A 138208-nucleotide genomic window follows, 5' to 3' on the forward strand; every position below is an offset into this window, starting at 1 on the left:
CTGGACCTCAGACTGGGCCGAAAGTTCACCTTCCAACAAGTCAATGACCCTAAGCACACCGCTAAAATAATGAAGCAGTGGCTTCACAACAACTTTGTGACTGTTCTTGAATGACCCAGCCAGAGCCCTTACTTAAACCCAATTGAGCATCTCTGAGAGACCTGAAAATGGCTGTCCACCAACGTTTAACATCCAACTTGACAGAACTGGAGAGGATCTACAAGGAAGAATGGCAAAGGATTTTTGGGAAAGATATTTGGCAAATATTTGGCTGTACTAGATCAAAAGGGTGCTTCTACTAAATATTGAGCAAAGGCTCTGAATAGTTAGGACCATGTGATATTTCAGTTTTTCTTTTTTAATAAATCTGCAAAAATGTTAACAATTCTGTCAATATGAGGTGCTGTGTGTACATTAATGAGAAAAGAAAATGAACTTGAATGTTTTTACGAAATGGCTTCAATATAACAAAGAGTGAAAAATGTAAGGGGGTCTGAATACTTTCCATATCCACCGTATATAAGTACATTTCACTCACTTGTTTTTGTCTGTTCTCTATGATCACTAGATCTGCTCCTCTCTCTGTACAGTATCTTCTGCTCTCAGTCCAGTTCTTCGCCTCATTGGAAACGTAGTAAAGACCGAACTGATAGTAAATCCATCCATCTGTGAACATCCATCTTAACTCTCAGGTCTTTATCGTCATTCACAAAAACTTATTTTTAGATGTACAGATCTAATTATATTTATAATTGATCTTTTATGCATTAAATAGTTTACTGTATTTAAGGAATACCTTGAATAAACTTTAACAGTTCATTTTTTTCTTGAATGAACTGCACGTTTAGCTGAATTAAGTTGGTAATGTTAGTTAGTAGCTGTCGTCTCTCTTCTGTGTGGCTGGTGATCATAGTTAGTAGTTGTTGTCTCTCTTGATTGAAGGTGACACACAGCACTATGACTGAGATCAGCAGAAGAACACACAGCAGCACCAAACACACCAAAGCTGCTCTGATCTTCACAGAATCATTTCCTGAACATCAACAAACATGTCTTTATTCTCTTTATTGATCTATAATTAATGCTCAGATAGCATGTTTTAGTTGCTATTAAGTCATTATAGATTAAATGTGTGCTATTATGTGATAAAATGTATTAAAGATTCATCTTAGTACCTGTGAGTTCAGACGACTGGATTCTCAATGTGTTGCGGTAAGTGATCTCTCTTCCAGATCGAACAGGTTTAACGTTGTAATTTTCATACACATTGTCAGCCCTTTTTCCATCTTCCCAGTGCATTTTGCCGGTTGTATCCATTTATATAGTTTTGTATAGCTGTTTCAAGAATACTAGCTACTGTGTAGTACTGTGTTGCGCTCCTCGTCTCTGTTGTGGTCGGTATTTATGCAGAAAGGAAGTGCATCTTACTTGTGAAAGTAAGAAGTACTCATTTAACTTTGAAAGTCCTAACTCTCGAATGTCTTTAGTCTGTTATATCAGAAGTCTAGATGGATGAACAGTTGAAGGTTTGGCAGTGACTGCATTTGATGCTCTTCATCATTGTCATTAATCAGTTACTTTTAAGAGGCTTGACTGGAAAGAAATTGTCAGTCATTTGGAAGTTGTCAACCAATGGAATATTACACTTTATTTTTTCCAACAACAAATCCCTTGAATGCAGCAAGTTCACAAAATGTGTCCTGTGTGAGAGACCCTTGGAACGGTGTTGCACCCTTCATAGATATGCAAATTGCCCATTGAATATTGAGACATATTAGATGATTTAGAATGTATGTAAAACTGACATCTGTAAGACGTCTGCCAGACGCTTGTTGCCAGCATATGCTTTCCAGATCAAGAAATTTTTAACAGACATCTTGGAGACGTTCTTGCCAGATGTTTGTTGCCAGCATATGCTTTCCAGATCAAGAAATTTTTAACAGACATCTTGGAGACGTTCTTGTGCTATCTGGGTCCAAGGTTCTCAGATTCTGAGAGACAATTCACAAAAGCATGAAAATATGAGTATATAAGGTGTGATCAGGCTCAGAATATTTCCACACCAATATTTTTGTTAAATAGCATGATGTATATCCATAGGTGATTTATACATTGACAGTGTATTTTCTTCTGTCATTCAGTTTAGACAAAAGTTTGGACTACCCTCCCAAAGTGCGGAATTATGTTAAAACTAATATACCTTGTTTTATATTTTGAATCTCACAAATCCCATGAACATCTTTATTATTGTATGACTTTTGAACTTGATACGAAAGGTTTTGTTTCTTAATTTGTTGAATGAGCTCCTCCTACACAATACTTAAAGATGTCATGGGGAAAAGACCTGGGTGTAGATATTTCAGATGATTCTTGAGCTGAGGCCCTCCAAGGTATCCAGTCTTGCTCCATCAGCTCTAATTTTCAACTGATTCAATTAAAAGTTGTGCATAGGTTGCTCTACTCTCGTACTAAATTACATTCCATATATCCCTCTGTTTTGCCTTTGTGTCTTAAATGCAATTCCAGTGAGGGTACATTGGCTGATTTATTCTGGTTTTACGCAAAAATCTGGTCTGAGTTCTTTTAATTTTACTCTAAGATACTGATTGTCCACATAAACCACTTGTTAGAATATTGGGTTGAGCTTCTTCTTTGGAGACCTCAAATTCAGATGATACAATATAGGATGACAATAGCAAAGAAGGCAATTTAGAACAAATTGTCTGTACCTAAATTTGAGATGTGGCTTACTGAGGTAAGCAGTGTGCTAAATGTGGACAAGATTAGATACTATTACTGGTATTTAAATTTGAATGTTTATGGAATGTGTATATGCATATATATGTATGGATGTTGCATGAATATGTTTTATTTTTTTACTGACTAGCTGGCATTGGGTGGGGGTTGTTCTGTAAAAAGTTCTGAGGCATTAAATCATCATGTGACAAGCATTTTCATACTTAAGGCAGTTGTGAAATCACACTGTTGCCGCATAGCAATACTTTGTTCCTGTTTTTGGCTTAACTACAGCTATGAAAAATAGCAGAGTGTACCACACAGGAGACAAAAAAAAATCAATAGACACATATACGTCTTGTGGTTTTTTTTTGTATACTATTTCAGTAGTATAGTTATTCCAATTTCCAACAAAACACATGGTCTAGTATGAATGCAGCGCCTACAAACTTTTAACCTAAAGCGTTTCACACACTTAAAGAAGTTATGAACTCAACTAGTCTGTGTATATGCAGTTACGCAAAGAACTTTACTGCGTTCTATGCAAAGAAAGTGTTTAGCACAATTACAAATATGAAAATATAAACAAGATCAGAGATCTGGATGTTTACATATTAAACTCAATGCTATGCGCATAGCTGCAGGCCTTGCATGAAGCTATCTCGCTTTTACTTGAAAATGACTTGTTACATGTAAACCACTGATCTTTGAACTTAAAAAGTGATGTGCTATGTTTCAGAAAATTAGGTGGAGGTCTAGCCCTTCCCACTGTATGGCCTATTTTGTGACGGTAACTCAAAAACCTGCTAACTTTGCTACAGGGTCGTTTGCTGTGTTCTCCTGCAGTTTGAAGATTTTCAAGCCTCTCTAATGCTTCCTTTACATGACCATGCTTTCTGGTCTATGACTCTGGCGCTATTGTGGTGCTGCTTCACTTTGAGAATCGAAACTAGCACACTATCTAGAGAAGTGAAACATGCTTTCTCTGAACTAAAGCTTATAGAAATTTTACAGCTAGTCACTTCCTCTAAGAAGTGAACATGTTTTCAAGCCCCACAGCTGTTAAGTATTTTGGGAGACATGAACTATTGCGCATCTAGCTCAGCCTTAGCTTTTTTCAGGGCTAACTGAAATCACAGCTAGGTAAATTAGCTAGTAATTCGGTGGGTTCTGGCTCTAGGATTTCATCTTTAGTGGGGCTTATCCCTCAGAGAGAAGATTAGATACAATTACGCAAATTAACGGTATTTTATTACACACATGTACAGGAATCTCTGGACTGCAGCCAATCAGAGAGGGAGGTCCTCTCTCTTCACTATCTTTGATTGGTTCATACCATGATATGTGCCTAATTTGTGCAATAGTGTTGAACCACCGTGAGACTTTCAGAGTTGTGGAGAGTCCTGGCAATTCTTTAAATTTAGCATCTGTACTAGAAGATCGATGTGTTTTACCACATCACACGGCCCGGTAAAGCTTATGAGTTTTTAAGCCTTAAGTATTGATTTCTTTTGATGTTTGCCAATTACATCACACCATTTGAGCATTTCATCATCTGAACATCTAGTACCAATATTATCTCTTCAAAGTAGGCACTTTTTTGCATTCCATCCCTGAGGAAATAATTTGAATGATAACTAATTGATTAGGTAACCCAAAGAAAACAAAATGAACAATAATGCAATGAAATCCAAAATTACAATACAGTCTAGATTTGTAGACTTAAAACAAAATATTTGAGGCAGCAGATGTCGATTTCACAGTGCGTGTGAAGATTAAAGGGTAGTATATGTGTCTGCATTAACTGTGGTTATGTGGCTGACTAATCGTGGTAAAGTTAGTTTTAGGTTCGATATTTGGCGGATATCCGCCTAGCCTGCTTTAGGGAGCATTTGCAAATTTAGTTCTCAGTACAAGTCCAAACCCATGATAAATACCTTCTGGGTAAAGTGACAAAAACATACAGCAGTTGTAAAAAGTAAAAACATTTTAAAAGCACATGTTTGTAGTGACCTTCCTGACATTTTGCTGATTTATTTCAACGTACAGTACACGATTATTAAAACTGTCATCAATTAAAAGGGGTTTTTCAAGTTCCAAAGGCTGTAGTACAGTCCTTAGTGGACATACAGACTTACTACAGCAGAAATTCTGCTAATATCTCCATTACGGTACATAGAGTACACTATTACTTTTAGAAAACAATTACTGTAATTCACTAAAAGGGTTTCTCATGTTGCAAAGGTACACCCATAGTGGCCAGACTGACTCACAGCTGAAACTGTGCAGATATCTCTATTACTTTATGTACAGCAAACGACTATTTTCTTTTAAAAAATTATTCAAAAGGATTTTTTCAAGTTCTAATGTTTAATACATTCCTAGTGGCCATATTGACTTACTACAGATGAAAAGTGCCACCAAAGGGGTTTGTTCTCTGGTGGAGCTGTTATTTTGCAGTCTGTATCTGTTTGACTTGAAAGAAGTCTGAGCTGCGTGTCCCCTTACTGACTGGACTGCCACACTGGAATTTGTCTTACTGTAGGAGGGAGAACAACAGAAGAAGGAGAAGGCAGACAGTCTATGGCTTGTTGGAGTATATCAGCTTTATCTACGAACTGGTGCTGTGTAAAGTAGCCTTGAGACTTCAAGGCCTGTGGCTCCTCAGTTCTATCCGGGGCAGTATGGTAGTGCTTTCATGTGGGTACGGACCACATGTCACCTTGTTAGCATGGGAGCTAACAAATAAGACTTTGTTGCTTCCAGTCTTTGGAGCAGAAGTGAAATGGCATTTTGGAATTGCATATTTAGTTGTGACAGGATGCTCCAAGTGAGGCGTCCGGATCGGTCAAATCCATCTTAAGTAACAACTGAGAGTGCTTTTTAATCGTTGATGTTTTATTTAGAGAATTTATTTGGCAGGCGGCCAAAAACGGTGCTTGATTTGGCAGACTTCCAGTGCTGGGGGGAGGGGAATTCCATGCTGGTTTTATCTCCGAGAAAGAACGGTGAATTCGCTAATAAACGTGTCAGTACTACTTCACAACGGCATGATCTAACACCACTTATTGTGCTTTTGTATATTCTAAATTTAAAGACAAATTGTCTTAGTCTTTAAATATACAAGATTGGATGTTTGGATGTTTTACTTGAAATTGAGTTTTACTTTTTGGGTTTTATTAATAATCACAAATTTACAAACAGTTTCGTAATCAGTGTAATAGGGCTGTGAGCAAGATAACAAATATGATCAATGTTCATAATCTATCGACTAAAATAAAAGAGTAAAATAGTAAAGAGTGACGGTTAAAAAAAAATGGTAAATGTGTATTATATTTTTCTTCTCACAGATCCATTTGATAATACTAGAACATGTATAATCAAACAGTCCTGCTGAACCACTGAAAGCGCAGTTCTCATCTGTACCTCCATTAGGTTCTCCTTGTTTCCAGAACCTGCATCAACAGATCAGCATTAGATGTTCAGAGCTTTCTGTGTGATATGATACTGACTCACAATCATTTATTACATAATAAGCAGTGATTTCTCACCCAGAGTCAGAGGGCAGTGTGCTGTTATCAACCCATTTCCATGTTCCTCTTCTTCACTGTCGGTCAGACCAATCCAGACGTCATTTCCATTGGATATTTTCTTCATGAAATCCTGAAAAGATGATCATTTAAAAGAAAAGAAAATAGGAAATGACATCAGTCATTGCAACTAATTTCTCATAAACAAAATCTTATTTTTCATTTCATTTTAATTAATTAGAACAGAAAACATTCTGCCTTTTTAATTTATTATTCATTATGTATTGATGAGAGGACAACCCTACACAAATCTCAAAAGGGGACGATTTGTCAGATTTAGCCAAATGCGTTTCACTCACAAATTTCACTCACTTGTTTTTGTCTGTTCTCTATGATCACTAGATCTGCTCCTCTCTCTGTACAGTATCTTCTGCTCTCAGTCCAGTTCTTCGTCTCATTGGAAACGTAGTAAAGACCGAACTGATAGTAAATCCATCCATCTGTGAAAATCCATTACACAACTTATTTTTAGATGTTGCACATACCTAAATTTATTCCTAATTGATAATTTTATCTTGTCATTAAATAGTTATGTAGCTTAGTGTAGTTCAAGAATACCTTGAATAAACTTTGATAAATTTTCATTTAGCTGAATTAAGTTGGTAATGTTAGTTAGTAGCTGTCGTCTCTCTTCTGTGTGGCTGGTGATCATAGTTAGTAGTTGTTGTCTCTCTTGATTGAAGGTGACACACAGCACTATGACTGAGATCAGCAGAAGAACACACAGCAGCACCAAACACACCAAAGCTGCTCTGATCTTCACAGAATCATTTCCTGAACATCAACAAACATGACTTTATTCTCTTTACGGATCTATTTAACAGCAACTAAAAACATGCAAACCGGGAAATACGTTATTATTGATTATATTTGTGCTAATACGTTGATGAAATGTATTGAAGATTAATCTCAGTACCTGTGAGTTCAGATGATTGGATGTTATGGTTAGTGATTTTCTCTCAAGAGAACGACCAGGTTTAACGTAATTTTCATAGACATTATCAGCCCTTTTCTATTTCCCCAGTGCATTTTGCCGGTTTTATCCTTTTCTGTACTTTTAATTTCAGTGTCAAGAACAGTGAAGTGTTGTGCTCTTCGTCTGTGTTTGTGTGGTTAGTATTTATGCAGAAAGGAAGTACATTTGGCTTGTGGAAAGCTAAAGGGGCTTGTTCATTTTGAAAGTAGGTGTTTCTAAATGCTTCTAAAGCTTTAAACCTTCACATCAAAAGTCTAGATGGATGAACAGTTGAAGGTTTTATGCTGACTGCATTTGATGCTCTTCAATATTGTGATTATTGAGTGACTTTTAAGTGACTCTAAAGGAACTGTCAGTAATATGCTAACGGCTACTTATCAATCAATGGAATATTACAATTTATTCTTTCCAACAACAAAACCCTTAATACAGCAAGCTCGTAATCATGAAAGTCCATGATTTGACTAAAAGTCAAAATTCTAGTGTTGCAACTAGTTCCTAAGATCACAACCCGAGAGAATTTTTTAAAGCAGAGATTTAGCTTATCATTAACTTCCTTAATTGTGCACCATTCAATAAGAAATGAAAGTTTGTTTGCATTACTTAGGCCCCATGGGGCTTGGGAAAGTTTAGCAGTTAAAGATGCATGGAGGGTTGGAAGAAGGTCTCACTGGAAGGACACTGAAGTGAGAGTCATTGGTTCGAGTTCTTAGCAGTTTGCACTGTCTAAGTGCCCTTAGCAGTTTTCAGCTGTTCCATGCAGCGAGTTTGTGGAGTTTTTTTGGCATAGAGACATAGTACACATGACGGGTTTCCTTTTTGTCACGTATTTTAAACAACTGATTAGTGAGTTTGTCCTACAAAGAGGGTCCTCAGCACTGATCTTCTTTCATGGATAAATTACCTTACATTTAACACTGTGTCCAGTGTCTCATGAGGGGAAATACATCTCTGCAAGTTTTCTAAACTTTTACATTGTTTCCTATCCTTCATATAGTAGCCAACAATGAACACTCCTTCACACCATGAAACATTAAATGTCACAAGCTTTCATTCAACACCAAACTTCAAATATCTTGCACTAATTACAAACGCCATCTAAAAAGGGTTATGCATGTGAATAACAGGGTTTTGTACCCATCAAACATATTTGCAACCTTACAAATTTTAGCTCTAATAGCAATGGGAATTCTGATTCTTCTTCTTATAAGTCCTTGCAAGTATAAATGTCTCTTTGTTTGAAAAAGATGCGCTTTTGTAAAGGACAAGACAAGTGGTAAGTTTTAATTGAGGATAGTAAGAATGTGAGGTCTGTAGATACAGCTTTGCAGTATCTACTTGAGTGATTCATGTACATTGTTCAGTTCTGGCATTAAAACCCATGCAACAGGGCACCTGGGTGACTGTGAGGCGCACTAGTTGTGGGTCAAAACTAGGGATGCACCGATACCACTTTTTTGGAAAACGAGTACGAGTACGAGTACTTGCATTTCAGTACTCGCCGATACCGATACCGAGTACTTAATAAAAACATGATTTAAATTTACAGGTAACAGCTTTAGTCATATAATTTAACAAAAAAAAAAAAAGGGACTAGTTTAAAATTAAGAACATTTATTTAAAATGAAAAGCATGTTGTATGCAACATATTACAGAATAAATAATTGTCAAAATGTAAACAGTGACAGTGCAACTCAAGTATTTTTTTCAGTTTGTTGTAAACTCTGCCGCTTTGGACAACACAAGGGGCATTAATAAACATCTTTGCTATTTAGTGCACAATATTTGAATAAACTAACAACATCCACCAACATAGAACTGTGGCAGTCAGTGCAACTGAGGTAGGAATTAATATATGTACATGTACAACATGTACTGATGTTTTAGGTATACCCCATGTCTGGAGCATTTCCTCAAACACATGCGCTATAGCCTGGCTGGTGTGCGAGCCGCGGAATTGTTTCGCATGTAATATGGCTCGTTGCGGCGTGAAACTCTCGCTCATCCACTGGGAGGTTAGGCTAATTAGCGACACGGGCTAACACTGCTTGTCCAAATATCCGTGGTGAAACTAAACGCAGAGGAGGTTTGCAGTACGCTGTGGATATGTTTTTTTCACGGAGTCGTGTAGTTTAGGCAGCTCCGTGTCAGTCATGTAGCGGCAGCTCCAGAACATGAAGGAGACGCAGAATCCCACATTTTCTACCTCCGAGTGGCTGGTCACTCAGTGCAATGTACTCGATAATTGTTAAATGCGCTACCTTTTGAGCCTCCTCTGGACAATTTCGCTGAGCACAATTTGCAGTCCGCCTTTGTTTTGTCGCTTTCATTCAATAGTTCCACACGGCTGACATGTTTCCTCGCTTTCTACCCGCTCTGGCGGGCACTCGCGCTTGTGATTAACATACGCGCCGCTCAAACATAGACAATTCTCAGACTGTGGTATCGGTCCCGGTATCGGGGACTTTTAACGAGTCTGAGTACTTTAGAAAATGTGGTATCGAGGCCGATACCAGATACCGCATCGGTATCGGTGCATCCCTAGTCAAAACACAACTCTTCTGTTCTGATCTGAACATCAAACAGGTTCTCCCCACTCAGTGACACAACCTCTGAGAACCCTGATAAAAGTGCTCTAGTGATTGGCCATTCTGTTGTACAGAACATGAAAATAGAGACAACAGCCACCAATAATTTAATATATTCAAACAAATAAAAACTCTTTATAATATAGAAAAGCAAATAATGAAACTTGGCTTGCTGAATATCAGATCCCTCTTTACTAAAGCACTTTGCAGAAATGATTTGATCAATGATCAGAGCCTAGACTTGCTCTTTTTGATCAAAACCAGATGAATACATTACTTTAAATGAGTCTACTCCCCAAAATTACTACTATAAAAATAAGCCAATTCTAAAAGGTAAAGGTGGAGGTGTTGCTATAATTTTTATAACAATATTCTCAGTACCTCTCAGAGGGCAGGCTTTAAGTATAAATCCTTTGAGTTTTGGTGCTGTACAGTTCCTTTGCACTTAAGAAAGATGAAAGAAAACAATCTGTCTCCATGGTATAGTGAAAACACAAAGAGAGCAGCCCGAAAATGGAGCGCAGGTGGAGAAAAACTAAATTAGAAGTATTTCGTATTGCCTGGCGGGAGAGTATCCTGTCATACAGGAAAGCATTAAAATTGCAAGATCTGATTATTTTTGATCTCTTTTAGAAGATAACAAACACAACCCCCCATATTTATTCAATACAGTGACTAAATTAACGAAAATAAAGAGTCAACAGGTGCTAATATTTCCCAAGAGTATAGCAGTAATTACTGTATGAATTACTTTACTTCTAAGATTGACACTATCAGAGATAAAATTGTAACTATGCAGCCATTAGCTACAGTATCACATCACTATAGTGCACTAATTTCCACTTATTCTGTACTTGTTAAATCATCTAAAACATGTATGTTAGACCCTATTCCATCTAAACTATTAAAAGATCTGCTTCCAGAAGTCATAGATCCTATTTTGACCATTATTAATTCCTCATTGTCATTAGGATATGTTCCCAAAACATTCAAACTGGCTGTAGTTAAACCTCTCATTTAGAAACCACATCTTGATCCCAAAGATTTAGTAAATTACAGACCAATCTCTAATCTCCCCTTCCTGTCAACGATACTAGAAAAGTAGTGTCCTCACAACTATTTTCCAAACTTTTTCCTCTATGTGGCTGGAGGGCACAAATTTGGAAGAAGAGCTGATGGCCTGAGCATGAAAACTTGGGCGCTGTTTGACAAAAAAATTCAAGACATCAACAAAAAAATAAGTCAAATAAGTGAATTTTCTATGATCACTCGGTTTTGCAAATAAATGAAGTAATTCTACCTCAGGTAATACTGTGCGTGATACAAATTATTAACGAAAATATATCTATCGTCTTGCTGTTTGGATTCTGTTTGCTCTGTTTGGATTATAGCTCATTATTGGATTACTCTTGTCAAATCGTCTGGATACTGTTCGTCGTTCAAGACCCACGCTTGTTTACAGGACTGTTTGTATAGCTTGCTCTCTGTATAACCATTTGCCACTGTCAACCCAGACACTGTAGAGGACCTCATCAGAACAAGTATAGAAGGCCAAGAACTAGAAGACCGTGATCGTCTTGCCATTTGGACTATGTTTGCCCCTTTACGGATTACCCCTGTTGTCAAGAATTTTGTGTTCTGATCCACACCCAGTTCTAGGAATACTCTTCCTATTCTATTTGCTGATGCCTGGTCCTGCCTGTTTCTGACTACGTCTGTAATCATTAGGATTGTTAATTTTTAGGATTTTTATTATTCTGCCCTAAAACTGATAGTGCAGATGAAACCATAAGGCCCAGGGACTTGATACTCAGTGAAAAGAAAGGTTCTCCCCAAATTGAGGTCTATCAAAGTCAGGGGCTCTACAACGCAAAAAAAAATTCATACAGTTTGTCGCAGATTAACTGTTTTTCTGCAAAATTGAGGTAAATCCCAAACCTACTTTTGCCAGCTAGTATTGATTTTGCGCAGATACTCTTGAATGCTTGTGTAACGCGTGGCTTAACTCAGGCAGTACGTCCCACCCACGTCCCTCCGATCTGCATGTGCTACATTATAGTACTATAATTAAAAATCTTTTTGGTAAATGTGCTTTAAGCTACGCATTTATCCTTGAATGTCACTATCACTCACTATCAAGTGTTTGTAATAACTTCTGATCACCATCCAATAGGGATCTTGAGGAGAAATATATTGTTAGTAACATTCCAGAAGAATTTTATGTGGAAGATACATGTATGTAAATAGTAGTGTAACTAATTACTACTGTCAAAAAGTGAACTAACAATATTTTTTGAAAAACTTACTCTCCTGTCTCTGTTCCTTTATAAGACCCGTTATGACATGTTACTGTTACGAATTGATCTCCTTGTGCGTAAAAACCTCATTAAATTTATTGAGCGAATGTGCAAAGATTTACTGATCTCACCTTTACACATTTTCTATTAGACTATTCAAAAATGTGTACAATTTTAAAAGTACAAGTAGGTTTGTTTAAACTGATGACTGTTTGCGTATGTATTATCGTCTCATAATATTAGGTCTTTCTAAACCTCTCATGACACAAGATTTGCATAGCAGGTGTTTTTGTTGTGTTCCACCTGTGCAAGCCAGGTTTAAGATTTATATTCACTCCTGACAATTTCTGGAAAGATTTGACTTTCATGACATTCATGATATCATGGCTATTGTACAAATATTGTAAATCTCATTGATCGATTAAGGTTCAATTTTGAGAAAGTCAACAAAGTGCTCTGGTATGAATGGTGATACCCTTTTGAAAGACATTCTAAATTAAGGCAGAAATATAATATTTTTCATTTATAAATGAATGTATTTAGGTTGGCTCTGTGATATCACTTTTTTTTCTTGATTAAACCACTTAATACATGTTTGGTTCATTTTCTTACAATACAAATTTCCAACTAGTCTTCGGTAAGCATAAGCTGACTTTTACTGTACCCCATGTTTTTTTTACATAATGATTATTTGCATACGCGTTCTATGCTAAGGCCAGAAGTCATATATTCTCGTGACAGCACTGCACTGAGATTTACATACATCCAGAGAAACCGGACATTTACTATTCAGGTGATAAACTCTTTTACATTTTTTTGGTAGTTATCAGTCATACATATAAAAAAGCTTATGGGCATTTAATGAGTATTTAAAGAGTTTATTCAAACATAGTCAAATTTACCTTAAACCCTGGATTAAATTTACACTTTTCTTTGTTCATAGATCACAGTTGCTATATATGCAAGCGAGGTGAAAATGAACTCAACCGCAATTGACGCGTACAACAACTCCACAACTCCTTCCACTTACCGATCAGAATTTTATGAAATTTGTGTTCTCACCTTCAACTTTGTGTTTGGTCTTCCTATACACTCCTATGTTATATGGCTCATTGTCACTGGAACAAGAAGTAAAATTGCATCGGAGTTTTTCGTCCTCAACCTCTCTGTTTGCGAGATTGGTAACTGTGTGAATTCTTTATTCTGTATACTGTCAGATTATGTCTTATGTCTGTCGACGTTGGTGACATTTCTGCAAGGACTGGCGGTCACCGGTCGTCCTCTGTTTCAGTGTCTGATGTGTGTCGAGCAAAACCTGGCCGTGGTTCATCCCGTGACCTTTCTGAAGTACAAACCTCTCAGATACAGAGCGATCTGTTGCGCTGTGGGCTGGATAATCGCGCTTGGCGCATGTTTGTTTTGTATGTTCATATTAAACCCTTTTAACTTGAAGGTGTACACCTTGTTCTTCTCGCTGCAGTTGCTCCTCATCGTCTGCCTCCAGTTGTTTTGTTTCGTGACTGTACTCAGAGCTCTGAAGCAATCAGGACCGGGAGACAGAAAGAAAGAGAGAGATCAGGAAAACCACATGAAGAGGAGAGCGTTTATTATCATTCTAATATCTATTGTGAGCATGACTATAATGCATGTCCCGTATGCTACCGTATCTCTCAACACCCTGTTAACGCAAAAATCTATTAGTGAACATTGGTTTGCTGGTTTGGTTTGTTATGTGCTGGCTAGCTTTGTTCATCCAGTTCTTTATTTGCATAGGGCTGGAAAACTGTTCCGTTCTTCATAAAAACTACTAAAGAGTTTCGATATTTTGTCCTATTTAAAACTTGACCCTTCTGTAGTTACATACTTTATTAAACTGGCAGGAAATGAAAAGTTTTTTTGTTTTGGGCTGTATTTTTGCATTTTTATAGTCACGTATGCATCTTATATTCATCTTTTTTCGAATTTCATGTCTTGTATTGATTTGATATCTTTTAATTAGCTATGTAGTTCAGCATAATACATATTTTCCTGACTTGTAATAAATTGCTACATTAAATTTTACACTGTAGTTATTGAATCCAGTGGATCACGAGGTATACTTGTTACCACATTTCCAGCTAAAACTCGGTGTTAGTTCAACTGTACTTAGATTGTAAGGCTTTATCGGAATTTTTCAGGTCAACTGTATGTTGTTCATCCAACCTACATAGGGTAAGCCTAACCTCTGTTTATTGTAATATTATTCTAGCTAAGTGTATGGAAACCATGGCATGACAATGGTTTCCATACCGTCATGGAAACCATCAGGGCTACAATGTTGGTTATGTTATATCTACAGTAGAGGTCGCGACTACTGACTAGAAATAATATTGCTCGATAGATTATCCTATATAATGTTTAATAACAATTTCGTAATATAATGGAGTCAGGTAATTAAATTGTCCGATTTAAACTGCCATGCACCGATTTTTGGTTTCGGAAGATGTATCTGCTAGTTTATGACCTTTCTGTCATGCATTGTATATGATTATCATGTTCTTGTATATGGTTTTGTGTTTTTTTGTTTTATGCATGTTTATGATTGATCGCTAGTTAATATCAGCTCAGGAGTTTGTTTATCTTTACTTTTATCTTTTATCTTTACTTCTTGCGAATAATGTCCCTTTTTGCGATCAGATAGCTACATGATGTAATGCATTAATGCTTTAAAAGAAGTTATTTTCTGTAGCCACCTTGGAGTTGATATGAAATTACACAAAGTTTGCTGGACGGGCATGTTAGTTGATGGCAATTTAACTTAATTGTAACTATATATATATATATATATATATATATATATATATATATATAATAAACATTTCCCTTTTGGACTAATTTGCTACAAAGCACTCGTTTCTGTGTGAGTTTGTTGCGATCAGAATATATTTATTTATGTATGCATAGAACTTTCAGGCAATTTTGCAATTTGTAGTAAATCACAAAGCTTACTGTCAGTGTCAAAGTCAAATAAATGTATGTTTGGTGACACTAGAAACAAATGTCTGAACACATTTTTTCTATATTGGCATCTTTTGAATCTTGTTCTTTTTTTCTTTTTTTACTTTAAATATTTGCATATCAGATGTTTTATGTGACGTGTAGCAGATGAAATCATGCATATATAAATATATCCTTCTGAACATTGCCAGTCTAAAATATTTATACGCATCCAGAGACAGGACATTCACTCTTCAGGTAATAAAATTGAATTGGAAGTCTCTATAAGTATGTTAGATGGATTAAAGTCAAATACTTATTTCTTATTTCTTATATTGTTATTTGGCTAAATTACAGAGCGACATAGAATCTCTCTTAGTATCTTGCATATGTTGAACTGCTGTCTGAATAACCTGGTACATTTATGATTCTCTCTTCCTTTAGCAGTATTTGTTTTGAGAGCTATTGGAAATGAATTCCACCAACTCCACTTCTTCCATGTGGATAGTAAGCAATTTGGAAGTTTCTATGATCTGCATCTATTTGCTTTTGGTTCTTCCCACGCACTCGTATGTTCTATGGCTCATCATCAGAGGACATGGAGTTACATCAGAAATCTTCAGCCTCAGTATTTCTGTTTGTGAAATTGGTTCCTTTTTTGAAAGTTTGTTCTGCGTTATATCAAATCGGTTTTCGGTTTTCCTTGTATTGTCGCAATTCCTGAAAGGACTAGGAGTCACTGGCCGTCCTCTGTTTCAGTGTGTCATGTGTGTCGAGCGTTACCTGGCAGTGGTTCATCCTGTAACCTTTCTGAAGTACAAACCCCTGAGATATAGAGTGATCTGCTCCACCCTGGTCTGGATATTTACTCTTGGTTCTTGTTTTTGCTCCATGCTCATATATATGTCATCCTCCTTTCATGTACACGCATGGTTCTTCTTGATGCAGCTCCTAATCTTCCTTTCCATTGATTTGTTCTGCTGTTCAGCTGTTCTCAGAGCTCTGAAGCAGTCAGGACCAGGAGAGAGAAGGAAAGAGAAAGAGGAGGAAAACCACATGAAGAGAAGAGCGTTTTATCTCATTCTGATGTCTACAGTGAACATGATGATCATATATGCTCCATATACTGTCGTAGTGCTCTGGAACATTCTAACGCAACAGAGCATTCCTCTACTTTGGTTCAGTGCTTTGATTTGTTATGTTTTGTCTAGTTTTATTCAGTCTGTCCTTTATCTGCACCAAGCAAGAAAATTATCCTGCCTCTTTTCGCCATAAAACCTGCTCTTGAAAATAAACTGTGTTAACGTTTTTTTGTATATATTTATCGGATATGTTTGTTACATAGGGTTTGTTTTAATCTAATAAAACACTTTTATAGTGTCATTTTCTCTCTCATTTGGACTTTCATGAAGTTTTCCTTTAACATCACTTTTCGTCATGTAGGTACTCCGTTGATTTAATGGTTTGCGTGTAACATTGATTAAATAAAACACAATAAAAAAATAACAAAATATGAACAACTTGTACACATATTAAGGACAACTAACTGTATGAGGTTTCTCATTGAAGTCATGTATCAGGTGCGCGCATTTAACTGAAAATAGTAATAGATGAAAATCAATAAATCAAAATAATCAGCAACAATTGCATTAGAGAAGAGATCAGGTGCAAGATCTAATTGTAAGTGCAAAAATCTAATTGTAAGCCATTATTACACCCACTTGCTCTCTTGCATCTTCAAGTGACTTTTAGCAGTACCAATCCTAAATGGCACCAGCAATTCCGCAGCGCCATCTATAGGTTGTTGCCCTCAGAGTTTCGCCTCTTGGGGCTTTTATACTCTTTGTCTGAGGTGCTGGAAAGTGCTAGTCTCAAGACTCTCTCAAAATTCTGGATGAGGGGACTTTTGTTCTTTCCTCTGGAGAGATGCTGGTAGAGAAGGAAGCCATTCACCACAGTAATATCAATAAAATTGAAAAAAAAAGTATTGTACCATTTTGTGTACAGTACAGTAACGAATTAGGGCATCTGACATTGTCCAGACCTCCCATGTACTTGTTGTAATCCACTGTTGCTGGAATTTAGATTCTGCTCACTTCCCAACCACTATCTGGATTTTTGACACGTCTAAAAACTGTTTCCCCGCCATAAGCCAAAAAGCAGCTTTCCGTCTCAAAGCCATTGTATGGTTTCCCTTGAGTTTTCCTGACAGAGATCATTTGTTTTCGTTTTCGGACATAACATACTGTGCCACACGCCAAGGTCTTCTTGACCAGCAAGTCCATGAAAAGACATGGGCTTGTGTAAAAGCTGTAGCCACCAGCAGCCTTCATAAAGAAGTTCCATGAATAGAGACATCTAAAATCTGTGAAAATCTGAGTTTGTAGCCCCACTTTGTCTGCTTGTCTTTTATGTACTGCTCAATTCCAATTCTTGCCTTTGAAGCCACCATCTTTTTGTCCACTGGCAGCTGCCTGTCTGGATGGATGGTTTTGCATGGTTTTTTTTGCATTTTCTAGATTGACCTCAAGATCACAAAGATGGAGGTTCCTGGAAATGGCCTGAAATCTGGACCTGGACTAGCCATGCCGTACATTTCTTCGCCAGACTAGTAATTGATAATGTTTTTGGCACCTAGGAGTCCCACTGATGAAATACTGAAATACTGGTCACAAACGTTGTTTTGATCTGCACATCCAATATTATAGTGTCATGTGGTCATGCATGTGCACAGGCTCACAAAAAATAGTCTCATTAATGTGAGCACAGGTGTGTTTAGCACAGCAGGAGTGTGATGCGTAACTTTGCTTGTTCACAGGAGTCATTTAGTTTTTTTCGTGATTATTTACAAACATGCGCTACATAAACCTTGGACATTCTCTCACTCGCTGCAGAGTATTGCCTTATAGGATCGATTACAGAATGCGTTGCGTTGTGATACTCTCTAAAATGGAGGAAGATGTGGCTATTTTAATGAGTTGCCTAAATGTTAAAAATTAACATTAAGGTTAATAAATTATGCAAAAGTATTGTTATTTTTGGGTTCGCTGTTAAGCTGAATGTTGCAATAGAAGGGATTTCTATGGTGACGTTGCTTATGGGAACCACTTAATGGCTTTGGTGGAATTAAAAATAAATAACTGCTTATTTTCCTTAGTGTGGAACTCATTTGCATACGGTACAAAGTTAAATTATGTATTTAACATTTTTACTCATGCAATATTTCTTTCAAACTGTTATCACATCATGAGGAGCAAAGAGAGTCCAAACATGATGGGAAACTGTTGAACTATCACTTGACGTATGTCAATAAGTCTGCTTCCGCAAAATTATTCTGTCAACATGCAATGGCCATCGACATTACCTGTTCTTCATCTGAGGATTAAATGAATCCCTTGAGGTCTGTGTCCATTCAAGGTCTCCAAACATAGGTATGAATGGATTTAGATAGATCTTGTTCGGCCACTGCTGTTGCATGCAGAGATCTAGAGGAATGTTTATGGCATTCATTTCCTAAAACTTGGGATTTGGTGCGATGTTTTTTCTAATTGTCTTTTATGACAATTAGGGCTGGTAAGCCATTATTATTATTATTATTATTATTATTATTATTTTAATCCAGTTAATTACATGATGTGATTTTAAATTAACTGCACATCAAATTTGGCTGAGAATTGGTTAAATAAAATATGGATAGTGTGGTAGATGTTATAAAAGGTTAGTTGACCTCAAAATTAAAATTGGCATTAATCACATGTGGTTCCAAACCCGTAAAACCTTTGTTCATCTTTAGAAAAAACTAATTAAGATGAATGAAATCAATAACTGTCACGTCTTTGGACTTTGTTATTGTTTTTGTCGTCATGTGCCATGTGTTCCGTAAACCAACTTTAGTTAATTGTCTTTATTGTCTTCAGCCGTGTGTAGTTAATTTAGTGATTTACCTGGTGTATTTAAGTCCTGTGGTTTCAGTTCTGTTTGTCCGATCACGTCTTTATGTGCGTGTGGTATTATCCTGTCTGTCTGCCTGCCTGCAATTACATTGTTTATATCATCTCTGAGTAGATTAAAGCGTTTTATTTACCCTTATGCTAGTTGTGTGCCTCCTGCTAACCACACCCGTGACAATAACTGATATTAACATGTAAATAAATGTAATAAATACAATGGTAAAACCTGTCCACATCAGTGGCTCAACTACGAGAATATTTTTTGGCGTAAAGAAAATTAACATAATGCACTCAACCATTCTTCTCCCTAAGCATAATCAACGCTTATCAAGTGCATGTAATTAACCGAGTTACAGAGTCATTCCATGCATCTGATTAGTTCAAATTGTTGATTCATTCAGGAATGAAGTACATGGTTCTCTTTATAAATGGCCCATTGAATCATTAGGCTTCTTTGACTCGGAAACGAACCATTGACATCAAAATGTTGTATTTTATACCATAAGCCATTAATTAATCTCATTAGCGTGTTAAATGGGCAACCCTACTTTTAGTATTTGCATATCTGATGTTTTATGTGACGTGTTGCAGATGAAACGCATATATTCTTGCAACAGCTGTGAAGTCAGTCTACCGAACAGAGCCGAGTTATTTAGTCCACTGAGACCGGACGTCCACTCTTCAGGTAATTAATTACTCCTCTTTTAAACTGTTTTTTGAACAATATAACACTGCTGCTATCGTTATTAAAAGGGTTATGATCACGTTAAATGGATTAAACGGCAAAATCAGCAAATAAGTACTCAACACTATGTATTATGTAATGACCATACATGTAGAACTGCAATCCGAATAACCCCATACGTTTATATTTCTCTATTGCCGCTTTGTTGTCCGTCTGAGCGCAGAAAATGAACTCCACCACATCGAGCTTCCACCAACTCCACAACTCTCATGTTGATGAGCTCTTTCAACATTTGTATATACAGCGCCAACGTCCTGTTTAGTCTTCCTACAAACTTGTACGTTTTATGGCTCATCGTCACAGGAACAGGAGGTGGAGCTGCGTCAGACTTCTTCGTATTTAATCTGTCCGTTTGTGAGGTTGGCATCTGTCTGGGTGTCACGTGTTATGTACTGTTGAATTGGTTTTCGTTTTTATTGCAAATAGCCCTGCTTTTCCAAGGACTTCTCATCTCTGGCCGTCCTATGTTTCAGTGTCTGATGTGTTTCGAGCGTTACGTGGCCGTGGTTCATCCCGTAACCTTTCTGAAGTACAAACCTCTCAGATACAGAGCGATCTGCTGCGCTGTGGCCTGGATAATCGTTTTCGCCATCTGTTTGTTTTGCTTGTTCACAATGACGATACATAACATTTATATACATGTGTGGTTCTTCTTGGTGCAGTTCTTCTTCTTGTTCTCCCTCCAGTTGTTTTGTTTCGCGGCTGTTCTCAGAGCTCTGAAGCAATCAGGACCAGGAGAGAGAAAGAAAGAGAGAGATCAGGAAAACCAAATGAAGAGGAGAGCATTCAATCTCATTCTAATTACTACTGTAAACTTGATTTTTGCATATGGGCCTATTATTATTTCAGCAACATTTATACTGTTAACAAAGGAGTATGAATTAACATCTTGGGGCCCTGGTGTGGTTTGTTATGTGCTGGCTGGTTTTGTTCAGCCAGTTCTCTATCTTCGACGTGACTGAAAAACTATATAATATATATATATATATTTCCTCAACAAAGGACTTTTTGTTTAATGTATTTCCAGGAAAGCCTTTATTTGAATGAATGCATACATCTTTCGGGTCATTGTGTATATTGTTGTTCTTGTATATTGTCTTTGGTATTGTATACTGTTTTATGTTTGTTTATGAAAGATCACTAGTTAATATCACCTCACCTTAGCCATGTTTGATATCTAATTGTATATTAACCTCCAATCCAGTGCATATGCAACTTATAATAACCGTTTAGTTAATAAAACTTTTGTGTACAAACTACGTGAGTTTCTGGATCTGACCGCAAATTAATGTCCCTTTACGATTTAGACCCTTGCTCTAACGCATTGAGAATGTATTTTCTGTGGCTAGAAAAATATCTTTTTTAAAGTTGATTTGAACTTACAATGAGTGTTCGCCAGCACATTAATTAAACTCACCATAGTTATTAAGTCAGCAAGGTTTAATTAAATCATGGCCACAAATTGAATGCATCATAATAATCAATAAAACTAGTAAACCAATTCTTAATTTGTGGGAATCATTGTGGGAAATCATTAATTCATAGTTAGCAGCTCTCACTTTGGCTGCATCAAAGTTGAATAATTTAAACAAAGAATGATGTCAAGGCTGTAATGTTATTGGGTATTAATGGCACAAATGATTCAAATTACACTTTATCCAATATTAAATGATACTGCTCTTTGTTTAGGTCAGAGGTCGGATGTCCAACTTTAAGTTCCAGATGTTATTTCTGTCCTAATTTCGAGATGTCCGGAATAGGATAAATTCTTTAATTTGCGCATTGTCAGAAGATCACCCACAGAATGTTCCTCTCAGACATGTGTTTTGAGATTGAGATGTTTTGCACACTTTGTCACGATTCCGTGGTTTCTCTGAAACGAAAACCACGAATAGATCTCGGGAACAAAAACACTGAGTAAAGACATAGGGTAACATTGACGATCCGACAAACGTTATACAAAGACACAGGACTTAAATACACAAAGGAAATTAACTTCATTAACAGGGACACAGCTGAAGACAATTAAACAATTAAACACGAAGGGAAGGTAGGGCACAGATAGCACGTGGCTCGATACAAAAAACAATAACAAACATGTTTGCAATCACAGGGATGTCAGTCATTGTGACAGCAGACAGTACTTCGACAGTTTGGTTCACTGGTTTGACTTGTTTTACTTTGGATAGTGGCCATTCTGTTGAAGTTCAGCAAGTACTGCGACGTAAAACTAAGTTATACGCCTTTGGGGGATTATCAGATGTCCTCTGAAGCAGATCGATGGGTTTTTGTAATCAAAATATTTCTAGTTTTTTAAACGTATACCTAAAAAACGGACTTTTCCAGTTTCGTTGCTGACCTATGACTTGACATACGACGTGTGAGGTAAGTCTCGGCACACATAGAGTCATGGGGTCAGCCAAGAATTTAGAACTCGGCACTGACGCAAAAAATACAATTTAGAAATACTTTTTGTTTCAAAACCCCCTCGGACTGCTTGTTAAAGTAATAGTTCACTTTAAAAATGTATTCCGTCATCATTTACTCACCCTCGGGTGGTTCCAAATCTGTATGAATTTCTTTGTTCTGCCGAAAACAAAGGAAGGTATTTCGAAGAAACTTTGTAACCAGGCTGTTTTGGATCATGCTTTGGACATGCTATCAAAGCACAGATGATTACAGGGTTTTTCTCTCTAGTTTTTTAAATTATTGATATATACATTTACATATTTGATGTTACAAAATTATGATGATGCAATGCAGCCACACAAGTACTATTTTTTCCACTCAATTGTGAAACAATTGCCATCATTTCTGATTCGCCAATATGCATGCATACATGTTTTAACTGATAACTGATACAGTTGAGTGTATCAACGGAGTGTATCAGTTGCTCAATGGCACGATTTGCATGTGATTATTTTATGTTTTTTAATTCTCTTATAAAAAATAATATCAATTAACTGCATGTCAGAGAAAGTAATAATAAGGATTTGAAACATTTATTAAAGTAAGGTTTTTATATATAATTTTTTTCAAGTTATTTATTTTGTACCATTTTATGTGATTTCTACTTAATTCATTTTATATATATTTTTAAGACAATACTTAAGCTGTCTTCATGCAATTTCATAATTCTGAGATGAATACACATGACATTTTATTTTCCATGTCTCAGAGGTAGAGAATAAGTAGGCTGTCAGTCTCTTAATGTTCTCTTACATGTTGTTGAAAACAAATCAAAACATTTCATACAAAATTACGTGATTTTTCTCGTTAGACTCGAGACCAAAAATTTTGGGGTTCTGGTTACGGGAACCCTCCAAGAGCTTTGACACAATTCGAACACTGCGTAAAATTCAAGTCAGTGGCACATACAGGCAAAACAAAATATCTGGGGCTCCTGAGGATACACTGAGGTCTTACGAAGCGTAACGATTGGTTTGTGAAAGATATGATGTTCAGTAACATTACCAATGATCATTACTGTGGGATTTATGTTTTAAAGGATTTATGTTTTACAGGTTTTACTCAATAGAAGCACTGTGCCCAGGCCTCATAAAGGCTGTGTTTTTCCATTTGATATTATGTGTTTTTCCATTTTGATATTATGTGTGTATGTGCTGTACAAAATGTCTTATCTACAGAAACAAGATATGGAGACTGCTGAGCTCATCTACTGGTCGAGAAGAAACAACTGCACCTGGTTCTGTGAAGGACACCCTGAATGGGAGGAAGACCCAAGCACAAGAATATAAATATTGTGTGAAATGTAGTGTGAGCATACAGGACTGCCCTGCATGCCTTGATGCTGTTGTTCTGTATCCTGAGCTCAGTCTCAATTATTCTGACTTTATTAAACTTAAGATTTTAAATTTAAGAGTAAGTCTCATCATTGACAGACCTGAACCTGGGAGGGAAACAACAAAGATTTTTCCCAACAATTTGGAGGGGGCACCCGGATCTGTCTGAGACGAGGTCTCTGCTGGGAATCCTCTGCTTCAACCATCAGTACTGAACAACGAAACAGGTAAGCAGTCACCTTTTTCATAAAAGAACTGCAGGATTGATTACTCTAAATTATCTGGTTGAAGTGGTGGAGGCACCAGTGGTTTTCTGTATATTGAAATCAGAATAATTGACGAATTCAAAAGATTTAAAGAAGTAAATGCAGTCAAAATGAATAGAAAAATGGTAATGTCCTTTTAGAAAGGTTGAACTGTATAAGTAATTTCCTGACAAGGTTGAACTGCAAAAGGTAATTTCCTGGCAAGGTTGAACTGTAGTATTAATTTCCTGGCATGGTTGAGCTGTAAAATTAATGTCCTGGCAAGGTTGAAATTCACTAAAAGGTGATTTCGTGAAACCCGCGTGGTAACTTACAGTTCGTGAAACCCGGCGTGGTACTCTACAGTTCGTGAAACCCGGCGTGGTAAGTTGCAGTTTGTGAAACCGGCGTGGTAAAATACAGTTTGTAAAACCGGCGTGGTACAAAAAAAGGTATAAGAAATATTGTGAAGTGTGGTGTTATATCGATCTGTGTGTGTACCTGAGTGTGTGTGAATGAGATAAGCTGATCTCGAGTATTTTGAGACCAAATTGTCGCACACCTCTCTGGACCGTCACTTAAGTGTGACCCGGTAGGAACGGACGCGAGGGTTTGGCCTCAAGTGCGGAGAAAGCTGAATGTATGAGCCCAAGAGATTGGGACACTGAATGACAAAAATAAAACAAGAGTGAAAGAAGCAGTACACACACAGTGGTTTCTGTATTAAGGACATTGATCCTGGGAAAATAGGTGGTGTTAGATTATATAATAAAAAGCCAATTAGTACCCATAGGGAAGCATAGAAAAGTTAGACATACAAACACCCCAATAACCTGATGGTGCAGACTGTTTGGTCATAATCCAAATTGTGAGAAGTGTAATTGGACTAGGGTAAAATATAAACTGATAAAATGACTACCTATAAGGAAGTATGGGATAAATTGAGTAGACAAATGTTGGCACAGGCTGAAATTAAAGAAAAACCAAGGGTGACAAGAGAATTAGAAAAGGCATGGAAGCAATTAGAGTGTATTAATGGGTGGGACAATTCCACTGAGAACAAAGGGGAACTATTAAGGGCCATAATGAGAGAAGAAGAAAGAGCAGACAAAGAGCATAAAATGGCGGTACAGAACAGGCAAGCTGCAACATTTTTTACTAAAGGGAAATTAGAAAAAGAGGTGAAAGAAAAGGCCTATCAGACTAGAATATGGAGCAGAATAAAAAGTGTTATGGTCTGCAGGGTAAAAATTGCAGCTATTAATGAGAAACAATCAGAAGAAGAAAAACCTAGCCCCCTTATGCAGAAAAGTCCCTTCCGCTCCTTTAATGCTGCCTGTGATGCATGTTGTGGCAGGGGAAGTGTCCACGACAACCAAACAGGCAAATAAAAATGGAAGGTTTGTCCTGACAGGAGGGACAGTTGAGGTAGAACAAAGTGAGGAGGCTAGGTTTGAAGAAGAAAAAGAGTAAGAGAGCTAATAAATGAAGAACTGACAAAACAACCCATGAGTTCAATCATTAACAGTAGTTTAGACAGAGAAATACTTCAGAGAACTCAGGAAGTAGTGGAATTAGAGCGACACGTAGGGCAGCTGACTGGAGAAAGGAAGAGACTGACGGGTGTGGATAAGGAGGAGGCAGCATGTGGAAGCAGAGTAGGTAGTCTGTATGGAGGAGAAAGTATACATGAGGAGGAAAATGTCAGAATGCTGAGGGCAGAACTCGAAAGTAGGGAAAGGGAAATCAGAGAAGAATGTAGGAAGATTCAATGAAAGGGCTAAGCCTAGCTAAAGGTCAGGGTGAAGAAAAGGATAGTGTAACAATCACTGGATATGAGCTGGACATAGACTGGGGTTATAAACAGGCGGCACAGGCCCAACAGAGGGCTGGTACAGCTACCAGCCCCACAAAGGAGAAGGAGGTGCCTCAGGAACAACCTTATTACAAGCCTTAAATTTAAAGAAAGACATGGGGTTAGAACAACATACCCAACCCAGTATCCACTGTACAGGATAGGAGGACAACAGAATCCAGAGTATAGACCATGGGGAAATGCAGACATGAATGCAGTACTGCAGAAATTGCCAGATCTAACTAAGGGAGGAATGAGATGGTTAAATAAACTGACCACATTAACCCATGGTAATGAACTAGCAATAGGGGACTTTAGGGCCCCTAATGGGACATCTGCTTACCAGAACCCAGATGACTACTTTAGAGGATGAAGCTAGAATAGAAGACATGGCCAATGAGAAACCACTGTCCAAAGTAATTACCCAAATAAGCAGGGCTCTTACAAACCTATATCCAACACCAAAAATGACTTATCAATCTATAAAATTTAAGATAGGAGCAGAAGAATCTGCATCAGCATATCTGCATAGGACAGAAGCTGAATGGGAAGAAAGGACAGGGCAGCACCCAGATTGCAGTGACATCTGTAAAGAGTTTTACAGGCAGGCAGTAGTGAAGGGAGTTCCAGAAAAAGCAAAACAACAAGTAGAAAACAGTCCAGAAATGTGTGGGGGTAGTGGAGAGACATGGGCCAGGTATTTCATTTACTATGTAGACAAAGCCATGGAAAAACAAGAAAGGGAGGATTCTGAGGTAGAAAAACTGAAAACACAGCTACTAAAATTGCAAATAGAGGCAGAAAAAGAAAATAATAAAAAGAAGCCTAGAGAGGAGCTCTGCAAATGCCTGTAATGAATCAGGGGATGAAGGGACAGGAAGTGTCACAAGGGGCAGCAAACTATCAGCCTCAGGGCCCATATGATTATCCATATGACCCGCTGCCGGACTGGCCACCTTATGGAAATGGGTGGGAAAACCAAAATTATAGGGGGAATTACGGGAGACCAGGGAGAGAGAGCAGGGGTGTTATCTGTGCGGAGCAGGGGATCACTGGAGAAAAGACTGCCCACTGAATAGACGGGGACAACCTCCTGCACGGGGACGGGCTCCTGTCAGAGGAGGGCCTCAGGGAAGAGGAAGAGGTGTCCCCAGAAATGTCCCGTGGTCTACCAACCAACAGGTGCCCAGACAAAGCCCAGTCTGGGGCCAGGCAGACCAGGCGGATTATTGACGAGACCCACAGAGAACCTGTAAGGGGGCTGAGGCTGAGCCCTACCTAACTATACTGGTCAACAGACAGCCAGTACAGGCCTTAGTGGACACTGGGGCCTACTTGTATACAATCAGGCTGGAATGGTTGAGAAAGGACTTTATTATGCTTTGCCAGTGTGCCCTCTGCTCTGCTCAGACGAGACCTGTTAGTAAAATTGGGGGTGAAAATTCTGTGTAGCCCAGAGGGCATAATTTTAACTTTTCCAAATGGAAAAACACAAAACTGTTCCATTAAGGGTGGTCTAGTACCTGCAGCTGGTCAATGGGTATTAACTTAAAAAGGAAGAGTGGGAGTGGACATTTATTGGGTCAGAGTGCTGCATCCAGAACAAACCAACTTTAGGCAGCTGATAAACCAGAGACCAGACCTGTTGAGACACTTCCTGACAGTTTCTGACCCATTATACTGTACTTTATACTATGACAAAAAGCAATGATGAGGTTTATGCAACAGAGTTTAGCCAATATGTAGATCAAAGAGATACCAACCTGAAAGGCTCAGTCATATACATTGGAAAGGAAGGGGTAGCTGTGGAAGTAAGGTTGAATAAGGAACAATATGACTGGTTTGAAATGAAAACTGTCTCTGTACCACACATTTCCTTAATGATAAGTAAAAACCACGGAGCCAAGGCCTTAGGCCCATGGTAAAAAGACTAAAACAGGCAGCAGATTGGGAAGATGAGAGACAGGGTTGGGAAAGATCGCACATGACAGGAGGTCACAGACTACACATAGAGGAAATATGTGAGGGCAGGTACGAGAAGTTAAGGTCAAACAGAGAAAAGACTAATGCTGTAATGGATGGGCCAGGGGCAGAAGAGATGCTAGCCAACCTACCAGAAAAGTTATGGTCAACAGGAAGTGAGGATGTGGGTTATTGTGATATTCAACCAGTGTCTTTTGAAATAGACAAAACAACAGTGGTAAAGGAGAGACAGTATAGAAATAATTGTGAGGCCATGACTGGTATTGCCCCCACCATTCAGAGTCTATTGAACAAGGGAGTGCTGTGTGAGACTACATCTGAGTGGAACACCCCAATACTGCCTGTCATTAAACACTACACAGGGAAATATAGAATGGTCCATGACCTGAGAAAAATAAATGAGAGGGTTCTGACAACACCACTGCCGAATCCAAATCCTTACACCATTTTAACCAGATTGACCCCAGAACACACCGACTTCTACTGTATAGATCTGGCAAATGCATTTTTGTGTATACATTTAGAGCTTTAGTGAAGGAAATAGGAATAAAAAAAGTAAGGGTGAATTGAATTTGACAACAGAGGCTGAACAGGCCTTCATTACCGTAAAGGGGACATGGCAAAGGCTGCTGCTCTACAAACCCCAGACTATGGCCAACCTTTAGATTTAGATGTGACAACCACGGGCAAAACTGTGAGTGGTGTGCTATACCAGAAACAATTTCAACAAAGACGAGTGTTGAGTTTATAATTAGAGAGCAAGCTGCATCCTTCCCAGAAGCACTAATATGGAGGAGTATACCATAATAAAAGCCAAGGTAAAGTTGAACGACTGAACCTGACCATAAAAACAAAATAGCCAAAATCTGTGCAAGCACTTCTGTGAATTGGGTAGAAGCATTACCAATAGCTTTAATGTCTGTGAGATGTTCAATAAACAGAACCACTGGATTTACTGCTTTTGAATTAACCACTGGACGCCAATTTCCTGGCCCATGGGCACCAATGCCTGGGGATGGGTACACTGATACACCTAAGGCCTACCAATAAAAAGTAAGAGCTGTTATTAACACATTTTCCACACAGACGTTTTGGCCTGAAATAGAGCAACAGGAATTGGACATGAAAAGAGGACATGACGAGCAGTGGGTGAGGCTGAAACAAATGAAACGAAAATGGTCTGCCCCCAGGTGGTCAGAGCCCATGAAAATACCTCATGCGAACCTCACTTTCTGCGTACAGTTGGCTGGAAAAGGTAACACATGGTTTCACTTGTCTGCTTGCTGTTTCTGTTATGACCCTAGCAGGTTTCTGACAACAGTTCGAGCTGACCTTCGAGAAGGTCAGAGAGAGGGAGAAGAGGGAGAAGAGATGGGAGACGGGGAAACGGCAACAGACCAACCCGAGGAGGGAGACAAACAACAAGCAGATAATAATTATGGTGCTAAATCATGAGGGATAATGTTAACAAGGTGGTCACATGTTGGGGGTGGGAATTGTTGTAGTAATAATAACGTTGATACTGTGGAATGGAACAAGAGAGGAGGGACTCAAGGCAGACACAAAAGAGATGTCATAAGGGGTGGGGAGAAGCAAAACTAACTCTGGTAAGGGAAAAAGGAAAAGATTGCCTGTGGGAATTTGACTTATACCAGGTGATTCACTGTGAGGAAGAAGTGGAGCAAAAGTTGTGATCTCTTTTAGAGAGATCAAGAGAGGGAATTGTGGGATTTATGTTTTAAAGGATTTATGTTTTACAGGTTTTACTCAATAGAAGCACTGTGCCCAGGCCTCATAAAGGCTGTGTTTTTCCATTTGATATTATGTGTTTTTCCATTTTGATATTATGTGTGTATGTGCTGTACAAAATGTCTTATCTACAGAAACAAGATATGGAGACTGCTGAGCTCATCTACTGGTCGAGAAGAAACAACTGCACCTGGTTCTGTGAAGGACACCCTGAATGGGAGGAAGACCCAAGCACAAGAATATAAATATTGTGTGAAATGTAGTGTGAGCATACAGGACTGCCCTGCATGCCTTGATGCTGTTGTTCTGTATCCTGAGCTCAGTCTCAATTATTCTGACTTTATTAAACTTAAGATTTTAAATTTAAGAGTAAGTCTCATCATTGACAGACCTGAACCTGGGAGGGAAACAACAAAGATTTTTCCCAACATTACCTGGAACCTTCTTCTTCCTTGTTTTTTTCAGCTGGTGACTTTTGAGGGGGCTGGTTTTGTTGATTACCCAGCGTTACCTTTCCACACCTTTTCAATGAGATTGTTGTGTTAAAGTTGACACGCTATCATAACACAGATAATTATCGTTTTTGAATGATTGACACATATACATTTGCATATTTGGTGTGGAATGGGTGGCAGGTGTGCTGGCAAGTGTCTGAGGTCATTTTCTAAGATCTATAGACCATGAGATCGTTTGGCTGAAAGAAAATTTGCATACATTTCTCTGGTACGAGTGGTAGTTTTTACGTTAAGCTCACCTGATCAATTTGTGCAATATTAAAAAAACAAACAGACTTCATTTTAAGACGAAAGGCGACAACACAAGTTCTTCTTTAGTTTTTATAAATGTATTTGTATTTTAAAATGTTAACGTCAGAAGCCTTCAATTTAGTTTCTGTATAAATGATTACTAAGACGTACGTTTCTTTTCCCCGAACGTTTTATATATTTGCATATTTCCATTTTTAGTATATTGCATATTTGATGTTTCACGTGACGTGTACATGCTTAAGAAAGCTCTGAAGCCGGCACAGAGAGTTTATACACATCCAAAGACCAGACATCCACTCACTCGTCAGGTAAAAAAAAACACAACAATATGCAAAAATAAGCCGAGTTAGCTCTCCTTATTTAGGTTTAAATGACAACAAATTGGTTCGTTTCCACTTTTCTTTTTATATAGTTTATTATACGTTCAAGATACACTGAAGAGATGAATAACTCTACATTGAACTTCACCGCATCTGAAACATCTCTGAACACCACATCTGATTCCCTTCGCTTCTGGACTATCTTGAAGTGTGTGTGTACGGTATCAATTTCTTGTTTGGTCTTCCTACACACTCCTATGTTTTACGGCTCATCGTCACGGGAACAGCGAGTGGAGTCGCATCAGAGTTCTTCATCCTCAATCTCTCCGTTTGTGAGATTGGTATCTGTCTCAATGCTTTGGTCTTAGTGCTGTCATTGTGGTTCACAAGTTTGGTACCATTCGAATTGTTTTTAGTTGGATTCACCATGGCTGGCCGTCCTCTGTTTCAGTGTCTGATCTGTGTCGAGCGTTACCTGGCCGTGGTTCATCCCGTAACCTTTCTGAAGTACAAACCTCTCAGATACAGAGCGATCTGCTGCGCTGTGGTTTGGATTATCATTTTTTGCTCCTGTTTGCTCTGTATGTATTTTTTAGACTCACAAAGACGATATATACATACGTGGCTTTCATCGTTGCAGATGATGCTGGTCATCTCCCTCCAGTTGTTTTGTCTCGTGGCTGTTCTCAGAGCTCTGAAGCGGTCAGGACCAGGAGAGAAAACAAGACAGAAAGAGGAGGAAAACCACCTGAAGAGAAGAGCATTTTATATTATTCTAATAACTACCATGACTACTGTTATCATGTATGCCCCAAAAACAGTGACAGGATTCAGTGAAATTTTAACAAGCGACAGTACTAAGAGAGTTTGGTTCACTGGTTCGACTTGTTTTGTTTTGGCCGGTTTTGTGCAGCCTTTTCTTCATCTGCACCGTGCTGGAAAACTGTCCTTTCTCTGTTTCTCATAAAAGGTTTTGGCCACTACTTTAGCTGGTCAGGCTGGGAGACCAGCTGTAACAACCAGCTAAAATCAGCTTGACCAACTAAAACCATCTAAGGCCAAGAACCAGCTTAGGCTAGTTTTAGTTGATGTCGTTGTTGTTTCTCAGCAGGGAAGTGTTTTGGAAATGTATTCTTTTATAAGAAAATTGTTGTTTGTGAATTGTAATGTAGAAGCAAACTCTACCTTTTTAAAAATGTAATATTACGAGATACATTGTCATATGCTGATGCTTAATGAATGCATCTACTACGTTTCTTTTCGATATGTCAAATCTTTTATTAAAATTGTATAAGTAAGGCATAATCAATGCACGACTTGGAGGCTAAGAGGCTGGTTACCTCCACGAAGTGCATTTAAAACAGCTAGCCGTTGATTATCTCACATTATACATGGTCATTTGCCAAGTTATAGACAAGATAAAACTAGCAGCTTTTTGCAGTGCAATATTTGACTCGAAGGGTAAAAACGACGTTATTTTTTAAAAAACATTATTTTTTGTCACTTCCCAGATAGCACACGTACGTATCAAGATCTGGAAAGCATCTGCAGTCCACAAACGTCTGGCAGACGTCTTACAGATGTGCGTTTTACATACATTTTATGGAATGGCGAATGAACTGACTTGGAACTACCTGTGCTTTAAACGGTTTTACTGCATACCTGCCAGCCAATAAGAATCGAGTATTCAAACAGACCATGGAATAACAATACTTAAATGCTCAACATGCCTTGTCTTACTGTTTCATGGAAAACACATTGCTCCTGCTGCTTATATGCTAGATATCTGTGAAAATGGTTTAATAAAAATATACTTTAAAATGTATTTCATTTCTATGAGGCAAAGCGGAATTTATCAGTAGCTTTTACTCCAGTCTTCAGTGTCACATGTTTATTCCCATATACTGATTTGCTGCTGAACATTTCTGATTATTATCAATCATTAGATGTTTTTGGGAGTCGTACCCCAGGATAGAAACGATGACGTGGAAGAAATCTTTGTATTTCTGGAGAGTCGAATCGCTAAACTCTGTTAGCACAACTTGTTACGTTCACCAGCTGGAGTCCCTACGAACTCCATCAGAAGGCACTCTACCTCGGACTGTCTGTGCTACCCCTGTCTGTGTTTCTGTCTTGGTTGAAGGACACTTGTTTTGAAGTGTTTGTTTCCCATTGTTTCTGTGTTCCATTGTTCCTTTGCCCTTGTTTGTTCCCATAGCTACTGATTCACTCCTCTTCTTGTTATTTCGTTTTCCTTTCTAATTAACCCACTGTTTGTAATCTGTTCTCTGTCGAGTGTTGAGTTAACTCTCTACGAAGCAGTTTCCTACTCTAGTCTTGTTTCCCATTCGTTATTTCTGTGTTCTGACCTGGTTTTTGGATTTTTGTTCGGTCATGCCCCATGGTTATTGTTTGCCAATAGACCGACCCTGTCTGTTCCGCACTATTCTTGTGTTTGCCTTTGTCACGCCTGTTTGCTGTTGTTCAACCCTGTTTGTGTTTTCGACCACATCTATAAATAAAACACTGCAAAACGACCAGCTCCTCCTGGACCCCATTTTTACAGAATACTCGGCCGCACAGGAATCCAGCAGCTGTTCGAACGGACATTGGCCAGGTATGGACACCACAAGAATGTTATTTGCCCTTAAGCGATCACTGGAGAACTATGTTAGAGAATTTTTTTCCAAAGCTAACTACTCTGATCTACTGGACATTATCATAATAGAGATGATGGCATCCATGAACTCCTCCTGCCCCGTTATATCACGGCTGCAAGCAATCAATCAAGTCAAGCTACAGTTGATCTTTACAAACCGAGCTGCAGCTGATGTAGGTGTGGACATCAGTCATTCCCAAGGCTGCAGCACATGTCTGAGGCTGTCTCCTTATCCTCTGGACACACTGCACCCCAGAGGCCTCATCTGTCCTCCAGTCTGGTCCAGAAGCCTCATCTGTCCATGAGTCTGCTCCAGAGGCCTAATCTACACACGAGGGTTATGGTGCACCACTGGGGCCACAGAGACTGTCTTATTATGGTCACTGAGGCCGTCAACAAACTCTTGTCCTGCCCTGTCATGACCCTGGAGGCCGTCCCTTAGTCCTCGTCCTGCCCGTCCATCCATGAAGACCATCGTTGAATCCTCGTCCTGCCCTTTCACGGCTATGGAGACCATTTCTGAGACTTCGTCCAGCCCTGATACAGCTATGGAGGCCATCTGCAAACTCGCAACCTGCAGCATTCTGGCCAAAGAGACCGTTGTTAACCTCTCTGTGCTCTTTATTACAGTCTGTTCGAATCCTATCTCACTGGTAGGTTTTTTAGGGTGGCCTGGGGAGGAGATGTATCCACAGCACATCAACTGGTCACTGGGGTTCCTCAGGGATCGGTTCTTGGTCCCCTCCTCTTCTCCATTTACACTACATCACTAGGCCCCATCATACAGGCTCACGGTTTCTCCTACCACTGCTACGCCGATGACACACAGCTCTACCTCTCTTTTCATCCAGACGATCCAACGGTAGCTACTCGGATCTCGGGTTGCCTGGCGGACATCTCGACATGGATGCAAGAGTACCATCTACAGCTCAACCTGACAAAGACTGAGCTGCTTGTATTCCCTGCCACTCCAACTACACAGCATGACTTCACCATCCAGCTAGGTTCTTCGTCAATTACCCCATCAACCTCAGTCAGAAATCTTCTCCTCCCCCTTGTTTATTCCTTCCCTTCTGGCATGTACTAATTTGAACACTGCCTGTGACTGGGTGATATAAGCACTTACTCTGTCTGTTTGTCTCTCAAAAAATGAATCGCTGTTGTACTCTCAATTGTAAGTCGCTTTGGATAAAAGCGTCTGCAAAATGACTAAATGTAAATGTAAATGTCTGTTCTGCTCTGCATATATATATGTTACAATTTTTTTTATATCAGCGTCATTATCCGTAGATGTTTTATTTTTACACTTATTTTCAATATGTGTTACTACTTTTTCTTCCACCGCTGTGAAAAATATCCGAGCTGGGATTTTCTTTCAATTATGTCCCAAAGAGAAAATCAATAACGTTACAATGAATATGCTTATATAAGGATATATCATTTTATTTAGCATAATAATACAGTTAAAGTTTTTACGAGCACAAAATTATTTATGATTTTGCAATATCCATAAATTCTTTCCAATCCTGCGATTTGGAGACCACAAATTTTTAATTTAATCCTTGATTGAGAATTTCACAAATGCTATACTTCATCAGTAACTGTTACTAACATTCAGATCTCTAAAGAAGATGCGTTTGGGCTTTTGACAGCCCTACAATTCATCCCTTCAAATAATCCAATACCTTATCATTTATATTGTATTTATTTTTAAAAGACTTTTATTTTGGTCTGGTGGTGTGGCGTCATAACGCTGCGCCTCCGCGTCTGCGACTCGGCTGAAGGAAAGGTGTGTGCTTTAGCGTTTTAAACGTTTAAATGTAACACTTAAAAACGTTAAGGCTTTATGTGAAATAAGCGATCCCGCGCGAGTGTTAACAGAAAAGCTGTGGTTTCTCTTCAAAACTGATGCAAACTGCGACTGAATCAGTTGATTCGCTAAAATGAGATTGGCTCGAATCTGCTGCTCAAAGCGGCGTGACGTAAACAAACACGAGCACGTGAACACTTTTCCAAACCAGCTGCTAACGTTTTCAACATTAAAACAGATACAAAACTTACATCTGTGTTAATAAATTCAATAAGCATGTTTATGCGCAAGTTATATCCAAACTGAAATACATTACAGATTACTTGCTGCTGTTATTTAAAATATTTTTTTTTACTTTACTACATTACTACCTCCTAATATTAATATGCTACTTGTATTACTTCACCAAAATAACTACAGGAGTAGAATTTAACAATCTAAAACGACAAAATGTACTGCAGAGCATTTTACGGTTAGTAGTAAGCAATATATTTTAGCATAACGACTGTGGCCTATCCAGGCTATCATGCTAGATTTAAGATTAAATGCATTGAAATGCAACACGCTATTACAAAATAGTATTATTCTGTATTTTAAATGGATGATATACTCAAAATACTGCCCATTAACTCAATCTAATAAGAAGGTTAATTGGTAAAAAGGTATTCTTGCACATTTAACACATTCACTAACCACAAACAGGAAGTAGATCTCGCTTGCGAGGTTTTTGATGTATTGATGTCTCGCGGGCGAAAGGTTTTGTTGTAACGCGAGTAAAATGTTACTGAAAATGTATTAGTAATGCCTTACGCTACAGGAAAAGTAATACGTTACTGTAACGCATCTCATTCGTGACGCTGTAAACAAGCCGTAGAAAACAAACATTACTGGTGTGCGTCTTAAGAAAAAACAAAGGCATTGACAAGTTTTAAGAGAAGTCAAGTTGATATACATTAAGTGTAGGACTGTGAAACCGATGGGGTAATGTCATCGTGTCATCTATTCTCAAACAGGAAAGATCGTCTGAGATCCGTGTTATAAAAATGGCTTTTATTAAAGAGGAGACCGAAGACGTGATCGTAGAAACGTCGAGAGTCAAGCATGAAGATACCGAGGAACAAACGGGTTGGTTTTTCCTTCTGAACTCGCTCGTTTGATCTCTTTATTAAAATGTCAGAGGTCGCCGCTTTATCTTTCTTCTTCATTTCAAGATCTTTGGTGAACAAAGTCGGCGGACAGAAACAATGTACTGAACTGCAGCAAGCATAAAATTCATGTTCACGTTTTTGAACACAAACGGTTGACGTCAAATATAGCTTGGCCAAAAATATAAAGTATATATATAAAACCTTTTTCTATATGCAATAGTTAGATATAAACATTTTTGCTTTTGTACGAACTTGCACATGGTCGCGGTTCATACCGCGTGACAAAAATTACAGAAAAAGTTGTGTGGGACAGCCGTTGTGTACGATTTTCAGATAAACTTGAGACGTGACACGTGCGAAGGCCCACGGCGTTCTGGATCTCGGTGTAAATTTTCAAGTTTGTCGTGACACTGCAGGACTATACGCAAATGTTCTCATACTGGTAGAATTTAGTCTGAGGTAAAATTAGATCGCAACGGCCGTTAATCGGCTGTCGGTGAACGCGTCAAACTAACGACTACAGATTTTAGCCTAGAATTTTAGAAAACTTTGGGTTTTCAAAATCAGATGGAATGCGATGTCTTGCTTTGTGTCGTTGAAAAAACTTGATCTCTTTTTGCTTTTAGACTCGAGGCTGCTGAAAAAGGAGAGTCAAAAACTGACTGAAACAACAGATAAAGTTCAGTACGAAAAACGTGATTTCATAACCGGAGAGAAGTTTAGTTGCTCACAGGCTAAAAAGACCACTCGGGAAAAAACTAGAGGTACCTTGACCTGCCAAGAGTGTGGAAAGAGTTATAGTAAAAAAGGAAGCCTTAAAGTCCATATGAGGTCTCACAGTGGAGAAAAACCTTACACCTGCCCACAGTGTGGAAAAAGTTTCTCCGTTAAAGGAAACCTTGAAGTCCATATAAGGATTCACACGGGAGAAAAACCCTATTCCTGCCAACAGTGTGGAAATGGTTTCACTAAAAAGGAAAACCTCAAAGTCCACAAGATAACTCACACCGGAGAGAAGCCTTACAGCTGCCAACAGTGTGAAAAAAGTTTCAGTAAAAAAGGGATCTTTAAAAGGCACCTGAAAATTCACGTTGAAGATAAGCCTTTCACCTGCCAACAGTGTGGAAATGGTTTCATTCAAAGCGCAGACCTTAAAATCCACATGAGAATTCACACCGGAGAGAAGCCCTTCATGTGCGCTCACTGCGGAAAGCGTTTCACGCGGAAACAAAGCCTTAAAGGCCACATAAGAACTCACACAGGAGAGAAACCTTACTCCTGCCAACAGTGTGGAAGGAGTTTCACCGAAAAAGGAAACCTCGAGGTCCACAAGAAAACTCACACCGGAGAGAAACCTTACACCTGCCCGCAGTGTGGGAGAAGTTTCGTTAAAAAGACCGACTTCGAAAGGCACATAAGAGTACACACGGGAGAGAAGCCTTATGCCTGCCAACAGTGTGGAAAGAGCTTTTCGCAGCAGGGAAGCCTCAATGTCCACAAGAGGATTCACGCCGAAGAGAAACCTTCGAGCCACGCGAGGATTCACTTGATTGAAGGATTTTACGTTATCGCTGAGGAAGGTGTTTCACAGACGGGAAACATCGTAAGAATCGTTGACGCTTAGTGCTCATGCGGGTTAAAATTGTTTGCTTGTCTTTAGAGTTCGCTCAACAAAAGTTGAAAATGATACCATGCCTCACTGTCAAGCTCTGCGCATGTGACTCCGTTTTCTCTGATGAACCCATGGTTATGTAAAAAAAAACTAAACTTGGCTCTTCTAAGCTTTAGAATTGGAACGGATGGGTTTTTTTGTTAAACAGTCCGAAAGGAGTCCAATAAAGCGCATCCATCCATAATAAAATGTGCCTCGCTGGAATCAAGGCCTTCTGGAACAAATCTGTGTGTTTTTGTAAGAATAAGATGTGCATTTAAAACGTTTGCGAAAGCCATTTAGATGCAAGATGCGTGTTTTGACTTCGTAATTTAATGTATTTAGGTATTTAATGTATTAATGTATTCGTAATTTAATGTATTAGTATAAGTACTTTGACTTTTTCAGATTGAAGTCCTCAAACAGCCAATTATTGAAAAGGTACTTGGAGAGTTCTCGAATGCTTTAATGGCAGTATATATGGACTAAGTATTAATTTGTGTTCCGTAAAAGTTTTTCTTGAAAAATGAACGATGCCGTGGATCTGATACACATTGGCTCTGTAAGAATCGCGGTCTCGCGATATCGATAAAAGTTGATTTTGTTTTAAAACGTTTCGGACTGATTGCATAGCTAGATTTGTCACGTATAACATCGAAAAACCCACGCTGGCGCAGAAAATGTCAACGTTTTTCTATATGCGATTTGTGTACATCGCAATTTCAACGTTAAAAGTACCCTGAAGGAATTTTTATGTGGCCAAATATTAAAATCACGTGGATTTAAAAGTAAAACGAAACCTCGCCACACTGTTGGCGCCCTCTGCAGGTGTTTGTTATAATACATGATGCGAGTAGGTTATATTCATGTTACGTATAAACATCTTACGTTATGTAGTCTATTTAAAAAGTGCTTAGTAAAATTGTGTGATTACTTGGATTTGAATTATTGTCTCATTGCAAATTTGAGATATAAAAAATGTAGTCAATATTAATTTTTATTAGACTACTAAAAATATCGGATTACTCAATTGTTAAAATAATCAGTATTACTTGATTACCCAGATGATTATTAGTTACAGCTTTAGATTAGTTGTTAAATGCGTTGTTTTTTTTTGCAATTTAAAAGGCAAATGGTTTATTGAAAATTTATTTGTACCATTTTATTTATTTATTAAAATGTGAAAGACGGTAACGACATTGCTATCTCTAATTTTAGTCCTTGAAAACGGAAAAAAAACTCAAAAGTTCGTTTTGATACGCTCTAGAATGACGGAAGACGCAAGTCTGGGAAGAAGAATGGTATAGAAATTGTTATTATTGTTTTCCTTGCATAAAAAAGGTATTCTCACTGTGTCACAAATGTGGAGTTGAGCCGCTGATGTCCCATGAACTGTTTTACAGATGTTTTTATGTTTCTGGAGATGAGAACATTTCAGTCGTTTCAAAGATGAACATGGGTCTCAACATGTGGGTGAGTTAATGGCATAGTTTTCATTTTAGGGTAGACTGACGAAGTGCAGTGACCACATATATCCAGCAGTGGTCCGTAGAGACCACTAGAGTTAGTTTAGTCCACTGTAAGTATGTTGACTGAGTCTGGCGTGTTCGTTCACCTTTGTTGCTAAAATTACAGAAATACTGGAAAAAACTTTCATGTTGCATTACCTGACTTCAATAGCAAACATTGCATAACATAAAATGTAACCAAACAAACCCCTAACTCGAGAGAACTTATTAATTATAGACAAATTTACAGAAGGAGAAAGGAGAAACCATACTTTTGAACAACTTTGGTCAGGAATCAAGCCCCACCAATCATGTTAGAGCTTCTCGTTTTGTTATTGAATCATGGAGTGCCACAGGGCTCAGTATTAGGTCCTTTTCTTTTTATGCTTGTACTTTCCCTCTGATAGACAGCTGTTCCCGTTCAATAAACCGTAAAAAAAGTGCAATCAGTGCACGGATGTTTTTGCAGACAATACATACTTCACCGAATTCTGTTATACCACAATTCATTTCAGATATAAGAACAATAAACATAGGGATAACCGAAACTATAAAGCACTTACTCGTGTACATGAGAATAATTAACACACAAACACACATAAAACCTTTGTCATTAGATAAAGCATTTCAGTGTTACATTAGTCACTAATTTATTCGAATATATAGTTATTTAAACACTTAAACCAATAAAGCGCACACCTTTCCTACAGCCGAATTTCGTTCGACTTTGCGGTATATAATTTCTCTCAAAATGTGATTATAATATATAACAGAAATTCTAAATAATCATTTATAAATAATAACAAAACAACAAAAATTTCAAGAAGAAACTATAGCGGTTTTAGCATAGCTTAGCATAGATCATTGAATCTGATTAGACCAGTAGCATCTCGTTTAAAAGGGACCAAAGAGTGTGTCATTTTTTAGCACAATTTCAAAACAAACTTTGCGGTCCAAACTGTTGAAAATTGCACTTTTCCCACAGAGCAAACAACACAAATACGTCAAACATGTTCTTAGGTTCTCAAAAAAAACCCAAAAAACACACACGTCACATGTTTTTCTTATGGATGTACTTCTAAAGATCAGTTTTTTTTCTTAAATTGGTTTTTGTGAACAATTTTGCAGCAATCAAAATACGATATCTTAAAACTAACTTACATTATTAAGCTTTGCTTATATGATAATCACATTCGGGACAAATTATTGACCCCAAAATCAGTCACTTTTATTACATTTCAGAAGAATATATAAAGAACTCAAATCAGACAGTCGAAAACCCACTTATTATTATCAAATCTGATTTATGTTTCGGGGAGAAACTGAGATGGAATGAGACAGAATAAGATGAAAACGCTGGCTTCGGTTACATTTAGCATAACAAATAGTTAAATGTCTCTGAAATGTCAACCTTTACCCATTTAATTATTCATATAAAACCTTTAAGAAGAAACGAAGAAAATGACTTTTATTTTGGTCGGACGATGTGACGTCATAAGGTCGCGCCGCTCTCCCGCGTCCGTGAATCAGCTGAAGAAAATGTTTTATTTATTTTTTTTGTTTCGAACTCTATGCGATCGATAGAGCTCGTTTAAGCTCGCCGTTCTCTATATAGTCATTCAGCTACTACAGAATGAAACTCCGATACTTTGTCTAGTGATGTTAGCAAAGGTTTATGAGTGAAAGCGGAAAAAACATAAAAGGTGCGTCTCATTTCTCCTCAAAACTGATGCAAACTCTGACTAAACCGAATCAAGCGATTCGCTAAAGGGGAACTCTTTTGAAATGCGGTGTAACGCGAACAAACAAACACGAGCATCTGTAACGAGAACGTTTACGAGCCAAACCAACGTTAAAACAAATACAAGTCTTATTACAGATATGCAACTTGTAATTGAATTTGTGTCCAATTCAATTGTGTTTATTCTTCTCATCTTAAACAGGGCTAAGTGTTACACGCTGTTATAAAGATGGCGTTTGTTAAAGAGGAGAGTGAAGAAGCGAAGATTGAGGAAACCTTCAGAGTCAAACTAGAAGAAACTGAGGAACAAAGAAAGACCGTGTTTATTAAAGAACAGAGTGAAGAAACGTTCAGAATCAAAGAAGAAGATACCGAGGTACGGTTCATTAAAGAGGAGGCAGAGAGCGTGAAGACTGAAGAAACGTTCAGCGTCAAACGAGAAGATACTGAGGAACAAACAGGTTGGTTGTTTTCCGATAAAACAGTCGGTGGCCAGAAACTTTATTTTGAACTGAGCTCATGTAGAAGCACGTGTCTGGGATCTTCTTCATGATTAATTCTTGTTGATCAATTAGTTTGATGATCAAACGACCAATTAACCAGTAACCTAATGCAGTGGCTTATACAGTAGATAGTCACTAACTTATACAGTAGATAGTCAGTAACTTAGTGGGGGATGTTTCAGCCCAATCTCACGGCAATTTGTACACATTTTACGAGGTGGCTAATTCGTACGACTTCACTCGTACTAATTAATACGATTTTTGATATATTCTACGATTTGCCAATTCGTATGACTGTACAAATGGTCTAAACTTACTCGTCACTGGGGTTTTAGACGGCTCGCACAAAATCGTACGAGTGAAGTCGTACGAATTTGTACCAATTAGCACAAAGTGGCCACCTCTTAAAATACGTACGAATTGGTTGTGAGACTGTGTTCGATATTCAGCACACATGGCGATTTTAACGCATTACATGTCTGAATGATGTCTCGCTTTGTCTCGTTAGATAAAAAAAACTTAAACTTGTCTTTTCTTGCTTTAGACCTGGCGCTGCTGAAAAACGATATTCACGAACTGAGTGATACGAAAGATGAAGTTAACCATAACGACTTCCTAACCGGAGAGAATTTTAGTTGCTCGCAGACCGAAAAAACTCATAAGACCGACGCTACGAGTCATTTCGTCTGCCAACAGTGTGGAAATAGTTTCGCTAAGAAAGAAAACCTTGAAGTCCACGTGAGAATTCACACCGGAGAGAAGCCTTTCAGCTGCCAACGATGCGGGAAAGCTTTCGCAAAAAAAAAAGACTTTCAGAGGCACGTGAAAACTCACACTAGAAAAAAGCCTCACGGGTGCAAACTGTGCGGAAACAGTTTTGTTGGCAGAGCGGACCTCGAAATCCACATGAGAATTCACACCGGAGAGAAGCCGTACACCTGCCCGCAATGTGAAAGGAGTTTCACGCGGAAACAAACTCTCAACGCCCACATAAGAACTCACACAGGAGAGAAACCTTACTCCTGCCAACAGTGTGGGAAAAGTTTCTCCGTCAAAGGAAACCTTGAGGTCCACAAGAGAATCCACACCGGAGAGAAGCCTTTCACCTGCCCGCAGTGTGGGAAAAGTTTCATTAAAAAGACAGACTTCGAAAGGCACAGAAGAGTTCACACGGGAGAGAAGCCTTATGCCTGCCAACAGTGTGGAAAGAGCTTTTCTAATCCTGGAACCCTCAAAGGCCACCTGAAAATTCACACTAGAGAGAAACCTTTGACCTGCCAACAGTGTGGAAAGAAGTTCAAAAGCGAAGTGACTCTTAATAGCCACACGAAGATCCACTCGATAGTTGGATTTTATGTCCTCAGAGCAGAGGGAGTTTCACAGACCGAAAACGCCTTAAATGTGGCTTACAAGCCTTTATCGCACTACCGCGTCAAAAGAGGACGTTTCAAAGACTAGCGTGAACCAACTTCCGCTCTAGTCTTTGTTCCGAGAGCGCTCCGTCGCGAGTACAATGACCCATAACGTATTCAGCTAGCTTGATAGAGCTGTGAGGCTGTTGCAGATTTAGATTCGGGACCAGATTTGCCAAAGTGTCGTATAATGGCTAATTATCGAGACCCGCTTGATGCCAAAGATGACGTTTATTTTGTAAACACAGCCCATAGCTAAGCCACAATTAAAGAATGAACTTTTGTTTGAAGTTTATCGTTGAAATTGTACGACAGTAACACACAAACATGCAAAATTTTAGGCCGACTAAACGAAAATATTTGTCGTGTTGCTTAAAAACAGATTTGACACTTGTACAAATATCGAATGCATTTTTTCCATGCTAATAAAAATGTTATGCGTTAACCTGTCTCTTTCATTTCTACAATATTTACAATATTACAATATTACACTGCCTTTTTAATTTGCGATAAGTTTGCATTGATAATGGGACAACGCAAACTACGAAAACATTTTATTGCATGAACAGTTTATACATAGAAAATACTTACATTTTCAGTTCATCAAAATATCCACCATTAGCATATTTTAAAGCTCTGCATAATCTGGGCAACCAATTCAAACACTGATTTGATGTGTTTGATGTATATTACTCCAAAGATGATTCACACCGTTAGACACTTCTTACAGACATCATGGTCCAGTTCCTCCCGTAGTATCTCAACTGGGTTGAGGTTAGGTGATCGGACAGGCCATTCAATGACAGACAAGATGGCCAGCTCTCCAAATAGTGTTGTATTTGCACCAAAAATTAGGATTTATGCTGATATCATCCAAAACCAAACCAGGGTTGCCAGGGTGTTTCCAAACTTTTGGAGGGCTGTGTATATATTTTTTCAATATTACAACCTTATTACAGTTACAAAAGGATAAAATGCTCACCTCATTTTTTCCAAAAAGTATGCTTTACTTCTGTGGCAGGGGTTCCCAAACCTTTCCATTCCTCAGCCCACCTAGACAAGTATAATCTATTTTAAGACCCACAAAAATATTTAAGATATTTATGAGCATCTCTTCTAATTTTCCTGTTTTTTCTGAGTGACGCACTACCCGGCCAATCAAATAAGTTACTGTATATCATTACATTATTTACTGTGACAGCAGTGGAAATTCAAAGCATTCTACAGAAAGTAAATTGCTGCTAAGATCAAGATTTTCGCGAAGCACTATAGATTTCGGAAACGTCATGCTGATATTTAGTCTTTTATTTCTGTTTGTTCCAATACCTTCTTGTCTTCGTTGGTGTATGTCTACATATTTGGGGATTTTCTATAATTTGCAAAGTGCAATCGTGATCCATGATAACTGAAAATCACTTGCGCATTTATCCATGTTTGATGCCATTAGGGGTGGGTATCGATTCGGATTGTTCCAGTTCTCATTTCAATTAGTTTTTTCATTTCGATTCTCGATTCAATTTGACTATATGAATGATTATAGATTTAATACAAATCCTACATTTATTTTAAACTTTTAAACACCCACAGTTTACATACATAAACTGTAGTTAAACTAATTAATAATTAATGTTCAATTAATTTGTACCTTGTAATTTGTAGTATTTTGTGGTGAGGGGAAATAATCACTGCATTTTAGGAGTGGTCTGAGAATCCATTAACAGGGAGGCATCGATCACACTGAGTCCTTTTAATGGACATTGGACTTTGTTTTTGAACAAAGGTAATGGATGTACACCACTTTTCGATCCTTCTGTCTCTCGGTCTCCAAGTGTGCAGCTGCAGCGGGTTGGTGTGCTTGTGGATTGTGAGGAGGGTCTGGTCTCCTTTTGTGATGTGGAGTCCAGCTCTCATATCTGCACTTACACCGGTCAGACCTTCAATGGGAAACTCTTTCCATTTTTTAGCCCGAAATGCAATGCAGCCATATACTCAAGTCCAATGATCATCACACCTTTCAATTACAATAAATGAATTACACACCTGATACAAAATAGATGAACATAATGCATGGTATAAGGTGTCGGCCCAATTCCCAATTCAATTTTATACCCCGTCCCCTTGACCCTTGAAACAGCGTGTCAGGGGGTATAGGTGGAAATATTCCCCTATGAGTTGGGACACACATCATCGTACGCCATCTAGCTCCTACAATTGGGATCAGCAAATCAGATTTTACAGTTTTTGGATTATCGATACTTTTGTACACTTTTGTCACCTTACTGGTTAACCGCTGAGGGCCTTTTACACCAGAGAAACCTGAACTAATTCTGGAACTACACACTTTCTGGAGAGCGTTTGCACTGCTAGAACTAGAAATAGTTTTAGTTCCAAGATCTCAGATTGGAGAAATTAAATTAGCTTGTACTGTAGAGTAGCGTATAAAACTTTTTACTGAAAAACTTTGTTCCCTTTCTTCCTCCCATCTCTCCTCTGCTGTATCCTTCTCCCTTCCCTCACCTACCCATTTCTCTTCTCTGGATGTGAATGCAGCTACAGATACTTTTTTGCAGTACTCTAACCTCTTGTCTAGACGACATCTGCCCTCTCTCCTCCAGGCCAGCACGGACTGCCTCTTCTAGCCCCTTGTTGTCTGATGTTCTCTGTGAGCATTGGGCCAAACTCAGGGCAGCGGAGAGAAAGTGGCGCAAATCTAAAGACCTGTCAGACCTGAGCAGGTATCAGACTTTGCTTTCTTCCTTCTCTGCTGAAATCCACACTGCCAAATCATCATACTTCCAAAACAAGATTAACAACACTTCAGACACACGTAAGCTCTTCAGATCATTTAACTCTCTGCTCTATTCCCCCTCCACCACCACTTCAATAACACCTGACGATTTTGCCACATTCTTTACAAACAAAACAAAAATGATCAGTACCCAGTTCTCAGCCCCCAACACACAACCTTCAACCAACCACATCGACTGCTGATTCTTCCACTTTCTCCTTCTGCTCCCCACTGAGGCAGAAGTATCCAAACTTCTCTTCTCCAGCCATCCAACAACATGTCCGCTAGACCCCATCCCCTCTCATCTTCTGCAAGCAATCTCCCCCATAATCTTACCAGCACTCACACACATCATCAACACATCTCTCCTCACAGGCACCTTCCCCACAGCATTTAAGCAGGCTCGGGTAACCCCACTGCTCAAAAAGCCCACTTTAAACACTTCCCTTATTGATAACTACAGACCTGTCTCTCTTCTTCCATTCATAGCGAAAACACTTGAAAGAGTTGTTTTCAACCAGGTATCACTGTTTCTTTCAGAAAACAACAAACTGGACCCTAACCAGTCAGGTTTTAGGTGAAGCCATTCAACTGAGACTGCGCTGCAAGTCACTGAAGCCTTGCGGACTGCAAGAGCTGAATCCAAATCATCAGTTCTCATTCTGCTGGATCTATCCGCGGCTTTTGACACTGTGAATCATCAGATCCTGCTGTCTACCCTCTCATCGCTGGGCATCTCTGGGATTCCACTTTGCTGGTTCGAATCCTATCTCACTGGTAGGTTTTTTAGGGTGGCCTGGGGAGGAGAAGTATCCACAGCACATCAATTGGTCACTAGGGTTCCTCAGGGATCGGTTCTTGGACCCCTCCTCTTCTCCGTTTATACTACATCAATAAGCCTCATCATACAGGCTCATGGCTTCTCCTACCACTGCTACGCCGGTTGACACACAGCTCTATCTCTCTTTTAATCCATATGATCCAACGGTAGCTACTCGGATCTCAGGTTGCCTGATCTCTGAAAGAGTTCCACCTACAGCTCAACCTGACAAAGACTGAGCGTCTTGTCTTCCCTGCCACTCCAGCTATACAGCATGACTTCACCATCCAGCTAGCTTCTTCTACAATTACCCCATTAACCTCGGTCAGAAATCTTGGTGTAATCCTAGATGACCAACTCACCTTTAAAGATCACATTGCAAAGACTGCTCGATCCTGCAGGTTTGCACTACACAACATCAGAAAGATCAGGCCCTTTCTAACAGAGCAAGCTGCACAACTTCTTGTCCAGGGCCTTGTCATTTCTAGACTGGACTACTGCAATGCTCTTCTGGCTGTACTTCATCAAACACAATAAAACCTCTACAAATGATTCAGAATGCAGCGGCACGGCTGGTCTTCAATGAGCCCAAAAGAGCCCATGTTACACCTCTCTTTATCTCCTTACATTGGCTCCGGGTTGCAGCTCGCATCAGGTTCAAGGCACTGATGCTTGCATATAGAACAAACACAGACTCAGCGCCGGTCTACTTCCACTCACTATTACAAATCTACACGCCCTCTAGAAGTCTGAGATCTGCTAGCGAGCGACGCCTCGTGGTACCATCTCAAAGAGGCTCGAAATGACTCTCCAGAACTTTCTCGTTCTCTGTTCCTGGCTGGTGGAAACGATCTTCCCATACATATCCGGAATGCTGGATCTCTGTCAATCTTCAAGAAACAGCTGAAAACTCACCTCTTTCAGCAATACTTGACCTCATCTTAAAAAAAAAAAAAAAAAGAATCGCTTGATGTACTCTCAATTGTAAGTCGCTTTGGATAAAAGCGTCTGCAAAATGACTAAATGTAAATGTAATGTAAATGAAACTATCAGTGACGTAAGTGTACAGCACTGGCTGCTCCTCAATTTTTAAAAATCCATGTAATCATATTTACTCTACGAACACAGTATACAGCAAAGAACAGCATTTACCTGTTGTCTGCAGTCTTCTGCCATCTTCCATGATATGTAACACTGCAGGCTGTCATGAATTTAGTCTCTTAGCCCAACTTGGATACTAAATTTTAGTTTTTTATTACATTCTTCATTATACTCATTCTGAGGCTTGGACCATTGATTTGTTTATGGTCAAAAGCAAACATTCCTACTTTAAAATAAGTCTCTGAAGGACACAGAACTTCAGACATTTATGCAAGACATCGGCATGCAACCATCAACTCCTTCAAGGATATCTTTTCACCAAAGCTTAAAAGCATTGACTCAACGCTATTGAGAAAGAAGAGTCTTGCAACACAGGTAGAAGATTGTTCTACTTTAGAAGCTGGCCAAATTGAGCTGATTTTCATTAAAGATGATATTGTGCCTCGCTGCATTGTATTTGCCTTACTTTATAAAATTTGCTTGCAATAAAGGAAACAATTTGTGTAAATGCTGAAGATTGTTAATCTGTAAAAAAACCTAAAAATTCTTTCCTAGCAGCAATGGATGCATTTGTGCAGTTTCTTGCTAATTTGTTGCTAAACCCAACTACTTTGATTCTTGCCATAGAAGGTTTGAAGAGCCTAGGAGTGGAGACCATCAATGACCTAGTTTCTGAAAGAATAGGACGTAGTTGGCATCCTAACACTAAAAACCAATTGCCCGAATGCCAAGTAAGCTTTCAAATCAATGATCATTTTACAAATATATAAAATGCATTCACTTCAATGGACCAATAACACACCAGTCATTTTGTGGCTGTATTTATTGTTGTACTATTTGTGTTTTCAGCACAACACTGCTGGTAAACAGAAACAGTTAACACTCAAAATTACTTCATGACATGAGTCGTTCTGGACAAACCTGGACAAATATAGACACAGAAATAAAGTATTTAAGTGTTTACGCAAACATAATCTGTCACGTCATAAGTGAACGATAAGGGAAACATCTGATGTGTAACATATGCATTACAGTAGGACCTAATAAGTCATCTGTCTCAATATTAATTCGTATACTCTTGATTAAACTGCTTTTGTAGTTTTTAAAGCATTTTTATTCATTTTATATTGCAAAATAAATTATAATAAAAAAAAAAAAAAACACTTTTAAGAGAAATCGGGGCATTCAAGCAGTTTCACTGGAAACACAAAACATTGCTGCAAATGATCTAGAAATGCTTGCTATATACTGCAAAACATATCAAGATTACCCATAACTCAAGCTGTTGTACCTCTAAAAGGTTTTACATTTTTCTTTAAAACACACTGTGTCAACAAAATACAGTATTCTAACAATATTTCTTTTTTAACTGCCAATGGGCAAGATCGTCTCAGGTTATGGATGTAACCATGGTTCCTCTAGGGAACGAGATGCTGCATCACAAATGCTTTGGGAACGCCTTCAGCGTGAGCCGCTCTGAACCACGTGTGAAATCTGTCCAATGGAGGGGAGCGACGTCATCAATCAATCAATCATTTTTATTTATATAGCGCTTTTAACAACACAGGTTGTATCAAAGCACTGTACAGTATAATGTAGAAGAGAACAATGACAGGGATGTATAATGATGAGACTGAACAATTTGTTATTAAATGCAGAGACGATCTCTGTAATCAATTCGACGATAATCACTAGAAGTTAAGTGTCCCCAACCAAGCAAGGCAGAGGCGACATTGGCAAGGAAACAAAACCCCATCCATACAGAATGGAGAAAAAAAAAACCTTGGGAGAAACCAGACTCAGTTGGGGTCAGTTCTCCTCTGACCGGACGCCCAGCACTTAACTTGCAATTCAATTTAAACGCAGCTGTGTCAGGTAGTGTAAATGACTTAGTGTGAGTGAGTGTGTGTGTGTGTGTGCATCAGGATCATGGGCGCATCTAGGTTTTCTGGTCTCTGATGAACATAATCTCTGTGTGCTGATCCACCATCTAGTCTGGATACAAACTGTGAAAACAGATTGAGAAAGAGACAGGACTAATATTAGTGTAGATGCCATTCTTTTTACAATGTCACAAGTACATCGTATTTTAGGAGTAGTGTTCCCGGTTCCAGCAAATCTAAGTAATGCAGCCTAAAAATCCTTCAACGGATTTGAGTATTAAAAAGTATGTTGGGGTGTTATGTGTAGGCTAAGTTAAAAAGATGTGTCTTTAATCTAGATTTAAACTGGCAGATAGGAAAATTATCTGCTGCCCGCAGTTGGCAACATTTCATCCCATGATCAAGACTTTTTAACTTCTAGAGTATTTCTATGGTATTAAGATGTTTTACTGATCTGCTGATGATCTTTATTTATTCATATCCTGAAGTGTGTCTCTGACAGCCTCATCTCATCTCACCTCGCTGTAAAGCTGTGAAGCGTGTTTAGCGTGAAGAATCTCTAACGTTTCAGGAACACATGAGCACACACCGTTCATCGGCTTCTTTCTGCTGTTGATATCCTTTGTCTATTAAAGAAAACACACACAAAAGACACTTTTACACGTGAAAGTGCAATGAACATCACAGATAGAGTTTACGATGATTCTCTGATTCATGTGATCATATCTCGCGGTGAAATGATGAGACACCCTCTCCTCCATCATCTGTGTGTGTGACCTATAGGAAAAGCAAGCTGACACTGTGAGACACACACTGACCGTCTGAATCTTATTTAAACAACAACAAACACTCCCAGCCCACCAGTACTAACAGAAACACACGCTGCTGATGATCACTGTCTGATCTGAGGAACATCAAAAAATGATTTGAACGTGCGGTGCATTCTCTCAAACACAGTGACAGATTTAATGACATCTTTGACATATATTACTGTTTTCTGACCCTCAGAAACAAACATCACACCCACTGCCGCCCATCAGTATGATACAAGCATCCAGACTGAATGATTTCACACACATCTTTCATATAAAGCCTTTGTTGAAGAGTTTAAAGCCAAGAATTTAACTAAACAGCTACAAGGAAACAAAAGACAAAGATTTAAGACTTAATCAAAATCAAATTATTAAATTAAATTAATATTATTATTATATACAGAAATATTGATTGCAACATATATTTACTAGACAAAACTCTATTGTGGTGTAGTTTGTATGATGTAGGTAATGTAGTTTTTCCACCATCTTCTGTTGAACAAGATTATTTAAAAAGGTTATAATAATGCAGGCTGATGGCTTCAACAAAAGCATAATCCCTTCATAAACAACCTTATAACACACAGTAAAGTTTATATGTTACCATTAAAAATTATTCTAGGTAATACCAAATGGCCAGAGTTTTGAGAACACAGCAGACGTGTAGGACTATAATGTGATAAGAGCTCGCTCAAGTATTGAGGAGCTAAACCATTCAGGGCTTTATAGGTAATTAATAAGATTTTAAAATCTATCCGATGTTTGATAGGGAGCCAGTGCAGTGTTGACAGAACCGGGCTAATATGATCATACTTCCTAGTTCTAGTAAGGACTCTGGCTGCTGCGTTTTGGACTAGTTGAAGTTTGTTTATCAAGCGTGCAGAACAACCACCCAATAAAGCATTACAATAATCTAACCTCAAGGTCATAAACGCATTAATTAATATTTCTGCATTAGAGGTTGAAAGCATAGGTCGTAATTTAGATATATTTTTAAGATGGAAAAACGCCGTTTTACAGATGCTAGAAACATGATTTTCGAAGGAAAGATTGCTGTCAAACAGCACACCTAGGTTCCTAACTGATGATGAAGACTTAACAGAGCAGCCATCAAGTGATAGACTGTGTTCTGGATTATTATATGTGGGTTTTTAGGTCCAATTATTAGTACCTCTGTTTTTTTTCAGAATTTAGCATTAGGAAGTTACTCATCATCCAGTTTTTATATCGACTATGCATTCTTTTAGATTCTCAATTTGGTGTGAATCACCAGGCTGCGCTGAAATATAGAGCTGAGTATCATCAGCATAGCAGTGAAAGCTAACACCATGTCTCCTGATAATATCTCCCAGAGATAACATGTACAGGTTGAAAAGTAAAGGTCCTAGCACTGAGCCTTGAGGAACTCCATATTTCACTTTTGAGCGATATGATACCTTCTCATTTAGTGCTACAAACTGATAGCGGTCAGATAGATATGATTTAAACTAAGGCGCTAAGGCGCTTATGTATATGATTTGATCAAAGATCAGAAGCTAGATTTGCTTTGTTTGACAGAAACCTGGCTAAAACCAGATGATTATATTACGCTAAATGAATCTACCCCCCAAAATTATTTCTATAAAAATGAGCCACGTTTAAAAGGTAGAGGGGGAGGTGTTGCTACAATTTATAATAATATTCTTAGTACTTCTCAGAGGGCAGGCTTTAAGTATAACTCATTTGAAGTTTTGGTGCTGCATATAACATTATCTACAGAATCATGTGCTAGTGATAAATCTTCTGTCATGTTTGTACTGGCTACTGTATACAGGCCACCAGGGCACAGCACAGATTTCATCAAAGAATTTGCTGATTTTCTAACTGAGTTAGTACTGGCCGCAGATAAAGTCTTAATTGATTTTAATATCCATGTTGATAATGAAAAAGACTCATTAGGATCAGCTTTCTTAGACATTTTGAACTCCGTTGGGGTTAGACAACACGTCTCTGGACCTACTCATTGTCAAAATCATACTCTAGATCTAATACTGTCACATGGAATGGATGTTAAAATGGTTGAAGTACTGCAGCAAAGTGATGACATTTCAGATCACTATCTAGTCTTTGTGTGAACTCTGTATAGTTAAACCTGTAAACTCTGCACCTTATTACAAGTATGGTAGAACCATCACTTCCACCACAAAAGCTTTTTAAATAACCTTCCTGACTTATCTCAATTCCTTAGCTCATCCAATACGACGTAAAAACTTGATGATATAACAGAAACTATGCACTCTCTTTTTTCTAGCACTTTAGATACAGTTGCTCCTTTGCACTTAAAAAAGATAAAAGAAAACAATCTGACTCCATGGTATAATGACAACACACGCACCCTAAAGAGAGCAGCCCGGAAAATGGAGCGCAGGTGGAGAAAAACTAAAATAGAAGTATTTCGTATTGCCTGGCGGGAGAGTATGCTGTCATACAGAAAAGCATTAAAAATGGCAAGATATGATTATTTTTCATCCTTTTTAGAAGAAAACAAACACAACCCCCGGTATTTATTCAGTACAGTAACTAAATTAACAAAAAATAAATGTCAACAGGTGCTAATATTCCCCAAGAGTATAGCTGCAATGAGTTCATGAATTTCTTTACTTCTAAGATTGATACCATCAGAGATAAAATTGTAACTATGCAGCCGTCAACTACAGTTTCACATCAGATAGTGAGCTTTAGAACCCCTGAGGAAAAATTACACTCTTTCTCTATTATAGGAGAAGAAGACTTGTACAAACTTGTTAAATCATCTAAACCAGCAACATGTATGTTAGACCCTGTTCCATCTAAACTATTAAAAGATTTGCTTCCAGAAGTCATAGATCCTATTTTGAACATTATTAATTCATCATTGTCATTAGGATATGTTCCCAAAACCTTCAAACTGGCTGTAGTTAAGCCTCTTATTAAGAAACCACATCTTGATCCCAAAGACTAATCTCTAATCTCCCTTTTCTGTCAAAGATACTAGAAAAGGTAGTATCCTCACAACTTTATTCCTTTTTAGAAAAAAATGGTGTCTGTGAGGATTTCCAATCAGGTTTTAGACCGTACCATAGTACTGAGACTGCTCTCATTAGAGTTACTAATGACCTGCTTCTATCATCTGATCGTGGTTTTATCTCGTTATTAGTGCTATTAGATCTTAGCGCAGCATTCGATACTATCGATCACAACATTCTCTTGGATAGACTAGAAAACTATGTTGGCATTAGAGGAAGTGCATTAGCATGGTTTAACCCTCGGGTGAATCTGGCTGGGGAGACGTGCTTGTAGGCTCTGCGCTCTGGCACGAGGGCAGAGACAGCGGAGTTACTCTCTGAGGGCCCTGAGGAGGAATGGGTGCCAAATGACAAGGCATAACCTGACCCTCCCCAGGAGTCCCCACTCACATCAGGGCTTCTTGGCCGAGGGCTTCCTGTCCAGAAAGACCCTCAGATCTTTGGACCTGGAAGTCCACGGCCCAGAGCGCCACTTCACCCCCTGCTGTTTCTTAGGGGGGGAACGAGAGGCGACGCGGTGCAGGCATCTCTCGTCCCGATGCCCCCTGAGATCGACGCGGGAGGAAATTTTGGAACGCCGCCGCCTGTTTACGGGCCTCCTGGTACCTGTCGACGACCTCGTTTAAGCCCCTCATCAGCCATGTCTTATCAGTTGAAATGATATATATATATATATATATATATATATATATATATATATATATATATATATATATATTTAAAATAGACAGACAATCATAATAGAGCGCTTACTGAACAGAGCGTGACTGAACTGTCAGAGCATGACTTTATACTTTCTGGTCGGTGACGTCATCTCATCCATGACGTCGCTCCCTCCATTGGACAGATTTCACATGTGGTTCAGAGCGGCTCATGCTGAAGGTGTTCCCAAAGCATTTGTGACACAGCTCGAGTTCCTGAAGAGGAACTGATGCTTCATCTTCACCACTTATTTTTTCCTCCTCTAATTCCAGATCAATTTCATCTATAGAAAAACATATTTGTAGACATGCATTGAGTACACACATAGATCCTATATACATATATATATATATATATATATATATATATATATATATATATATATATATATATATCATATAATCAGCAGTTGCATTAACCAAACATTTTGTCATTGATCCGTCGAAACGAAATAAATCCGAGATGCACTAAAGAGAGATGATCAGTTCACGTGTGCTGCCGGTTCACTCGATGAACTGAGGGGCCTACAGCAATCTATCACGACAGAATGTGCAACGTCCAGAAATCTGAGACTGTTTTATGACGATTAAAAGTAACAACGCAGAAAGCTTAGCCCATTGCGATTTATTGAATGGTAGGAGCACTAAAAATACGGCTTATTCGTATTTATAGTGCAGCGTCTGTATTGGTTAATAAAAATGAGAATCTATTCAAATTCTTCAAATTCTCGTATTGCAGGTTTATTATCAAAAATTTAAAAATGGGCAGGAAAAAAAACATTAAAATCAAATAAGTTAAAGTCGAATGCAACCTCTGATTATAATATAAAACTATGCACATACCTTCAATCTCAATTTTGCCAAGAGTTTTTTTCTTGGAATCTTCGATTTCCTTTTTCCATCGCGAGTAGCAGCTTTGAGATTTTTGCAATTTCTCTAGTTGCATCCAGAGACCGGTAATCGTCTCTATGGACCCGAATGTCATGGCCAAAAATCTAGCAAGCTGATCCAGCTCTTTCTCCTGAAGATGGAGAATCTGGGATATTGTTGCCAGTTGTTTGCAGAGTTATGTAGAAATTGTGACTCATGTCCTTGAAATTAACCAAGGAATGAATTAATGTATGAATTTTGTGAATTATTTATGCTCTGTTAAGGGACCCACTTGTATTGTGCATTACATTTGTTATTATGCTTATAGATTGATAAATGTCCAATGCAGTCTTGTGGCCAGACAACCTTGCTTGGAGGTTTCACACTCCAAAGGTAACACTAATGTTGCAAATATATATTTTTTTTTACTGAAATAGTTTTACCCCCACATGGGTAATTAAACAGCTGCGTGAAAACCACAGCGAGCAGTAACTTCATTGTCTGGCCTGGTACACCACCCAATGTGTTGACTTCCTCAATCAACCCAGGGTGATTCCAGTTACATTCCAGGAGCCCCCAGAGCCTACTGTGGTGCCAAGCTGCAAGTGCCTGCTCACTGTTTACAGCAAAGACATCAAGGCTGGATGAAATCCATGCAAGGATAACATCAACCTATGGCTCTTGAAGGTGGATTCCACTAAAAAGATTATTTGTGGATTTTGGTTTCTGAATGCTGTTGTTGCCTGCATCTGTATTTTACATGGTGTGATGATTGATTACATTTACAGTGTAACTTCATAGAATTTCTTATTACAGATCACCAAGAAGCTAGTGGGAACAGCTAGGGAACAGGACTCTGGCTTACTTCTGTTGGCAATGAATTTGGTCAGGTGCATAAGTGTGTTGACAGCCCACGAAGGAGCAGGACTGGTTTCTTGTAGATGGTTAGATGGTTTCTTGAAAGATACCAGCAGGCTGGCTAGATCTGGTGATATGGTTGGATATCTGGCATTTTAATAGGATTGCCTTGGGGTGTACAACTGATGCTCATCAGCTGTACCCCATCTTCATTTCATAGCTATTAGCATGCATATTTGAAGAGAGAGCTGTTGAGGTCCCAGGGTTGGCCTGCACTGCATCTGACCAGGGAGAAGCTGGCTTTACATTGCTGGAGGAGGACCTGTGGAGAGAAAACTACCATTGTTTTCCTTGAACGACTGCTTACAGAACTCCTGAGCAGCAACGGGAGACTCCCTGGGTGTTCCTTTCCTGGACCAAGAAAGGATTTTCTTTGTGTGTTTATTTAACGCTCCCTAAAACTGTTGTGTTTCAGATTTATTTGCTGGAGGGTCTACACAGATGGAACCAGGATCAGGGTGCTGCTTCCTTGTCATCAGAGCCACCAGCTTTACGCAGCTACGCAGGAGAACTTGTTTACTGTGTAAATAGCAATTATGAAAAGCCATTTGGCAGGAAAGTGGTTCCCATGTTTTGTCCCCCTGCATGTTTCACTGGTAAGAGAATTTATTTTAAAACAATATTTTATATTTAGGCCTATAAAGTCTATCTGTATTTCAAAAATCTAAATTAACAACATAATCAATTTATTTTCTTGTTGTACAAACGTCTACCTTCAGCTCACACTTCACGTCATTTTGCTGTGAAACCTTTATTATTTCAAGGTAATAGTTATTTTTAGAAATAACTTAAATAACTTTTACTTGGTTATAAAAGTCATTTACATGTAAGTAACAAATATGCTCATCAAGATTTTGAGTAATGTTTATTTGTATGTCTCTCTTGTATGTCTGTCATCATTGTATTCAATTGCATTGTATTTTTTGCCTACGCAGTTATAGATTTATGGCCTTTTTTCCCTCCCCTATGAGCTCTATGTTTTTACATTATTACACTATATGAACTACTACACATGCCTTATGTATCCAATATGTAAAAAGAAATTGTATTTAATCCCGGTTTGTTTATTGTTTTTATACCAGGTGATCTCATTGGAGTGCAGTATCTGTTTTTCACATTTTAATACCATGAACATTCATTTGTTTAATTAAAATTATTAGATAATCTGATAACAGTATTAGATAATGTTGTCTTTAACAGGATTCGAACCCCGGTCTTGGTGAGCACCTGCAATAATATAATATAATATATGTTCGGCTGAACTAATGCAGTGATTTATGTAACGTGTGACCTGGTGAGCTTTCATTTAGGTTAACATCGTGCTGGCATTTGAAGTGAACTCTTCTGTCAATGGGAGGTCGTAGAACTAAAGGAAAGGACCTGAAAGCTAGTGCTTCGTTGTTCTACCTGAACAGGCAGCAAGTATAAGACACTGCATTCAGTCCAATGCCATCTTTTTATATAAAATGTCTCGGAAACTCATCCTGACTAATGCTGGCTAATTCATGCAACATGTGTCTTTGTGACGTTTTCTTAAGGTTTCATTGTGCAGGCCTTTGAAGCAAAAGGTTCTGTCAATGGGAATGTTTTGTGCACCTTCAGCCAAATTGCAGCCATCCTGACACGCTCGCTTGTCCGGAGCTGACTGTAGAGCCAGAGTAAAGGTCCCGAAAGCTAGCTCCTTGCTGTTCTGCCGCCTGTCAGAAGTGGGATTCGAACCCACGCCTCCAGAGGAGACTGCGACCTTAACACAGCGCCTTAGACCGCTCGGCCATCCTGACAAAGGTGCTTGCTCACTGCCGACGCATTGCCGCTAGAACTACAGGAACAGACCTGAAAACTGGTGCTTTACTGTTCTGCGCCATCAGGCTGCCAGCCTCGTTGGCACACTTAGGCAGCGCGTCAGTCTCATAATCTGAAAGTCGTGAGTTTGAGCCTCACACAGGGCAGCTTGGTGCTTTTGCTTTTGATACCTGACAGCACTTGGACGAAAGAGCAGATTTCTCTGTTTCCTGCCGTGTGTACAGCTCCTCTGGAGGGCCAGCAACATGGCGTGTTGTCAGGTTCCAAATCAGTTTGCTGAATCCCATCCATCCACATTGCTTTCAGTCCTGTGCCATCCTTTGATATGAGTTGTCTCGAAACTCATGCTGAACTAATGCAGTAATTCATGCACCGTGTGTCTTTGTGAGGTTTTCTTAAGGTTTCATTGTGCTGGCCTCCCAAGCTAAAGGTTCCGTCAATGGGAATCTTTTGTGATTCTCTTCAGCCGAATTACAGCCATCCTGACACACTGGCATGTCCAGAGCTGACTCTAGAGCCACAGTACAGGTCCCGAAAGCTAGCTCTTTGCTGTTCTGCCACGTCAGTCTCAGAATCGTGATTCCAGCAAAAGCCTGAGCAGAGTTACCAGCCTACTGGGGAAACGTCTAAGAGAACTGAAGCCAAAGGTTTTGCCGCCTGTCAGAAGTGGGATTCGAACCCGCCTCCAGAGGAGACTGCGACCTGAACGCAGCGCCTTAGACCGCTCGGCCATCCTGACACACACGCTGTCACATCGCCGACGCATTGGCGCTAGAGCAACGGGAAAAGACCTGAAATCCGTCCCCCCACCACGGTGGCAAATCAACAACTGGCAGACGACCTGAACGAGTTCTACTGCAGGATTGAAAAGAAACCATTCTCACCTCCTGTAATCCCCTCTCCCCACACCTGCCCTTCAACTCAGCGAAGATGACGTGTGCCAGGTCTTCAGGAAGAACAAAAGAAGAAAGGCACCAGGCCCAGACGGTGTGACTCCAGCCTGTCTGAAAACCTGTGCCGACCAACTGGCCCCGTCTTCACACAGATTTTCAACAGATTATTGGAGCTGCGTGTTGTGCCTTCATGCTTCAAACGCTCCACCATCATCCCCATCCCAAAGAAACCCCAAATTACTGGACTTAATGATTTCAGACCCGTGGCTCTAACATCTGTGGTCATGAAATCATTTGAAAAACTGGTTTTGGCTTATCTGAAGGACTTTACAGGACCCTTACTGGACAGAGCAAACAGGTCAGTGGATGATGCAGTCAATATGGGAATGCATAATGTTCTGCAACACCTAAACAGACCAGGGACTTATGTGAGGATCCTGTTTGTGGACTTTGGTTCGGCTGAACTAATGCAGTGATTTATGCAACGTGTGTCCTGGTGAGCTTTCATTTAGGTGAACATCGTGCTGGCATTTGAAGTGAAATCTTCTGTCAATGGGAGGTCGTAGAACTAAAGGAAAGGACCTGAAAGCTAGTGCTTCGTTGTTCTACCTGAACAGGCAGCAAGTATAAGACACTGCATTCAGTCCAATGCCATCTTTTTATATAAAATGTCTCGAAACTCATGCTGACTAATGCTGACTAATTCATGCAACGTGTGTCTTTGTGACGTTTTCTTAAGGTTTCATTGTGCAGGCCTTTGAAGCAAAAGGTTCTGTCAATGGGAATCTTCAGCCAAATTGCAGCCATCCTGACACACTCGCTTGTCCGGAGCTGACTCTGGAGCCAGAGTAAAGGTCCCGAAAGCTAGCTCCTTGCTGTTCTGCCGCCTGTCAGAAGTGGGATTCGAACCCACGCCTCCAGAGGAGACTGCGACCTTAACGCAGCGCCTTAGACCGCTCGGCCATCCTGACAAAGGTGCTTGCTCACTGCCGACGCATTGCCGCTAGGGAGCTACAGGAACAGACCTGAAAACTGGTGCTTTACTGTTCTGCGCCGTAAGCTCACCAGCCTCGTTGGCGCAGTTAGGCAGCGCGTCAGTCTCATAATCTGAAGGTCGTGAGTTCGAGCCTCACACGGGGCAGCTTGGTGCTTTTGCTTTTGATACCTGAGAGCACTTGGACGAAAGAGCAGATTTCTCTGTTTCCTGCCGTGTGCACAGCTCCTCTGGAGGGCCAGCAACATGGCGTGTTGTCAGGTTCCAAATCAGTTTGCTGAATCCCATCCATCCACATTGCTTTCAGTCCTGTGCCATCCTTTGATATGAGTTGTCTCGAAACTCATGCTGAACTAATGCAGTAATTCATGCACCGTGTGTCTTTGTGAGGTTTTCTTAAGGTTTCATTGTGCTGGCCTCCCAAGCTAAAGGTTCCGTCAATGGGAATCTTTTGTGATTCTCTTCAGCCGAATTACAGCCATCCTGACACACTGGCATGTCCAGAGCTGACTCTAGAGCCACAGTAAAGGTCCCGAAAGCTAGCTCCTTGCTGTTCTGCCTGGTCAGTTAGGCAGCACGTCAGTCTCAGAATCGTGATTCCAGCAAAAGCCTGAGCAGAGTTACCAGCCTACTGGGGAAACGTCTAAGAGAACTGAAGCCAAAGGTTTTGCCGCCTGTCAGAAGTGGGATTCGAACCCACGCCTCCAGAGGAGACTGCGACCTGAACGCAGCGCCTTAGACCGCTCGGCCATCCTGACACACACGCTGTCACATCGCCGACGCATTGGCGCTAGAGCAACGGGAAAAGACCTGAAATCCGTCCCCACCACGGTGGCAAATCAACAACTGGCAGACGACCTGAACGAGTTCTACTGCAGGATTGAAAAGAAACCATTCTCACCTCCTGTAATCCCCTCTCCCCACACCTGCCCTTCAACTCAGCGAAGATGACGTGTGCCAGGTCTTCAGGAAGAACAAAAGAAGAAAGGCACCAGGCCCAGACGGTGTGACTCCAGCCTGTCTGAAAACCTGTGCCGACCAACTGGCCCCCGTCTTCACACAGATTTTCAACAGATTATTGAGCTGCGTGTAGTGCCTTCATGCTTCAAACGCTCCACCATCATCCCCATCCCAAAGAAACCCCAAATTACTGGACTTAATGATTTCAGACCCGTGGCTCTAACATCTGTGGTCATGAAATCATTTGAAAAACTGGTTTTGGCTTATCTGAAGGACTTTACAGGACCCTTACTGGACAGAGCAAACAGGTCAGTGGATGATGCAGTCAATATGGGAATGCATAATGTTCTGCAACACCTAAACAGACCAGGGACTTATGTGAGGATCCTGTTTGTGGACTTTGGTTCGGCTGAACTAATGCAGTGATTTATGCAACGTGTGTCCTGGTGAGCTTTCATTTAGGTGAACATCGTGCTGGCATTTGAAGTGAAATCTTCTGTCAATGGGAGGTCGTAGAACTAAAGGAAAGGACCTGAAAGCTAGTGCTTCGTTGTTCTACCTGAACAGGCAGCAAGTATAAGACACTGCATTCAGTCCAATGCCATCTTTTTTTTTATATAAAATGTCTCGGAAACTCATGCTGACTAATGCTGACTAATTCATGCAACGTGTGTCTTTGTGACGTTTTCTTAAGGTTTCATTGTGCAGGCCTTTGAAGCAAAAGGTTCTGTCAATGGGAATCTTCAGCCAAATTGCAGCCATCCTGACACACTCGCTTGTCCGGAGCTGACTCTGGAGCCAGAGTAAAGGTCCCAAAGAACTAGCTCCTTGCTGTTCTGCCGCCTGTCAGAAGTGGGATTCGAACCCACGCCTCCAGAGGAGACTGCGACCTTAACGCAGCGCCTTAGACCGCTCGGCCATCCTGACAAAGGTGCTTGCTCACTGCCGACGCATTGCCGCTAGAGCTACAGGAACAGACCTGAAAACTGGTGCTTTACTGTTCTGCGCCGTAAGCTCACCAGCCTCGTTGGCGCAGTTAGGCAGCGCGTCAGTCTCATAATCTGAAGGTCGTGAGTTCGAGCCTCACACGGGGCAGCTTGGTGCTTTTGCTTTTGATACCTGAGAGCACTTGGACGAAAGAGCAGATTTCTCTGTTTCCTGCCGTGTGCACAGCTCCTCTGGAGGGCCAGCAACATGGCGTGTTGTCAGGTTCCAAATCAGTTTGCTGAATCCCATCCATCCACATTGCTTTCAGTCCTGTGCCATCCTTTGATATGAGTTGTCTCGAAAACTCATGCTGAACTAATGCAGTAATTCATGCACCGTGTGTCTTTGTGAGGTTTTCTTAAGGTTTCATTGTGCTGGCCTCCCAAGCTAAAGGTTCCGTCAATGGGAATCTTTTGTGATTCTCTTCAGCCGAATTACAGCCATCCTGACACACTGGCATGTCCAGAGCTGACTCTAGAGCCACAGTAAAGGTCCCGAAAGCTAGCTCCTTGCTGTTCTGCCTGGTCAGTTAGGCAGCACGTCAGTCTCAGAATCGTGATTCCAGCAAAAGCCTGAGCAGAGTTACCAGCCTACTGGGGAAACGTCTAAGAGAACTGAAGCCAAAGGTTTTGCCGCCTGTCAGAAGTGGGATTCGAACCCACGCCTCCAGAGGAGACTGCGACCTGAACGCAGCGCCTTAGACCGCTCGGCCATCCTGACACACACGCTGTCACATCGCCGACGCATTGGCGCTAGAGCAACGGGAAAAGACCTGAAATCCGTCCCCCACCACGGTGGCAAATCAACAACTGGCAGACGACCTGAACGAGTTCTACTGCAGGATTGAAAAGAAACCATTCTCACCTCCTGTAATCCCCTCTCCCCACACCTGCCCTTCAACTCAGCGAAGATGACGTGTGCCAGGTCTTCAGGAAGAACAAAAGAAGAAAGGCACCAGGCCCAGACGGTGTGACTCCAGCCTGTCTGAAAACCTGTGCCGACCAACTGGCCCCCGTCTTCACACAGATTTTCAACAGATTATTGGAGCTGCGTGTAGTGCCTTCATGCTTCAAACGCTCCACCATCATCCCCATCCCAAAGAAACCCCAAATTACTGGACTTAATGATTTCAGACCCGTGGCTCTAACATCTGTGGTCATGAAATCATTTGAAAAACTGGTTTTGGCTTATCTGAAGGACTTTACAGGACCCTTACTGGACAGAGCAAACAGGTCAGTGGATGATGCAGTCAATATGGGAATGCATAATGTTCTGCAACACCTAAACAGACCAGGGACTTATGTGAGGATCCTGTTTGTGGACTTTGGTTCGGCTGAACTAATGCAGTGATTTATGCAACGTGTGTCCTGGTGAGCTTTCATTTAGGTGAACATCGTGCTGGCATTTGAAGTGAAATCTTCTGTCAATGGGAGGTCGTAGAACTAAAGGAAAGGACCTGAAAGCTAGTGCTTCGTTGTTCTACCTGAACAGGCAGCAAGTATAAGACACTGCATTCAGTCCAATGCCATCTTTTTATATAAAATGTCTCGGAAACTCATGCTGACTAATGCTGACTAATTCATGCAACGTGTGTCTTTGTGACGTTTTCTTAAGGTTTCATTGTGCAGGCCTTTGAAGCAAAAAGGTTCTGTCAATGGGAATCTTCAGCCAAATTGCAGCCATCCTGACACACTCGCTTGTCCGGAGCTGACTCTGGAGCCAGAGTAAAGGTCCCAAAGCTAGCTCCTTGCTGTTCTGCCGCCTGTCAGAAGTGGGATTCGAACCCACGCCTCCAGAGGAGACTGCGACCTTAACGCAGCGCCTTAGACCGCTCGGCCATCCTGACAAAGGTGCTTGCTCACTGCCGACGCATTGCCGCTAGAGCTACAGGAACAGACCTGAAAACTGGTGCTTTACTGTTCTGCGCCGTAAGCTCACCAGCCTCGTTGGCGCAGTTAGGCAGCGCGTCAGTCTCATAATCTGAAGGTCGTGAGTTCGAGCCTCACACGGGCAGCTTGGTGCTTTTGCTTTTGATACCTGAGAGCACTTGGACGAAAGAGCAGATTTCTCTGTTTCCTGCCGTGTGCACAGCTCCTCTGGAGGGCCAGCAACATGGCGTGTTGTCAGGTTCCAAATCAGTTTGCTGAATCCCATCCATCCACATTGCTTTCAGTCCTGTGCCATCCTTTGATATGAGTTGTCTCGGAAACTCATGCTGAACTAATGCAGTAATTCATGCACCGTGTGTCTTTGTGAGGTTTTCTTAAGGTTTCATTGTGCTGGCCTCCCAAGCTAAAGGTTCCGTCAATGGGAATCTTTTGTGATTCTCTTCAGCCGAATTACAGCCATCCTGACACACTGGCATGTCCAGAGCTGACTCTAGAGCCACAGTAAAGGTCCCGAAAGCTAGCTCCTTGCTGTTCTGCCTGGTCAGTTAGGCAGCACGTCAGTCTCAGAATCGTGATTCCAGCAAAAGCCTGAGCAGAGTTACCAGCCTACTGGGGAAACGTCTAAGAGAACTGAAGCCAAAGGTTTTGCCGCCTGTCAGAAGTGGGATTCGAACCCACGCTCCAGAGGAGACTGCGACCTGAACGCAGCGCCTTAGACCGCTCGGCCATCCTGACACACACGCTGTCACATCGCCGACGCATTGGCGCTAGAGCAACGGGAAAAGACCTGAAATCCGTCCCCACCACGGTGGCAAATCAACAACTGGCAGACGACCTGAACGAGTTCTACTGCAGGATTGAAAAGAAACCATTCTCACCTCCTGTAATCCCCTCTCCCCACACCTGCCCTTCAACTCAGCGAAGATGACGTGTGCCAGGTCTTCAGGAAGAACAAAAGAAGAAAGGCACCAGGCCCAGACGGTGTGACTCCAGCCTGTCTGAAAACCTGTGCCGACCAACTGGCCCCCGTCTTCACACAGATTTTCAACAGATTATTGGAGCTGCGTGTAGTGCCTTCATGCTTCAAACGCTCCACCATCATCCCCATCCCAAAGAAACCCCAAATTACTGGACTTAATGATTTCAGACCCGTGGCTCTAACATCTGTGGTCATGAAAATCATTTGAAAAACTGGTTTTGGCTTATCTGAAGGACTTTACAGGACCCTTACTGGACAGAGCAAACAGGTCAGTGGATGATGCAGTCAATATGGGAATGCATAATGTTCTGCAACACCTAAACAGACCAGGGACTTATGTGAGGATCCTGTTTGTGGACTTTGGTTCGGCTGAACTAATGCAGTGATTTATGCAACGTGTGTCCTGGTGAGCTTTCATTTAGGTGAACATCGTGCTGGCATTTGAAGTGAAATCTTCTGTCAATGGGAGGTCGTAGAACTAAAGGAAAGGACCTGAAAGCTAGTGCTTCGTTGTTCTACCTGAACAGGCAGCAAGTATAAGACACTGCATTCAGTCCAATGCCATCTTTTTATATAAAATGTCTCGGAAACTCATGCTGACTAATGCTGACTAATTCATGCAACGTGTGTCTTTGTGACGTTTTCTTAAGGTTTCATTGTGCAGGCCTTTGAAGCAAAAGGTTCTGTCAATGGGAATCTTCAGCCAAATTGCAGCCATCCTGACACACTCGCTTGTCCGGAGCTGACTCTGGAGCCAGAGTAAAGGTCCCGAAAGCTAGCTCCTTGCTGTTCTGCCGCCTGTCAGAAGTGGGATTCGAACCCACGCCTCCAGAGGAGACTGCGACCTTAACGCAGCGCCTTAGACCGCTCGGCCATCCTGACAAAGGTGCTTGCTCACTGCCGACGCGCATGCCGCTAGAGCTACAGGAACAGACCTGAAAACTGGTGCTTTACTGTTCTGCGCCGTAAGCTCACCAGCCTCGTTGGCGCAGTTAGGCAGCGCGTCAGTCTCATAATCTGAAGGTCGTGAGTTCGAGCCTCACACGGGCAGCTTGGTGCTTTTGCTTTTGATACCTGAGAGCACTTGGACGAAAGAGCAGATTTCTCTGTTTCCTGCCGTGTGCACAGCTCCTCTGGAGGGCCAGCAACATGGCGTGTTGTCAGGTTCCAAATCAGTTTGCTGAATCCCATCCATCCACATTGCTTTCAGTCCTGTGCCATCCTTTGATATGAGTTGTCTCGAAACTCATGCTGAACTAATGCAGTAATTCATGCACCGTGTGTCTTTGTGAGGTTTTCTTAAGGTTTCATTGTGCTGGCCTCCCAAGCTAAAGGTTCCGTCAATGGGAATCTTTTGTGATTCTCTTCAGCCGAATTACAGCCATCCTGACACACTGGCATGTCCAGAGCTGACTCTAGAGCCACAGTAAAGGTCCCGAAAGCTAGCTCCTTGCTGTTCTGCCTGGTCAGTTAGGCAGCACGTCAGTCTCAGAATCGTGATTCCAGCAAAAGCCTGAGCAGAGTTACCAGCCTACTGGGGAAACGTCTAAGAGAACTGAAGCCAAAGGTTTTGCCGCCTGTCAGAAGTGGGATTCGAACCCACGCCTCCAGAGGAGACTGCGACCTGAACGCAGCGCCTTAGACCGCTCGGCCATCCTGACACACACGCTGTCACATCGCCGACGCATTGGCGCTAGAGCAACGGGAAAAGACCTGAAATCCGTCCCCACCACGGTGGCAAATCAACAACTGGCAGACGACCTGAACGAGTTCTACTGCAGGATTGAAAAGAAACCATTCTCACCTCCTGTAATCCCCTCTCCCACACCTGCCCTTCAACTCAGCGAAGATGACGTGTGCCAGGTCTTCAGGAAGAACAAAAGAAGAAAGGCACCAGGCCCAGACGGTGTGACTCCAGCCTGTCTGAAAACCTGTGCCGACCAACTGGCCCCGTCTTCACACAGATTTTCAACAGATTATTGGAGCTGCGTGTAGTGCCTTCATGCTTCAAACGCTCCACCATCATCCCCATCCCAAAGAAACCCCAAATTACTGGACTTAATGATTTCAGACCCGTGGCTCTAACATCTGTGGTCATGAAATCATTTGAAAAACTGGTTTTGGCTTATCTGAAGGACTTTACAGGACCCTTACTGGACAGAGCAAACAGGTCAGTGGATGATGCAGTCAATATGGGAATGCATAATGTTCTGCAACACCTAAACAGACCAGGGACTTATGTGAGGATCCTGTTTGTGGACTTTGGTTCGGCTGAACTAATGCAGTGATTTATGCAACGTGTGTCCTGGTGAGCTTTCATTTAGGTGAACATCGTGCTGGCATTTGAAGTGAAATCTTCTGTCAATGGGAGGTCGTAGAACTAAAGGAAAGGACCTGAAAGCTAGTGCTTCGTTGTTCTACCTGAACAGGCAGCAAGTATAAGACACTGCATTCAGTCCAATGCCATCTTTTATATAAAATGTCTCGGAAACTCATGCTGACTAATGCTGACTAATTCATGCAACGTGTGTCTTTGTGACGTTTTCTTAAGGTTTCATTGTGCAGGCCTTTGAAGCAAAAGGTTCTGTCAATGGGAATCTTCAGCCAAATTGCAGCCATCCTGACACACTCGCTTGTCCGGAGCTGACTCTGGAGCCAGAGTAAAGGTCCCGAAAGCTAGCTCCTTGCTGTTCTGCCGCCTGTCAGAAGTGGGATTCGAACCCACGCCTCCAGAGGAGACTGCGACCTTAACGCAGCGCCTTAGACCGCTCGGCCATCCTGACAAAGGTGCTTGCTCACTGCCGACGCATTGCCGCTAGAGCTACAGGAACAGACCTGAAAACTGGTGCTTTACTGTTCTGCGCCGTAAGCTCACCAGCCTCGTTGGCGCAGTTAGGCAGCGCGTCAGTCTCATAATCTGAAGGTCGTGAGTTCGAGCCTCACACGGGCAGCTTGGTGCTTTTGCTTTTGATACCTGAGAGCACTTGGACGAAAGAGCAGATTTCTCTGTTTCCTGCCGTGTGCACAGCTCCTCTGGAGGGCCAGCAACATGGCGTGTTGTCAGGTTCCAAATCAGTTTGCTGAATCCCATCCATCCACATTGCTTTCAGTCCTGTGCCATCCTTTGATATGAGTTGTCTCGAAACTCATGCTGAACTAATGCAGTAATTCATGCACCGTGTGTCTTTGTGAGGTTTTCTTAAGGTTTCATTGTGCTGGCCTCCCAAGCTAAAGGTTCCGTCAATGGGAATCTTTTGTGATTCTCTTCAGCCGAATTACAGCCATCCTGACACACTGGCATGTCCAGAGCTGACTCTAGAGCCACAGTAAAGGTCCCGAAAGCTAGCTCCTTGCTGTTCTGCCTGGTCAGTTAGGCAGCACGTCAGTCTCAGAATCGTGATTCCAGCAAAAGCCTGAGCAGAGTTACCAGCCTACTGGGGAAACGTCTAAGAGAACTGAAGCCAAAGGTTTTGCCGCCTGTCAGAAGTGGGATTCGAACCCACGCCTCCAGAGGAGACTGCGACCTGAACGCAGCGCCTTAGACCGCTCGGCCATCCTGACACACACGCTGTCACATCGCCGACGCATTGGCGCTAGAGCAACGGGAAAAGACCTGAAATCCGTCCCCACCACGGTGGCAAATCAACAACTGGCAGACGACCTGAACGAGTTCTACTGCAGGATTGAAATTGAAAAGAAACCATTCTCACCTCCTGTAATCCCCTCTCCCCACACCTGCCCTTCAACTCAGCGAAGATGACGTGTGCCAGGTCTTCAGGAAGAACAAAAGAAGAAAGGCACCAGGCCCAGACGGTGTGACTCCAGCCTGTCTGAAAACCTGTGCCGACCAACTGGCCCCGTCTTCACACAGATTTTCAACAGATTATTGGAGCTGCGTGTAGTGCCTTCATGCTTCAAACGCTCCACCATCATCCCCATCCCAAAGAAACCCCAAATTACTGGACTTAATGATTTCAGACCCGTGGCTCTAACATCTGTGGTCATGAAATCATTTGAAAAACTGGTTTTGGCTTATCTGAAGGACTTTACAGGACCCTTACTGGACAGAGCAAACAGGTCAGTGGATGATGCAGTCAATATGGGAATGCATAATGTTCTGCAACACCTAAACAGACCAGGGACTTATGTGAGGATCCTGTTTGTGGACTTTGGTTCGGCTGAACTAATGCAGTGATTTATGCAACGTGTGTCCTGGTGAGCTTTCATTTAGGTGAACATCGTGCTGGCATTTGAAGTGAAATCTTCTGTCAATGGGAGGTCGTAGAACTAAAGGAAAGGACCTGAAAGCTAGTGCTTCGTTGTTCTACCTGAACAGGCAGCAAGTATAAGACACTGCATTCAGTCCAATGCCATCTTTTATATAAAATGTCTCGAAAACTCATGCTGACTAATGCTGACTAATTCATGCAACGTGTGTCTTTGTGACGTTTTCTTAAGGTTTCATTGTGCAGGCCTTTGAAGCAAAAAGGTTCTGTCAATGGGAATCTTCAGCCAAATTGCAGCCATCCTGACACACTCGCTTGTCCGGAGCTGACTCTGGAGCCAGAGTAAAGGTCCCGAAAGCTAGCTCCTTGCTGTTCTGCCGCCTGTCAGAAGTGGGATTCGAACCCACGCCTCCAGAGGAGACTGCGACCTTAACGCAGCGCCTTAGACCGCTCGGCCATCCTGACAAAGGTGCTTGCTTGCTCACTGCCGACGCATTGCCGCTAGAGCTACAGGAACAGACCTGAAAACTGGTGCTTTACTGTTCTGCGCCGTAAGCTCACCAGCCTCGTTGGCGCAGTTAGGCAGCGCGTCAGTCTCATAATCTGAAGGTCGTGAGTTCGAGCCTCACACGGGCAGCTTGGTGCTTTTGCTTTTGATACCTGAGAGCACTTGGACGAAAGAGCAGATTTCTCTGTTTCCTGCCGTGTGCACAGCTCCTCTGGAGGGCCAGCAACATGGCGTGTTGTCAGGTTCCAAATCAGTTTGCTGAATCCCATCCATCCACATTGCTTTCAGTCCTGTGCCATCCTTTGATATGAGTTGTCTCGAAACTCATGCTGAACTAATGCAGTAATTCATGCACCGTGTGTCTTTGTGAGGTTTTCTTAAGGTTTCATTGTGCTGGCCTCCCAAGCTAAAGGTTCCGTCAATGGGAATCTTTGTGTGATTCTCTTCAGCCGAATTACAGCCATCCTGACACACTGGCATGTCCAGAGCTGACTCTAGAGCCACAGTAAAGGTCCCAAAGCTAGCTCCTTGCTGTTCTGCCTGGTCAGTTAGGCAGCACGTCAGTCTCAGAATCGTGATTCCAGCAAAAGCCTGAGCAGAGTTACCAGCCTACTGGGGAAACGTCTAAGAGAACTGAAGCCAAAGGTTTTGCCGCCTGTCAGAAGTGGGATTCGAACCCACGCCTCCAGAGGAGACTGCGACCTGAACGCAGCGCCTTAGACCGCTCGGCCATCCTGACACACACGCTGTCACATCGCCGACGCATTGGCGCTAGAGCAACGGGAAAAGACCTGAAATCCGTCCCCCACCACGGTGGCAAATCAACAACTGGCAGACGACCTGAACGAGTTCTACTGCAGGATTGAAAAGAAACCATTCTCACCTCCTGTAATCCCCTCTCCCCCACACCTGCCCTTCAACTCAGCGAAGATGACGTGTGTGCCAGGTCTTCAGGAAGAACAAAAGAAGAAAGGCACCAGGCCCAGACGGTGTGACTCCAGCCTGTCTGAAAACCTGTGCCGACCAACTGGCCCCGTCTTCACACAGATTTTCAACAGATTATTGGAGCTGCGTGTAGTGCCTTCATGCTTCAAACGCTCCACCATCATCCCCATCCCAAAGAAACCCCAAATTACTGGACTTAATGATTTCAGACCCGTGGCTCTAACATCTGTGGTCATGAAATCATTTGAAAAACTGGTTTTGGCTTATCTGAAGGACTTTACAGGACCCTTACTGGACAGAGCAAACAGGTCAGTGGATGATGCAGTCAATATGGGAATGCATAATGTTCTGCAACACCTAAACAGACCAGGGACTTATGTGAGGATCCTGTTTGTGGACTTTGGTTCGGCTGAACTAATGCAGTGATTTATGCAACGTGTGTCCTGGTGAGCTTTCATTTAGGTGAACATCGTGCTGGCATTTGAAGTGAAATCTTCTGTCAATGGGAGGTCGTAGAACTAAAGGAAAGGACCTGAAAGCTAGTGCTTCGTTGTTCTACCTGAACAGGCAGCAAGTATAAGACACTGCATTCAGTCCAATGCCATCTTTTTATATAAAATGTCTCGGAAACTCATGCTGACTAATGCTGACTAATTCATGCAACGTGTGTCTTTGTGACGTTTTCTTAAGGTTTCATTGTGCAGGCCTTTGAAGCAAAGGTTCTGTCAATGGGAATCTTCAGCCAAATTGCAGCCATCCTGACACACTCGCTTGTCCGGAGCTGACTCTGGAGCCAGAGTAAAGGTCCCGAAAGCTAGCTCCTTGCTGTTCTGCCGCCTGTCAGAAGTGGGATTCGAACCCACGCCTCCAGAGGAGACTGCGACCTTAACGCAGCGCCTTAGACCGCTCGGCCATCCTGACAAAGGTGCTTGCTCACTGCCGACGCATTGCCGCTAGAGCTACAGGAACAGACCTGAAAACTGGTGCTTTACTGTTCTGCGCCGTAAGCTCACCAGCCTCGTTGGCGCAGTTAGGCAGCGCGTCAGTCTCATAATCTGAAGGTCGTGAGTTCGAGCCTCACACGGGCAGCTTGGTGCTTTTGCTTTTGATACCTGAGAGCACTTGGACGAAAGAGCAGATTTCTCTGTTTCCTGCCGTGTGCACAGCTCCTCTGGAGGGCCAGCAACATGGCGTGTTGTCAGGTTCCAAATCAGTTTGCTGAATCCCATCCATCCACATTGCTTTCAGTCCTGTGCCATCCTTTGATATGAGTTGTCTCGAAACTCATGCTGAACTAATGCAGTAATTCATGCACCGTGTGTCTTTGTGAGGTTTTCTTAAGGTTTCATTGTGCTGGCCTCCCAAGCTAAAGGTTCCGTCAATGGGAATCTTTTGTGATTCTCTTCAGCCGAATTACAGCCATCCTGACACACTGGCATGTCCAGAGCTGACTCTAGAGCCACAGTAAAGGTCCCGAAGCTAGCTCCTTGCTGTTCTGCCTGGTCAGTTAGGCAGCACGTCAGTCTCAGAATCGTGATTCCAGCAAAAGCCTGAGCAGAGTTACCAGCCTACTGGGGAAACGTCTAAGAGAACTGAAGCCAAAGGTTTTGCCCTGTCAGAAGTGGGATTCGAACCCACGCCTCCAGAGGAGACTGCGACCTGAACGCAGCGCCTTAGACCGCTCGGCCATCCTGACACACACGCTGTCACATCGCCGACGCATTGGCGCTAGAGCAACGGGAAAAGACCTGAAATCCGTCCCCACCACGGTGGCAAATCAACAACTGGCAGACGACCTGAACGAGTTCTACTGCAGGATTGAAAAGAAACCATTCTCACCTCCTGTAATCCCCTCTCCCCCCACACCTGCCCTTCAACTCAGCGAAGATGACGTGTGCCAGGTCTTCAGGAAGAACAAAAGAAGAAAGGCACCAGGCCCAGACGGTGTGACTCCAGCCTGTCTGAAAACCTGTGCCGACCACCAACTGGCCCCGTCTTCACACAGATTTTCAACAGATTATTGGAGCTGCGTTAGTGCCTTCATGCTTCAAACGCTCCACCATCATCCCCATCCCAAAGAAACCCCAAATTACTGGACTTAATGATTTCAGACCCGTGGCTCTAACATCTGTGGTCATGAAATCATTTGAAAAACTGGTTTTGGCTTATCTGAAGGACTTTACAGGACCCTTACTGGACAGAGCAAACAGGTCAGTGGATGATGCAGTCAATATGGGAATGCATAATGTTCTGCAACACCTAAACAGACCAGGGACTTATGTGAGGATCCTGTTTGTGGACTTTGGTTCGGCTGAACTAATGCAGTGATTTATGCAACGTGTGTCCTGGTGAGCTTTCATTTAGGTGAACATCGTGCTGGCATTTGAAGTGAAATCTTCTGTCAATGGGAGGTCGTAGAACTAAAGGAAAGGACCTGAAAGCTAGTGCTTCGTTGTTCTACCTGAACAGGCAGCAAGTATAAGACACTGCATTCAGTCCAATGCCATCTTTTTATATAAAATGTCTCGGAAACTCATGCTGACTAATGCTGACTAATTCATGCAACGTGTGTCTTTGTGACGTTTTCTTAAGGTTTCATTGTGCAGGCCTTTGAAGCAAAAGGTTCTGTCAATGGGAATCTTCAGCCAAATTGCAGCCATCCTGACACACTCGCTTGTCCGGAGCTGACTCTGGAGCCAGAGTAAAGGTCCCGAAAGCTAGCTCCTTGCTGTTCTGCCGCCTGTCAGAAGTGGGATTCGAACCCACGCCTCCAGAGGAGACTGCGACCTTAACGCAGCGCCTTAGACCGCTCGGCCATCCTGACAAAGGTGCTTGCTCACTGCCGACGCATTGCCGCTAGAGCTACAGGAACAGACCTGAAAACTGGTGCTTTACTGTTCTGCGCCGTAAGCTCACCAGCCTCGTTGGCGCAGTTAGGCAGCGCGTCAGTCTCTCATAATCTGAAGGTCGTGAGTTCGAGCCTCACACGGGCAGCTTGGTGCTTTTGCTTTTGATACCTGAGAGCACTTGGACGAAAGAGCAGATTTCTCTGTTTCCTGCCGTGTGCACAGCTCCTCTGGAGGGCCAGCAACATGGCGTGTTGTCAGGTTCCAAATCAGTTTGCTGAATCCCATCCATCCACATTGCTTTCAGTCCTGTGCCATCCTTTGATATGAGTTGTCTCGAAACTCATGCTGAACTAATGCAGTAATTCATGCACCGTGTGTCTTTGTGAGGTTTTCTTAAGGTTTCATTGTGCTGGCCTCCCAAGCTAAAGGTTCCGTCAATGGGAATCTTTTGTGATTCTCTTCAGCCGAATTACAGCCATCCTGACACACTGGCATGTCCAGAGCTGACTCTAGAGCCACAGTAAAGGTCCCAAAGCTAGCTCCTTGCTGTTCTGCCTGGTCAGTTAGGCAGCACGTCAGTCTCAGAATCGTGATTCCAGCAAAAGCCTGAGCAGAGTTACCAGCCTACTGGGGAAACGTCTAAGAGAACTGAAGCCAAAGGTTTTGCCGCCTGTCAGAAGTGGGATTCGAACCCACGCCTCCAGAGGAGACTGCGACCTGAACGCAGCGCCTTAGACCGCTCGGCCATCCTGACACACACGCTGTCACATCGCCGACGCATTGGCGCTAGAGCAACGGGAAAAGACCTGAAATCCGTCCCCCACCACGGTGGCAAATCAACAACTGGCAGACGACCTGAACGAGTTCTACTGCAGGATTGAAAAGAAACCATTCTCACCTCCTGTAATCCCCCTCTCCCCCACACCTGCCCTTCAACTCAGCGAAGATGACGTGTGCCAGGTCTTCAGGAAGAACAAAAGAAGAAAGGCACCAGGCCCAGACGGTGTGACTCCAGCCTGTCTGAAAACCTGTGCCGACCAACTGGCCCCGCCTTCACACAGATTTTCAACAGATTATTGGAGCTGCGTGTAGTGCCTTCATGCTTCAAACGCTCCACCATCATCCCCATCCCAAAGAAACCCCAAATTACTGGACTTAATGATTTCAGACCCGTGGCTCCTAACATCTGTGGTCATGAAATCATTTGAAAAACTGGTTTTGGCTTATCTGAAGGACTTTACAGGACCCTTACTGGACAGAGCAAACAGGTCAGTGGATGATGCAGTCAATATGGGAATGCATAATGTTCTGCAACACCTAAACAGACCAGGGACTTATGTGAGGATCCTGTTTGTGGACTTTGGTTCGGCTGAACTAATGCAGTGATTTATGCAACGTGTGTCCTGGTGAGCTTTCATTTAGGTGAACATCGTGCTGGCATTTGAAGTGAAATCTTCTGTCAATGGGAGGTCGTAGAACTAAAGGAAAGGACCTGAAAGCTAGTGCTTCGTTGTTCTACCTGAACAGGCAGCAAGTATAAGACACTGCATTCAGTCCAATGCCATCTTTTTATATAAAATGTCTGCTCATGCTCTAATCCTAATGCCATCTTTTCTTATATAAAATGTCTCAATGGAAACTCATGCTGACTAATGCTGACTAATTCATGCAACGCTCCTTGTGTCTTTGTCAGAAGTGGGATTTTTCTTAGAGGCTCGGCCATCCACAAAGGTGCTTGCTCACTGCAGCCATTGCCTTAGAGCTACAGGAACAGACCTGAAAACTGGTGCTTTACTGTTCTGCGCCGTAAGCTCACCAGCCTCGCTGGCGCAGTTAGGCAGCGCGTCAGTCTCATAATCTGAAGGTCGTGAGTTCGAGCCTCACACGGGCAGCTTGGTGCTTTTGCTTTTGATACCTGAGAGCACTTGGACAGCCAGATTTCTGACACACTGCTCCTCTGGAGGGCCAGCAACATGGCGTGTTGTCAGGTTCCAAATCAGTTTGCTGAATCCCATCCAGCCACATTGCTTTCAGTCCTGTGCCATCCTTTGATAGGTCCTCGAAACTCATGCTGAACTAATGCAGTAATTCATGCACCGTGTGTCTTTGTGAGAGTTTTCTTAAGGTTTCATTGTGCTGGCCTCCCAAGCCGCCTGTCAGTCAATGTGAATCTTTGTGATTCTCTTCAGCCGAATTACAGCCATCCTGACACACTGGCATGTCCAGAGCTGACTCTAGAGCCACAGTAAAGGTCCCAGAGCTAGCTCCTTGCTGTTCTGCCTGGTCAGTTAGGCAGCACGTCAGTCTCAGAATCGTGATTCCAGCAAAAGCCTGAGCAGAGTTACCAGCCTACTGGGGAAACGTCTAAGAGAACTGAAGCCAAAGGTTTTGCCGCCTGTCAGAAGTGGGATTCGAACCCACGCCTCCAGAGGAGACTGCGACCTGAACGCAGCGCCTTAGACCGCTCACCATCCTGACACACACGCTGTCACATCGCCGACGCATTGGCGCTAGAGCAACGGGAAAAGACCTGAAATCCGTCCCCCACCACGGTGGCAAATCAACAACTGGCAGACGACCTGAACGAACGAGTTCTACTGCAGGATTGAAAAGAAACCATTCTCACCTCCTGTAATCCCCTCTCCCCCCACACCTGCCCTTCAACTCAGCGAAGATGACGTGTGCCAGGTCTTCAGGAAGAACAAAAGAAGAAAGGCACCAGGCCCAGACGGTGTGACTCCAGCCTGTCTGAAAACCTGTGCCGACCAACTGGCCCCCGTCTTCACACAGATTTTCAACAGATTATTGGAGCTGCGTGTAGTGCCTTCATGCTTCAAACGCTCCACCATCATCCCCATCCCAAAGAAACCCCAAATTACTGGACTTAATGATTTCAGACCCGTGGCTCTAACATCTGTGGTCATGAAATCATTTGAAAAACTGGTTTTGGCTTATCTGAAGGACTTTACAGGACCCTTACTGGACAGAGCAAACAGGTCAGTGGATGATGCAGTCAATATGGGAATGCATAATGTTCTGCAACACCTAAACAGACCAGGGGACTTATGTGAGGATCCTGTTTGTGGACTTTGGTTCGGCTGAACTAATGCAGTGATTTATGCAACGTGTGTCCTGGTGAGCTTTCATTTAGGTGAACATCGTGCTGGCATTTGAAGTGAAATCTTCTGTCAATGGGAGGTCGTAGAACTAAAGGAAAGGACCTGAAAGCTAGTGCTTCGTTGTTCTACCTGAACAGGCAGCAAGTATAAGACACTGCATTCAGTCCAATGCCATCTTTTTATATAAAATGTCTCGGAAACTCATGCTGACTAATGCTGACTAATTCATGCAACGTGTGTCTTTGTGACGTTTTCTTAAGGTTTCATTGTGCAGGCCTTTGAAGCAAAAGTTCTGTCAATGGGAATCTTCAGCCAAATTGCAGCCATCCTGACACACTCGCTTGTCCGGAGCTGACTCTGGAGCCAGAGTAAAGGTCCCGAAAGCTAGCTCCTTGCTGTTCTGCCGCCTGTCAGAAGTGGGATTCGAACCCACGCCTCAGAGGAGACTGCGACCTTAACGCAGCGCCTTAGACCGCTCGGCCATCCTGACAAAGGTGCTTGCTCACTGCCGACGCATTGCCGCTAGAGCTACAGGAACAGACCTGAAAACTGGTGCTTTACTGTTCTGCGCCGTAAGCTCACCAGCCTCGTTGGCGCAGTTAGGCAGCGCGTCAGTCTCATAATCTGAAGGTCGTGAGTTCGAGCCTCACACGGGGCAGCTTGGTGCTTTTGCTTTTGATACCTGAGAGCACTTGGACGAAAGAGCAGATTTCTCTGTTTCCTGCCGTGTGCACAGCTCCTCTGGAGGGCCAGCAACATGGCGTGTTGTCAGGTTCCAAATCAGTTTGCTGAATCCCATCCATCCACATTGCTTTCAGTCCTGTGCCATCCTTTGATATGAGTTGTCTCGGAAACTCATGCTGAACTAATGCAGTAATTCATGCACCGTGTGTCTTTGTGAGGTTTTCTTAAGGTTTCATTGTGCTGGCCTCCCAAGCTAAAGGTTCCGTCAATGGGAATCTTTTGTGATTCTCTTCAGCCGAATTACAGCCATCCTGACACACTGGCATGTCCAGAGCTGACTCTAGAGCCACAGTAAAGGTCCCGAAAGCTAGCTCCTTGCTGTTCTGCCTGGTCAGTTAGGCAGCACGTCAGTCTCAGAATCGTGATTCCAGCAAAAGCCTGAGCAGAGTTACCAGCCTACTGGGGAAACGTCTAAGAGAACTGAAGCCAAAGGTTTTGCCGCCTGTCAGAAGTGGGATTCGAACCCACGCCTCCAGAGGAGACTGCGACCTGAACGCAGCGCCTTAGACCGCTCGGCCATCCTGACACACACGCTGTCACATCGCCGACGCATTGGCGCTAGAGCAACGGGAAAAGACCTGAAATCCGTCCCCCACCACGGTGGCAAATCAACAACTGGCAGACGACCTGAACGAGTTCTACTGCAGGATTGAAAAGAAACCATTCTCACCTCCTGTAATCCCCCTCTCCCCCACACCTGCCCTTCAACTCAGCGAAGATGACGTGTGCCAGGTCTTCAGGAAGAACAAAAGAAGAAAGGCACCAGGCCCAGACGGTGTGACTCCAGCCTGTCTGAAAACCTGTGCCGACCAACTGGCCCCCGTCTTCACACAGATTTTCAACAGATTATTGGAGCTGCGTGTAGTGCCTTCATGCTTCAAACGCTCCACCATCATCCCCATCCCAAAGAAACCCCAAATTACTGGACTTAATGATTTCAGACCCGTGGCTCTAACATCTGTGGTCATGAAATCATTTGAAAAACTGGTTTTGGCTTATCTGAAGGACTTTACAGGACCCTTACTGGACAGAGCAAACAGGTCAGTGGATGATGCAGTCAATATGGGAATGCATAATGTTCTGCAACACCTAAACAGACCAGGGACTTATGTGAGGATCCTGTTTGTGGACTTTGGTTCGGCTGAACTAATGCAGTGATTTATGCAACGTGTGTGCTGGCATTTGAAGTGAAATCTTCTGTCAATGGGAGGTCGTAGAACTAAAGGAAAGGACCTGAAAGCTAGTGCTTCGTTGTTCTACCTGAACAGGCAGCAAGTATAAGACACTGCATTCAGTCCAATGCCATCTTTTTATATAAAATGTCTCGGAAACTCATGCTGACTAATGCTGACTAATTCATGCAACGTGTGTCTTTGTGACGTTTTCTTAAGGTTTCATTGTGCAGGCCTTTGAAGCAAAAGGTTCTGTCAATGGGAATCTTCAGCCAAATTGCAGCCATCCTGACACACTCGCTTGTCCGGAGCTGACTCTGGAGCCAGAGTAAAGGTCCCGAAAGCTAGCTCCTTGCTGTTCTGCCGCCTGTCAGAAGTGGGATTCGAACCCACGCCTCCAGAGGAGACTGCGACCTTAACGCAGCGCCTTAGACCGCTCGGCCATCCTGACAAAGGTGCTTGCTCACTGCCGACGCATTGCCGCTAGAGCTACAGGAACAGACCTGAAAACTGGTGCTTTACTGTTCTGCGCCGTAAGCTCACCAGCCTCGTTGGCGCAGTTAGGCAGCGCGTCAGTCTCATAATCTGAAGGTCGTGAGTTCGAGCCTCACACGGGGCAGCTTGGTGCTTTTGCTTTTGATACCTGAGAGCACTTGGACGAAAGAGCAGATTTCTCTGTTTCCTGCCGTGTGCACAGCTCCTCTGGAGGGCCAGCAACATGGCGTGTTGTCAGGTTCCAAATCAGTTTGCTGAATCCCATCCATCCACATTGCTTTCAGTCCTGTGCCATCCTTTGATATGAGTTGTCTCGAAAACTCATGCTGAACTAATGCAGTAATTCATGCACCGTGTGTCTTTGTGAGGTTTTCTTAAGGTTTCATTGTGCTGGCCTCCCAAGCTAAAGGTTCCGTCAATGGGAATCTTTTGTGATTCTCTTCAGCCGAATTACAGCCATCCTGACACACTGGCATGTCCAGAGCTGACTCTAGAGCCACAGTAAAGGTCCCGAAAGCTAGCTCCTTGCTGTTCTGCCTGGTCAGTTAGGCAGCACGTCAGTCTCAGAATCGTGATTCCAGCAAAAGCCTGAGCAGAGTTACCAGCCTACTGGGGAAACGTCTAAGAGAACTGAAGCCAAAGGTTTTGCCGCCTGTCAGAAGTGGGATTCGAACCCACGCCTCCAGAGGAGACTGCGACCTGAACGCAGCGCCTTAGACCGCTCGGCCATCCTGACACACACGCTGTCACATCGCCGACGCATTGGCGCTAGAGCAACGGGAAAAGACCTGAAATCCGTCCCCACCACGGTGGCAAATCAACAACTGGCAGACGACCTGAACGAGTTCTACTGCAGGATTGAAAAGAAACCATTCTCACCTCCTGTAATCCCCCTCTCCCCCACACCTGCCCTTCAACTCAGCGAAGATGACGTGTGCCAGGTCTTCAGGAAGAACAAAAGAAGAAAGGCACCAGGCCCAGACGGTGTGACTCCAGCCTGTCTGAAAACCTGTGCCGACCAACTGGCCCCGTCTCTTCACACAGATTTTCAACAGATTATTGGAGCTGCGTGTAGTGCCTTCATGCTTCAAACGCTCCACCATCATCCCCATCCCAAAGAAACCCCAAATTACTTGGACTTAATGATTTCAGACCCGTGGCTCTAACATCTGTGGTCATGAAATCATTTGAAAAACTGGTTTTGGCTTATCTGAAGGACTTTACAGGACCCTTACTGGACAGAGCAAACAGGTCAGTGGATGATGCAGTCAATATGGGAATGCATAATGTTCTGCAACACCTAAACAGACCAGGGACTTATGTGAGGATCCTGTTTGTGGACTTTGGTTCGGCTGAACTAATGCAGTGATTTATGCAACGTGTGTCCTGGTGAGCTTTCATTTAGGTGAACATCGTGCTGGCATTTGAAGTGAAATCTTCTGTCAATGGGAGGTCGTAGAACTAAAGGAAAGGACCTGAAAGCTAGTGCTTCGTTGTTCTACCTGAACAGGCAGCAAGTATAAGACACTGCATTCAGTCCAATGCCATCTTTTTATATAAAATGTCTCGGAAACTCATGCTGACTAATGCTGACTAATTCATGCAACGTGTGTCTTTGTGACGTTTTCTTAAGGTTTCATTGTGCAGGCCTTTGAAGCAAAAGGTTCTGTCAATGGGAATCTTCAGCCAAATTGCAGCCATCCTGACACACTCGCTTGTCCGGAGCTGACTCTGGAGCCAGAGTAAAGGTCCCGAAAGCTAGCTCCTTGCTGTTCTGCCGCCTGTCAGAAGTGGGATTCGAACCCACGCCTCCAGAGGAGACTGCGACCTTAACGCAGCGCCTTAGACCGCTCGGCCATCCTGACAAAGGTGCTTGCTCACTGCCGACGCATTGCCGCTAGAGCTACAGGAACAGACCTGAAAACTGGTGCTTTACTGTTCTGCGCCGTAAGCTCACCAGCCTCGTTGGCGCAGTTAGGCAGCGCGTCAGTCTCATAATCTGAAGGTCGTGAGTTCGAGCCTCACACGGGCAGCTTGGTGCTTTTGCTTTTGATACCTGAGAGCACTTGGACGAAAGAGCAGATTTCTCTGTTTCCTGCCGTGCACAGCTCCTCTGGAGGGCCAGCAACATGGCGTGTTGTCAGGTTCCAAATCAGTTTGCTGAATCCCATCCATCCACATTGCTTTCAGTCCTGTGCCATCCTTTGATATGAGTTGTCTCGAAAACTCATGCTGAACTAATGCAGTAATTCATGCACCGTGTGTCTTTGTGAGGTTTTCTTAAGGTTTCATTGTGCTGGCCTCCCAAGCTAAAGGTTCCGTCAATGGGAATCTTTTGTGATTCTCTTCAGCCGAATTACAGCCATCCTGACACACTGGCATGTCCAGAGCTGACTCTAGAGCCACAGTAAAGGTCCCGAAAGCTAGCTCCTTGCTGTTCTGCCTGGTCAGTTAGGCAGCACGTCAGTCTCAGAATCGTGATTCCAGCAAAAGCCTGAGCAGAGTTACCAGCCTACTGGGGAAACGTCTAAGAGAACTGAAGCCAAAGGTTTTGCCGCCTGTCAGAAGTGGGATTCGAACCCACGCCTCCAGAGGAGACTGCGACCTGAACGCAGCGCCTTAGACCGCTCGGCCATCCTGACACACACGCTGTCACATCGCCGACGCATTGGCGCTAGAGCAACGGGAAAAGACCTGAAATCCGTCCCCACCACGGTGGCAAATCAACAACTGGCAGACGACCTGAACGAGTTCTACTGCAGGATTGAAAAGAAACCATTCTCACCTCCTGTAATCCCCTCTCCCCACACCTGCCCTTCAACTCAGCGAAGATGACGTGTGCCAGGTCTTCAGGAAGAACAAAAGAAGAAAGGCACCAGGCCCAGACGGTGTGACTCCAGCCTGTCTGAAAACCTGTGCCGACCAACTGGCCCCGTCTTCACACAGATTTTCAACAGATTATTGGAGCTGCGTGTAGTGCCTTCATGCTTCAAAACGCTCCACCATCATCCCCATCCCAAAGAAACCCCAAATTACTGGACTTAATGATTTCAGACCCGTGGCTCTAACATCTGTGGTCATGAAATCATTTGAAAAACTGGTTTTGGCTTATCTGAAGGACTTTACAGGACCCTTACTGGACAGAGCAAACAGGTCAGTGGATGATGCAGTCAATATGGGAATGCATAATGTTCTGCAACACCTAAACAGACCAGGGACTTATGTGAGGATCCTGTTTGTGGACTTTGGTTCGGCTGAACTAATGCAGTGATTTATGCAACGTGTGTCCTGGTGAGCTTTCATTTAGGTGAACATCGTGCTGGCATTTGAAGTGAAATCTTCTGTCAATGGGAGGTCGTAGAACTAAAGGAAAGGACCTGAAAGCTAGTGCTTCGTTGTTCTACCTGAACAGGCAGCAAGTATAAGACACTGCATTCAGTCCAATGCCATCTTTTTATATAAAATGTCTCGGAAACTCATGCTGACTAATGCTGACTAATTCATGCAACGTGTGTCTTTGTGACGTTTTCTTAAGGTTTCATTGTGCAGGCCTTTGAAGCAAAAAAGGTTCTGTCAATGGGAATCTTCAGCCAAATTGCAGCCATCCTGACACACTCGCTTGTCCGGAGCTGACTCTGGAGCCAGAGTAAAGGTCCCAAAGCTAGCTCCTTGCTGTTCTGCCGCCTGTCAGAAGTGGGATTCGAACCCACGCCTCCAGAGGAGACTGCGACCTTAACGCAGCGCCTTAGACCGCTCGGCCATCCTGACAAAGGTGCTTGCTCACTGCCGACGCATTGCCGCTAGAGCTACAGGAACAGACCTGAAAACTGGTGCTTTACTGTTCTGCGCCGTAAGCTCACCAGCCTCGTTGGCGCAGTTAGGCAGCGCGTCAGTCTCATAATCTGAAGGTCGTGAGTTCGAGCCTCACACGGGCAGCTTGGTGCTTTTGCTTTTGATACCTGAGAGCACTTGGACGAAAGAGCAGATTTCTCTGTTCCTGCCGTGTGCACAGCTCCTCTGGAGGGCCAGCAACATGGCGTGTTGTCAGGTTCCAAATCAGTTTGCTGAATCCCATCCATCCACATTGCTTTCAGTCCTGTGCCATCCTTTGATATGAGTTGTCTCGAAAACTCATGCTGAACTAATGCAGTAATTCATGCACCGTGTGTCTTTGTGAGGTTTTCTTAAGGTTTCATTGTGCTGGCCTCCCAAGCTAAAGGTTCCGTCAATGGGAATCTTTTGTGATTCTCTTCAGCCGAATTACAGCCATCCTGACACACTGGCATGTCCAGAGCTGACTCTAGAGCCACAGTAAAGGTCCCAAAAGCTAGCTCTTTGCTGTTCTGCCTGGTCAGTTAGGCAGCACGTCAGTCTCAGAATCGTGATTCCAGCAAAAGCCTGAGCAGAGTTACCAGCCTACTGGGGAAACGTCTAAGAGAACTGAAGCCAAAGGTTTTGCCGCCTGTCAGAAGTGGGATTCGAACCCACGCCTCCAGAGGAGACTGCGACCTGAACGCAGCGCCTTAGACCGCTCGGCCATCCTGACACACACGCTGTCACATCGCCGACGCGCATTGGCGCTAGAGCAACGGGAAAAGACCTGAAATCCGTCCCCCACCACGGTGGCAAATCAACAACTGGCAGACGACCTGAACGAGTTCTACTGCAGGATTGAAAAGAAACCATTCTCACCTCCTGTAATCCCCTCTCCCCACACCTGCCCTTCAACTCAGCGAAGATGACGTGTGCCAGGTCTTCAGGAAGAACAAAAGAAGAAAGGCACCAGGCCCAGACGGTGTGACTCCAGCCTGTCTGAAAACCTGTGCCGACCAACTGGCCCCCGTCTTCACACAGATTTTCAACAGATTATTGGAGCTGCGTGTGTAGTGCCTTCATGCTTCAAACGCTCCACCATCATCCCCATCCCAAAGAAACCCCAAATTACTGGACTTAATGATTTCAGACCCGTGGCTCTAACATCTGTGGTCATGAAATCATTTGAAAAACTGGTTTTGGCTTATCTGAAGGACTTTACAGGACCCTTACTGGACAGAGCAAACAGGTCAGTGGATGATGCAGTCAATATGGGAATGCATAATGTTCTGCAACACCTAAACAGACCAGGGACTTATGTGAGGATCCTGTTTGTGGACTTTGGTTCGGCTGAACTAATGCAGTGATTTATGCAACGTGTGTCCTGGTGAGCTTTCATTTAGGTGAACATCGTGCTGGCATTTGAAGTGAAATCTTCTGTCAATGGGAGGTCGTAGAACTAAAGGAAAGGACCTGAAAGCTAGTGCTTCGTTGTTCTACCTGAACAGGCAGCAAGTATAAGACACTGCATTCAGTCCAATGCCATCTTTTTATATAAAATGTCTCGGAAACTCATGCTGACTAATGCTGACTAATTCATGCAACGTGTGTCTTTGTGACGTTTTCTTAAGGTTTCATTGTGCAGGCCTTTGAAGCAAAAGGTTCTGTCAATGGGAATCTTCAGCCAAATTGCAGCCATCCTGACACACTCGCTTGTCCGGAGCTGACTCTGGAGCCAGAGTAAAGGTCCCGAAGCTAGCTCCTTGCTGTTCTGCCGCCTGTCAGAAGTGGGATTCGAACCCACGCCTCCAGAGGAGACTGCGACCTTAACGCAGCGCCTTAGACCGCTCGGCCATCCTGACAAAGGTGCTTGCTCACTGCCGACGCATTGCCGCTAGAGCTACAGGAACAGACCTGAAAACTGGTGCTTTACTGTTCTGCGCCGTAAGCTCACCAGCCTCGTTGGCGCAGTTAGGCAGCGCGTCAGTCTCATAATCTGAAGGTCGTGAGTTCGAGCCTCACACGGGCAGCAGCTTGGTGCTTTTGCTTTTGATACCTGAGAGCACTTGGACGAAAGAGCAGATTTCTCTGTTTCCTGCCGTGTGCACAGCTCCTCTGGAGGGCCAGCAACATGGCGTGTTGTCAGGTTCCAAATCAGTTTGCTGAATCCCATCCATCCACATTGCTTTCAGTCCTGTGCCATCCTTTGATATGAGTTGTCTCGAAACTCATGCTGAACTAATGCAGTAATTCATGCACCGTGTGTCTTTGTGAGGTTTTCTTAAGGTTTCATTGTGCTGGCCTCCCAAGCTAAAGGTTCCGTCAATGGGAATCTTTTGTGATTCTCTTCAGCCGAATTACAGCCATCCTGACACACTGGCATGTCCAGAGCTGACTCTAGAGCCACAGTAAAGGTCCCGAAAGCTAGCTCCTTGCTGTTCTGCCTGGTCAGTTAGGCAGCACGTCAGTCTCAGAATCGTGATTCCAGCAAAAGCCTGAGCAGAGTTACCAGCCTACTGGGGAAACGTCTAAGAGAACTGAAGCCAAAGGTTTTGCCGCCTGTCAGAAGTGGGATTCGAACCCACGCCTCCAGAGGAGACTGCGACCTGAACGCAGCGCCTTAGACCGCTCGGCCATCCTGACACACACGCTGTCACATCGCCGACGCATTGGCGCTAGAGCAACGGGAAAAGACCTGAAATCCGTCCCCACCACGGTGGCAAATCAACAACTGGCAGACGACCTGAACGAGTTCTACTGCAGGATTGAAAAGAAACCATTCTCACCTCCTGTAATCCCCTCTCCCCACACCTGCCCTTCAACTCAGCGAAGATGACGTGTGCCAGGTCTTCAGGAAGAACAAAAGAAGAAAGGCACCAGGCCCAGACGGTGTGACTCCAGCCTGTCTGAAAACCTGTGCCGACCAACTGGCCCCGTCTTCACACAGATTTTCAACAGATTATTGGAGCTGCGTGTGCCTTTCATGCTTCAAACGCTCCACCATCATCCCCATCCCAAAGAAACCCCAAATTACTGGACTTAATGATTTCAGACCCGTGGCTCTAACATCTGTGGTCATGAAATCATTTGAAAAACTGGTTTTGGCTTATCTGAAGGACTTTACAGGACCCTTACTGGACAGAGCAAACAGGTCAGTGGATGATGCAGTCAATATGGGAATGGCATAATGTTCTGCAACACCTAAACAGACCAGGGACTTATGTGAGGATCCTGTTTGTGGACTTTGGTTCGGCTGAACTAATGCAGTGATTTATGCAACGTGTGTCCTGGTGAGCTTTCATTTAGGTGAACATCGTGCTGGCATTTGAAGTGAAATCTTCTGTCAATGGGAGGTCGTAGAACTAAAGGAAAGGACCTGAAAGCTAGTGCTTCGTTGTTCTACCTGAACAGGCAGCAAGTATAAGACACTGCATTCAGTCCAATGCCATCTTTTTATATAAAATGTCTCGAAACTCATGCTGACTAATGCTGACTAATTCATGCAACGTGTGTCTTTGTGACGTTTTCTTAAGGTTTCATTGTGCAGGCCTTTGAAGCAAAAGGTTCTGTCAATGGGAATCTTCAGCCAAGCCAAATTGCAGCCATCCTGACACACTCGCTTGTCCGGAGCTGACTCTGGAGCCAGAGTAAAGGTCCCGAAAGCTAGCTCCTTGCTGTTCTGCCGCCTTGTCAGAAGTGGGATTCGAACCCACGCCTCCAGAGGAGACTGCGACCTTAACGCAGCGCCTTAGACCGCTCGGCCATCCTGACAAAGGTGCTTGCTCACTGCCGACGCATTGCCGCTAGAGCTACAGGAACAGACCTGAAAACTGGTGCTTTACTGTTCTGCGCCGTAAGCTCACCAGCCTCGTTGGCGCAGTTAGGCAGCGCGTCAGTCTCATAATCTGAAGGTCGTGAGTTCGAGCCTCACACGGGGCAGCTTGGTGCTTTTGCTTTTGATACCTGAGAGCACTTGGACGAAAGAGCAGATTTCTCTGTTTCCTGCCGTGTGCACAGCTCCTCTGGAGGGCCAGCAACATGGCGTGTTGTCAGGTTCCAAATCAGTTTGCTGAATCCCATCCATCCACATTGCTTTCAGTCCTGTGCCATCCTTTGATATGAGTTGTCTCGAAACTCATGCTGAACTAATGCAGTAATTCATGCACCGTGTGTCTTTGTGAGGTTTTCTTAAGGTTTCATTGTGCTGGCCTCCCAAGCTAAAGGTTCCGTCAATGGGAATCTTTTGTGATTCTCTTCAGCCGAATTACAGCCATCCTGACACACTGGCATGTCCAGAGCTGACTCTAGAGCCACAGTAAAGGTCCCGAAAGCTAGCTCCTTGCTGTTCTGCCTGGTCAGTTAGGCAGCACGTCAGTCTCAGAATCGTGATTCCAGCAAAAGCCTGAGCAGAGTTACCAGCCTACTGGGGAAACGTCTAAGAGAACTGAAGCCAAAGGTTTTGCCGCCTGTCAGAAGTGGGATTCGAACCCACGCCTCCAGAGGAGACTGCGACCTGAACGCAGCGCCTTAGACCGCTCGGCCATCCTGACACACACGCTGTCACATCGCCGACGCATTGGCGCTAGAGCAACGGGAAAAGACCTGAAATCCGTCCCCCACCACGGTGGCAAATCAACAACTGGCAGACGACCTGAACGAGTTCTACTGCAGGATTGAAAAGAACCATTCTCACCTCCTGTAATCCCCTCTCCCCACACCTGCCCTTCAACTCAGCGAAGATGACGTGTGTGCCAGGTCTTCAGGAAGAACAAAAGAAGAAAGGCACCAGGCCCAGACGGTGTGACTCCAGCCTGTCTGAAAACCTGTGCCGACCAACTGGCCCCCGTCTTCACACAGATTTTCAACAGATTATTGGAGCTGCGTGTAGTGCCTTCATGCTTCAAACGCTCCACCATCATCCCCATCCCAAAGAAACCCCAAATTACTGGACTTAATGATTTCAGACCCGTGGCTCTAACATCTGTGGTCATGAAATCATTTGAAAAACTGGTTTTGGCTTATCTGAAGGACTTTACAGGACCCTTACTGGACAGAGCAAACAGGTCAGTGGATGATGCAGTCAATATGGGAATGCATAATGTTCTGCAACACCTAAACAGACCAGGGACTTATGTGAGGATCCTGTTTGTGGACTTTGGTTCGGCTGAACTAATGCAGTGATTTATGCAACGTGTGTCCTGGTGAGCTTTCATTTAGGTGAACATCGTGCTGGCATTTGAAGTGAAATCTTCTGTCAATGGGAGGTCGTAGAACTAAAGGAAAGGACCTGAAAGCTAGTGCTTCGTTGTTCTACCTGAACAGGCAGCAAGTATAAGACACTGCATTCAGTCCAATGCCATCTTTTTATATAAAATGTCTCGAAAACTCATGCTGACTAATGCTGACTAATTCATGCAACGTGTGTCTTTGTGACGTTTTCTTAAGGTTTCATTGTGCAGGCCTTTGAAGCAAAAAGGTTCTGTCAATGGGAATCTTCAGCCAAATTGCAGCCATCCTGACACACTCGCTTGTCCGGGCTGACTCTGGAGCCAGAGTAAAGGTCCCGAAAGCTAGCTCCTTGCTGTTCTGCCGCCTGTCAGAAGTGGGATTCGAACCCACGCCCAGAGAGACTGCGACCTTAACGCAGCGCCTTAGACCGCTCGGCCATCCTGACAAAGGTGCCTTGCTCACTGCCGACGCATTGCCGCTAGAGCTACAGGAACAGACCTGAAAACTGGTGCTTTACTGTTCTGCGCCGTAAGCTCACCAGCCTCGTTGGCGCAGTTAGGCAGCGCGTCAGTCTCATAATCTGAAGGTCGTGAGTTCGAGCCTCACACGGGCAGCTTGGTGCTTTTGCTTTTGATACCTGAGAGCACTTGGACGAAAGAGCAGATTTCTCTGTTTCCTGCCGTGTGCACAGCTCCTCTGGAGGGCCAGCAACATGGCGTGTTGTCAGGTTCCAAATCAGTTTGCTGAATCCCATCCATCCACATTGCTTTCAGTCCTGTGCCATCCTTTGATATGAGTTGTCTCGGAAACTCATGCTGAACTAATGCAGTAATTCATGCACCGTGTGTCTTTGTGAGGTTTTCTTAAGGTTTCATTGTGCTGGCCTCCCAAGCTAAAGGTTCCGTCAATGGGAATCTTTTGTGATTCTCTTCAGCCGAATTACAGCCATCCTGACACACTGGCATGTCCAGAGCTGACTCTAGAGCCACAGTAAAGGTCCCGAAAGCTAGCTCCTTGCTGTTCTGCCTGGTCAGTTAGGCAGCACGTCAGTCTCAGAATCGTGATTCCAGCAAAAGCCTGAGCAGAGTTACCAGCCTACTGGGGAAACGTCTAAGAGAACTGAAGCCAAAGGTTTTGCCGCCTGTCAGAAGTGGGATTCGAACCCACGCCTCCAGAGGAGACTGCGACCTGAACGCAGCGCCTTAGACCGCTCGGCCATCCTGACACACACGCTGTCACATCGCCGACGCATTGGCGCTAGAGCAACGGGAAAAGACCTGAAATCCGTCCCCACCACGGTGGCAAATCAACAACTGGCAGACGACCTGAACGAGTTCTACTGCAGGATTGAAAAGAAACCATTCTCACCTCCTGTAATCCCCTCTCCCCCCACACCTGCCCTTCAACTCAGCGAAGATGACGTGTGCCAGGTCTTCAGGAAGAACAAAAAGAAGAAAGGCACCAGGCCCAGACGGTGTGACTCCAGCCTGTCTGAAAACCTGTGCCGACCAACTGGCCCCCGTCTTCACACAGATTTTCAACAGATTATTGGAGCTGCGTGTAGTGCCTTCATGCTTCAAACGCTCCACCATCATCCCCATCCCAAAGAAACCCCAAATTACTGGACTTAATGATTTCAGACCCGTGGCTCTAACATCTGTGGTCATGAAATCATTTGAAAAACTGGTTTTGGCTTATCTGAAGGACTTTACAGGACCCTTACTGGACAGAGCAAACAGGTCAGTGGATGATGCAGTCAATATGGGAATGCATAATGTTCTGCAACACCTAAACAGACCAGGGACTTATGTGAGGATCCTGTTTGTGGACTTTGGTTCGGCTGAACTAATGCAGTGATTTATGCAACGTGTGTCCTGGTGAGCTTTCATTTAGGTGAACATCGTGCTGGCATTTGAAGTGAAATCTTCTGTCAATGGGAGGTCGTAGAACTAAAGGAAAGGACCTGAAAGCTAGTGCTTCGTTGTTCTACCTGAACAGGCAGCAAGTATAAGACACTGCATTCAGTCCAATGCCATCTTTTTATATAAAATGTCTCGGAAACTCATGCTGACTAATGCTGACTAATTCATGCAACGTGTGTCTTTGTGACGTTTTCTTAAGGTTTCATTGTGCAGGCCTTTGAAGCAAAAGGTTCTGTCAATGGGAATCTTCAGCCAAATTGCAGCCATCCTGACACACTCGCTTGTCCGAGCTGACTCTGGAGCCAGAGTAAAGGTCCCGAAAGCTAGCTCCTTGCTGTTCTGCCGCCTGTCAGAAGTGGGATTCGAACCCACGCCTCCAGAGGAGACTGCGACCTTAACGCAGCGCGCCTTAGACCGCTCGGCCATCCTGACAAAGGTGCTTGCTCACTGCCGACGCATTGCCGCTAGAGCTACAGGAACAGACCTGAAAACTGGTGCTTTACTGTTCTGCGCCGTAAGCTCACCAGCCCTCGTTGGCGCAGTTAGGCAGCGCGTCAGTCTCATAATCTGAAGGTCGTGAGTTCGAGCCTCACACGGGGCAGCTTGGTGCTTTTGCTTTTGATACCTGAGAGCACTTGGACGAAAGAGCAGATTTCTCTGTTTCCTGCCGTGTGCACAGCTCCTCTGGAGGGCCAGCAACATGGCGTGTTGTCAGGTTCCAAATCAGTTTGCTGAATCCCATCCATCCACATTGCTTTCAGTCCTGTGCCATCCTTTGATATGAGTTGTCTCGAAAACTCATGCTGAACTAATGCAGTAATTCATGCACCGTGTGTCTTTGTGAGGTTTTCTTAAGGTTTCATTGTGCTGGCCTCCCAAGCTAAAGGTTCCGTCAATGGGAATCTTTTGTGATTCTCTTCAGCCGAATTACAGCCATCCTGACACACTGGCATGTCCAGAGCTGACTCTAGAGCCACAGTAAAGGTCCCAAAGCTAGCTCCTTGCTGTTCTGCCTGGTCAGTTAGGCAGCACGTCAGTCTCAGAATCGTGATTCCAGCAAAAGCCTGAGCAGAGTTACCAGCCTACTGGGGAAACGTCTAAGAGAACTGAAGCCAAAGGTTTTGCCGCCTGTCAGAAGTGGGATTCGAACCCACGCCTCCAGAGGAGACTGCGACCTGAACGCAGCGCCTTAGACCGCTCGGCCATCCTGACACACACGCTGTCACATCGCCGACGCATTGGCGCTAGAGCAACGGGAAAAGACCTGAAATCCGTCCCCACCACGGTGGCAAATCAACAACTGGCAGACGACCTGAACGAGTTCTACTGCAGGATTGAAAAGAAACCATTCTCACCTCCTGTAATCCCCTCTCCCCCCACACCTGCCCTTCAACTCAGCGAAGATGACGTGTGCCAGGTCTTCAGGAAGAACAAAAGAAGAAAGGCACCAGGCCCAGACGGTGTGACTCCAGCCTGTCTGAAAACCTGTGCCGACCAACTGGCCCCCGTCTTCACACAGATTTTCAACAGATTATTGAGCTGCGTGTAGTGCCTTCATGCTTCAAACGCTCCACCATCATCCCCATCCCAAAGAAACCCCAAATTACTGGACTTAATGATTTCAGACCCGTGGCTCTAACATCTGTGGTCATGAAATCATTTGAAAAACTGGTTTTGGCTTATCTGAAGGACTTTACAGGACCCTTACTGGACAGAGCAAACAGGTCAGTGGATGATGCAGTCAATATGGGAATGCATAATGTTCTGCAACACCTAAACAGACCAGGGACTTATGTGAGGATCCTGTTTGTGGACTTTGGTTCGGCTGAACTAATGCAGTGATTTATGCAACGTGTGTCCTGGTGAGCTTTCATTTAGGTGAACATCGTGCTGGCATTTGAAGTGAAATCTTCTGTCAATGGGAGGTCGTAGAACTAAAGGAAAGGACCTGAAAGCTAGTGCTTCGTTGTTCTACCTGAACAGGCAGCAAGTATAAGACACTGCATTCAGTCCAATGCCATCTTTTTATATATAAAATGTCTCGGAAACTCATGCTGACTAATGCTGACTAATTCATGCAACGTGTGTCTTTGTGACGCTTTCTTAAGGTTTCATTGTGCAGGCCTTTGAAGCAAAAGGTTCTGTCAATGGGAATCTTCAGCCAAATTGCAGCCATCCTGACACACTCGCTTGTCCGAGCTGACTCTGGAGCCAGAGTAAAGGTCCCGAAAGCTAGCTCCTTGCTGTTCTGCCGCCTGTCAGAAGTGGGATTCGAACCCACGCCTCCAGAGGAGACTGCGACCTTAACGCAGCGCCTTAGACCGCTCGGCCATCCTGACAAAGGTGCTTGCTCACTGCCGACGCGCATTGCCGCTAGAGCTACAGGAACAGACCTGAAAACTGGTGCTTTACTGTTCTGCGCCGTAAGCTCACCAGCCTCGTTGGCGCAGTTAGGCAGCGCGTCAGTCTCATAATCTGAAGGTCGTGAGTTCGAGCCTCACACGGGCAGCTTGGTGCTTTTGCTTTTGATACCTGAGAGCACTTGGACGAAAGAGCAGATTTCTCTGTTTCCTGCCGTGTGCACAGCTCCTCTGGAGGGCCAGCAACATGGCGTGTTGTCAGGTTCCAAATCAGTTTGCTGAATCCCATCCATCCACATTGCTTTCAGTCCTGTGCCATCCTTTGATATGAGTTGTCTCGGAAACTCATGCTGAACTAATGCAGTAATTCATGCACCGTGTGTCTTTGTGAGGTTTTCTTAAGGTTTCATTGTGCTGGCCTCCCAAGCTAAAGGTTCCGTCAATGGGAATCTTTTGTGATTCTCTTCAGCCGAATTACAGCCATCCTGACACACTGGCATGTCCAGAGCTGACTCTAGAGCCACAGTAAAGGTCCCGAAAGCTAGCTCCTTGCTGTTCTGCCTGGTCAGTTAGGCAGCACGTCAGTCTCAGAATCGTGATTCCAGCAAAAGCCTGAGCAGAGTTACCAGCCTACTGGGGAAACGTCTAAGAGAACTGAAGCCAAAGGTTTTGCCGCCTGTCAGAAGTGGGATTCGAACCCACGCCTCCAGAGGAGACTGCGACCTGAACGCAGCGCCTTAGACCGCTCGGCCATCCTGACACACACGCTGTCACATCGCCGACGCATTGGGCGCTAGAGCAACGGGAAAAGACCTGAAATCCGTCCCCCACCACGGTGGCAAATCAACAACTGGCAGACGACCTGAACGAGTTCTACTGCAGGATTGAAAAGAAACCATTCTCACCTCCTGTAATCCCCTCTCCCCCACCCTGCCCTTCAACTCAGCGAAGATGACGTGTGCCAGGTCTTCAGGAAGAACAAAAGAAGAAAGGCACCAGGCCCAGACGGTGTGACTCCAGCCTGTCTGAAAACCTGTGCCGACCAACTGGCCCCCGTCTTCACACAGATTTTCAACAGATTATTGGAGCTGCGTGTAGTGCCTTCATGCTTCAAACGCTCCACCATCATCCCCATCCCAAAGAAACCCCAAATTACTGGACTTAATGATTTCAGACCCGTGGCTCTAACATCTGTGGTCATGAAATCATTTGAAAAACTGGTTTTGGCTTATCTGAAGGACTTTACAGGACCCTTACTGGACAGAGCAAACAGGTCAGTGGATGATGCAGTCAATATGGGAATGCATAATGTTCTGCAACACCTAAACAGACCAGGGACTTATGTGAGGATCCTGTTTGTGGACTTTGGTTCGGCTGAACTAATGCAGTGATTTATGCAACGTGTGTCCTGGTGAGCTTTCATTTAGGTGAACATCGTGCTGGCATTTGAAGTGAAATCTTCTGTCAATGGGAGGTCGTAGAACTAAAGGAAAGGACCTGAAAGCTAGTGCTTCGTTGTTCTACCTGAACAGGCAGCAAGTATAAGACACTGCATTCAGTCCAATGCCATCTTTTTATATAAAATGTCTCGGAAACTCATGCTGACTAATGCTGACTAATTCATGCAACGTGTGTCTTTGTGACGTTTTCTTAAGGTTTCATTGTGCAGGGCCTTGAAGCAAAAGGTTCTGTCAATGGGAATCTTCAGCCAAATTGCAGCCATCCTGACACACTCGCTTGTCCGGAGCTGACTCTGGAGCCAGAGTAAAGGTCCCAAAGCTAGCTCCTTGCTGTTCTGCCGCCTGTCAGAAGTGGGATTCGAACCCACGCCTCCAGAGGAGACTGCGACCTTAACGCAGCGCCTTAGACCGCTCGGCCATCCTGACAAAGGTGCTTGCTCACTGCCGACGCATTGCCGCTAGAGCTACAGGAACAGACCTGAAAACTGGTGCTTTACTGTTCTGCGCCGTAAGCTCACCAGCCTCGTTGGCGCAGTTAGGCAGCGCGTCAGTCTCATAATCTGAAGGTCGTGAGTTCGAGCCTCACACGGGCAGCTTGGTGCTTTTGCTTTTGATACCTGAGAGCACTTGGACGAAAGAGCAGATTTCTCTGTTTCCTGCCGTGTGCACAGCTCCTCTGGAGGGCCAGCAACATGGCGTGTTGTCAGGTTCCAAATCAGTTTGCTGAATCCCATCCATCCACATTGCTTTCAGTCCTGTGCCATCCTTTGATATGAGTTGTCTCGAAACTCATGCTGAACTAATGCAGTAATTCATGCACCGTGTGTCTTTGTGAGGTTTTCTTAAGGTTTCATTGTGCTGGCCTCCCAAGCTAAAGGTTCCGTCAATGGGAATCTTTTGTGATTCTCTTCAGCCGAATTACAGCCATCCTGACACACTGGCATGTCCAGAGCTGACTCTAGAGCCACAGTAAAGGTCCCGAAAGCTAGCTCCTTGCTGTTCTGCCTGGTCAGTTAGGCAGCACGTCAGTCTCAGAATCGTGATTCCAGCAAAAGCCTGAGCAGAGTTACCAGCCTACTGGGGAAACGTCTAAGAGAACTGAAGCCAAAGGTTTTGCCGCCTGTCAGAAGTGGGATTCGAACCCACGCCTCCAGAGGAGACTGCGACCTGAACGCAGCGCCTTAGACCGCTCGGCCATCCTGACACACACGCTGTCACATCGCCGACGCATTGGCGCTAGAGCAACGGGAAAAGACCTGAAATCCGTCCCCCACCACGGTGGCAAATCAACAACTGGCAGACGACCTGAACGAGTTCTACTGCAGGATTGAAAAGAAACCATTCTCACCTCCTGTAATCCCCTCTCCCCCCACACCTGCCCTTCAACTCAGCGAAGATGACGTGTGCCAGGTCTTCAGGAAGAACAAAAGAAGAAAGGCACCAGGCCCAGACGGTGTGACTCCAGCCTGTCTGAAAACCTGTGCCGACCAACTGGCCCCCGTCTTCACACAGATTTTCAACAGATTATTGGAGCTGCGTGTAGTGCCTTCATGCTTCAAACGCTCCACCATCATCCCCATCCCAAAGAAACCCCAAATTACTGGACTTAATGATTTCAGACCCGTGGCTCTAACATCTGTGGTCATGAAATCATTTGAAAAACTGGTTTTGGCTTATCTGAAGGACTTTACAGGACCCTTACTGGACAGAGCAAACAGGTCAGTGGATGATGCAGTCAATATGGGAATGCATAATGTTCTGCAACACCTAAACAGACCAGGGACTTATGTGAGGATCCTGTTTGTGGACTTTGGTTCGGCTGAACTAATGCAGTGATTTATGCAACGTGTGTCCTGGTGAGCTTTCATTTAGGTGAACATCGTGCTGGCATTTGAAGTGAAATCTTCTGTCAATGGGAGGTCGTAGAACTAAAGGAAAGGACCTGAAAGCTAGTGCTTCGTTGTTCTACCTGAACAGGCAGCAAGTATAAGACACTGCATTCAGTCCAATGCCATCTTTTTATATAAAATGTCTCGAAACTCATGCTGACTAATGCTGACTAATTCATGCAACGTGTGTCTTTGTGACGTTTTCTTAAGGTTTCATTGTGCAGGCCTTTGAAGCAAAAGGTTCTGTCAATGGGAATCTTCAGCCAAATTGCAGCCATCCTGACACACTCGCTTGTCCGGAGCTGACTCTGGAGCCAGAGTAAAGGTCCCGAAGCTAGCTCCTTGCTGTTCTGCCGCCTGTCAGAAGTGGGATTCGAACCCACGCCTCCAGAGGAGACTGCGACCTTAACGCAGCGCCTTAGACCGCTCGGCCATCCTGACAAAGGTGCTTGCTCACTGCCGACGCATTGCCGCTAGAGCTACAGGAACAGACCTGAAAACTGGTGCTTTACTGTTCTGCGCCGTAAGCTCACCAGCCTCGTTGGCGCAGTTAGGCAGCGCGTCAGTCTCATAATCTGAAGGTCGTGAGTTCGAGCCTCACACGGGGCAGCTTGGTGCTTTTGCTTTTGATACCTGAGAGCACTTGGACGAAAGAGCAGATTTCTCTGTTTCCTGCCGTGTGCACAGCTCCTCTGGAGGGCCAGCAACATGGCGTGTTGTCAGGTTCCAAATCAGTTTGCTGAATCCCATCCATCCACATTGCTTTCAGTCCTGTGCCATCCTTTGATATGAGTTGTCTCGAAACTCATGCTGAACTAATGCAGTAATTCATGCACCGTGTGTCTTTGTGAGGTTTTCTTAAGGTTTCATTGTGCTGGCCTCCCAAGCTAAAGGTTCCGTCAATGGGAATCTTTTGTGATTCTCTTCAGCCGAATTACAGCCATCCTGACACACTGGCATGTCCAGAGCTGACTCTAGAGCCACAGTAAAGGTCCCGAAAGCTAGCTCCTTGCTGTTCTGCCTGGTCAGTTAGGCAGCACGTCAGTCTCAGAATCGTGATTCCAGCAAAAGCCTGAGCAGAGTTACCAGCCTACTGGGGAAACGTCTAAGAGAACTGAAGCCAAAGGTTTTGCCGCCTGTCAGAAGTGGGATTCGAACCCACGCCTCCAGAGGAGACTGCGACCTGAACGCAGCGCCTTAGACCGCTCGGCCATCCTGACACACACGCTGTCACATCGCCGACGCATTGGCGCTAGAGCAACGGGAAAAGACCTGAAATCCGTCCCCCACCACGGTGGCAAATCAACAACTGGCAGACGACCTGAACGAGTTCTACTGCAGATTGAAAAGAAACCATTCTCACCTCCTGTAATCCCCTCTCCCCACACCTGCCCTTCAACTCAGCGAAGATGACGTGTGCCAGGTCTTCAGGAAGAACAAAAGAAGAAAGGCACCAGGCCCAGGCGGTGTGACTCCAGCCTGTCTGAAAACCTGTGCCGACCAACTGGCCCCGTCTTCACACAGATTTTCAACAGATTATTGGAGCTGCGTGTAGTGCCTTCATGCTTCAAACGCTCCACCATCATCCCCATCCCAAAGAAACCCCAAATTACTGGACTTAATGATTTCAGACCCGTGGCTCTAACATCTGTGGTCATGAAATCATTTGAAAAACTGGTTTTGGCTTATCTGAAGGACTTTACAGGACCCTTACTGGACAGAGCAAACAGGTCAGTGGATGATGCAGTCAATATGGGAATGCATAATGTTCTGCAACACCTAAACAGACCAGGGACTTATGTGAGGATCCTGTTTGTGGACTTTGGTTCGGCTGAACTAATGCAGTGATTTATGCAACGTGTGTCCTGGTGAGCTTTCATTTAGGTGAACATCGTGCTGGCATTTGAAGTGAAATCTTCTGTCAATGGGAGGTCGTAGAACTAAAGGAAAGGACCTGAAAGCTAGTGCTTCGTTGTTCTACCTGAACAGGCAGCAAGTATAAGACACTGCATTCAGTCCAATGCCATCTTTTTATATAAAATGTCTCGGAAACTCATGCTGACTAATGCTGACTAATTCATGCAACGTGTGTCTTTGTGACGTTTTCTTAAGGTTTCATTGTGCAGGCCTTTGAAGCAAAAGGTTCTGTCAATGGGAATCTTCAGCCAAATTGCAGCCATCCTGACACACTCGCTTGTCCGGAGCTGACTCTGGAGCCAGAGTAAAGGTCCCAAAGAACTAGCTCCTTGCTGTTCTGCCGCCTGTCAGAAGTGGGATTCGAACCCACGCCTCCAGAGGAGACTGCGACCTTAACGCAGCGCCTTAGACCGCTCGGCCATCCTGACAAAGGTGCTTGCTCACTGCCGACGCATTGCCGCTAGAGCTACAGGAACAGACCTGAAAACTGGTGCTTTACTGTTCTGCGCCGTAAGCTCACCAGCCTCGTTGGCGCAGTTAGGCAGCGCGTCAGTCTCATAATCTGAAGGTCGTGAGTTCGAGCCTCACACGGGGCAGCTTGGTGCTTTTGCTTTTGATACCTGAGAGCACTTGGACGAAAGAGCAGATTTCTCTGTTTCCTGCCGTGTGCACAGCTCCTCTGGAGGGCCAGCAACATGGCGTGTTGTCAGGTTCCAAATCAGTTTGCTGAATCCCATCCATCCACATTGCTTTCAGTCCTGTGCCATCCTTTGATATGAGTTGTCTCGAAACTCATGCTGAACTAATGCAGTAATTCATGCACCGTGTGTCTTTGTGAGGTTTTCTTAAGGTTTCATTGTGCTGGCCTCCCAAGCTAAAGGTTCCGTCAATGGGAATCTTTTGTGATTCTCTTCAGCCAAATTACAGCCATCCTGACACACTGGCATGTCCAGAGCTGACTCTAGAGCCACAGTAAAGGTCCCAAAGCTAGCTCCTTGCTGTTCTGCCTGGTCAGTTAGGCAGCACGTCAGTCTCAGAATCGTGATTCCAGCAAAAGCCTGAGCAGAGTTACCAGCCTACTGGGGAAACGTCTAAGAGAACTGAAGCCAAAGGTTTTGCCGCCTGTCAGAAGTGGGATTCGAACCCACGCCTCCAGAGGAGACTGCGACCTGAACGCAGCGCCTTAGACCGCTCGGCCATCCTGACACACACGCTGTCACATCGCCGACGCATTGGCGCTAGAGCAACGGAAAAGACCTGAAATCCGTCCCCCACCACGGTGGCAAATCAACAACTGGCAGACGACCTGAACGAGTTCTACTGCAGGATTGAAAAGAAACCATTCTCACCTCCTGTAATCCCCCTCTCCCCCACACCTGCCCTTCAACTCAGCGAAGATGACGTGTGCCAGGTCTTCAGGAAGAACAAAAGAAGAAAGGCACCAGGCCCAGACGGTGTGACTCCAGCCTGTCTGAAAACCTGTGCCGACCAACTGGCCCCGTCTTCACACAGATTTTCAACAGATTATTGGAGCTGCGTGTAGTGCCTTCATGCTTCAAACGCTCCACCATCATCCCCATCCCAAAGAAACCCCAAATTACTGGACTTAATGATTTCAGACCCGTGGCTCTAACATCTGTGGTCATGAAATCATTTGAAAAACTGGTTTTGGCTTATCTGAAGGACTTTACAGGACCCTTACTGGACAGAGCAAACAGGTCAGTGGATGATGCAGTCAATATGGGAATGCATAATGTTCTGCAACACCTAAACAGACCAGGGACTTATGTGAGGATCCTGTTTGTGGACTTTGGTTCGGCTGAACTAATGCAGTGATTTATGCAACGTGTGTCCTGGTGAGCTTTCATTTAGGTGAACATCGTGCTGGCATTTGAAGTGAAATCTTCTGTCAATGGGAGGTCGTAGAACTAAAGGAAAGGACCTGAAAGCTAGTGCTTCGTTGTTCTACCTGAACAGGCAGCAAGTATAAGACACTGCATTCAGTCCAATGCCATCTTTTTATATAAAATGTCTCGAAACTCATGCTGACTAATGCTGACTAATTCATGCAACGTGTGTCTTTGTGACGTTTTCTTAAGGTTTCATTGTGCAGGCCTTTGAAGCAAAAAGGTTCTGTCAATGGGAATCTTCAGCCAAATTGCAGCCATCCTGACACACTCGCTTGTCCGGAGCTGACTCTGGAGCCAGAGTAAAGGTCCCGAAAGCTAGCTCCTTGCTGTTCTGCCGCCTGTCAGAAGTGGGATTCGAACCCACGCCTCCAGAGGAGACTGCGACCTTAACGCAGCGCCTTAGACCGCTCGGCCATCCTGACAAAGGTGCTTGCTCACTGCCGACGCATTGCCGCTAGAGCTACAGGAACAGACCTGAAAACTGGTGCTTTACTGTTCTGCGCCGTAAAGCTCACCAGCCTCGTTGGCGCAGTTAGGCAGCGCGTCAGTCTCATAATCTGAAGGTCGTGAGTTCGAGCCTCACACGGGGCAGCTTGGTGCTTTTGCTTTTGATACCTGAGAGCACTTGGACGAAAGAGCAGATTTCTCTGTTTCCTGCCGTGTGCACAGCTCCTCTGGAGGGCCAGCAACATGGCGTGTTGTCAGGTTCCAAATCAGTTTGCTGAATCCCATCCATCCACATTGCTTTCAGTCCTGTGCCATCCTTTGATATGAGTTGTCTCGGAAACTCATGCTGAACTAATGCAGTAATTCATGCACCGTGTGTCTTTGTGAGGTTTTCTTAAGGTTTCATTGTGCTGGCCTCCCAAGCTAAAGGTTCCGTCAATGGGAATCTTTTGTGATTCTCTTCAGCCGAATTACAGCCATCCTGACACACTGGCATGTCCAGAGCTGACTCTAGAGCCACAGTAAAGGTCCCGAAAGCTAGCTCCTTGCTGTTCTGCCTGGTCAGTTAGGCAGCACGTCAGTCTCAGAATCGTGATTCCAGCAAAAGCCTGAGCAGAGTTACCAGCCTACTGGGGAAACGTCTAAGAGAACTGAAGCCAAAGGTTTTGCCGCCTGTCAGAAGTGGGATTCGAACCCACGCCTCCAGAGGAGACTGCGACCTGAACGCAGCGCCTTAGACCGCTCGGCCATCCTGACACACACGCTGTCACATCGCCGACGCATTGGCGCTAGAGCAACGGGAAAAGACCTGAAATCCGTCCCCCACCACGGTGGCAAATCAACAACTGGCAGACGACCTGAACGAGTTCTCTGCAGGATTGAAAAGAAACCATTCTCACCTCCTGTAATCCCCTCTCCCCCACCTGCCCCTTCAACTCAGCGAAGATGACGTGTGCCAGGTCTTCAGGAAGAACAAAAGAAGAAAGGCACCAGGCCCAGACGGTGTGACTCCAGCCTGTCTGAAAACCTGTGCCGACCAACTGGCCCCCGTCTTCACACAGATTTTCAACAGATTATTGGAGCTGCGTGTAGTGCCTTCATGCTTCAAACGCTCCACCATCATCCCCATCCCAAAGAAACCCCAAATTACTGGACTTAATGATTTCAGACCCGTGGCTCTAACATCTGTGGTCATGAAATCATTTGAAAAACTGGTTTTGGCTTATCTGAAGGACTTTACAGGACCCTTACTGGACAGAGCAAACAGGTCAGTGGATGATGCAGTCAATATGGGAATGCATAATGTTCTGCAACACCTAAACAGACCAGGGACTTATGTGAGGATCCTGTTTGTGGACTTTGGTTCGGCTGAACTAATGCAGTGATTTATGCAACGTGTGTCCTGGTGAGCTTTCATTTAGGTGAACATCGTGCTGGCATTTGAAGTGAAATCTTCTGTCAATGGGAGGTCGTAGAACTAAAGGAAAGGACCTGAAAGCTAGTGCTTCGTTGTTCTACCTGAACAGGCAGCAAGTATAAGACACTGCATTCAGTCCAATGCCATCTTTTTATATAAAATGTCTCGGAAACTCATGCTGACTAATGCTGACTAATTCATGCAACGTGTGTCTTTGTGACGTTTTCTTAAGGTTTCATTGTGCAGGCCTTTGAAGCAAAAGGTTCTGTCAATGGGAATCTTCAGCCAAATTGCAGCCATCCTGACACACTCGCTTGTCCGGAGCTGACTCTGGAGCCAGAGTAAAGGTCCCGAAAGCTAGCTCCTTGCTGTTCTGCCGCCTGTCAGAAGTGGGATTCGAACCCACGCCTCCAGAGGAGACTGCGACCTTAACGCAGCGCCTTAGACCGCTCGGCCATCCTGACAAAGGTGCTTGCTCACTGCCGACGCATTGCCGCTAGAGCTACAGGAACAGACCTGAAAACTGGTGCTTTACTGTTCTGCGCCGTAAGCTCACCAGCCTCGTTGGCGCAGTTAGGCAGCGCGTCAGTCTCATAATCTGAAGGTCGTGAGTTCGAGCCTCACACGGGCAGCTTGGTGCTTTTGCTTTTGATACCTGAGAGCACTTGGACGAAAGAGCAGATTTCTCTGTTTCCTGCCGTGTGCACAGCTCCTCTGGAGGGCCAGCAACATGGCGTGTTGTCAGGTTCCAAATCAGTTTGCTGAATCCCATCCATCCACATTGCTTTCAGTCCTGTGCCATCCTTTGATATGAGTTGTCTCGAAACTCATGCTGAACTAATGCAGTAATTCATGCACCGTGTGTCTTTGTGAGGTTTTCTTAAGGTTTCATTGTGCTGGCCTCCCAAGCTAAAGGTTCCGTCAATGGGAATCTTTTGTGATTCTCTTCAGCCGAATTACAGCCATCCTGACACACTGGCATGTCCAGAGCTGACTCTAGAGCCACAGTAAAGGTCCCGAAAGCTAGCTCCTTGCTGTTCTGCCTGGTCAGTTAGGCAGCACGTCAGTCTCAGAATCGTGATTCCAGCAAAAGCCTGAGCAGAGTTACCAGCCTACTGGGGAAACGTCTAAGAGAACTGAAGCCAAAGGTTTTGCCGCCTGTCAGAAGTGGGATTCGAACCCACGCCTCCAGAGGAGACTGCGACCTGAACGCAGCGCCTTAGACCGCTCGGCCATCCTGACACACACGCTGTCACATCGCCGACGCATTGGCGCTAGAGCAACGGGAAAAGACCTGAAATCCGTCCCGCCACCACGGTGGCAAATCAACAACTGGCAGACGACCTGAACGAGTTCTACTGCAGGATTGAAAAGAAACCATTCTCACCTCCTGTAATCCCCCTCTCCCCCACACCTGCCCTTCAACTCAGCGAAGATGACGTGTGCCAGGTCTTCAGGAAGAACAAAAGAAGAAAGGCACCAGGCCCAGACGGTGTGACTCCAGCCTGTCTGAAAACCTGTGCCGACCAACTGGCCCCCGTCTTCACACAGATTTTCAACAGATTATTGGAGCTGCGTGTAGTGCCTTCATGCTTCAAACGCTCCACCATCATCCCCATCCCAAAGAAACCCCAAATTACTGGACTTAATGATTTCAGACCCGTGGCTCTAACATCTGTGGTCATGAAATCATTTGAAAAACTGGTTTTGGCTTATCTGAAGGACTTTACAGGACCCTTACTGGACAGAGCAAACAGGTCAGTGGATGATGCAGTCAATATGGGAATGCATAATGTTCTGCAACACCTAAACAGACCAGGGACTTATGTGAGGATCCTGTTTGTGGACTTTGGTTCGGCTGAACTAATGCAGTGATTTATGCAACGTGTGTCCTGGTGAGCTTTCATTTAGGTTAACATCGTGCTGGCATTTGAAGTGAAATCTTCTGTCAATGGGAGGTCGTAGAACTAAAGGAAAGGACCTGAAAGCTAGTGCTTCGTTGTTCTACCTGAACAGGCAGCAAGTATAAGACACTGCATTCAGTCCAATGCCATCTTTTTATATAAAATGTCTCGGAAACTCATGCTGACTAATGCTGACTAATTCATGCAACGTGTGTCTTTGTGACGTTTTCTTAAGGTTTCATTGTGCAGGCCTTTGAAGCAAAAGGTTCTGTCAATGGGAATCTTCAGCCAAATTGCAGCCATCCTGACACACTCGCTTGTCCGGAGCTGACTCTGGAGCCAGAGTAAAGGTCCCAAAGCTAGCTCCTTGCTGTTCTGCCGCCTGTCAGAAGTGGGATTCGAACCCACGCCTCCAGAGGAGACTGCGACCTTAACGCAGCGCCTTAGACCGCTCGGCCATCCTGACAAAGGTGCTTGCTCACTGCCGACGCATTGCCGCTAGAGCTACAGGAACAGACCTGAAAACTGGTGCTTTACTGTTCTGCGCCGTCAGCTCACCAGCCTCGTTGGCGCAGTTAGGCAGCGCGTCAGTCTCATAATCTGAAGGTCGTGAGTTCGAGCCTCACACGGGGCAGCTTGGTGCTTTTGCTTTTGATACCTGAGAGCACTTGGACGAAAGAGCAGATTTCTCTGTTTCCTGCCATGTGCACAGCTCCTCTGGAGGGCCAGCAACATGGCGTGTTGTCAGGTTCCAAATCAGTTTGCTGAATCCCATCCATCCACATTGCTTTCAGTCCTGTGCCATCCTTTGATATGAATTGTCTCGGAAACTCATGCTGAACTAATGCAGTAATTCATGCACCGTGTGTCTTTGTGAGGTTTTCTTAAGGTTTCATTGTGCTGGCCTCCCAAGCTAAAGGTTCCGTCAATGGGAATCTTTTGTGATTCTCTTAAGCCGAATTACAGCCATCCTGACACACTGGCATGTCCAGAGCGTTTCATTGTGCAGGCCTTTGAAGCAAAAGGTTCTGTCAATGAGAATCTTTTGTGCGCCTTCAGCCAAATTGCAGCCATCTTGACACACTCGCTTGTCCGGAGCTGACTCTGGAGGCAGAGTAAAGGTCCCGAAAGCTAGCTCCTTGCTGTTCTGCCGCCTGTCAGAAGTGGGATTCGAACCCACGCCTCCAGAGGAGACTGCGACCTTAACGCAGCGCCTTAGACCGCTCGGCCATCCTGACAAAGGTGCCTGCTCACTGCCGACGCATTGCCGCTAGAGCTACAGGAACAGACCTGAAAACTGGTGCTTTACTGTTCTGCGCCGTCAGCCCACCAGCCTCGTTGGCGCAGTTAGGCAGCGCGTCAGTCTCATAATCTGAAGGTCGTGAGTTCGAGCCTCACACGGGGCAGCTTGGTGCTTTTGCTTTTGATACCTGAGAGCACTTGGACGAAAGAGCAGATTTCTCTGTTTCCTGCCGTGTGCACAGCTCCTCTGGAGGGCCAGTAACATGGCGTGTTGTCAGGTTCCAAATCAGTTTGCTGAATCCCATCCATCCACATTGCTTTCAGTCCTGTGCCATCCTTTGATATGAATTGTCTCGGAAACTCATGCTGAACTAATGCAGTAATTCATGCACCGTGTGTCTTTGTGAGGTTTTCTTAAGGTTTCATTGTGCTGGCCTCCCAAGCTAAAGGTTCCGTCAATGGGAATCTTTTGTGATTCTCTTCAGCCGAATTACAGCCATCCTGACACACTGGCATGTCCAGAGCTGACTCTAGAGCCACAGTAAAGGTCCCAAAAGCTAGCTCTTTGCTGTTCTGCCTGGTCAGTTAGGCAGCACGTCAGTCTCAGAATCGTGATTCCAGCAAAAGCCTGAGCAGAGTTACTAGCCTGCTGGGGAAACGTCTAAGAGAACTGAAGCCAAAGGTTTTGCCGCCTGTCAGAAGTGGGATTCGAACCCACGCCTCCAGAGGAGACTGCGACCTGAACGCAGCGCCTTAGACCGCTCGGCCATCCTGACACACACGCTCTCACAACGCCGACGCATTGGCGCTAGAGCAACGGGAAAAGACCTGAAATCCGTCCCCCACCACGGTGGCAAATCAACAACTGGCAGACGACCTGAACGAGTTCTACTGCAGGTTTGAAAAGAAACCATTCTCACCTCCTGTAATCCCCCTCTCCCCCACACCTGCCCTTCAACTCAGCGAAGATGACGTGTGCCAGGTCTTCAGGAAGAACAAAAGAAGAAAGGCACCAGGCCCAGACGGTGTGACTCCAGCCTGTCTGAAAACCTGTGCCGACCAACTGGCCCCCGTCTTCACACAGATTTTCAACAGATTATTGGAGCTGCGTGTAGTGCCTTCATGCTTCAAACGCTCCACCATCATCCCCATCCCAAAGAAACCCAAAATTACTGGACTTAATGATTTCAGACCCGTGGCTCTAACATCTGTGGTCATGAAATCCTTTGAAAAACTGGTTTTGGGTTATCTGAAGGACTTTACAGGACTCGGCCCAGTTACGTATAGATTACACCAGCCCGGCCGACAACGAACCGACCAGCTCTACCACGTCAACCTCCTCAAGATGTGGAGAGGGAACGAGGGACAAGTCTCAGGCTTTGCGACCACCGGTCCCGTTCGGCTGCCCAGAAGGGGGAGCTCCAGCACCTGGTCGGTCAGTTCTCTGACTTGTTCTCCCCTAGCCCCGGGCAGACCCTTGTCATCGAGCATGAGATCTGGACGCCCCCTGGAGTTATCGTCCGGTAGCGGCCTACCAGGTCCCGGAGGCTCGTCGGCAGGCTATTGAGGAGGAATTACAACAAATGCTCAAGTTGGGGGTAATTGAGCCGTCCCTTAGCCCGTGGTCCAGTCCTATCGTGATGGTACCAAAACCCGACGGCACCCTCCGATTCTGCAACGATTTCCGCCGTTTGAACGAGGTCTCAGAATTTGACGGGTACCCCATGCCCCGTGTGGACGAGTTGTTAGACCAACTGGGAAGGGCCTGGTACATCTCTACCCTCGACCTAACGAAAGGCTACTGGCAGGTACCCCTCTCAAAATCCTCAAGAGCTAAAACCGCGTTTTCCACCCCTAGCAGACACTGGCAGTACCGGACCCTTCCCTTCGGGCTACATGGGGCCCCCATCCTCCGACCCCACCAGAGCTACGCCGCGACCTATCTGGTTGATGTCGTCGTTCACTCGGAGACCTGGGAGGACCACCTAGAGCGTTTGCGGAGGGTGCTGTCCGAACTCCGGAGGGCTGGGCTCACAGCCAACCCCCGTAAATGTCACCTGGCACTGTCGGAAGCAAGGTACCTGGGTTACCAAGTCGGGAGGAGCCTTATCCGACCCCAAGAAGACAAGGTAGAAGCAGTCAAGAACGGCCCGAGGACCCTCACCAAAACCCAGGTACGAGCCTTTCTGGGGTTGGCGGGCTATTATCGTTGTTTTATCCCCAACTTCTCCTCTTTAGCTGCCTCCCTGACAGACCTGACCAGGAAGGGCCAGCCTGAGAAGATAAAGTGGACACCCGAGACAGAGGAGGCGTTCCAAAAGATCAAGAAGGCGCTAACGTCGGAACCAGTCCTCCGAGCGCCGGATTTCAGCTGCTCCTTCCTGCTACAGACGGATGCCTCCGATAAGGGGTTGGTGGCAGTCCTCTCCCAAGTCCAGGAGGGCGAGGAGCATCCGGTCTTATACATCAGCCGAAAGCTGTCCCCGGCCGAGAGGAACTACGCGGCAGTAGAAAAGGAGGCCCTGGCTGTCAAATGGGCAGTCCTGGTGCTGAGGTACTACCTCCTCAGCCGGAAGTTCACTCTCCTCACCGACCATGCTCCCCTGCAGTGCATGGCCTGGGCCAAGGAAACCAACGCGAGGGTGACCCGGTGGTTCCTAGCGCTCCAGGATTTCCACTTCGTTGTGCGTCACCGAGCTGGAGCGGTAACCTACGAGGAGCACGTGCACGCACTCGTTACAGGCTGACCGGCCTCAGCTGTTGCTTGTCAGCGGGTCGGAATAAAAAGGCCACACGGCACGCCGTCAGGGAACACTGTCTCCATGGTAGACGTCGTTAACGGCTCTTCTCTTATCCCACAGAAAGCAGCGTATAGACCGGTCAGATGCCACAGTAGGACACGGACTCACCACGCACCTTGGAGAGAGAGAGAGGGAAGAGGAAGAGAGAGAAAGCACGAGCACCTTCACGGCACGGACTGGCACAAACACCTGCACTTCTTGGAAATCTTTGTTTTGTTAATAAAACCACCCTCTAGGGTTTTTGATTTGAGCCCTCCTTGCTGTATGTTTCTTCACCCCATCACACTACAAATAAAAAATGCTATCATTTAAACTAAAGTAATCACACATTAATCTGGTTTTGCTCCTAGCCATTTAGCTTCACAATGGTATTTATGATTGTACCAATTGTGATCAATTCGAGCGACTAGCGTTATACGCAATGCACGCATACATAGCGCTTGATCTCTGTGACGACCAGATTTACAAAACAGACCCTCTTAACTCTATAATAAATGTTAGATGCAAGTCCAGTTCAAAATGGTAGGCTACATGAAAAAAAAAAATCACAGACGTCGGGTGATAAGAATTGAAACTCATGCGTATTTGAAAAAATGAGTCCTGTCCAAATAGGGCTTCAGATAATTTCTTATGTAGCTTTTGGCAAATGCAGCCAAGTCTGTTATTATGTGGACCTTTTCATGAAACCTTTTCTTAAACTCTTTACACAAATAGAACACAAATACTGTCACAAATAGAACATAAATACTGTCATATGACCGCAAGACTTTACAAATGTCTTTAAGAGTGAGTGTTTTTATTACACAGTATACAGTTAAATTGTCTTAGAGAAGGAACGCACAGATGATTGTATTTTGTAAATTGCTCTTTTTAAAAACCTTGTCCATTAGATCATTAGATCTGTGGTGAAAACAGATTAATAACAACACCAGTTTAGCATATATAAACAGATATAAGTCACTTAGCAGACACTTGTCCTCAGTGACCTAAAATGAGGACAAAGCTAACAAAAAAAATTATCTAATGATAAACAAGTGTTGTGATAAATCTAAATCAATTCCTGGAGGGCCACAGCTCTGCAGAGTTTATGCTGGGTTCCAGGCAACCCATAAGCCATGTTTTTCTAACCTTCTACTCTGTGAAACTCTTCATTAGTTTACACTGGCTTCCTATAGATGCCCGCAGCAAATTAAAATCCCTGATGCTGGCCTACAGGTGGTTGGTTGCTGTTTTAACTATTAGACATAGCAAGAAAACTGTGTTTGGTCGAAATTGCTGAATTTTCAAACAGAAAGTTCCTCAGACCCATGACTGAAATGAAATACACTGTGTTTTCCACCAACTGGCAACCCCGGGCTTCTGAAACACAATTGGGTAAACTGACAGTGGGTGGGTTTCACAAACCAAACCAAAAAGTCCTGTATTCTGGGCCGGAACGCACTTTTTCAAAGAAGAACAATTGACTGTAGCATTGTGTTTTAGATAAAAACAGCAGGAAACAGTATTAACTAGTAACTATATTACTAGCTTTTTATACTATACAAGAATGCCAGTTTTTTTGTGTATCGCTGAACATTTTAGATACATATTTCAACAGTAAAAGGAAATGTTCCACTCGAGCTTGGAGGGATAGTTCACCCAAACATTAAATTAATTACTCACCCTCATGTTGTTCCAAACTCAGCAGACATCAGCCATCAGACAGAAGTTCATCATCAGAACACAATTTTAAGATATTTTGGAGATTATCGAGACACATACACATGTCTTGTTTACATTGTGATACTCTCTAAAATGGCGTCACGCTGCAGGACGAGGAGAATGATTGTTGAATGAAGTAGTTATTTTGGTTTTCTTTGCACACAAGTATTCTCAAAGCTTCGTAAAAATTACAATTGAATGTCACATAGACTGACGTCCTTGCTACATTTCCGTGTCTGGGAGCATTTCGGTTGTGTCACTGTCTGTGGATCAGATTTCACCAAAAATATCCAATTTTCCAAAGACTATTTTAGACAAAAACACAAGGCTACTTAAAGCTCCTTAACAAGTAGATGTGAATTGCAGGTGTTTTGTAAGCTATATAAGAGGTGATTACTATTATTAAGAGTATTACTTTTGTTTTTTCACATTAAGTGCCTTCCCATAGAAAACCGTTATAAGGAAAACACTGAACCATTAAACGGATTGTGTTCATATTCTGGCCTCGTTTGTTCATCTCTGCAGGGATTACCAAGTTTTATGTTTAAATATTACAGTTTTAAATACATGACGGCATTTTGTCATGCTTTTTATTGATTGAAATATTGCCGAACTGGTTATGTGATTGAAAACTATGGATTCTAGTTCTAGTTCTGGTTCTAGTTCTTCAATGAAATATCTGCACATAAATTCTTGTGCCTCTAGGCATTTTTTTAGAAAAGCAGTTTGTGAAAAAAATATTACACACAGTATTTAAGTTGGACTGTTGTATTACAAATTTATAAAAGGTTAAACACAGACTCCAATATAACAGTATATGCTAAATGTGTATTGTGATTAACATTCTAAGAGCAGGAAGCCCAAGCCCCGAGACAGTTATCTTTTGTCTTTCAGTTCTTGAGCATCTGGTAGGTGTCCTAAATCAAGTGTGAATGCTAATTCTAAGGTACAACTGTGCCTTTTGTTTCACCTATGCATTTGAATGACACCTGGATGCTAAATAGATCAAGGATCGGGAAAGTTCCTGTCCTGGGCTAAGTTTCTGATCGCATTTGCATACTCTTGTTTTACTGGTCTCCACCTCTGTGTACTCCTCCCCCTTTGAAACATATAAACTTCAACCTAACATGTTTCAGATTAGATTTGTTTCTTGGAGATTTCTTGAAGATTTTCTTGGAGATTGCTTGACGACTTTCTTAAAGATTTCTTGAAGACTTCTTGCAGATGACTACAGCAACGAAATAAAAAACGAACTCCTGCTTTACCAAGAATCTCCTGGTCTCTTCTTAAAAAGAAGCTAAAAAAAGTTTCCAACAGGACTAAGACCCTGTTCAAATCGGCGAACATTGTCTAGCACTTATCCTTGTTTTAGCTGATAGCTAGTTTAGTTTAGACTGGTTGGTTTTGTCTTGTCTATCAGCAGCCTGCCCTGCATTTATTGTCTGTATTGGATCATCCCTTATTTTACTGTTTCGAACTCTGTTTTCTCCTGCTTAGACTATCACTCTTATATCGGATAATCTCTCTTTGCTTCATTCCCTGGATCACGTTCACCACCGACACATGCCTGTTTATCTGATTATGCTTCCATATTGTCAGTTAGTTTGGGTCTGGATTGCTTTACGTAGTAAATATGATTAGCTCTAACAATCAGTTTTCGTCAGACACAAATTGAGTGAATTGAGGTACAGTTCTTGATAGGTAACAGGTGGTCATACTCAGGTGCAGGTATACTCTCACAAAAAAAGTAAGAAAAAAGCTCAGGAAACATTTGTTATTCTTAGAGAAATGGGACTTCTTCCATGTGGACATGCCTCCTGGTCACCATGTGTGAGATTGTCAACCAAAGTAGGCCAGAAGTTTGACACTGCAGTAAACTGAACGTCATCTAGACTGAATGAAATGTTTCTGTGTTTTCTCAGCAAATAATCGTGGACCATCTGTGCTGCTAGATCGTTCCAGGACGAGAGAGGGAGAGGCCCAGTTGTTCACTCTCCATAGCCTCAAGACCAACATCTGAAGCATAGGTCATGGATTCATTAAAGGCCTCAATAACTTCGAAAGCAATGTCACAAGGGATAATTTTTGTGAAAATGTTTGCAAAGCTTGACATGGGTGTTCTTTCCCATGGACTGGTTTGAGATTCAATGCATCTCACCAGTGGAGGTTCTTCCAGCTCTTGGAAAACATGGCAACCCTGGTTAGGAGATCTCCTCAGCACTCTTAAATAATTTAAGAGCTGAGGAACCATTATGAATCACACTTCTTCTATAAATATAAGAGTAAACTGACGCCATTCTTAACATTTCCAACCAAAAGTTTAACCTCAATGTTTGGATCAGATGCTCTTGGGACACTGAAAATATAAAGCTCCAAAGAGCAACACAAGGATTCCCGGAAATCAGGGATCAGGGTCTTACCCTACATGTTAACAGTAAAACATATTTTGGAAATCTACTTTTCCTGGACAAGCATCTGTTATTGTTTATAAAATTCAACCCCGCAAAGTGGCTAGTGAGAGTGGCTGTGCTACCTGCCACAGCTGAAATCCATCCTCGTTTTATCAAAGCTAACTAAAAGTGATTGAGGATGTATAATATATATATATATATATATATATATATATATATATATATATATATATATATATATACGTATACACATAGACATACCTGCGTTTATGTATAGATCTCTCACACACACACACACACACACACACACACATACACACATACATACATATTCATCTTGCTGGGTTATCGAACTATCCACAACATTTGTTTTTTAGACCCGGGAAGTCCCGTAACTCATTCAGGATATGCGCTAGTGCTTTCCTTACCGTAATACACCTAGAACAGGGATTGACATAAAAACTTGTCCTTGATGTAACTTAACAGGGTGGAATCAAACATGGTCGAAATTTTTAAACTAAAGGACAATTTATATTTCTGCATCTAACCTAGGCCGTAGCATACACAGACACACACACCCTACACCGTACCCTTCGCCCGCCTCCTCTGATTTGTAACTACACGGCAAGTCCTTTTTTGTTGTACGTCTGTGCAAAACATATATGTGTGTATGTAAAATAGGTTGCAATACTGTTACTTTTAATAGCTGTAGCTTGTAATTGTTTGAGGCTTGCAGGCATTAAAAATGCGTCAATGTAGCTTTTTTCTCTGTAATTTTTTTTTTTATTTATAGCTAACTACTTTAGTTATAAGCATAATTGCTCTGACTTTTACTGTTTGCTGTTTCTTAACAACAGGATGTGAGTGATGCAAACAACTAGTTCAACCTCAACCGCATTTCCAATTGTGAGACCTCAAGCCAACAGCAGTGACACAGTTCAACTACTGTTTTGTACCCATTGTTCCTGATAAAGTTTGCACTGTAGCATTAGTTAGTATTGCACCTTGCCAGACACTTTTACCACTCTATAGCTGTGTCCCAATCTGTAGGCTACGGCTTTCAAAGGACCCATTTGAAGGCCGATTACATCATGGCAACGTAGCGATGGCCGTTCCAAGTCAAAGACCGCATGCTACAATGGCCTAATTTGTAGGCCAATTGCATCATGGCGGCGTGGCGAAGACCATTCTTCACGATGCAACCGCCAAGGACTCAGACTATTCAAGGATTGCAACCCTAGCACAGCAACCCTAAATAGCTGCAGTTGGCAAGCGGCAATAAGTATACTATATATTAACCTACATAAAACTAAACAAAGTTAAATATTTAACATATTTTGTTTAAATGTGCATTTCCTTTGATGTAGAAAATAATTTACAATTTTGGTAAAATAAGTCGACATTGATCAGCTTTATATTTAGCATTTTTTAATGCCATAGCAATATTTTAGTAAGTCGTAGCCCAACATTTAAAGTGTCATTTGATTATTAAAAGTCAAAAACTAACAATTCGTTTTCTCCATTTTCATTAACAAGTAACATCTGCGGCAGCTCTCTTCACGTACCATTGCTACGATAATCAGGAACTTCTGCGAAGGCTAGACTCGCAGTGTCCTTAGTCTGAGTAGACCGAATCTTTCAAAGGATGTAGTCTTTGAATTGGGACACAACTCAAATGCACTTACTTTTTTATGAATACACTTTGTTAAAAGGACTCATAATGGGCTCACATATTTTACATTTTAAATGCATTTAAGGTCTAAGGTACAGACATGCCATTAATGTTCATGTGACATACCTGGAAAGGGACACAAGTTCCAGGAAAATAGTTAAAAATTATATATCAATAAAAAGGTGTGTAAAGTACAAAATAGTATTTTTAATGTCTATGTTTAAGTGATTAGAAAGATCTCACTATATAAAGCCATTTATTACAAATATGTGACTCATTTTAGTGAAAATAAAAGTGAATTAGATAGCACGGCAAAACATGGCAAAGTCTCCGAACACACGGAAACACAGTGTTTATTAAAGAGGAGAGTGAAACATAAAGACATACTGAGGAACCAGCGCGTCAGTTTTCAATGGACCCAAGTAATTTCCAAAAGGCTGAGGACAATAAAGCTGTATTGTTCATTTGCTTTTAATAGACACAGACTGAAGGGATTGGGTTTAAAACATGCCAGTGTTACACCCCTGATAAAGGGGAGAAATGTTCATAAATAAGTAAAGGGCGAAGACTCGTGCTGCTGTCTCTGTGTCAATCTGTATTGGTAATGACAATATCTTTCATTCAACAGCATAGATTACTTAATAACAGAACTGAATCAACGAATGGATGAGTACATTGAATCACAGTAATATGTTCTTAATCAATAATACAAATCAATTCTCCTATAATAACTAAATTCATTTTGTATTATCTGAATACATAGTGAATTATCCTTTAGATAACAATCAGTGACGTACACTTTTCATGAACGAGAAAACGCTATTAAAGTGAAACACTATTCCAACAATCCATTATTAAAGGATTAAACTCAAGAAAACAAAAGATAACAAAACATAACATAACTTCCACTACACAACATACACTTTTAATCCACGCTGTGAAGATGCAACTCGATGTTCAACTCAAACCACGTGCGATCTCATTTTAGCATGCTAATTAGCATGAAGTTACGTTACGATCTTTGTTCGATTTAACAACATCATTCTAAAACATATTCACAGAAGTAAGTAGTCTCATGACTACTATTTTGTTTTAACTTATAATGAAAACCATTATGACACATTTGTTACCTGAAAATGAGAAATGTTCATAAATAAGTAAAAGGCAAAGACTCGTGCTGCTGTCTCTGTGTCAATCTGTATTGTTAATGACACGCAACACAGCACATCTCTCCCTACTGGATACTCCAAAGGATGCACTCAAATCATTGATTTTTTTTTTCTTTTTTTTCCTTTTTATAGGCAAGTGCAACACTATAAAACACTAATTGCATTACTTTTTAGATAATCATATTGATCTGTTTTTTTTCAACCTCTACACCAGCCCAGAATTCTCATGTCTTGCCTACAGCTGATTTGAAGATTGTCCAGTTACCATTACAGTGGTACAACTCAGAGCATTATGTTTTAAGGAAACCAGCTCTGCTTATCACATGGAGAGTACCATCCAAAAAGTAAAGTGTGATGTCTTGTGCTGTTTTTCAGCAACAAGGATGGAGGGACTCATCAGAGTAGAATAAAACTCAATAAATCAAAATGTAGAGATATCCTTAATGAAAACTCAGTGCAGAGCATTCAGAAACTGGGCAGAAGGTTCCCCTCCAACAGGATGATGAATCCAAGAACATAACAAGACTGGTCCAACCATAGCCTGGGATTTAACCCATTCAAATATTCTGGAGAAACATGAACATGTGCATCTGCCCCAATCCAACCTGACAGAGCATAAGAGGTAAAGAGGAGAGAAAGACGGCAGATAAATGACAAATTGCTGAATAGCAAAGCTTGTCGCATCAAACAAAGAAGACTTGAGGCTGTAAATATGCATCAGCTAAATATTTAGTCTTATTTTCATAATTGTGTCACTAAATTAACTTCAGACATTTTTGAAGACATCCAATCATTTGGAATATCTAAAAAAGCCCTGAATGTGTCATGTACAGACAGAGAAATCCGCCAAAATATAATGGTCTTAAGAGGTAAAAGTAGGTTAACATAAGGCAGTAACAAAATGTGAAAACAAGAAGGGGTATGAAAATTTTGTAAGGCACTGTATATATAACACATTGCATAAAAAGTTGACAACTCACAATTTCTGAATTTGGTAATTAATTTTTACACTTTCAGGCAAATTTTAATGCTTCTCTTTTATTTATTTTTTTAAATACACACATAAAGCACTTGACCATCTCTGGCTCAGCACCAGACAAAGCATGAAAGCATATCTTGAATTTATCAGTTAATCACATGACACACCGAACAGTAATCACTCTGGTGTGATTTTACATGTTAAAGATCTACTTTACTTCTGAAACTCTGATCACCTGTAAACTTCTTCTCTCACGTGTGAATCTTCATGTGTTTCTTAAGGTGTCCTTTTTCAGTGAAACTCTTCCACACTGTTGGCAGGTGAAAGGTTTCTCTCAGTGTGAATCCTTATGTGGGCATCGAGGTGTTGTTTATGTGCAAAACTTTTTCCGCATTGCGAGCAGGAGTAAGGCTTCTCTCCCGAATGTATTCTCGTGTGGTCTTTAAGGTTTCCTTTTTTAGTAAAACCCTTTCCACACTGTTTGCAGGTGAAAGGCTTCTCTCCGGTGTGAACTCTCATGTGGTCTTTAAAGTTTCCTTGTTTAGTGAAGTTCTTTCCACACTGTTGGCAGGTGAAAAGTTTCTCTCCGGTGTGAATCCTTATGTGGACAACGAGGTGTTGTTTATGTTTAAAACTTTTTCCACACTGAGGGCACATGTAAGGCTTCTCTTTACTGTGAATTGTCATGTGGTTTTTAAGGTGCACTTTTTGAATAAAACTCTTTCCACACAGCTCACAGGCATAAGGCTTCTCTCCAGAATGAATTCTCATGTGCTCTTTAAGGTTTCCTGGTTTAGTAAAACTCTTTCCACACTGTTGGCAGGTGAAGGGTTTCTCTCCAGTGTGAACTCTCGTGTGGTATTTAAGGTGCGCTTTTTGAATGAAACTCTTTCCACACTGTTGGCAGCTAAAAGGTTTTTCTCCAGTGTGAACTCTCAAGTGGACTTCAAAGTCTCCTTTTCTGTTGAAACTCTTTCCACACTGTTTGCAGGTGAGATATCTTCTGTTTGCTGTCTTTTGAGTTCTTTTGCGTGTCTTTTCAGAATGAATGTTATCTTCTTTGTTGGGTTCTTGACTCTCCTCTTTTAGCATTGTCAGGTCTAATGCAAAAAAAAAAATATATATGTATTAATGAACGCCATTTAAATGGAACAAAAAACAAACATCAAGACTGACAACATGTAGATCTTATATGCGCTAAGTCAGTGGTCTCAAGCTCAGTGCCTGGAGGGTCACAGCTCTGACAAGTTGAAGAGTAAGAAGACAGCTAAACTGTACAGAGCTGTGGCCCTCCAGGAACTGAGTTTGAGATTAACACACTAAGCTCAAAACCTCTTCCCATCATTCAGTGCAATGATAGAATTTGTAGGTAATGAGTCATGTGAACTCAACATGAAGCGATTTTAATTACAAGGAGAGTGAATGAAAACCAACCTGTTTGTTCCTCAGCATCTTCATGTTTAAAACGGAACATTTCTCCAATCTTCATGTCTCCACTCTCCTCTTTAATAAACGCCATTTTTGTTTGTTTCTCGGTTTCTTCACGTTCGACTCTGAATGTTTCTTGAATCTTCACGTCTTCACTCTCTTTTTAACGCCATTTTGTTTGTTCCTCAGTTTCTTCATGTTTGACTCTGAATGTTTCTTCAGTCTTCAACAATAAATGCCATCTTTATAATAATGTCACATGGATCTGTAAGAGATGAATTACAGAAGTGATCAATACCACAAATCTTCTGTCTTATATAAGCAAGTATGAAGTGCTCGGAGTTCACTTTTAACATTTATGATATTTCCAGTTAAAAATATGTGAGGTACCTGGTTCACTGATTAAATCTGTTCAGCAAAGATATGATGGCATACTCAGATGTTACTCTCATCTCATTTATCATTGTTAGAAATGAATGATGTTCAGTTTCTAAATATAAGATGTGTTTATGCAGTTTATGTATCCTTTACCGTGTGACATTTAAGCCTATAGGTCAAGTTACATTTGTTTAAATGGGGTCAGATTGTATTGTGTTAGATCTTTGAGTATTTAAAATGATGAGACAGAGAACAATTTTAAAATGAAAATCAAATGTGCATTCACAGTATTCATAGGCTGTTAAAAGTCTATTTGTACCATACCATTAAAAACAGTATCAAGTGTCCAGCAGTGTATACAAAATCCATGTGTTTGTATCTGGAAAGATAAGACAAAGTCCAGAAAAGGTAATTACCAGCAGATTTGTAAAGTGAGAGACTGTTTGCTAGCCATGCTGTCTTACTGTTTTTGTTCCTGTTCCCTGTCATGTGATCAGTCACATGACAGGCAAACCCAGAGTCTCTTAAAGACACATACATTTTTAAAAGGAAAATGTCTGCTAGCAAATGTTATGCTAGCGTAGTGTATCTGTTTATAATGATGCTAAGCATGGAACATCTTGAAAGCTTTCATATTTCGTTGTATATCCTATGTTTTTATTAATAGTTTGAGTTTGTTTTACTGTTCATATATGTGTGTTTTTTTAAATAAACTGAATGAATTTTGAATCTTTATGATTCACAGCTGTTGGAACAGACGTGATTTTGAGATGGTTGGAGCTAAACTGAGCTGTGGCCCTCCAGGAATTGAGTCTGAGACCACTGGTTTAAATAGATGATGGGCTAGTAAAAAAATAAATAACTAAAATTCTTTCCAGCATTAAGGTAATCAGACGTTCACCTCTGGTCCATGGTAGGAGAGCAGTTTGGGAAACCTATTCATGAAAGTACAGTTACAAGTTCTTTGTTTTTGATATATGGTCATGAACCAACAGCAGTAAATACATACAAGAATTTCAAAATCGATGTCACTTAAGCATGCTAACTTGAGTCCGCTAGCATGCTAACTTTCCTTGGGATAACTCAGACAATGGAAATTTCTGCGACACTTAAGGTGTACGACCTATTTCAGATACAGGATATGTCTGATTCCACACACAATAGATGTCTTCAGAGATTTCCAGTAGGGTATACCAGTGTTTATGAAAATAACCCATGGTTTTTATAATAAATATGATAGTATTTTTGGTAGATTGATTGCCATATTTGTATAACCATATACTAAAAATATACGTTAACTACATTAAACATGTTTTTTGTTTTATTTTTTTTAATGCGTATTGATTGAATCAAAGGAGTCTTTTGAACAGAATCACAAAATTTGAGTGAGATTAATGAAGATCCGCACAATCGCAGATGGGGTTGTATCTCAGGATTTGTTTAGGTTGATAATTGAGGTAATAAAATATGTTAAGGAATAATTTACATAAATGTTTTAAATAATCTATTTACCAAAAATTAGTATTAAGGGTTTTAATGTGGGTTTATGTTCTATAATTCATGTAGATATCTTAAGCTTTTAATTGATTTAATTCATATATATATATATATATATATATATATATATATATATATATATATATATATATATATATATATATATATTATGTTTTAGGTCAGACAATGCTGCCCTTCTTCTGGAAAACTCCACGTAAAGAACAGCCAATCAGGTCATTTGCACACCAAAATATGTTTTATACAATTTAATTACCCAGGTTATCTCATATTTTATTCAGTTACTAAATCTGACTAGCTTAGATTTTTCCTATTCTTAATGAAGTAATCCTGTAGTTTTTAATATTCATTGTTATGGTTTTTCCTCTTCATTTTGATCTCTTTTTAACATGCTAAATATTTTTTTGTAAAAAGTAGCCTACTGTAAATGATCAGCATTCCAATAAAGCTTTGATTATACTGTTTACATTTTTACTGGAAGTGCAGTTTAAAATTTAGTATAAAATGTAGTGCAGCATAAAATAAAATAAAAAAATCTCTGAAAAAGATTGTTTATCTGAAAGAAGAAAGTTGTATACACCTAGGATGGTTTAGAGGTGAGTAAATTATAGGGTAATTCTTTGACTTCTTCTACCTCAAAGTCAGAACAGTTTAACCAAAGGACAAGATTTATCAGCTCGATCAAGGGATAATCACACCTAGGAGGATAATGCAGCAGATAATGTCCTTGTTCAGCCCCAGCAGAAAATATGCACCCAGGAACAAGTTGTGCCAGGTTACCCTGTTGGAAAGCGCAAGGATTTTTTCCAACTCTCCAATATCCGCCCACTTTGCATGAGACGCCAGGGTCTGTCCTCAGCCATGTGTACGGTATGGGATCAACAACATCACAACATCAAATACAACACACATGTAACAGTAACAATAGATATGTAGAAATCATTAATCTAACTCAATTTGAATCAACAATTGAATAAACAACAATTGAAAGAGGCTGGCAACTAAAGGGTGCTTTCCCACAAAAACCCCATCAATCAGAACATGGCAAGCCAAAATGGAGGCCACGTAAATTCTGAGAATATGTGCCAGAGGACAGTTTCCCTTGCAGAAACTCCAGCACTGAAACAATCTGGCAGTGAACTAGGCCTGAATGATGTGTCATGCACCAAATTTCAAAAACATGCCACCTGAGGGCATAAGTTGTTTTGTGGAAGGAGACCTAGCACTTAGAATAGTCTCTATTACAGTGCTACGTCCTCTGACGTAATTGTGTATTGTCAAATGATTGTTTGTTTTTCCCTTTTTTTTTTCTCTCTCTCTCCTGGCTAAGTAGCGCAAATTGCATGCAGCTGATGCCAATTAACGCCAGCGCGACTTCACTCTGACCAGACAATAAAGCAGCACAGAGACGCAGTTCGAGAGGAGTCTCTTGTCCGCTATCCCAGACGATATTTGTCCTCTCGTTGTTGTGAGAAATGTAGTGAAACCCTAGGTGTGAATATAATGGTGATATTTCAACTGTCTCTTGAGGTCTAAAACAACCATGTAAGGAGATGAGTGTCTATTTATTTGGGATGTGTCCTTTCTGATATTTTCTCATGTTTTCTATAGTCAGGGAGAGAGGTAAGACTATTGTCTTTAATTTAGTTTTTCTTTTGTTTAGGTAAGTTAAGTCGTTAAATCAGAAGGTAGATTGTTTTGTTTGTTATGTTGGCATTTACTCTCTCCCGACGTCTTGGTTACGTTTGTTTTGTTAAGAAAAATAAAATTGTTTAATTATACTATCAAAAATGTTGTTATATTTTTTCTGAACTTCAGTGAACCAAGTTTGGAGAGTATTTATATTCTTCTCATCATTATTGAGGGCTGGGATAGAGGATCAGGAGACCTCTCATCGTGTTATTTCATTTTTCTTATTTTGTTACCTTCCCCTAGTGACCCTAGACTAAAAAAAAATAGGACTTGGTAACAAAATGGGGGCTCGTCCGTCGCTGAGATAAGTAACGGAAATTCGTTCGTTTTTTCCAAACAAAATTGTGAAGTATCTCTGTAATAACTGTGCACATTATTTCAGGATTTGGTCGTTTACATCACAGATTGGTGAGTACTGTATTTTTTTGATTTCTGGCTGATTTCTTTTGTGTGAGAGAGAGAATATTGGTAGTAGAAAGTGAAAATGGAATTTGATTTAGTTTCGTTTACCCTTGCGCCGACTACGGAGGTTTATAATCGTTGTAGAAAAAGATCTCCTTATGATTGCTTACTTTTTAGGTTAATGTTCCTAGAGAGGCTACTAAACAGGTCATTAAAGAAGAGCTGTATGACAAGTTAGTAAACGAAGGAATCTTACCAAAGCAAACCGATGATGGTGAAGGGGTCGAACAGCTTGAAGGAAAAGAATTGGATAGTATAAATTCAATAGATACTGACGCTATGGCTTTGCAGGACCCTAGGTTAGCGGTGAGATTAAAGGAGTTAGACCTAGAAATTAAAAAGCAGGAGTGCGAGGCTCAGATGATTAAATTGAGGACTGTTGAAGCGGAGGCTGACAGGGATATTACATTAAAAAAACTTTCTTTAGAAGCTCAGCGCGTAGCCGCTAAACCAGTTCCGTTACCTCCTACCAAGGCTCAATCCGTTTCTTCTCCGATATCGATGGTGGCTAGCCCTTTGGCTGCAGGACAGAGTTATGCATCGAATGATGTTCCATTTGATCCTAGTAGATACATTAAACTTGTACCGCCGTTCAGAGAAGCCGGAGTGGATTCCTACTTTGTTGCGTATGAGCGAGTCGCTGGGAAGTTAGGATGGCCGAAGGATATGTGGGCTCTTTTGTTACAATGTAGTCTTACAGGTAAAGCGCAAGAAGTTTGCTCTACTCTTCCAATTGAATCTGCTCTTGATTATGACACCATTAAAGCCGCCGTTTTGCGTGTGTATGAGCTTGTTCCGGAGGCGTACCGGCAAAAGTTTAGACAATACGAGAAATCAGCCAGACAATCATACGTAGAGTTCGCAAGGGAAAAAACAAATCTCTTCGATAAGTGGTGTTTTTCAACAAGATAACGACCTTAGAAGAATTACGAGAATTAATTCTGCTAGAAGATTTAAAAATTGTGTTCCTGAAACTTTGGTGGTTCATTTGAATGAACAAAAGTCTCTTCATTGTCGAAAAGGCCGTATTGGCTGATGAGTTTGTGTTGACACATCGCGACTGTTTTTACCGCACCGCGACAGTCAAAATTTGTCCCTCCTGGTGCCGCTATGTCACTAAATGTGACGCCTCGTTTCATGCGCCCGTTAGAGTAGAAAATTTTTCCAGGGTACTCGAAAAATTAAACCTGTAAATAAAGAGAAACGAGAATGTTTCTATTGTCTTAGCCCTGAACATCTGATTGCAGAGTGTCAATTGTGGAAGCAGAAAAACTTGAAAACTAAGAGTGTAGCTCTTGCTCAGTCTCTACCAAAGTTAAGCACAGCTGATGTAGAAAGTTACCAGCCATTTCTTTTAGAGGGCATGGTTTCTATTTATCCTGATGCTGAGTTTAAGCCTATTGTTATGCTTAGGGACACAGGTTCGGCTCAATCTTTCATTCTTGAGCATAGATTACCATTTTCTGCTGACACTTATACAGGTTTTGATGTATTAGTTCGAGGTATTGAGATGAGTTGTGTTAATGTGCCTTTGCATATGGTACATTTGAAGTCAGATCTTGTCAATGGAGCAGTTAAGTTGGGTGTCCGTAAACAATTACCTGTGGAAGGTGTAGATTTAATTATAGGGAATGACTTGGCAGGTGGTGAAGTTTTCCCTACTCCAATTGTCTCAAAGTCTCCAGTTGTGAAAGACCTGACTAATCTTGCTACTGCGTATCCTCAGCTTTTCCTGCATGTGCAGTGACTCGTGCACAGGCACAGAACTTTAAGGAAGTGGTGGATCTTGCTTACTCTTTTCTAGTCCCAGAAGCTGTTCCATCGGAGTGCACATTATCTATGGAGCCTGAGCTTGATTCCAGTTCTGAGGTGAAAACGGCCATAAAAGTGGGCAGAGATCATTTAATGGCAGCACAGAGAGGAGACTCAACGCTAGTGAAGTGTGTTGAAGCTGCAGATCTTGGGCAAGCACCTAAATCAGGGGTGATGTATTACTGGGATGATGGACTGCTGATGCGCAGATGGAAACCAGATGCTGACGATGAGAACTGTCAGGAGGTACAACAGATCGTTCTGCCTGGTGGCTATCGCACGCAGGTGTTGAGGCTAGCTCATGAACATGTAATGTCTGGTCATCTGGGAGTGACAAAAACATTTTACAGAGTTTCCAGATATTTCTACTGGCCTGGTATTAAGGCTGCTGTGTCTGCTTTTTGCAAAGCGTGTAAAATTTGCCAACTTGCAGGAAAGCCAAACCAGAAGATTCCTGTAGCTCCTCTTACTCCCATCCCTGTTATGAAGGAGCCCTTTGAACGGCTGATCATTGATTGCGTTGGTCCATTACCAAGTCTAAGGCTGGACATCAGTATATCTTAACCATCATGTGTTCTGCCTCACGATTTCCTGAAGCAGTTCCATTACGTAGTCTAAAAGCTAAAGCAGTAGTGAGAGAGAGCTGATCAAGTTTTGTTCTACCTTTGGACTGCCAAAGATAATCCAGACAGACCGTGGCACAAATTTTACATCAAAAATGTTTGAGCAGATCTTAAAGGAGCTTGGCATAAGTCACCAATTGTCCAGTGCCTACCATCCTGAGTCCCAGGGTGTACTTGAGAGGTTTCATCAGACATTGAAGACAATGCTGCGCAGTTACTGTGTCGAGACTGGAAAGGATTGGGACGAGGGTCTTCCATTTCTTCTCTTTGCAGTGAGAGAGACAGTGCAAGAGTCTCTGGGATTTAGTCCAGCAGAGCTTGTTTTTGGTCATGTTGTGCGAGGGCCATTAAAATTGTTAAGTGAACAATAGTTGTCTGAACATTCTGTCCGCTGTGTCTATTCCTGATTATGTTCAATCCATCTGAAAGAGACTACAACAAGCTCGTGAAGTGGCATTACAACACCTGGTGACAGCACAACAAACGATGAAAGTCTGTTTTTAGGTCCTTCCAGCCTGGAGATTCTGAAAGTGAGTGACACAAACTATATAGTTGACACTCCTGATCGTAAGTGTAAAAGTCGTATGTGCCACATCAACATGCTGAAAAAGTATGTGACTTCTCAGTGTGTGAATGCAACAAAGTGTGACAAAATACTTGGTGAGGAAGAGCGGAAGTCTGGGAGAGTGTTAACTTCCACTGTTGCTTTGGTTACAAGCTACACCATGGAAGATGATGGTTTGCGCAATAAAGAAGTTCAAATTTCTTCCACACGTTTACAAAACTCTGCTATCATGAGCGATTTGAGGAATTACCTTGCTCATCTTGAGGAAAGTCAAATTAAAGAACTGACTGAATTGTTGTTTGAATTCCCAGATCTGTTTTCAGATGTGCCTGGCAGAACTACCATTTGTTCCCACGACATTGATGTTGGAGATGCACCCCAATTAAGCAGCATCCCTATCGAGTTAACCCTCAAAAGCGTGACATAATGAAAGCTGAAGTGGAGTATATGCTGAAACATGGATTTGCTGTGCGAGTCAAAGTCCTTGGAGTTCGCCCTGCTTACTGGTACCAAAGCCTGATTCCACCTATCGCTTTTGTAATGGATTATCGCAATGTTAACCATATAACTAAGGCTGATTCCTTCCCACTTCCTAGGATGGAAGATTGTGTGGATAGGGTGGGTAACGCCAGGTATGTAACAAAAGCTAGATCTTCTAAAGGGATACTGGCAGGTGCCTCTGACTCGGCGTGCATCAGAAATATCCGCTTTGTTACACCAGACAGCTTCCTACAGTATTCTGTCCTGGCCTTTGGAATGCGGAATGCTCCTGCTACTTTCCAACGGTTAATGAATACAGTGTTGGCAGATGTGGAGAACTGTGAAGTATACTTGGATGATGTGGTTATTCATTCAGTTACTTGGACAGAGCATGTATCCAGCCTCAGAAAGGTACTTCTACGTTTGGCTGATGCCTCATTGACCTTGAATCTGGCTAAATGTGAGTTTGCAAAGGAAAAATAACTTACCTGGGTAAGCAAGTTGGCTGAGGGATGGTCAAACCGGTTGAAGCCAAAATAACAGCGGTTCTTGAGTATCCTGCTCCCTCTAATAAGCGTGAACTTCGAAGATTTCTAGGAATGTGTGGATATTATCGTGCTTTCTGCCCAAACTTTTCCTCCGTTGTGTCTCCACTAACTGATTTGTTAAGCACTGCTAAAAGTTTTATCTGGACACCCAACTGTGAACATGCTTTTAAGGCTGCAAAATATTTACTCTGTAGTACACCAGTACTCAAAGCCCCTAAATTTGATGTTCCATTCAAATTGCAGATTGATGCCTCAGCTACAGGAGCAGGTGCAGTCCTTTTACAAGAGGATCGATTTGGTGTAGAGCACCCTGTCTCGTATTTTTCAAAAAAGTTCTCCAAGTGTCAGCAGAACTATAGTGTTATTGAGAAAGAGGCATTGGCCATGTTGATGGCATTACAACACTTTGAGGTATACATGGGTGGTAGCGTGTCCCCTATAGTTGTGTATACAGACCACAATCCGCTAGTTTTCCTTGAGCGTATGTCTAATTCAAATCAGCGTCTTATGCGGTGGTCTCTTGCCATTCAAGAATTCAATCTGGACATTACTTACAAAAGAGGCTCAGACAATATTGTGGCTGATGCATTGTCCAGGTCTTAGCATTTCTGTGTAGTGGAGTTTGATAATGTGTGTGTTTGGTTATAAACAACGTATGATGTTTATGATTTTAATGGTGTGGGTGTTACGTCCTCTGACGTAATTGTGTATTGTCACATGATTGTTTTTCCCTTTTTTTTTTCTCTCTCTCTCCTGGCTAAGTAGCGCAAATTGCATGCAGCTGATGACAATTAACGCCAGCACGACTTCACTCTGACCAGACAATAAAGCAGCACAGAGACGCAGTTCGAGAGGAGTCTCTTGTCCGCTATCCCAGACGATATTTGTCCTCTCGTTGTTGTGAGAAATGTAGTGAAACCCTAGGTGTGAATATAATGGTGATATTTCAACTGTCTCTTGAGGTCTAAAACAACCATGTAAGGAGATGAGTGTCTATTTATTTGGGATGTGTCCTTTCTGATATTTTCTCATGTTTTCTATAGTCAGGGAGAGAGGTAAGACTATTGTCTTTAATTTAGTTTTTCTTTGTTTAGGTAAGTTAAGTCGTTAAATCAGAAGGTAGATTGTTTTGTTTGTTATGTTGGCATTTACTCTCTCTCCCGACGTCTTGGTTACGTTTGTTTTGTTAAGAAAAATAAAATTGTTTAATTATACTATCAAAAATGTTGTTATATTTTTTCTGAACTTCAGTGAACCAAGTTTGGAGAGTATTTATATTCTTCTCATCATTATTGAGGGCTGGGATAGAGGATCAGGAGACCTCTCATCGTGTTATTTCATTTTTCTTATTTTGTTACCTTCCCCTAGTGACCCTAGACTAAAAAAATAGGAGTTGGTAACAACAGTATATTGAGAACCTTTGCCAGAAGTCCTGGGATCAGAGCCATCGGAGGAAGCGCATAAAGGCTTAATATATATATATATATATATATATATATATATATATATATATATATATATATATATATATATATATATATATATATATATATATATATATATATATATATATATATATATATATATATATATATATATATATATATATATATATATATATATATAAGCAGATTTTTTTTTTAACAATATTATATTTTTTGAGATGTACCTGTACTACAGGCATTGTATCAGTATTTTTGCATTGGGTGTATGATCAGGGCACTCTTCATCTGTTTTTTTTTTTACTGATTTAATTGTATACCCTGTCCTTGAGGAAGGCATCAGAGAAAGCTGTTTGCTTCAGGTCATCCCAGACAGACTTCCCCCAGTCATTCAGTTTTGGGTATGCTCAGTTCTGTACCAAAATACAATTCTATTTTCTATTTTGTTACAATCATTTCAAATTATTTCCATCGTCTTTAACCTCATCCAAAGTTCTATTATCAAGTGATGGTTACAAGTAAAAGAAGATATACAAAAAGAAAAAAAATGCAAAGAGAAAATTAAGTATTGAGCGAATAAATGCCATGCAAATAAAAACATAGACTTGCAGGAATTCAAAAATATGTATGTATATTTGAAAAATTATAGTTTGGATGTAACTACTGTATAGATGGTTATGGAGCAAGTTGTCTTTTCAAAATAATGCTTTTGCTTCATATAATTTGTGACTAGGCCAGAAGGAAATTGACTAATAAAAATGTGTTTGTCATTAAATAAAATAATTGAAAAGATTTTTTCAAAAATGTTTTTTGTGGACTCTGTTGTTCCACATGCTCTATGTGACTTTCTGTTGATTGTCTAATTGTCATCAGCTGTTTCTAGTTAATTTAGTAATTTCCTTTGGGTATATAGCTCCTGTTTGTTTGAGTTTAATGTGTCCGATCTCACGTTAATAAGTGTGGTTATGTTCTGTCTGCCTGTAGCAGTATCGCTTTGTTCGTGTGTGTTAATGTAATATTCTCATCGAGTGCTCCTTCCCTGAACCACACTGTGACACCAGTAATGAAATAAGTGAAGCATTTAAGTGAATCATTTAATCATTCAACACTTATAACATACACAGAACAATGGGATATCACACGCAATTCTGGACCTTTAACAAAGACCACGCAAACAAACATTGCAGGTAATTACATTATTTGTGAGTAAATTGACTAAAAAAATGGTCTGTTGTTGCTCATGACACGGACACTGAGGAATTTAAATGATAAAACCCAAATCCGACATATAGAGACTCTGTGAATGTTGTACTGAATGTGTGTAAGTGTGTGAGTTTGTGTGTGTCAGAAATGCTGTAAAAGGTTAGAATGCCAGCTGACACATCCACATACACTCCTACTTTATTAGAGGAGAGCGAAGGGACGTGAATGACAGTTGAATTATTGTTGTGACAAACAGTGAATCTGTTATCAGAGCAGTTCAGACTCCAGGACTTTTTATTGAGTCCAAACATACAATGACGACTCTGTCCTTTCCTGCCAATTCCTTTATATGTGACTGATATTACCGCAGCTCCAGTCCAATTAGCCTCCCAGTAACAGCGTCCAGACAGTCTCTCTTTACACAGAACCTGAAAACACACATCATATCTTTCTGGATGATCAGGATATAACTGATGATCCTCACATATGTCACCTTTTGTTCTTCTTAGACAGTCTGAGACGAGTGTGTGCTGTGTTTGGATCCAGTGTGACATCACAGGCATCTGAATAAAGAGATATTTACAACACAATGACAATCACTAAAGATGTGAATGTGTTTCTGGTGTGTGTGTGTAGACTTACATTTGTGCAATCCGGCTGTAATCCTGGACTTTTCTCCATGATCCACACTAAAAAAGACATCTGATACAGTTAGTAACATACATACACATATTGGGTTTACAGGTTTTATTTAGACATTCCTCAGTTGTAATCGTGTTTCTACTTTATATTCTGTATTTTCTATCACTCTACTCAAACCCTAGACCTACCCCTGACATGAAACAACCGGCATTTTTAGATTTTTTCCTCTTGGGGTTCAAAAACATGATCCCATTAAATCAAAGATTATGGATTTTGTCATCTTTGTGGGGACATTTTGGAAAGAGAGTAATTTAATTGACTTAACTGCTTCCAGTGGTGCTGCACTGCTGATGCTCCAATTCACCTGATACATTTTTATCTTTGAATTGACTATTTTGGGCTGTTTACACCTGGTCACTTTATGCACTTTAGGCCAAGTGTAAATGCCCTCCATAACGCAAAGATCCAGTCACTCAAATCACTTAAATCACTTCAGGAGGTGGTCTGGGCTGGTCAACTGTCAAGTCAGCATATATATATAAGTTTGGATCCTCTAGTTTTTCAGAGAGCATCTTTACTCCTGCATCTCTGGATGATTGTGACTCAGATCCAGCTCTCTCAGGTGTGAGTGAGTTCGACTCAGTTGCTGAAGACACATAACGACAGCCTTCCTCTGTCTGCTGGCAACCAGACAATCTGAAAAACATGCACAGTAAAATCGAGAAGACATTAGTTTGTCGTTAGATTTCCTTCCTACAAAATCAGGGCCAGATTGTATTTACAGTTGCTGGCACTCTTTAGTTTCTGATCACCAAAGTAACAACAGTATCCATTAAAATGTAGTATATGTATTTTTGAAAATGTAGGTAAGTAAAATGTAATATTTATTTTATGTAGCCCCAAACAAAGAAACTTCCCAGAATACGATAATATCTTTGTCCATTGCTGCTTTTAAGGTGAAATATTAATGTCTAGAGTGGCATAAAATAAGGAACACTAAGAAGACATCCAGGAGAAACCAAGGCAGAATATAGTTGAGTATAAGACCAGTGCTGCTGTTGGAAACTCAGATATGAAGTTTAGTTTTTATGTTGAGAATTGTATTTTTTGCTTATTAAGAGAGTTCTGTCGGAAATGTCCTGATAATTGTTGGTCACCCACACTGCATCCAAATAAAAGATAAAAATTCTCTTTGTTTTTCCCAAAAAAGTTGAACCAGAAATATTAAACACAAAAAAATAATGACCAGCAATCATTAATCATTAACAAAATCAACAATCCCTAATTTTAATATTATAAGAAGTAGTAGTATTTCTTTTTTTGTTTTTTTGTTTTTGTTTAGTTTTTGCAGTTAAGAACTAGGAGCCAAAATGTAGCCAGGTTCTGCTGTTATAGAAACTAAGTCAAGTCAGGCAAGACAAGTGACATGTTTAGTTTTGTTCCAGAGATCTATTTTAAATACCTCCAGTATGTTCAGTTGACAGTGTAGATTCTTCCAGTCCTACAGAGGCATCTTAAGTTCACAAGATCCTGCACATCATTGTTACTCAGGTCAGCTCTCTCAGACTGGTGTTTGATGATTCCAGTGATGAAGACAAACTTCCTGTAGCATGAGTGGTGAGATTACAGAGGAAACCGTCTAAACAAATCAATACATCATGATTTAATTAACTTCTATTCAGCACCCATTATTAGGTTTGCCAAATTGAAATTTGTGTTATGCATATATATATATATATATATAATATATATATATATATATATATATATATATATATATATATATCTTTCTATATATATATGTATGTATATATGCTATGTATGTTTATATATATATATATATATATATATGTAATTTCTTCTTTATTAAAAAACACAATGATCACTAAGCTTGATTAGAGTGAAAAACAGTAAGCATAAAAATATTTTCCAAAATTTAATTATTATGCACTCATTAGAATTATGAAATGATTGTCTTGGCAACAAGAGCTTTATTAAATCAGTGGTTAAATATTAAATATGCTGTCCAGACTAAGTGAATGCTTTTTGAATTGTAGATATTGTATTATGATAATCTAGGACTCCACATGCTGATATTTGTAGTCTAAAAAGGTTTAAAAAGGGTATATTCATTTTAACATGGAGTATATACTTTTCACATTTTAAAACTTGACTCATAAGTTAGTTTTGGTTTTATATACTGGAAGATAAGCTTTACATATTATAACATCCAGTTGTGTATTTATATGCATCATTGCTGTGCTGACTAAATACTATTTTGTACATATTACAGATGATAGATCAGAACAAGTATTTTACTGCTGCATTTACCAAAGCCAACTATAACTATAGATTTTTAAGAGTTGGAAATAAATTGGATGATAAGTACAATTTGTTGAAAATTAGAATGTATAAAAATTCATAAAAATTGACATCAAATGTGCATAAATGGCTTCATACTCATTTACTTTGTTAACCTCTCACATTTAATTGATGATAATCACTAAATGAAGTAGATGAAATATAAGAATTATATTCCAGTTTTAAAATTGCTTCTGATTACATGTAGTCTGAAGTTAAATGAAATCCAAATATTTTAGAAGAAAGTCAGTTCAAAGGGGGCATAATTAGCATTTTTTAGGTTCAAAATAGTTTCTTAACAGTCCAATGCAAAAATTAGGCACCAGATTTTGGTGGATTTTTTTATTAAAAGATCTTAAATCATGCAATTTTTCCAGTAAGCCTTGGTATGTTCAGTGGAAACAGTTAATGGACTCTTCAGTCCAGTGGAAAAGCGGTTTCACTCCCTGGATCTGAGGTCACGGCAACACTCAGGTCCAGCTCTCTGTCAGATGAGAGTTTGATGACTGTAGAGCTAAGAACCAAGCTTTCACAGCACTGACCAGTCAATGTACAACCTGCCAATCTGGAAGAAAAGCAGAGAAAATATGCATACATTTGCATTAAGATTGGCAGGAACAGGAACAATTCGACTTTATAATAAAGTTGAGAAAGCATGCGTATAGTTTTGTTTTTGTACTTTCATTTCAGATTTGTCATGTTTTGTATTTCATCTAAAAGTTTAATTTCTGACTTCTGAAGATAATAAAAAGAGTTCCTTTAGTTTTTGCATGTTTTATGTTTTAAAAACTAGTTTTTCTGAGTGTGTCCTGTCTTGTCCTTGGTTGTTTAGTCTTTTCTTTTTTTTTTTTTTTTTATTTATTTATTTATTTTTATAAACATTTTTACAACAAATAATTGAGACGATACAAAACAAGACATCAAGAATAGAAAAACAAATGCAAACAGAAAGAAAACATTGGAGAAGTACATTGTTTCACATTTGAACAATCAGTAATTGTTTATATTTAAGTGTTCGATTCCATTTCTTTAATATCTTAAAAATAAGTCCTTTTTAAGTCTCAAATTGAAAATCAATTCTTCCATATCACATATTTCCTTAACAATTGTTATCCATTCATCGATAGAAATTTGACCTGTTTATGCCAGTGCCTTTGATAATGCTCTTCTTACATACTACATTTTGTACATTTACAAGATATACATCTTCTTTTAACACGACATCTTCAAAATTACCAAGGTAAATTATAACCAAATCTCTTGGGATTTCATGTCCCAAGATCGCCTTTCAAACTCAACAAAACTTTGTTCCAAAAGTAATATATTTGCACAGCTCCAGAAAATATGAAAATGGTCAACATCGACCTGTACACGTTCGCCAGCATAATTGTGGTGTGGATATTTCTTTACTTTTTAATTTTGAGAGTGTCGAAAAAACGCTTTTAAATTCTTCCATGCAAATTCTTTCCACCCCTCCGTGAGCAGGTAATTGTATGGTATTGCACCCTTACAGGCAGAATACCATTTTCACTTGAGTTCTTCTCCTAATTCCTTTCCCATTTCTGCATGTAATATAGTAGGATGTATCCCTTCCATTTCTCCCTCAAGGCCTGGTAGAAACTTAGCAATTATTTTGAGATTATTGTTTTGTATGGGAATCAATGATCAAAATTTCACTATTTTATTCAATTCAGTGCGACTCATTCTTTTATATTTGCCTTTCAAAATAGTCGTATTTGTAAATGCTCGATAAAAATCCTTATTATCCAAGATTATAACAATTATTTTTAACTCCTGAAAAACTTTGGAATTGTTCTTGTGCGACGAAATTACACAGTCACGGTTAACCTTGGATACCTTACATCTCTTGGAAGCTGGCATCAAGAAGCCTAGTTTTGAAATTATGATCTAATGCCCACCCATTTTAACAAAATAATCTGACACAGAAGTTATACTGTTCCAACTAAATTTAACCATACCTCAATTAGTGAGCATTATTGCATTTAAGTTTGTTTTTTTTTGGAAGTCAAAATTCTTCTTTATCTCCTAAAAGGCACTGTAGAGGCAGGCACAGATTTATACATTCTATGTTTTCCATTTGAATATATAACTTAGGTTACACCAGTAAACACATGGCCTAATTTGGGCTGCATAAAAATGTTCCTGTAGATTTGGCAGTACTAGCCCTCCTTTGTCTTTTCCTAGCTGCAATGTTGTATATTTTATTGAGGGCTTTGCACCTTCCCAGATAAATCTCAAGAAATTGTCTTGTCCCAAGCCCTTTCAATTGATTTTGAGAATCATTACTGGAAGAGCCTGGAAAAAGATACAGTAATCTCGGGACAATGTTCATTTTACAATCTGTTGTTCTTGAATTAAATTCCATTGTGGCGTTATTAATCTCTCGATGTCATCTGCTGAATGTTTTTATTAATGATATTATAGTTTTACAGTAAGGATTCTGAATATTCTTTGGTTCAGAATTACCCTAGATATCTAATAAATTTTTGCATCCCATTTCCGTTGTAGTTTTGTCTGATTATTTGTGAAGGGAGAAGTGCGTCTTAATATCTGGGTTTTTGATACATTTTATTTTATGCCCAGACAATTCACCATATTCTAACAGTAGGTTCACTTAAGTATATGGAGGCAGTCTCAGGATTCCCCTAAGATATATAATTACATCACATCAATAAATACTTAATTACATGATTTTTTCTTCTCCAGTTATGATCCCATTTAAGTCTTCCTTTTGCCTAACTGCATGGGCTAAAGGGCTCGATGTAAGGCAACAGAGTAGAGGCTCAAACAGCAGCCCTGTCTCGTACCCCTATATAGATTAAAGGTGGCTGTTAAATTTCCACGTTAGCTTTAATTCTAGCTCTTGGATTTAAATGGGTTGTTCTGATACACTGTAATGAATTTTTCACTGAAACCAAATGGAACCAAGTGCCTGGTAGAGAAAGGCCCAATAGTGGCACTGTCAAAAGCGCCTTTTCTGCATCAAGAATCAAGGATAGCTGCACATTCACGTTTCACTGCATAATTTTTTCCATGACATGTAATGTTCTCCTAATATTATCATGTGTCTGCCTGCTTCAGATAAAACCAGTCTGGTCCTCCTCAATTAGATCAGGTAAAACAACTTTCGATCCTTTTCACAGATAATTGAAGTGAGATATTTTATAATCAACATTTAAGATAAAATTAGGTCTGTATGAGCCACATAATTTCTTTATTTTACCACTCCTTTGATATCACTATTGCAAGTAGCTTCCCTCCATGAGGAAACTTGCCAGCCTAACATAAGGATTTCGTTAAAATGAATTTTAATAGAATTTGTTTTAAATTCTCACCAAAAGTCTTATACCATTCAGATGGAAGGCCAAGTCGCTACCTGGCGGTTTATTGTTTTTTAATCCAGTTATTGTTTTATCTAATTCTTCTACCATTGTGATTGGTGCAGTGAGTAGTTCATTTTTGAATTGTGCCAATTGTAGGGTAGATCTAGGGAATCTAGAAATGTTTTATCCTTTCCTCTATTTACAGCAGAGGTTGAGAGTATATAATGATTTATAAGTAATTCTCAAAAATGCGTTTCTATGCTTTCTGGTTCATGTATATTAATTGTTTTTGTTTTGGGGTCCTGAATTTTGTAGATTGTGTTTAATGCCTGCTGTTTTTAATCGTCCAGCCTAATATCATGTGTGCTTTTCGGTCCAGGCCTGGTTGTTGAAGTATTTTCATACTTAACCTAATTAAGTCTTTTTGAATATTAGGTTTTTTCACACAAAAGGGAATTAAATGTATCACGGGTTCTTTGCATCAGCGTTACATTTTCATAAGCTTTATTTGTGCTGAAAAACACACTTCTGTTCATCCAGCCAGTTGCACATGTTGATTGTCTACATATTATCACCTACCAAAAAATAAATCAATATTTGAATATAATTGTTTGAATAGACAAACCTCAGTGTATTAAATTGACAGCTCACTAGTCCAGCAGAAGTGCTTCACTCCTGAATCCATAAGTCGTTGTTACTCAGTCCCATCTCTCTCAGATGAGGAGTTTGATGATTGTAGGAAGACTGATGACAAACTTTCACAGCACTGACTAGTCCAGTCTGCAACATATAATCTAGTAGTGCAAATACTAAAGATTAAAAACACTGTTGAATACATATTCTTTGAATGCATAATGACTTGATAATGACTGTAGTAATATTAAAGAGGTGTATGAACTTGCATGTTATGCTGTGTTTATGCACTGATGAAGCTATTTATTTTATTATGGTAATAAAATATACAGACAAAAAATTTGATTATTGACCCTTTTCAAAAGTCTACATGCACACCCAGTGCTCCTACACTAACACTGGACACTGGACTGGCTGTTCACATAAAAAAACACCCTCCTAAGCTGTTTCCAATTTTTAATTTTAGTTCATTCCACACATTATTCAGCTGTTCCTTCTAGCCGGTCTTTGTTTTTGCTGAGTTAACCTTATCGAATTTGAACGCATACAAATATCAGGATGAAAACAGCAAAAAAACAAGATGAGGAATCTTTCCAGCCCTTAACACATAAAAGTACATAATACACATAATTGCACCAATTAAATCCATATTATCTAAAGCATCTAAAGATGTTTCTGGGCTTGTATTTCATTTCCCAAATCTGAAATCAACTGAAGTTTTAATGGTTCAAAACAATTAAATGAATACCACTTTATAATAGTTTTACTTAAAGTATATATATATATATATATATATATATAAATGTTAATGCTCACTTACACTGTTGGCCATTGCCTTACACATAACTTTTTAGTAAAACTCTCAAATACAAGCCTGTCCCTAAACAGCAGTAACGGTGCTCTGTATCTCATGATTAGATAGCCTTCTGAGTGCATTTAATCACATATATTAAATAGAAGTAACTTTGGTGAATCACCGAAGTTGAACCTCAATTTTACAGTCAGTTGACAATGTTGAAGTTTTTCAGTCCGATGAAAGCTGCTTCACTCCTAAATCCTGCAGGTCATTGTTTATCGCGTCCAGTTCTCTCGAATGGGATGGTGGCAGAGCTATGTACAAACTTTCACTACAGTGCTGTTCCATTCTGACTACAGCTGTCGCATCTATAGTCAGAATACGAAATAGATATTAAATAATTTTAATCCAAAGAGAAAAATAAATTAAAATGCCTCTTTTTGCGCGACGACAATTAAAGCTGCAGTCAATGCTAACTTTTTTTTTTTATTTGGAGTCAGTTAATAAAAAATAATTAACCAAGGTTATTTAATTAGTTGAATAATTAAGTTAATAAAAATTGCATTCTAAACAATTGTGATTGTTGCCAGATCGGTCCATTAAGCCAATTACAAATATCAGCTATACCACTCGTTTGAAATGCCTTTTTTATCCGGTAGAACTGACAGCGGTAACTTAGATTTTTGTATGTGTTTGCTTGGTAGGATTTGTATTTTAGAGACAACCAGTTTGAGCATAATTAGCTTTTTTGGGTTAAAATAATTTCTGCATATGAAATTCGAATTATGTGACAATTAGAGATTTGACTGTTTATCACATTCAAAATCCGTATGCTGAGACAGACTGCTGCTTTAAATAACCCTTTTGAAAATCTCACTGCTATGTCCAGTTCCATTGTTCTGTCTCAAGATGTACATATACAATGTACATTCAGAAGGATAACCTTATTGCTAGAAAGACTCGCTAATGGTAGAATATCTCAGCCATACATGCTGAACCAGAAGCCTCATTCACGAAGACAATGCACTTTATTCATCATGGGACGCCAAATTCTGAGCACTCCTCACTGCTAGTGCGCGACTAGACAGTCCTCAACTGTTATGAACTAGTCAGATAAACATTTGCACCCATGTTTAGCAGTTAAAGAAGCCCAGCCATCTGATTTAGGCTCCATTTTCCACATGCTTTAGGCTGAAATTAGCAAAAATTAAGCACATACTAAAAAAGTATATTGTGTCACTGCATTTAATAATAAATGAATAAACAAATAAAAAGCTTTAGTTTTAGTTTCCTTAAGACCAAGGCAACAGTTTTTTTCTAATGTCATTCATAAGCCGCACGAAACTTTGCAGATTAATCATAGCTTGGCCATAATTCTCCATCTACCCCTAGCGATACATTTGTATTTCTTCAGATCAAAGTCATCTAGCACCTTCTCTGACATCTGAATCATGTAGGCTGTTGACTGACAGTGAGCAGGAGAAAGTTTTACTTCTCTGAGTTTCTGTCTGATTTCACAAAGTCCTGAATCTCTCTGTGTACAGAGTCTCATCTCATTTTATTTCCAGGAAGACAGAGGAATGGATTGATGGATCTGTCAGCTGAGATCATCATTCAGAAAATCGTGTCTTTTGATTTTCTCTTTACAGCCATACTAATATGGTTTCTCTGATTGCCTTTGAGCTTTCACTGTGTGTGGCAGTAGATCCTGCCAGAGAATTAAAGTTAGAGCTCCAGTGAGGCTTACAGCAGGAATCGTAAAAAAGATCTAGGTGTCTGTTTTTCACTCCCAGAGTTTGATCAACTGCTGATGTGTAGCAGCAGACACAAAGGGGATTACAGCAAAAGTTTGTATATTTATAAAAAACAACTGCAGTTATCCATTTTCTCTAAGAAGATGACAGTAAAGCACACGCAAAGCAGCTAGAAACTCATGAAAACTCAAATGTAGCAAACAGTAGACTTTCTTTTGATGGACCAATGATTCCTCATTAAAGATCTCAGTACCATTCCAGAGAATACACTGATGCATCAGTGATGTCTGCTCTTGCTCTCTACTCATGTCCATCTTTGCAGAATGATAACAACATTTCCTTGCTGCCAGCTGTTTTAAAAACTGAAGTTCAACCAGGTTTCACAATCACTTCTCTGTGTTGGTTCTGCAGGACTTTCTCCTGGATCTTTCTCTTCACCTTTCAGATTCCCTCCTATTGGCCTGAATCAGCAGGAAGTGAATGTACATTTCAATCCAGAGTTTGAGGGATTTCCTCACTCCAGATATTCATCAAGAGCTTCTGAAGCACGATGTGGATGAGATCATGAGAAGACAGGGGATATGACACATAATCTGGAGCTTCTTGCCCTTCTACAGTGTGTGAGATGATTCTGTTTTGGCAGATACTCCTCCTTTCAGTTTCTTCTAAAATATTCCTCCTTCACAGAGGTCATTGAGATCCCTGAATTTCTGTAAGGCGGCTGATGTATTTGGTGGGGATCTGATTGGCTGCCGCTGGTCTGGAGGTGATCAAGGATGAGAGCAGAGGAAAACAGATCTCCTTTCATCAGGTTGATATCAACAAACCCAGTGATGAAATCTGAGTCACATCACAAACTTTCTGAACATCTGAAAACATCAGTGAAATTCTACTTTCATCCAAGCCATCAAAGATGAACACAACTTTACACTCCTCATAAATATTTGAGTCAGATCTTCAAGTTCAGGATAAAAGTCAAGCAGAAGTCTGTGGTTGTGCTGATGATCTTTAATCAAGTTCAGCTCTCAATGGAGCTTCAAACATGAAGTCTACATCCTGATTGAAGCACCACCATTGATCGATAGACTTCTGCACAGAGACAGTTTTGCAATTCAACGATTCCTTTAGTAAGAACAGTCTTTATATTATTTTCAATTCTTTTACATCATGGTTCAGATAAGTGTTCAAATGTCATTGCAGTAGATTGGGTGTATCTTGTGTTTTGTGCTTTCTCTATCATAAAGCCTCCTTATTCCTCATTCCTCCTTTGCTCCTCTCCCTCTATAATGTAAAGTTGTGTGTAGATTCTGTCAGAAGGGTTTGATTCTCTTGAAGTTTTATTCCCCTCAAATAGCTCTCATACTTGATTCTTCATACTGGTTTTATTTTGTGTGACCACTATGTAATTCATCATGTGTTAGTTTATTGAGAATCCTTGTGCAGGTCTCCAATCTCATCATCTCCTATCATACAGCAAAAGCAAGAACAACACCAATAATAGTAAGAAACTTGAGCTTAAGATCTTAGTGTATCATATTCAAATCTAACTGAGATACTTCACAGGTTTTAAAATACTTTAAAGCTGAAACTGCGTAATCAATCAAATCAAGTTTAATTCATTGAATGTTGATGCTTGAAGATTTCATCATGTTTTGTTTCAAAATCTGAAATAGTGTTTAGAAAATTTGCCCTTGACATCAAACAGAAATGAAAACTACTTCACAAGGACACTGTAAATGGACATACAGGGATAAATGGAACAATGCTCTCTAGAT

At 42.2% G+C, this 138208-nt stretch overlaps 3 protein-coding genes, 75 non-coding genes and 2 pseudogenes across 78 annotated transcripts in view; 27 read left to right on the forward strand and 53 right to left on the reverse strand.

Moving 5' to 3' along the window:
- Window positions 1-612, reverse strand: part of LOC122343146 (CD209 antigen-like protein D) — a 2461-nt gene extending 1849 nt beyond the window's left edge. The window contains exon 1 of the mRNA XM_043237503.1: window positions 539-612. The gene's annotated coding sequence lies outside the window, so the exon portion shown is untranslated. The remainder of the gene's footprint in view (window positions 1-538) is intronic.
- Window positions 613-5635: 5023 nt separating this feature from the next.
- On the reverse strand, window positions 5636-7260 carry LOC122343132 (annotated as a pseudogene).
- A 27731-nt stretch (window positions 7261-34991) lies between these two features.
- On the forward strand, window positions 34992-40512 carry LOC122343063 (gastrula zinc finger protein XlCGF8.2DB-like). Its single transcript, XM_043237373.1, has 3 exons — window positions 34992-35028; window positions 36063-36174; window positions 36824-40512. The coding sequence occupies exons 2-3, from the start codon at window positions 36093-36095 to the stop codon at window positions 37819-37821; spliced, it is 1080 nt and encodes a 359-aa protein (XP_043093308.1). The 5' UTR covers window positions 34992-35028; window positions 36063-36092; the 3' UTR covers window positions 37822-40512.
- A 301-nt stretch (window positions 40513-40813) lies between these two features.
- On the forward strand, window positions 40814-43058 carry LOC122342262 (gastrula zinc finger protein XlCGF8.2DB-like). The gene is made up of 3 exons (XM_043236062.1): window positions 40814-41059; window positions 41300-41558; window positions 42145-43058. Exons 2-3 carry the CDS (start codon window positions 41327-41329, stop codon window positions 43056-43058), a joined length of 1146 nt encoding a protein of 381 aa, XP_043091997.1. The 5' UTR covers window positions 40814-41059; window positions 41300-41326.
- Window positions 43059-57647: 14589 nt separating this feature from the next.
- On the reverse strand, window positions 57648-57730 carry trnal-aag. The gene has a single exon. It is a non-coding gene; the product is annotated as a tRNA-Leu (tRNA).
- Window positions 57731-58410: 680 nt separating this feature from the next.
- On the reverse strand, window positions 58411-58491 carry trnal-cag. Its single transcript has one exon. It is a non-coding gene; the product is annotated as a tRNA-Leu (tRNA).
- A 1042-nt stretch (window positions 58492-59533) lies between these two features.
- On the reverse strand, window positions 59534-59616 carry trnal-aag. The gene has a single exon. It is a non-coding gene; the product is annotated as a tRNA-Leu (tRNA).
- Window positions 59617-59712: 96 nt separating this feature from the next.
- On the forward strand, window positions 59713-59786 carry trnam-cau. Its single transcript has one exon. It is a non-coding gene; the product is annotated as a tRNA-Met (tRNA).
- A 528-nt stretch (window positions 59787-60314) lies between these two features.
- On the reverse strand, window positions 60315-60397 carry trnal-cag. Its single transcript has one exon. It is a non-coding gene; the product is annotated as a tRNA-Leu (tRNA).
- Window positions 60398-61443: 1046 nt separating this feature from the next.
- Window positions 61444-61526, reverse strand: trnal-aag. The gene has a single exon. It is a non-coding gene; the product is annotated as a tRNA-Leu (tRNA).
- A 94-nt stretch (window positions 61527-61620) lies between these two features.
- On the forward strand, window positions 61621-61694 carry trnam-cau. The gene has a single exon. It is a non-coding gene; the product is annotated as a tRNA-Met (tRNA).
- A 529-nt stretch (window positions 61695-62223) lies between these two features.
- On the reverse strand, window positions 62224-62306 carry trnal-cag. Its single transcript has one exon. It is a non-coding gene; the product is annotated as a tRNA-Leu (tRNA).
- Window positions 62307-63349: 1043 nt separating this feature from the next.
- trnal-aag lies at window positions 63350-63432 on the reverse strand. Its single transcript has one exon. It is a non-coding gene; the product is annotated as a tRNA-Leu (tRNA).
- A 94-nt stretch (window positions 63433-63526) lies between these two features.
- Window positions 63527-63602, forward strand: trnam-cau. Its single transcript has one exon. It is a non-coding gene; the product is annotated as a tRNA-Met (tRNA).
- A 526-nt stretch (window positions 63603-64128) lies between these two features.
- Window positions 64129-64210, reverse strand: trnal-cag. Its single transcript has one exon. It is a non-coding gene; the product is annotated as a tRNA-Leu (tRNA).
- A 1043-nt stretch (window positions 64211-65253) lies between these two features.
- trnal-aag lies at window positions 65254-65336 on the reverse strand. Its single transcript has one exon. It is a non-coding gene; the product is annotated as a tRNA-Leu (tRNA).
- Window positions 65337-65431: 95 nt separating this feature from the next.
- On the forward strand, window positions 65432-65507 carry trnam-cau. The gene has a single exon. It is a non-coding gene; the product is annotated as a tRNA-Met (tRNA).
- Window positions 65508-66032: 525 nt separating this feature from the next.
- On the reverse strand, window positions 66033-66115 carry trnal-cag. Its single transcript has one exon. It is a non-coding gene; the product is annotated as a tRNA-Leu (tRNA).
- A 1039-nt stretch (window positions 66116-67154) lies between these two features.
- trnal-aag lies at window positions 67155-67237 on the reverse strand. Its single transcript has one exon. It is a non-coding gene; the product is annotated as a tRNA-Leu (tRNA).
- A 94-nt stretch (window positions 67238-67331) lies between these two features.
- On the forward strand, window positions 67332-67407 carry trnam-cau. Its single transcript has one exon. It is a non-coding gene; the product is annotated as a tRNA-Met (tRNA).
- A 525-nt stretch (window positions 67408-67932) lies between these two features.
- trnal-cag lies at window positions 67933-68015 on the reverse strand. The gene has a single exon. It is a non-coding gene; the product is annotated as a tRNA-Leu (tRNA).
- A 1047-nt stretch (window positions 68016-69062) lies between these two features.
- Window positions 69063-69145, reverse strand: trnal-aag. Its single transcript has one exon. It is a non-coding gene; the product is annotated as a tRNA-Leu (tRNA).
- A 98-nt stretch (window positions 69146-69243) lies between these two features.
- Window positions 69244-69319, forward strand: trnam-cau. Its single transcript has one exon. It is a non-coding gene; the product is annotated as a tRNA-Met (tRNA).
- Window positions 69320-69844: 525 nt separating this feature from the next.
- trnal-cag lies at window positions 69845-69927 on the reverse strand. The gene has a single exon. It is a non-coding gene; the product is annotated as a tRNA-Leu (tRNA).
- A 1044-nt stretch (window positions 69928-70971) lies between these two features.
- On the reverse strand, window positions 70972-71054 carry trnal-aag. The gene has a single exon. It is a non-coding gene; the product is annotated as a tRNA-Leu (tRNA).
- Window positions 71055-71148: 94 nt separating this feature from the next.
- Window positions 71149-71224, forward strand: trnam-cau. Its single transcript has one exon. It is a non-coding gene; the product is annotated as a tRNA-Met (tRNA).
- A 522-nt stretch (window positions 71225-71746) lies between these two features.
- On the reverse strand, window positions 71747-71829 carry trnal-cag. The gene has a single exon. It is a non-coding gene; the product is annotated as a tRNA-Leu (tRNA).
- A 1045-nt stretch (window positions 71830-72874) lies between these two features.
- trnal-aag lies at window positions 72875-72957 on the reverse strand. The gene has a single exon. It is a non-coding gene; the product is annotated as a tRNA-Leu (tRNA).
- A 94-nt stretch (window positions 72958-73051) lies between these two features.
- Window positions 73052-73129, forward strand: trnae-cuc. The gene has a single exon. It is a non-coding gene; the product is annotated as a tRNA-Glu (tRNA).
- A 524-nt stretch (window positions 73130-73653) lies between these two features.
- trnal-cag lies at window positions 73654-73736 on the reverse strand. Its single transcript has one exon. It is a non-coding gene; the product is annotated as a tRNA-Leu (tRNA).
- A 1064-nt stretch (window positions 73737-74800) lies between these two features.
- Window positions 74801-74876, forward strand: trnam-cau. Its single transcript has one exon. It is a non-coding gene; the product is annotated as a tRNA-Met (tRNA).
- Window positions 74877-75378: 502 nt separating this feature from the next.
- On the reverse strand, window positions 75379-75460 carry trnal-cag. Its single transcript has one exon. It is a non-coding gene; the product is annotated as a tRNA-Leu (tRNA).
- A 1049-nt stretch (window positions 75461-76509) lies between these two features.
- On the reverse strand, window positions 76510-76591 carry trnal-aag. The gene has a single exon. It is a non-coding gene; the product is annotated as a tRNA-Leu (tRNA).
- A 94-nt stretch (window positions 76592-76685) lies between these two features.
- On the forward strand, window positions 76686-76759 carry trnam-cau. The gene has a single exon. It is a non-coding gene; the product is annotated as a tRNA-Met (tRNA).
- A 529-nt stretch (window positions 76760-77288) lies between these two features.
- Window positions 77289-77371, reverse strand: trnal-cag. Its single transcript has one exon. It is a non-coding gene; the product is annotated as a tRNA-Leu (tRNA).
- A 1014-nt stretch (window positions 77372-78385) lies between these two features.
- Window positions 78386-78468, reverse strand: trnal-aag. The gene has a single exon. It is a non-coding gene; the product is annotated as a tRNA-Leu (tRNA).
- Window positions 78469-78562: 94 nt separating this feature from the next.
- On the forward strand, window positions 78563-78636 carry trnam-cau. Its single transcript has one exon. It is a non-coding gene; the product is annotated as a tRNA-Met (tRNA).
- Window positions 78637-79165: 529 nt separating this feature from the next.
- trnal-cag lies at window positions 79166-79248 on the reverse strand. The gene has a single exon. It is a non-coding gene; the product is annotated as a tRNA-Leu (tRNA).
- A 1046-nt stretch (window positions 79249-80294) lies between these two features.
- Window positions 80295-80377, reverse strand: trnal-aag. Its single transcript has one exon. It is a non-coding gene; the product is annotated as a tRNA-Leu (tRNA).
- Window positions 80378-80471: 94 nt separating this feature from the next.
- On the forward strand, window positions 80472-80547 carry trnam-cau. Its single transcript has one exon. It is a non-coding gene; the product is annotated as a tRNA-Met (tRNA).
- Window positions 80548-81071: 524 nt separating this feature from the next.
- On the reverse strand, window positions 81072-81154 carry trnal-cag. The gene has a single exon. It is a non-coding gene; the product is annotated as a tRNA-Leu (tRNA).
- A 1043-nt stretch (window positions 81155-82197) lies between these two features.
- On the reverse strand, window positions 82198-82280 carry trnal-aag. Its single transcript has one exon. It is a non-coding gene; the product is annotated as a tRNA-Leu (tRNA).
- Window positions 82281-82374: 94 nt separating this feature from the next.
- Window positions 82375-82450, forward strand: trnam-cau. The gene has a single exon. It is a non-coding gene; the product is annotated as a tRNA-Met (tRNA).
- Window positions 82451-82975: 525 nt separating this feature from the next.
- Window positions 82976-83058, reverse strand: trnal-cag. The gene has a single exon. It is a non-coding gene; the product is annotated as a tRNA-Leu (tRNA).
- A 1046-nt stretch (window positions 83059-84104) lies between these two features.
- Window positions 84105-84187, reverse strand: trnal-aag. Its single transcript has one exon. It is a non-coding gene; the product is annotated as a tRNA-Leu (tRNA).
- A 94-nt stretch (window positions 84188-84281) lies between these two features.
- trnam-cau lies at window positions 84282-84357 on the forward strand. Its single transcript has one exon. It is a non-coding gene; the product is annotated as a tRNA-Met (tRNA).
- Window positions 84358-84885: 528 nt separating this feature from the next.
- On the reverse strand, window positions 84886-84968 carry trnal-cag. Its single transcript has one exon. It is a non-coding gene; the product is annotated as a tRNA-Leu (tRNA).
- Window positions 84969-86013: 1045 nt separating this feature from the next.
- On the reverse strand, window positions 86014-86096 carry trnal-aag. The gene has a single exon. It is a non-coding gene; the product is annotated as a tRNA-Leu (tRNA).
- Window positions 86097-86190: 94 nt separating this feature from the next.
- Window positions 86191-86264, forward strand: trnam-cau. Its single transcript has one exon. It is a non-coding gene; the product is annotated as a tRNA-Met (tRNA).
- Window positions 86265-86792: 528 nt separating this feature from the next.
- Window positions 86793-86875, reverse strand: trnal-cag. Its single transcript has one exon. It is a non-coding gene; the product is annotated as a tRNA-Leu (tRNA).
- A 1044-nt stretch (window positions 86876-87919) lies between these two features.
- On the reverse strand, window positions 87920-87999 carry trnal-aag. Its single transcript has one exon. It is a non-coding gene; the product is annotated as a tRNA-Leu (tRNA).
- Window positions 88000-88094: 95 nt separating this feature from the next.
- trnam-cau lies at window positions 88095-88170 on the forward strand. The gene has a single exon. It is a non-coding gene; the product is annotated as a tRNA-Met (tRNA).
- Window positions 88171-88696: 526 nt separating this feature from the next.
- trnal-cag lies at window positions 88697-88779 on the reverse strand. Its single transcript has one exon. It is a non-coding gene; the product is annotated as a tRNA-Leu (tRNA).
- Window positions 88780-89823: 1044 nt separating this feature from the next.
- trnal-aag lies at window positions 89824-89908 on the reverse strand. Its single transcript has one exon. It is a non-coding gene; the product is annotated as a tRNA-Leu (tRNA).
- Window positions 89909-90002: 94 nt separating this feature from the next.
- trnam-cau lies at window positions 90003-90077 on the forward strand. The gene has a single exon. It is a non-coding gene; the product is annotated as a tRNA-Met (tRNA).
- Window positions 90078-90605: 528 nt separating this feature from the next.
- On the reverse strand, window positions 90606-90688 carry trnal-cag. The gene has a single exon. It is a non-coding gene; the product is annotated as a tRNA-Leu (tRNA).
- Window positions 90689-91732: 1044 nt separating this feature from the next.
- On the reverse strand, window positions 91733-91815 carry trnal-aag. The gene has a single exon. It is a non-coding gene; the product is annotated as a tRNA-Leu (tRNA).
- Window positions 91816-91911: 96 nt separating this feature from the next.
- trnam-cau lies at window positions 91912-91987 on the forward strand. The gene has a single exon. It is a non-coding gene; the product is annotated as a tRNA-Met (tRNA).
- A 526-nt stretch (window positions 91988-92513) lies between these two features.
- trnal-cag lies at window positions 92514-92596 on the reverse strand. The gene has a single exon. It is a non-coding gene; the product is annotated as a tRNA-Leu (tRNA).
- A 1043-nt stretch (window positions 92597-93639) lies between these two features.
- Window positions 93640-93722, reverse strand: trnal-aag. The gene has a single exon. It is a non-coding gene; the product is annotated as a tRNA-Leu (tRNA).
- A 94-nt stretch (window positions 93723-93816) lies between these two features.
- On the forward strand, window positions 93817-93892 carry trnam-cau. The gene has a single exon. It is a non-coding gene; the product is annotated as a tRNA-Met (tRNA).
- Window positions 93893-94417: 525 nt separating this feature from the next.
- trnal-cag lies at window positions 94418-94500 on the reverse strand. The gene has a single exon. It is a non-coding gene; the product is annotated as a tRNA-Leu (tRNA).
- A 1043-nt stretch (window positions 94501-95543) lies between these two features.
- On the reverse strand, window positions 95544-95626 carry trnal-aag. The gene has a single exon. It is a non-coding gene; the product is annotated as a tRNA-Leu (tRNA).
- A 94-nt stretch (window positions 95627-95720) lies between these two features.
- trnam-cau lies at window positions 95721-95794 on the forward strand. Its single transcript has one exon. It is a non-coding gene; the product is annotated as a tRNA-Met (tRNA).
- A 528-nt stretch (window positions 95795-96322) lies between these two features.
- Window positions 96323-96405, reverse strand: trnal-cag. The gene has a single exon. It is a non-coding gene; the product is annotated as a tRNA-Leu (tRNA).
- A 1042-nt stretch (window positions 96406-97447) lies between these two features.
- Window positions 97448-97530, reverse strand: trnal-aag. Its single transcript has one exon. It is a non-coding gene; the product is annotated as a tRNA-Leu (tRNA).
- A 94-nt stretch (window positions 97531-97624) lies between these two features.
- trnam-cau lies at window positions 97625-97698 on the forward strand. The gene has a single exon. It is a non-coding gene; the product is annotated as a tRNA-Met (tRNA).
- A 527-nt stretch (window positions 97699-98225) lies between these two features.
- On the reverse strand, window positions 98226-98308 carry trnal-cag. The gene has a single exon. It is a non-coding gene; the product is annotated as a tRNA-Leu (tRNA).
- A 1043-nt stretch (window positions 98309-99351) lies between these two features.
- On the reverse strand, window positions 99352-99434 carry trnal-aag. Its single transcript has one exon. It is a non-coding gene; the product is annotated as a tRNA-Leu (tRNA).
- Window positions 99435-99529: 95 nt separating this feature from the next.
- trnam-cau lies at window positions 99530-99603 on the forward strand. The gene has a single exon. It is a non-coding gene; the product is annotated as a tRNA-Met (tRNA).
- Window positions 99604-100132: 529 nt separating this feature from the next.
- On the reverse strand, window positions 100133-100215 carry trnal-cag. The gene has a single exon. It is a non-coding gene; the product is annotated as a tRNA-Leu (tRNA).
- Window positions 100216-101257: 1042 nt separating this feature from the next.
- On the reverse strand, window positions 101258-101340 carry trnal-aag. Its single transcript has one exon. It is a non-coding gene; the product is annotated as a tRNA-Leu (tRNA).
- A 94-nt stretch (window positions 101341-101434) lies between these two features.
- trnam-cau lies at window positions 101435-101510 on the forward strand. Its single transcript has one exon. It is a non-coding gene; the product is annotated as a tRNA-Met (tRNA).
- A 525-nt stretch (window positions 101511-102035) lies between these two features.
- On the reverse strand, window positions 102036-102118 carry trnal-cag. Its single transcript has one exon. It is a non-coding gene; the product is annotated as a tRNA-Leu (tRNA).
- A 1045-nt stretch (window positions 102119-103163) lies between these two features.
- trnal-aag lies at window positions 103164-103246 on the reverse strand. Its single transcript has one exon. It is a non-coding gene; the product is annotated as a tRNA-Leu (tRNA).
- Window positions 103247-103340: 94 nt separating this feature from the next.
- trnam-cau lies at window positions 103341-103414 on the forward strand. The gene has a single exon. It is a non-coding gene; the product is annotated as a tRNA-Met (tRNA).
- A 521-nt stretch (window positions 103415-103935) lies between these two features.
- Window positions 103936-104018, reverse strand: trnal-aag. The gene has a single exon. It is a non-coding gene; the product is annotated as a tRNA-Leu (tRNA).
- A 94-nt stretch (window positions 104019-104112) lies between these two features.
- trnam-cau lies at window positions 104113-104186 on the forward strand. Its single transcript has one exon. It is a non-coding gene; the product is annotated as a tRNA-Met (tRNA).
- A 529-nt stretch (window positions 104187-104715) lies between these two features.
- Window positions 104716-104798, reverse strand: trnal-cag. Its single transcript has one exon. It is a non-coding gene; the product is annotated as a tRNA-Leu (tRNA).
- A 10017-nt stretch (window positions 104799-114815) lies between these two features.
- On the reverse strand, window positions 114816-116342 carry LOC122343079 (annotated as a pseudogene).
- Between the last annotated feature and the right edge of the window lie 21866 nt (window positions 116343-138208).

This window comes from Puntigrus tetrazona, chromosome 4 (assembly GCF_018831695.1).
Source record: "Puntigrus tetrazona isolate hp1 chromosome 4, ASM1883169v1, whole genome shotgun sequence".
In the NCBI taxonomy this organism is placed as follows: Eukaryota; Metazoa; Chordata; class Actinopteri; order Cypriniformes; family Cyprinidae; genus Puntigrus; species Puntigrus tetrazona.

Bases quoted from the DNA above. Each gene is read 5' to 3' on its own strand.
- LOC122342262 (XM_043236062.1), top strand. From the start codon at position 41,327: ATGGCGTTTGTTAAAGAGGAGAGTGAAGAAGCGAAGATTGAGGAAACC. The intron at 41,559-42,144 runs GTTGGTTGTTTT...TTCTTGCTTTAG, and splicing joins AGATACTGAGGAACAAACAG to ACCTGGCGCTGCTGAAAAAC.
- LOC122343063 (XM_043237373.1), top strand. From the start codon at position 36,093: ATGGCTTTTATTAAAGAGGAGACCGAAGACGTGATCGTAGAAACGTCG. The intron at 36,175-36,823 runs GTTGGTTTTTCC...TTTTGCTTTTAG, and splicing joins AGATACCGAGGAACAAACGG to ACTCGAGGCTGCTGAAAAAG.